At 45.0% G+C, this 129,824-nt stretch overlaps 2 protein-coding genes across 10 annotated transcripts; both read left to right on the top strand.

Annotated features, from left to right (window-relative positions):
• The first annotated feature begins 34,917 nt into the window (after positions 1 to 34,917).
• WDTC1 (WD and tetratricopeptide repeats 1) lies at positions 34,918 to 107,222 on the top strand. Of its 6 annotated transcripts, none has more exons than XM_049712111.1 (16): positions 34,918 to 34,939; positions 53,999 to 54,146; positions 55,523 to 55,606; positions 86,739 to 86,785; positions 87,229 to 87,340; positions 90,106 to 90,296; positions 92,740 to 92,922; positions 94,088 to 94,182; positions 94,515 to 94,630; positions 95,943 to 96,018; positions 96,624 to 96,732; positions 97,528 to 97,701; positions 100,786 to 101,021; positions 102,454 to 102,634; positions 103,575 to 103,767; positions 105,205 to 107,222. In XM_049712111.1, the coding sequence occupies exons 2-16, from the start codon at positions 54,099 to 54,101 to the stop codon at positions 105,400 to 105,402; spliced, it is 2,043 nt and encodes a 680-aa protein (XP_049568068.1). In that variant the 5' UTR covers positions 34,918 to 34,939; positions 53,999 to 54,098; the 3' UTR covers positions 105,403 to 107,222. The 6 variants fall into 6 exon arrangements, with proteins under 6 accessions (XP_049568068.1, XP_033278370.1, XP_033278367.1 ...); XM_033422479.2 differs by lacking the exon at positions 34,918 to 34,939 and adding an exon at positions 34,985 to 35,418 and having other exon boundaries at positions 96,627 to 96,732; XM_033422476.2 differs by lacking the exon at positions 34,918 to 34,939 and adding an exon at positions 34,986 to 35,418.
• A 9,170-nt stretch (positions 107,223 to 116,392) lies between these two features.
• On the top strand, positions 116,393 to 128,455 carry TMEM222 (transmembrane protein 222). Of its 4 annotated transcripts, none has more exons than XM_033422471.2 (7): positions 116,395 to 116,613; positions 122,841 to 122,925; positions 124,222 to 124,253; positions 125,750 to 125,846; positions 125,932 to 126,062; positions 127,009 to 127,121; positions 127,363 to 128,455. In XM_033422471.2, the coding sequence occupies exons 1-7, from the start codon at positions 116,417 to 116,419 to the stop codon at positions 127,377 to 127,379; spliced, it is 672 nt and encodes a 223-aa protein (XP_033278362.1). In that variant the 5' UTR covers positions 116,395 to 116,416; the 3' UTR covers positions 127,380 to 128,455. The 4 variants fall into 4 exon arrangements, with proteins under 4 accessions (XP_004266665.1, XP_033278362.1, XP_033278364.1 ...); XM_049712130.1 differs by lacking the exon at positions 116,395 to 116,613 and adding an exon at positions 116,621 to 116,849; XM_004266617.3 differs by lacking the exon at positions 127,009 to 127,121 and having other exon boundaries at positions 116,393 to 116,613.
• Positions 128,456 to 129,824: the final 1,369 nt, after the last annotated feature.

The following is a 129,824-nucleotide window of genomic DNA, read 5'->3' as shown; positions in this document are numbered from 1 at the left end:
TATTTTTTTTAATTTTTAAAAAATTTTTTTATTTTTCTTGCGGTACGCGGGCCTCTCACTGTTGTGGCCTCTCCCGTTGCGGAGCACAGGCTCCGGACGCACAGGCTCAGCGGCCATGGCCCACAGGCCCAGCCGCTCCGCGGCATGCAGGATCCTCCCGGACTGGGTCATGAACCCGCATCCCCTGCACTGGCAGGCGGACTCCCAACCACTGCGCCACCAGGGAAGCCAGCTTTTTTTTTTTTAATTAAATTTATTTTATTTTTGGCTGCTTTGGGTCTTCGTTGCTGCGCATGGGCTTTCTCTAGTTGCAGTGAGTGGGGGCTACTCTTCGTTGCTTTGCGTGGGCTTCTCATTGCGGTGGCTTCTCTTGTTGTGGAGCATGGGCTCTAGGCGTGCAGGCTTCAGTAGTTGTGGCATGCGGGCTTCAGTAGTTGTGGCACGTGGGCTCAGTAGTTGTGGCTCGCGGGCTTAGTTGCTCCGCGGCATGTGGGATCTTCCCAGACCAGGGATTGAACCCATGTCCCCCGCACTGGCAGGCGGATTCTTAACCACTGCGCCACCAGGGTAGCCCGCATTATTTTGACACCTTAACACACATCTCTTCACCCCACACTCCCTTCCAGCTATTGCCAAAAACTTGAGAGAATTGTCTGTACTGCCTGCGTCGTTTCTCTCCTCCCAGACTCTCAAATCTGATCGTTAGGTTTTCACCCCCATATGCTGTACCTAAAACCACTCTTGTCAATGTCACTAATGACTTCTGTAGGAGACTGAAAATCTCTTCCTCTGCCCATCTTAGCTTCTCCAGCTGAGGCTGCGTAAATTATACTAGCAAAAGACAGATTAACAAGAGAAGAACAAACAGAAGTTCATAAACATGTGCATCATATGCCCAGAGATGAGTGACTCAAAGATTAGTTAGAACTTGGGCTGATATAGCATCTCAGCAAAGGAATGATAAACTTCTAGAGAAGTGACAAGAGAAAGGAAAAGGATCTGACTCTAGGGGCAGCAAACCGTGGGAAGGCAAATCAAGGGAAATGATGGTAGATAAAGGTTAGTTAGTAAAGTTTATATATAGATTCCTCCAGAGCTGTCTCTAGGCTGATAAGGGTCTAAAGTTGTCTCTGGTGATTGACTTCTATCCTTCCTGGTAGAGACAGGAGGAGGGACACCTTTATAGATGTGTGTCCTGCTTTTATGCAAATAAGGGTAGGGTAGAGAAGCCTCTCCTTCTTCTCAATTGCCTCTACCTCCAAATAATCCTTATTTGACGTGAGTTGCAAAAAATAGTAATAATAATAATCCTTATGCCAAAGTGGCGTATTTTGGGATGGCACATTCTGCCACCCTGTACCTCCATGTTGCTTGATCAAATGGTCATTTCTCAGTCCTCATCTTTCTTTACCTATCAGCAGCCTTCAACACTTTTGATCACCTGATCCTTCTTAGCAGCCTTCAACACTTTTGATCACCTGATCCTTCTTGGATCACTTTCTTCAATTAGCTGGCTCTCTCTCCTGGCTTTTCCCTGGTTTTTCTCCTGCCTCACTGGCTGCTCCTTCTCAGTCTCCTGTTGCTGAATTCGGCCCCTTCTCCCTTTCCTCCTCCTCAGCTGCAAACTCTGAATGTTGGGGCCCCAGGATTCAGTTCTCACATTTTCACTACTCTATATCTGTATTCATTTCTGTGGTGATCTCATCCTTTCTTGTGGTTTCAAATAAGATCTATATGCAGACGATGCATAGATTTTCATCTCCTCTGCTCAAAACTCTAGACTTTTACGTCCAACTGAACGCTCAACGTGTCCACCTGGTTGTCCAACAGAAATCTCAAACTCAGCATGTTCAAAAAGAAACCCCAGGCCTTTCCACCCTGTCCCCAAACCTGCTTCTCCCAATGTCTTCCCCATCCAGGAAACAATCACTCTGTCTTCCCACTTACACAGGCCAAAAACCTGAGTCATCCTTGACTCCTTTCCTGAATCCAATCACTTCTTTCCACCTCCACTGCTACCACTCCAGTCCAAGCCACCACCCATTTCTTGCCCAGATTATTACAATCGCCTCTGGGCAATCTCACTTCAACAAAGAAGCCTAAGCCCTGTAAAGCTTAAGTCAGATACTGTCACCCCCTGCTCAGACCCCTCCAAGGTCCACATGACTTATAAGGACCCACCCAATCTAGCTCCCACCTCTCTCTGGCCTCATCTCTTTTCCCCTTATTTGCCCTTATTCCCTCTGCTTTAGCCATCCTGGCTTCCTTGCTATTTATTTTTCAAACACTCCAGGTTTACACCTTCCCAGAGCCTTTGACCTTGTTATTTCCTCTGCCTGGAATGCAGTTACCCTCAGGTATCGGCATGGTTTCCTCCTTCGCTTCCTTGGGGTCTCACTCAGATGTTATCTCTCAGTGGGGCCATCCATGACCACCACACCCCACACCCTATCTCATACTCCCCCTTTCCTTCCCTTCTTTTTTCTGGCCGCGCCGACTACTTGCAGGTCTTAATTCCCTGACCAGATTGAACCCAGGCACTCAGCAGTGAAAGTGCGGAGTCCTAACCGCTGGACCACCAGGGAATTCCCTCCTTCCCTTCTTTATTTTTTTCCACAGCTCTTTCACTGTCTGACTTACTACACATTTTTATGGTCTGTCTTGCCTTCACTAGAATGTAAGCTCCATGACAGCGGGGGATTTGAGGCAGAGAGCATGATGGTTGGTAGGACAGACTTGGAGCCATTATGCCAGGATTTGATTGCTGTCTCTACCACTGTCCAGCTGTGTGACCCTAGCAAGTTACTTAACTTCATTGCCCCTCAGTGTCTTCATAAGTTGGGGGTAATAACAGACCCTGTGTCATAAGGTTACTATGAGAATTAAATGAGTTATTGCATGTAAAGCGCTTAGAATTTTACCTCTATAATAGTAACTATATAACTATAGCATAACTATATAGTAAATGCTGCATCAGTGTTTGCTATTATTATTATTGTTATTATTATTGCTACTATTATTACAGAATGCTTGGCTCTTATTAAGTCCTATACAGTTGTTAGCCCTTATTCACTGCTATATCCTCAGAACTGAGAATAGCACTTGGCACATAATAAGGTATTCAAGAAAGATGTTAGGGAATTCCCTGGCAGTCCAGTGGTTAGGACTCAGCGCTCTCACTTCCAGAGCCCCGGGTTAGATCCCTGGTCAGGGAACTAAGATCCCACAAGCTGCTTGGCACAGCCAAAAAAAAATCTGTTAGATGAATGAATTAGGATACATGTATACATAAACAATATAAAGTATTTTTGTGTGTCTTTTAAATTTATATCAGTGGTATCATATCATATATATCCTTCTTCATCTTTACTTTTTCACTCAATATTTGTAACATCTAGCCATATTGATATATAGAGATCTCATTCTTTCCTTGTAGCTGCTGTATAGTAAATATTCCACCACATTTATATATCTCAATTTTTATATCTGTTCGCCTATTGATAGACATTCAAGTTGCTCCAATTTTATGTTATCGTGGACAATTTGTATCAAATGCCTTTATAAATATCTCTTGGTGTCCATGTGTAAGAATTCTTCTCTCTATATACTTGAAAATGGAATTTCTGGATTGCAGGGTTTGTACATTCACTGCTTTCCTAGACTAAATTGTTTTCCTAAAGTACCTTTGGCCCTTCTGCCTGCAAGAATGAGAGAACCATTTTTCCCATATCCTCCTGGTTTATTTGAGTCAGACTTTTTACTCTTTGTTAATTTCATGGGTAGAAAATAGTATCTCATCATTTTTTTATAGATAAGACTTTTTATTTATTTAATTTATTTCATTTTTTATTTTTGGCCGTGTTGGGTCTTCATTGCTGCGCACGGGCTTTCTCTAGTTGCGGTGAGTGGGGGCTATTCTTCGTTGCGGTGCGTGGGCTTCTCACTGTGGTGGCTTCTCTTGTTGCGGAGCACGGGCTCTAGGCGCGCAGGCTTCAGTAGTTGTGGCGCACAGGCTTCAGTAATTGTGGCATGTGGGCTTAGTAGTTGTGGCTCATGGGCTCTAGAGCACAGTCTCAGTAGTTGTGGCACATGGGCTTAGTTGCTCTGCGACATGTGGAATCTTTCTGGGCCAGGGCTCGAGCCCATGTCCCCTGCACTGGCAGGTGGATTCTTAACCACTGTGCCACCAGGGAAGCTCCCTGAAGTACCTTTCTTATCACAACCTATAGGAGGTCACATGCTACCCACATGACATTACTGGTGATGTTATTACCTTTCATCACTTGGTTTAGTTGGTGTTTCTCCACTGTAAAGTTACTATTTTCCCCCTTTCCCTACTCTATTCTTTGGAAGTGATATCTAATCATTCTCATTTGCATTTCCCTCTGCAGTTGGGAGTTCCTGGGAGAATTACCTCTTCGTCTTTTGCTTATGTTTCAACTTGTTTGCTTGTCTTTACTTCTCACCGGCTTCTAGGTGTTATTTATATATAAATTGCAATTAACTTTTTCCAGAGAGTCATTTAGTATTTTAATTTTGTTCATAATGCCTTCTGCCATTTTTAAGTTTTTAATTTTAATTTAATCATATTTACAAATGGTTTCCTTTAATCTTTGTGCTTTCTGAACTAGCTTTTGAACACCCAGCCATGACTCAGCAATCCCTAAAAAATCGTTGGTTCTCCTGACTTGATTCATGTTGCCCTTTTGCCTCGAATGCACTTTCTCCTTTTCACTGCTAAACAAGCTCCTACTTATCTTCAATGCCATAAACCAAATAAAACCTTCTGTGGGAAGCCCCTCCCAATTCCCCCAGGTAGAATTGGTTGCTCTCTCCACAATGCTCTCACAACTTGTCCACACCTTTATTAAAGTACATATTGCGGACTTCTCTGATAGTGCAGTGGTTAAGAATCCACTTGCCAATGCAGGGGACACGGGTTCAAGCCCTGGTCCAGGAAGATCCCACATGCTGTGGAGCAGCTAAGCCCATGCACCACAACTACTGAGACTGCGCTCTGGAGCCTGCGAGCCACAACTACTGAAGCCTGCGTGCCACAACTACTGAAGCCCGCGCACCTAGAGCCAGTGCTCCACAACAAGAGGAGCCACCGCAATGAGAGAAGCCACTGCAATGAAAAGCCAGTGCACTGCAACAAAGAGTAGCCCCCGCTCGCCACAACTAGCGAAAGCCCACACGCAGCAACGAAGACACAACACAGCCAAAATTAATAATTTAAAAATATAATAAAGTACCTCATATAAATGGAATCATACTTTTTCTGTCCTTTTGTGACTGGCTTATTTCACTTTAGCATAACATCTTCAAGGTTCATTCATGTTGCAGCATGTGTCAGAATTTTTTTTAAGACTGAATAATATTTTATTGTATGAATATACTACATTTTGGTAAACGGTTCAACAGTTGATGGACACTTTGGTTGCTTCCATGTTTTAGCTATTACGAATAATGCTGCTGTGAACGTGGGTGTACACAGTAGTGTGTCTTCAAGACCCTGCTTCCAGTTTTTTTGAGTATATACAAAGAAGTGGAATTGCTGGGTCATAGGTTAATTCTGTTTAATTTTTTTGAGGAAACTCCATACTATTTCCCACAGCTTCTGCATCATTTTGCATTCCTACCAACAGTGCACAAGTGTCCCAATTGTTCCACATCCTTGCCAACACTTGTTTTTTGTGTGTTTTTTTTAACATCTTTATTGGAGTATAATTGCTTTACAATGGTGTGTTAGTTTCTGCTTTATAACAAAGTGAATCAGTTATACATATACATATGTCCCCATATCTCTTCCCTCTTGCATCTCCCTCCCTCCCACCCTCCTTATCCCACCCCTCTAGGTGCTCACAAAGCACCGAGCTGATCTCCCTGTGCTATGCGGCTGCTTCCCACCAGCTATCTATTTTACGTTTGGTCGTGTATATATGTCCATGCCACTCTCACACTTTGTCCCAACTTACCCTTCCCCCTCCCTGTATCCTCAAGTCCATTCTGTAGTAAATCTGCATCTTTAATCCCATCTTGCCCCTAGGTACTTCATGACCTTTTTTTTTTTTAGATTCCATATATATGTGTTAGCATACAGTATTTGTTTTTCTCTTTCTGACTTACTTCACTCTGTATGACAGTCTCTAGGTCCATCCACCTCGCTACAAATAACTCAGTTTCGTTCCTTTTTATGGCTGAGTAATATTCCATTGTATATATGTGCCACATCTTCTTTATCCATTCGTCTGTTGATGGACAGTTCGGTTGCTTCCATGTCCTGGCTATTGTAAAAAGAGCTGCAATGAACATTTTGGTACATGACTCTTTTTGAATTATGGTTTTCTCAGGGTATATGCCCATTAGTGGGATTGCTGGGTTGTACGGGAGTTCTATTTTTAGTTTTTTAAGGAACCTCCATACTGTTCTCCATTCAATTTACATTCCCACCAACAGTGCAAGAATGTTCCCTTTTCTCCACACCCTCTCCAGCATTTATTGTTTTTTGTATTTTTGATAGTGACCATCCTAATGGGTGTGAGGTGGCCAACTAATTCATCTTTGTAACCGAACACTGGGCATGATGCAGTCAATGTTTATTGAATGAATGAATGAGGCTATAACCTGGATCAGTGGTCTTCAGACTTTTTGCTTTTGTGCCCCCTTAAAGAATTTTTTTAATTCCACATTTGTGAGGATTCCAACAGGAAACAATGCACTCAAAGTAAGACAATTCAAGAAGGTCATATATGCAAAGAAGCTAATATAGGAGGTGTGGTCAAGGTGTAGGGAAATGACAAGGGATTATGCAGGAAGCTGGGAAGGGCAGCAGCCAGGCTGTTACCACCTGAGGTCTAAAGGGCAATTTCTCTTCCTTAAGAGGAGCACTAACTTTCTGTCCAGGGACAGGGCCAGACTGACTAGATGTCCAGAGGTGGGAACAAGGGGAATAGAGACCCTAATCTCACTCTCTTCCCTCCCTCCTGTCTCCTGCCAGGACTTCCCATTGACCAAATCCAAGCCAAGGCTAGAAGGCATAGAGCCGTTGATGACCCCTATCCAAGTCAGCCAACCAGGGGAGAGGAAGGAAGGAGTAGGTCGAAGAATGGACCTGCTGGTCCACATGCAGGCTATCTGGCACGTTTTAAAATTGACAACTGAAACGTTCATCTTAGGGACTTACCTGGTGGCACAGTGGTTAAGAATCTGCCTGCCGATGCAGGGGACACAGGTTCGAGCCCTGATCCAGGAAGATCCCACATGCTGCGGAGCAACTAAGCCTGTGCGCCACAACTACTGAGCCACGTGTTGCAAATACTGAAGCCCGCGTACCTAGAGCCCGTGCTCCGCAAGAGAAGCCACCACAATGAGAAGCCCGCGCACCGCAACGAGCACTAAATGCAGCCAAAAAATAAATAAATAAAATAAAAGATACTACACTTTAAAAAAAAGGAAAATAAAATGAAGGAATGGATATAGATCAAACTTTTAAAAAAAACAATAAAATATTCATCTTAAATGTAAGGCATTGCAAAGGATATACTTGCTAGCATATTGAAAATATTTTAAATAAAACTGTTCCATCATCAGTTGAATGTAAGTATCATCATGGTTTGCTACTCACTGTTATTCATGTCAAGAAAATATAAGAACAAGCTGTACATTAGCAGGCAGAAATGCTACATCATTATTTGTTTTCTTCTTCAATGTATAGTTACATTTTGCTTCCTCTCACAGAATGTTCTCCTAGGGTAATATATTTTCTGCTGGAAAGTCTGTTATTGATTACCTAATTCATACTCCCAACAGAAATTTATATATATGATTGCACTTTAAGAAATTTTGAAATTTAAATAATTTAAAATTTCCTTTGACTCTAAAGCTCTACGTTTTAAAATTTCTTCTGGATTGAAATATCACTTTTTATTGTATTAGTACACAATTGATCAAAGCAACATAACATATATCTTTTGAAAAATGATTATTAAACAAAGAGTAAAACGATATTGGAAATGTATCTCTTACTGAAATAGATTTTTTTCAATTAGTTTATGTATTTATGAATAAATGTTACTTATTGCTGGAATGAAGCTGGGTTCAGCATCAACTTTATATCTATTTTTAACTTTTATAAATAGAAACTCTGAGAAACCTTGTTCAAATAAATAAGTAGCTGAAAGCGGAGGGAGTTCTGTTACAATAATATCACTTAATTATTTGAATTCTTGGTGTTACAAGCCAAAAAATTACATAGTGACCTATCATCAAAAGTTATTTTTAATGACAAGAAAGTCAGAATCTCCTTCAACTCTATTGAAAGCAAAGTACCAGCAACTGTCCTACTTACAAAATTCCTTATTATCCAGTCATCACAGTTCTTCACCTTTGGTTGGTGCCCTGAAGGTGTTTAACCCCCCACCCCAACCCCCTGGGGTAAGGTTGTGGGTGAAAATCAGGGCTGAGAGCCTTTTGTAAAGTATGAGCAGGGTGGGTGGGAAAGAAAAAGGTGGACTTGGACTTCAGAGTATCTTCTCCAGAAAATGTGTCTTAGGAAAGAGCATGAATAGAGTTTGAGGATCTGCAGGTCAGTTCTTCAAAGTATCTGTGCCACACACCCTTGCCTTCAACGTACTTCCAATCTAGTAGGGGAGAGAAGTTAGCAAATTGCCAAAGTGCAAAATGCACTGAGGGGTTGGTGAGTAGTGATGGAGGTATTCAGGGAGTTTACTTCCCGCTGTGGGAAAGGCTTCATGGGTGAGGTGGCATGTCAGCTGCTTTTCAGGTCGGGTAGGATTTTGACAGAAGAGATAGTGGAGAGGACATTCCAAATGGACCGCACTGGATAAACAAAGGCTCAGAGAGAAGCCATAGGGAAAAAAAAAAAAAAAGGAAGCCATAGGGCATGTTTGGGGAATAAGCAGAGTGTAGACAGAGGCAAAGAGTGGGAGAAAAGGCAGAGACATAGAATCAAAAACTCTCAAGCCTAAAATCTTAAGAATCACCTAATCCAACCTCCACAATTACCACCAGCACTGCAACAAAATCCACTCAGTGCTCCAAAACATCTAGTCACCAGGAGCTCTCTCTTTATAGAATACCCCGTCCAGTGGAAATATAAGGCGAGCCACATATATAATTTAAATTCTTCTGGTAACTACCAAAGGGGAAAAAAAAAGAAACAGGTGAAATTAAATTTTTTTGTCTTCTCAGACTTTTTAAATCCCCATTATTGATTTACATGCAATAAAATTAACCAATTTTAAATGTATAAGTTTTGTCACATGTACAGGGGCAATTAATTTTAATAATGTTTTATTTAACTCAACACATCCAAAATATTATCCTTTCAACAAGCAATCAATATAAAAAACTGTTAATGAGATATTTTACATTCTTTTTTTCTGTTCTAAATCATCCCAATTCAGACCAGCCACATTTCATGTGCTCAGTTGCCCCATGTGGCTAGGGAATGAAGCACAGATCTAGAGGGAAACCATTATATCCTTGGACCACTCTTGGTGGTTAGAAATTTTCCCTTGGATGGTAGAATAATGCTGGCTTGGTTTCTTCTTTAAACATCTGCATCTTCAACTTGTTTACCATAGACATGTATTAATATAGAATCAGCATAGGAATAAGTACTAGGTGTTATGGTTGCTCATATGAGGGGCACCCCATCCTGGCCTTGTAGGTCAGGGGAAGGTTTCAAGAGGAAGATACACAGGAATGGACATAATTAATGCTAAAAAACAGATTTGATTATATTCAGCTTATAATTATTCTTTAAACCATACTTATATGTTTGATGTACTCTTCTGTATATTGTACATTTCACAATTTAAAAACATAGGTCTACTCCCCAGTAGCAATGAGCTATGATCCAGCGTCCAGAGTTTGTCTTCTAAAAACCATTCTCCGATAGAAAGAACCAGGGATCTTTGGAGAAGCAGATGATTTTAGGGCTGGGGTAGAGAAAAGACAAGATGAGCTTAGAGCATCTTGCAGTGCCAGAAAGTAAGGAAGTGTTCAAACACCAAAGGTTGGGGGGACATGGCAAACGCTCGGGAGTCAACCTGACGACCTGAAAGAGCGCCCAATGGGCAAAGCTGGACAATTTGAAAAACAAAAGAAGTGACATAGTATTGGATTATAACCCAAAGTGTAAAATCAATATCACAGAGTCCCTACTGATAAAACTAAATGATTGAATAAATAAATAAATAGGGGAGAAGAGACAAATCTTCTTTAAAGAAGTATTCCAAAGAATTTATGTAGGTGCTTCTCCTTCTAGGAGGTGGAACTTAATCCCACTCTCCACCCGTTGAGTATCAGCTGGATTTAGTGACTTGCTAAAGAATAGAAAGGTAGGGGTGGGGGTTAGGGAGTGGATGCAGTAACTTTACAGTGGAGAGGCCTGGCCAATATCACCAAGTGATGGTGGTTAACATCACCAGTAATAAGTCATGTGGGTAGCATGCAATCCATGAAGGGTGTGATGAGAAGGGCACTTCATCTCTGGGCTATTTTTTCCCCCAAACCCAAAACTTCAGTCTAGTCATGAGGAAAACATCAAGTAAGTCCAAATTAAGGGACATTCTGCAAAATACCTAACCAGTGTTCCTCAAGACTGACAAGGTCATAGGAACAAGGAAAAACTGGTAAGTTGTCACAGACAGGAGCAGACTAAGGAGACAGGAGGACGAAATGCAGTGTGGTATCCTGGATGGGATCCTGGAACAGAAAAAGTACATTGGTGAAATCTGATTAAAGTCTGGTGTTTAGCTATTGATAATACGTATATCAATGTTGACTCCTTAGTTTTGACAAATACACCTTGGTAACATAAGATGTTAATGTTAGGGAACTGTTGACTGAAACCATCTGCCTTGGCCAGGCCTGGTTGCTTGAGTTGTCTCACAACAGGGGTCCCGATAAGGAACATGGTGCTGCCGCTGAAAACTAACCGGGAGAATTCGAGAAGGGCCGAAAGGAGGGAGGAGACGATATGTCCTGCCCTAACCCCCCAGAAACCCTCACTCTGGAATCCATCTTGGCTGAGAGATGCATGAGCCACCAGGAAGGACCCTGAGTCACCAGATATGGGCCAAGCAAGATGATTGGCCAGAGACAACCCGGAAGCTAACCTCATTACCATAAAACCCGAGACTGTGAGCCGCGTGGCAGAGCAGTTCTCCTGGGTTCCCTTACCCTCCTGTTCTCTGCCCAGGCGCCCCTTTCCAATAAAGTCTCTTGCTTTGTCAGCACATGTGTCTCCTCAGACAATTCATTTCCGAGTGTTAGACAAGAGCCCACTCTTGAGCCCTGGAATGGGTCCCCCTTCCTGTAACATTACTATTAGGGGAAACTGGTTGAGGGGTATACGGGAAGCCTTTTGACTATCTTTGCAACTTTTCTGTAAATCTAAAATTATTCTAAAGAAAAGGTTTAATTTTTAAAATATATCACATATATATGATATGTATATATGTATATCATATATGAAAGCAGGGGGAGAAAGGAGAAAGAAAGAAAGAGAGAGAGAGAAAGAAAGAAAGGAAGGAAAGAAGGAAGGAAGGAAGGGAAGCAAGGAAGGAAGGAAGAAAGAAGAAAGGAAGGAAGGTGGAGTAGCAGGTCCAGTGGTTACTATAAATTGGGTCAGGGTTAAGCCTTTGGGACTTTATCCCGTGGCAGTGGGAACCATTGAAGGTTACTGAGCAAGGATGTGGCTGATTATAGAATGACTCAGCCAAAGTCACACAGTTTCAGCTTCCCCAGGCCCCTTCCTTCCACGTGCTCTTTATTCTTTGCCTGCAGAAGCCAAGCTCTGGCAGGAATCTAAGTCACTAGCACAGAGATGATCACCTCCACTGCCCATCCTCCCGCCCCCACCCTATCCTAGTTCAGTGGTCTTTAGAGGCTCAACATTGCCACACCTGGTAAGGACCAGAGCCACCTTTCAACCTTCCCAGCAGAGACCCCTGGGCAGGGAGGTGCAGGGCAGGGCCTCCTGTAAAAATCCCACAAGCTCTAGGTGGAGTCATTTCTACCATACCCTCCTTGCTCTCTCTCCTCTCTCCTCCCATAGTGAAAGGAAACTAGTCCAGCAGTGGGGGAAGGGAGCTCAAGGGCAGAAGAAGAGGCAGCTTCAAGACTGAACCTTCAAGACCGACACCAGGCAAATTGTCTGTTATCAGTCTTTCTTCCATGGCCTGCTTGGAAACACAAATATGTCCAGGTCAGAAGCTGGGGGGGAAGAAAAGAGGAGAGGAAAATTGTCAGTGTACAGTCTGCCCTCCATATCCACGGATTCAACCAACTGCAGATTGAAAATATTCAGAAAAAGAAAACTCCAGAAAGTTCCAAAAAGCAAAACTTGAATTCGTTGAGCACTGGCAATGATTTACATTGTATTTACAACTATTTACATAGCATTTACATTGTATTAGGTATCATAAGTAACCTAGAGATGATTTAAATCTTTTTTATGGTAGATTTATGTTTTTATGCAGATTCACTCTTTTTTTAAAATTTATTTATTTTTTATTTTTGGCTGTGTTGGATCTTCGTTGCTGCACGCGGGCTTTCTCTAGTTGCGGTGAGCGGGGTCTACTCTTTTGTTGCAGTGCGTGGGCTTCTCATTGTGGTGGCCTCTCTTGTTGCAGAGCACGGGCTCTAGGCGTGCGGGCTTCAGTAGTTGTGGCACATGGGCTTCAGTAGTTGTGGCGCACGGGCTCAGTAGTTGTGGTGCACAGGCTTAGTTGCTCCACGGCATGTGGGATCTTCCCGGACCAGGGCTCGAACCTGTGTCCCCTGCAATGGCAGGCGGATTCTTAACCACTGCATCACCAGGGAAGCCCCTAGAGATGATTTAAAGCAGGGGTCCCCAACCCCTGCCCCCCCTGCCCCCCACCATCTGTAGAACAATTGTCTTCCACGAAGCCAGTCCCTGGTGCCAAAAAGGTTGGGGACCACTGATTTAAAGTATACAGGCAGAGGGTGGGCTGAGGGTACGGGTAGGTTATATGCAAATACTATGCCATTTTATAAGGGACTTGAGGATCCGCAGATTTGGGTATCAGCAGGAGGTCCTAGAACCAATTCCTCACAGATACTGAGGGACGACTTGTACACTTTTCCTGCCAGTAGTTGTAGCAGTGAGAGTTCAATGCTAGAATTTATCAGATTTCCACACATCAATTAAGCCAGTTTGGACTTCCCTGGTGGTGTAGTGGTTAAGAATCTGCCTGCCAATGCAGGAGGCGGGGGTTAGAGCCCTGGTCCGGGAAGATCCCACATGCCGCAGAGCACCTAAACCCATGCACCACAACTACTGAGCCTGCGCTCTACAGCCTGCAAGCCACAACTACTGAAGCTTGCATGCCTAGAGCCCATGCTTTGCAACAAGAGAAACCATTGCAATGAGAAGCCCATGCACGGCAATGAAGAGTAGCCCCCACTCATCGCAACTAAAGAAAGCCCACGTGCAACAATGAAGACCCAATGCAGCCAAAATAAATAAATTAATTAATTTAAAAAAATTAAGCCAGTTTTCTCATCCTTTATCTTTTATCCCTCCATGGAAAAAAAGAAAACAAAAGGCTAACACTCTTCAGCAACCTGTTCTGTGCTAGGCACTACGCATAACTTCATTCGGTCCTCACAGCAACTCTATTAGTATACCCATTTTATTTATTTATTTATTTTTAAATGTTATTTTATTTTTATTTATTTATTTTTAGCTGCATTGGGTCTTCGTTGCTGCTCGTGGGCTTTCTCTAGTTGCGGCAAGTGAGGGCTACTCTTCGTTTTGGTGCGTGGGCTTCTCATTGCGGTGACTTCTCTTGTTGCTGAGCATGGGCTCTAGGCACACGAGCTTCAGTAGTTGTAGCACATGGGCTCAGTAGTTGTGGCTCACGAGCTCTAGAGCGCAGGCTCAATAGTTGTGGCGCACATGCTTAGTTGCTCTGTGGCACGTGGGATCTTCCCGAACCAGGGCTTGAACCTGTGTCACCTGCATTGGCAGGCAGATTCTTAACCACTGTGCCACCAGGGAAGTCCCAGTATACCCATTTTATAGGTGAGAAAGCTGAGGCTCAGAGAAGGTAAGTGACATGCCCAAGGTTATGCAGCTAATCAGTGGCAGAGCTGGAAGAGAGCAAAACCAGTTCAAGTCTTCAGAAGCACGGGCCTGAAAATGATCTTGGGGAATTTTACCTTTCAGGGTAGAGGAAATGGTTTTATGGAAAAATCCAAATTTCTTGCAGGATACCTAGCCCCCATTTCTTTCTCTTTTTTTTTTTTTTTTTAATACATTTATTTATTTTATTTTTGGCTGCATTGGGTCTTTGTTGCTGCACACGGGCTTTCTCTAGTTGCAGGGAGTAGGGGCTACTTTTCGTTGCAGTGCGCGGGCTTCTCACTGAGGTGGCTTCTCTTGTTGAGGAGCACGGGCTCTAGGCATGTGGGTTTCAGTAGTTGTGGTGCACCGGCTTAGTTGCTCCGCGGCATGTGGGATCTTCCCGGACCAGGGCTTGAACCCGCATCCCCTGCATTGGCAGGCGGATTCTTAACCACTGCACCACCAGGGAAGCCCATCATTTTTCACTTATTAATACCATGCCTCCAATTATGTACTCTTGCTCCTGTGTGGTAGCCTGCTGTTTACGTGCAGAGGCCAACTGGGATCATGTCTCTTACAGCTCTTCTGCATCCCCTAGAGTTCAGAGATCAGTGCCTAGCTAACAAAAGGTGTATTTTATTACTTATGACTGTGATTGTAACCAGCTACCATTTATTGATCGCCTATTATGCACTAAATACTCTATATTTTATTTCTCAGAACTACCTTAGAGATAGGTATTTTTATCTCCACTATGCAAACTGAGGCTCAGAAAAATTAAATAACTTGTCCAAGGTCACAGAGCTGTTAGGACCACGGGGGCAGGAGCGTTGAGAGTCTGGCACTGTCGCCAGACTGATGTTAAGGGGCTTGTGGCTTTTCATCTACTCGCTCTTCCCTTGACCATCAGCTGAGCTGTGTCTGGAGAAAGAGAAAAAAATATCAAACTAGAGGCTTGTCAGAGGAGGTGGCTGCCATGTCATGGACCAGACACAGGGACAGAAGACTTCTGACAAGTAAGTTAGGTACGACTCCACCAAAAGCAGTCACAAAGTCTTGTTCCTGTGGATGCAGGGGGTGAGAAGTGGTCAGGAAAAACCCTGGGACATCTAGGAGTGTCAGCACTGGACAGCTGTCCACATCTACGTGCGGAGAGTAGAGAGTGGGATCTGATGGCCAAATCACTCACATCGAGGGGGTGATCAACTCACGAGGGTTTCCATCTTCCCTGTCCAAGAATTTGATCCAAGAGGAGGAAATGCAGGGTTCATAGTGCACCACTAGGTGGCACTGTGTGAGGAGGGCACAAAAATTATCCAATTACAACTTTTCAACATGAATAATTAGAAGGGATTTTACAGCAAGCAAACCATAAACTAAACATCTTCTTTCACAGAAGGCATGTGAGATCCAGAGAAGTTATCTATGTTTCCCAGCTTTGTGGCTGAGCCAGTACCAGAGACCCAAGTCTGCCTCTTTCTAAGTTCAATGCATTTCATCTTTAACGCTCATCAAAACACATCTAGATGTCCATCTACTCATGTTGTGATCTTACTCAAGTCACTGATGTTTTTCTGAGTCTCAGTCGTCTGTGCATAGAATAGAGTATTAGTCTAGATCCACGATGTCAATAGCCACACGTGGCTATTTGAATTTAAATTAATTAAAACTTAAAATTCAGTTCTTAGTCACACTAGCCATATTTCAAGTGCTCAATAGACAATGTGGATAGTGGCTATCATATTGGACAGCGTAGATATAGAATATTTCCATTATTGCAGATAGTTCTAATAGACAGCATTGGCTGGTATTTAAGGTCCTTCCAGATTTAGTAACCTATGGATCCTCTGTGAGAGCATTGGAGGGTATAGGAGTAAATGCATAAGGTTTCCCAGCTCTCAGCCTGAGTTTTTATTTATTTATTAAATTTACTTATTTATTTATTTATTATTTACTTTTGGCTGTGTTGGGTCTTCGCTGCTGCGCGCGGGCTTTCTCTAGTTGCGGTGAGCGGGGGCTACTCTTCTTTGCGGTGAGTGGAATTCTCATTGTGGTGGCTCAAACCCATGTCCCCTGCATTGGCAGGCGGATTCTTAACCACTGCACCACCAGGGAAGTCCAGCCTGAGATTTTTTTTTTTTTTTTCCCGGTACGCGGGCCTCTCACTGTTGCGGCCTCTCCCATTGCGGAGCATAGGCTCCGGATGCGCAGGCTCAGCTGCCGTGGCTCACAGGTCTAGCCGCTCCGCGGCATGTGGGATCTTCCCGGACCGGGGCACGAACCCGTGTCCCCTGCATCGGCAGGCGGACTCTCAACCACTGCGCCACCAGGGAAGCCCCAGTTGAGTATTTTTTTAATGACTCCATTTTATCTCCATTATTGGTTTATTAGTTATACCTCTTTAAAAAATTTAGTGGTTACTCCAGGATTTATAATATATATATTCAATTCATCACCGTTTACCTCCAAATAATATTCTACCATTTCTCTTATACAGTAAGAACCTTACAACAGTAAACTTCCAGTTCCTTCTGAGTGCCTTTTATGCTGTTATCGTCATGTATTTTACTTTTAAATATGCTATGAATGCCATTATTGACTATTTTTGCTTTAGTCAGCCAATTTTTAAGAAAATTTTATTTATTTATTTGGCTGCGTCGGGTCTTAGTTGCAGCACATGGGATCTTCATGGCAGTATGTGGGATCTTTCATTGTGGTGCACGGGCTTCTCTAGTTGCAGCACACGGGATTCTCTCTAGTTGTGGCACGTGGGCTCAGTAGTTGCGGCGGTGGGCTTAGTTGCCCAGCGGCATGTGGGATCTTAGTTCCCCGACCAGGATGGAACCCACGTCCCCTGCATTGGAAGGCGGATTCTTAACAACTGGACCACCAGGGAAGTCCTGCAATTATTTTTTAAAGGGATTGAAAATAAGGAAAATGTCTTTTCTGTTTATTTTTACCATTTTCTTTCTTTTTTTTTTTTTTTTTTTTTTTTACCATTTTCAATACTCCTCATTTCTTTGTGAAGATCCAGTTTCTCTCTGGTATCATACTCTTCCTGCCTGAAGAATTTCCATTATCTTTTCTCATTGTTAGGTCTGCTGACTATGGATTTCCCCAGCTTCTGTTTGTTGCCCCCTCAGCTTTCAGCCACCCCTGCACCCCTGCAACACAGCGAGGGTTCTTCTCCATGCTCTCACCCCTCTCCTTGCGGCAGCCTGCTGGTGCTTGTTACTTGATACTATGCTGATCATGGTGGCAAGACGTGGTGTGGGTTTCTCTGTTGTCCTGATCCATCCTCAGTCTTAGGCAAGCTCTATGCATCTGGGCCTCAGGCTGGAGACTTCTCACCATCCCTGTCCCTCCTCCTTGTGGCACTCAAATTCTGCCTTGTGTTTTTGGTTGGTCTGCCATGTCAGCAGACCTCAGATTGGTATTGCTGGTAGGATCCTGAGCCTGAGCTGGTTTCTAGCCCCTCCTGGAAAGCAGAGGGTTTCTGCTTCTACTCTTCCCCCAGCTGCAGTGGGGCCTTGCTTGTGTCATGGAGTGAGAGTGTTTCCTACATCCCCACCACTCCAGGCAGATGGGCTTTGCTGCTACTCCTCCTGCAGAAGCAATAGATCTTTGTTGGGAGAAACACGGGCATGAGAGGTCTGCTTCCCCTACCCCAGAGGCTTAAGGATTTGCTTTATTGAAAAGAAGGAAGCGTCTGGAAAACTGGGAGGGATTTTATGTCCATCCTTCAGCAGCAGCCGATTACCTCCTACATACCTATGCAATGAGGGGACTCTCTGGTCTCCTGCTGTGCCTCCAATCTTTCTTGTGAGCACCCACTGGAGGCCCGTGGAAAAGAACCTAGAGTGAGTGCAAACTCCTCTTGTGTCTGGGCCCCAATCCATACCACACTGATATACTAGCCCACATATGGTCTTTAAAACTTTGTCAAAATTTTAGCTAATTTCTTCTTACCAGCTTCTCTGGCAGCCACCTCTTTCTCTTGTGCTTTGACAAAGGTGACACACTCTCTGTGTCCTAGCTCACCTTTGAGAGGCTTCTCGCTCTTTGGAATTCAGTTGACTTGGTTACTTTACAGCCTGAGCTCTCTGATGGGCTGGAGAAAAATCATGACATTGTAGATTACCTGCCTTTTTCTCCTTATTAAGGTGAGAGTGATGTTCTTTGCCACGTTCTTCATCCAACGTAGAAGTAAAAGCCTGTGGAATTGGGCTTCCCTGGTGGCGCAGTTGTTGAGAGTCTGCCTGCCCATGCAGGGGACACGAGTTCGTGCCCCGGTCTGGGAAGATCCCGCATGCGGTGGAGAGACTGGGCCCGTGGGTCATGGCCGCTGAGCCTGCGCGTCTGGAGCCTGTGCATCTGGCGCCTGTGCTCCGCAACGGGAGAGGCCCGCGTACCGCAAAACAAAAACAAAACAAAAAAATGCCTGTGGAATTTCTTGAAACTTACCTTTTGTTACTGAACAACACTGGCAACAGTAAAGGATTTACGTAGTAAATCAAGACTACTCTGGTGACAATGCAGTACCCCACACAGGAATGTTGCCAAAATTAATTCCCAAACCCTTAAGGGTGGGTCCATCTTTGCTGCATGCCCAGTGTTTGTGCCAGGCACTGTGGAGCAAAATATCTGTTGATTCATTCAATAAGTATTTACTGAGAGCATCCTGTGGACAGGTATCCACTAGGCTACTTAACGGAGATTCTGCAGAATCCTGGTCCTGGCCTTCATAGGACTCACAGTATAGTGAAAGTCGATACTGAAAAAAAAATCATGGCAGGTGTGGTAAGTGCCACAAAAGAGGAAGTAGAGGATGCTATGGGAGATCATGACCAGTGATCTAACGTAGTCCTGTCCAGGGAAGCATTTCAGATGAGGGCTGGAGGGGCAGTAGAAGTTAGCCAGGCAAAGAGAGGAGGTATTCTAGTTACTGTGGGTGCGTATCAGTTCCCCCAAATCTTACTGGCATTTATTATGATCATAAGTTCCCTGTGTCAGGAGTTCAGACAAGGCACCGTAGGATGGCCTGTCTCTACACCGGTGTCTGGGGCTTCAGTTGGAAGACTTAAAGGCTGAGGCCTGTAATCACCTAAAAGTTTGATTACTCACTTGTCTGGTGGTGGATGCAGGCTATAGGCCAGAGGCCTCAGCTCCCCTCCACATGGGCCTCATCAAGTGGTCTCTCCACATGGGCCAGTTTGGGCTTCCTCAGGTTCCAAGGGCAAACATCCCAAGAAAGAGAGCCAGGCAAAAGCAACACCATCTTTTATGATCCAACTTCAGAAGTCACTCAGCATCACTTCTACTATGTTTTATTTGTTGAAGCGGTCAAAAAAATCCCACTCCACTTCAAGGGAAGGGGAAATAGACTCCCATTTCTTGATGGGGGATGGCAAAGTTCTAGAAGAGCATGTGGGACAAGAAATATTGCTATGGACATTTTTGAAAAACACAGTCTGCCCCGGTGGGAAGAGTGCTTCACTTGAGAGAATCCTTGAACAAAAATCTTCCGGTGGGAGGGGCTTCCCTGGTGGTGCAGTGGTTGGGAGTCCGCCTGCCAATGCTAGGGAACACGGGTTTGTGCCCCGGTCTGGGAGGATCCCGCGTGCTGCGGCCTATGGGTCTGCGTGTCCGGAGCCTGTGCTCTGCAACGGGAGAGGCCGCAGCGGTGAGAGGCCCGTGTACAGCAAAAAAAAAAAAAAAAAAAATCTTCCGGTGGGAGAAGGCAGGGCCCATCTGAGGACAAAAAAAGCCTGGCATGTAGCCAAGAGAAGGAGGCTAGTATGAGGTCTAAGCAGTCAAAAACCAAACTCCTCATCCTTGCCCTTGAGGAGTTTGTCATCTTAACAGCCATAGTGCCTCCCTTCTGTTTAGTGCTCTACAATCAACAAAGCAGCACCTCAGTTATTTCCTCATTTGTTTCAATCAACCATCCTGTGAGGGATATATTATTAGCCCTATTGTACAGATGGAGAAACTAAGCATCAGTTGAGGTGAAGTGGAAGGCAACACAGGAGGGTCAGGGATACTCAGTGATTTTAGTTGACACATGGATAAACATTTTAGATGTTAGTAGCTAACATCCATTTTCATAGAAAAATATGTCTAAGACATCAAACTCATCATTTCACTGATATAGCTTGGGACAAATTAAAGAAGGGAATTGATTTAAAGTGGATTTAAGGGAAACTTTTAAATGAATAACAGTATAGAAGGTTTGTGAATATGGTAATAACGATAAAGATGGAAGGTAAATGAGGAGAGTTTGAGAAATACCAGCAAAGGAGTAGGTGTGTTGGGTCTGTCTGGAGTCAGATCAAATCCTGGCCAACTCCAAGAGCAAAAAAAAAAAAGTCCCAAGAGAGAGCCGGGTAAATTATGTAGCGTCCCTGTGCCTCAGTTTTCTCATTTTAAAAAAAAAAAAAATCATATGACTTCTCTTCATAAGAATGTCATGAAGAGTAAATTAGTTAATATTTGTAAAGTGCTTAGAAGAATTCCTGGCATTTAGTAAGTGCTATATGAGTAATTATTAAATAACTAAATTAAATCAACTTATTTAAGCATAAAAGGGAATGTATTGGCTCTTGTAACCAAAGAGTTCTTTGGTGTCTGTTTGTCTTCAGTCTGGATCCAGAGGCTCAAAGTGTATCATTAGTTCTCTCTCTCGCTCGCTCCCTCTCTCTCTTTCTCCCTCTCCCTCCCTTACTCCTCCCTCTTGCTCCACATCTCAGCTCTACTGTGCTCTGTCTTGACTCATCTCCGGATGACCTCCCACCCAGTTTTGGCAAGGTAACCACCGGCAGCTCCAGGGTTAGAGGAGCCTGACATAGCTAACAGCTACCAGTCCAGAGGAAAGAGCCACCTCCTTTCCGCTGCTGTAGGAAAAGCCCCTTTATTAGTTCTGATTGGTCCTCCTTGGGTCACATGACCACACCTCAACTGATCACTGTGGCCCATAGGGAGGACTACTTGGGCCAGTTTAATTACAAATGCAGCCCTGACCCCAAGAGATGGAGCGAGTTTCCCCAAAACCTTGGACTAAATGTGTGGGAGGGGTGGTTCTCTAAGGAAAATCCAGTGTTCTTCAGAGAAGAGAAGGGATTAGATACTGGAAGGGCAAACAAGCAAACAAAAAGTCTTCCATACTAAGTTAGCTTGTAAATTAAAGTTGCCAGGCTTCAGTTTCCATGTATGTCAAATGAGTACAATATAAGACACTGCCCACTGGGAATTCCCTGGCAGTCCAGTGGTTAGGACTCAGCACTTTCACTGCCGAGCTTGGGTTCAATCCCTGGTCGGGGAACTAAGATCCCACAAGCCTCGCAGCACAGCAATTAAAAAAAAAAAAAAAAAAAAAATTCCTTCAGAATAAAGTCATGGTAAGGATTAAACGACATAAACGTTTAATAAAGCTTAGCACCATACTAGTCATACAGTAAGCACTGAATAAATATTAGTTATTATTAATAATACCCATGTCACAGAGTTAGTAATGATAGAGCTGGGAATTACACCTATATTTTCTGATTTTAAAGGCTACTGATCTTTATACATTTCAATCAGTTTTTTATAACAGCAAACCCTCTTATCTCTGTAGTATTTTACAGTATACAAAGAGACTTCACCTACATTTTTCTTACTTGATCGTCACAATAACCTGTTTGCCCTGTACAGATGTTTCATAGTTGGAGAACTGGAAGCTTGAAGAACAACACATCACTCCATTCACTTCCTCAGCAAATATTAAGTGTACACCACGTTCTGTTGAGAGGGACCTCTCCTAATGCTCCAGCTTTCTTCTGTATTTACAATGAAGAGAAGTGTTTTTCAAGTTGTAGCTCATTATCCATTAGTGGGTCATGAAATCAATTTAGTGAACTGTTACCAGCATTTTAATTTTTAAAGTGAAATAGAAAACACTGAGCGCATCCCAAAGAGTGAGCCAGAGTTTGTGAAACTCTCATTCAATTACACATCTGCATATATATGTGGATAATGGACTATGATGAAAAGTGGAGTTTCCTCTGTGAGACCTTGTTTAAAAAGTTTGAAAGCCATTGACCAACAGAGGATCTCAAATTTTTTGATCCTAGGACTCCTTTACAACCTTAAAAATTATTGAGAACCTCAGAAAAATTTTGTTTTTGTAGGTTATATCTATTGATATTTACCATATTAGAAAATAAAACTGAGAAAAATATAAATCACAGAAATACACAGTGGAAAAGGCAGGTAAATTTTTTGCACTGTTATGGATATTGTTTTGAATTTGCAGACCCCCTGAAAGGGTCATGAGGACTGGTCTACAAGATATATGTTTAAATGTTTCTGCCCAATTCTAACTCACCCTTTCCAAAACACAGTCATTGTTTAATCAATAGATCTTCCCAGGGTGACTGTTTAGTCATTGGCACTACTCTCTTTCAGTGATCCAGGATTCAAACTAAAGATTCTGGTTTTTTGGGGTTTGTTGTTGTTTTTTGTTTGTTTGTTCTTGCCATGCCTCGTGGCTTGTGGGATTTTAGTTCCCGGACCAGCCATCAAACCCCGGCTCTCGACAGTGAAAGTGTGGAGTCCTAACCATTGGACCACCAGGGAGTTCCTTAAGGATTCTGTTTGAGCTCTGTTTTCTTCATCCATCAGACATCTACCTCTCTTCTCTCTTCCAGGTGAACCTGGAATTATTATTTGGGAGGTAGTGTAATGATTAAGATCACAGGTTGCAGTTACACAGACCTTGCTGTAGAACTTCGGGCAAGTTACTCATGCATGTGCAAAATTCAGAATTACTAAAAGATAGAGAATAAAAAGTAAACCTCCTTCCCTCCCCTGTCCCAGAGCCATCTTCTCCCTCACCTTGGAGGTAGCCACTGCTTGAATATCAGCTCTCAGAGTTTCTAATTTCATGTCATCCCTTAATTTTTCTGTCTGTCAAATTCCAGGCTCACCTTGAACCCCTCCTTGACACTCCCCCAACAAAACAAAATTGGAAGGAGCTTTCCTGTTGGCAAACTCTGCATAAACCTCTACAAACTTACCAAATGTATTGCTTTGAACATAGACACATTTATCTTTCTCACTGTATTTTGAGTGAATAGAACAATCCCTTTTGCCTTTGTAAGCCTGATGTCTACCCAGTTCAATGCTTAATGCAGTATGAGTGTTCAGTGAATCTCTGATGACTTAGTGTATTTCCCCTGATCAAGAATTTTCAAAGACTCTGCAGTGCCTGTGGGGATGTAGGCTAACCTCCTCATATGGACTTTCCAATTTTCTCCATTAGATCTCGATTTCCCAATCCAAACTTGTCCCCTAGGAAATGTGGCTGTAGCCAAGATAGTCTCCTAATTAGAGCCAGTCTGTCCTACTGCCAGGGCTGTTTGTGCTGTTGACCATCAGCTGAAATTCTGAAATCAAATATATATTTTCTAGGAACAAGAAATATATCTAGGGCTTCCCTGGTGGCACAGTGGTTGGGAATCCTCCTGCCAATGCACGGGACATGGGTTCGGGCCCTGGCCCAGGAAGATCCCACATGCCGTGGAGCAACTAAGCCCATGTGCCACAACTACTGAGCCTGCACTCTGGAGCCCACAAGCCATAACTACTGAAGCCCGCGCACCTAGAGCCCATGCTCCGCAACAAGAGAAGCCACCAAAATGAGAGGCCTGTGCACTGCAATGAAGAGTAGCCCCCGCTGGCTGCAACTATAGAGGGCCCGTGTGCAGCAACGAAGACCCAATACACCCAAAACTAAATAAATAAAATAAATTAATTAATTAAAAAAAAAGAAATATATCTATTTACTTACTCAATATGTAAATGTTTAATATTTCTCACAAGAAATTGTCTCGTTTGGAAAGTTGCATGGTATCAGTCTTATTGCAGCATTGTTTAAAAACAGCAAAAGTATTCCCCTCCTGGGAGAAAACCATGATCTGAAAGGACGCCAATGTTTATTGCATCGCTGTTTACAATAGACAAGGCATGGAAGCACCCTAAATGTCCATCAACAGATGAATGGATAAAGAAAATGTACATATATACAGTGGAATATTACTCAGCCATTAAAAAGAATGAAATAATGCCATTTTCAGCAACATGGATGGACCTGGAGATTATCACACTAAGTGAAGTAAGTCAGACAAAGACAAATATCATGTGATATCACTTATAAGTGGAATCTAAAAAAAATGATATAAATGAACTTATTTACAAAACAGACTCACAGACATAGAAAACAAACTTATGGTTACCAAAGGGGAAAGGTGGGAGGGAGGGATAAATTGGGAGTTTGGGACTGACATATACACACTACTATATTTAAAATTGATAACCAACAAGGACCTACTATTAGCACATGGAACTCAGCTCAATATTTTGTAATAACCTAAATGGGAAAAGAATTTGAAAAAGAATAGGTACATGCATATGTATAACTGAATCACTTTGCTGTACACCTGAAAGTAACACAACATTGTAAATCAACTATAGTCCAATATAACATAAAAAATTTTTTAAAGAATTTTTAAAAATTTAAAAAAACAGCAAAAGACTTTGTAAATACCCTAAATGTTTATCAATATAGGAATGGTTACTCAGTGACATACTATACAGCTGTTAAATGAGCTAGATCTAGATATGTTAATCTGAATAAATTTTAGATAGAATCTTACTGCATGCCAGGTTTCTTTCTACAGCGTTATGTTCCTGACGTTCATCTAGGTTGTTGCTTATGGCAGTAGTTTGCTCCTTCTCCTTGCTATATAGTATTCCACTGTATGAATACATACATTTTACTATTGATGACTGGGTTGTTTCCATTTTTCCATTGCTATGATTTTGTTGGCTGTTATGAATATTCTTGAGCATAACTTATGCACATATGTTCACAATCCACCCAGAGTGGAGGATATGCATGTATGTTCAGCTTTACTCAATACTGTCAAATCGATTTCCAGAGTGGTTGTACCATTTTACATTCCTACCAATAATGAATAAACTTTCCAGCTGATTCACACCCTCACCAAAACTTGGTAATGTTGGGAATTCCCTGGCTGTCCAGTGGTTAGGACTCCGCCCTTCCACTGCAGGGGGCATGGGTTTGATCCCTGGTTCGGAACTAAGATCCCACAAGCAGTGTGGTGCAGCAAAAAATAAATAAATAAAATAAAATAAAATTTGTTAAGAAATAAAAAACCTTGGTAATGTCAGTATTTTAAGTTTTAACCATTTTTGTGGGTAAGTAGTGAGATCTCATGAAGTTTTTATTTTCATTTCCCTGATGACTGAGGTTCAGCAACTTTTCATGTTTAATGGTCATGTGCGTTTTCTCTTTCAGTATGCGTCTCTTCAACCATCTTGTTTTTTGTTTTTTTTTTAACTATGCCACATGGCTTGTGGTCCCTGCTGTGGAAGCGCAGAGTCCTAACCACTGGACCTCCAGGGTAGTCCCACATCTTGTCTATTTTTACCTTACCCATTATTTTAAAGGTCATCTGTCCTTTCTTATTAGTTTATAATAATTTTTTATATATCTGAACCAAGCCCTTTTCATTTATATATGTTGCATATATCTTCTCCCTCTTTGTAGTTTGCCATTTAATTTTAGTAGTATGTGACTTTGCCCATGCTTCCCCACCTTTGTCAGCATCAAAATGCAATTTGAAAAAAACACAAACTTTTGTCCAAACGTATCTCATTGTTATTTTTAATAAATGGACTTTATTTTTTAGAGCAGTTTTAGGTTTATAGAAAATTGAGCAGATAGTACAGAGAGGCCCATAAACCCCATTAACATCCCCCCCATTCGCCTATTATTAACATCTTGCATTAGTGTAGTACATTTGTTACAAATGAACCAATATTGATACATTAACTAAAACCCATAGTTTACATAAGATGCATTCTTTGTGTTGTATAGCAATAGGGGTTTTGATAAATACATAATGTCAGACTTCCCTGGTGACGCAGTGGCTAAGAATCTGCCTGCCAATGCAGGGGACAAGGGTTCGAGTCCTGGTCCTGGAAGATCCCACATGCCACGGAGCAACTAAGCCCGCTGGCCACAACTACCGAGCCTGCGCTCTAGAGCCTGCGAGCCACAACTACTGAAGCCTGTGCGCCTAGAGACTGTGCTCCACAACGAGAGAAGCCACCACAATGAGAAGACCGTGCACCGCAACAAAGAGTAGCCCCCACAACTAGAGAAACCCCACGTGCAGCAACAAAGACCCAATGCAGCCAAAAATAAATAAATTACATTTAAAAAAATACATAATGTCATATATCCACCTTTACAGTATCATATAGAATGGTTTCACTGCTCTACAAACCCTATTTCATCCCTCCCTTCCTCCTTCCTCCTCAAATTCCTGCTAACAACTGATCTTTTTATTGTTGCTGTAGTTTTGCTTCTTCTAGCATATCATATAGTTGGAATCATATAATGTGTAGCCTGGCTTCTTTCACTAAGTAATATGCATTTAAGTTTCCTTCATGTATTTTTGTGGCTTGATAGTTCCTTTCTTTTATCACTGAGTAATATTCCATTGTACGGATTTACCACAGCTTGTTTATCCACTCACCTGTTGTATTTATTTACTTATTTTTTAAATAAATTTATTTATTTTTGGCTGTGTTGAGTCTTCGTTGTGGTGCACAGGCTTCTCATTGTGGTGGCTTCTCTTGTTGTGGAGCACAGTCTCTAGGTGCACAGGCTTCAGTAGTTGTAGCTCGCGGGCTCTAGAGCGCAGGCTCGGTAGTTGTGGCACATGGGTTTAGGTGCTCCGCGGCATGTGGGATCTTCCCAGACCAAGGCTTGAACCCCTGTCCCCTGCATTGGCAGGTGGATTCTTAACCACTGTACCACCAGGGAAGTTCCTTTACTCACCTTTTGAAGGACATCTTAGTTACTTCTAGTTCTTGGCAATTATGAATTAAATTGCTGTAAATATCTGTGTGCAGGTTTTTGTGTGGACATACGTTTTCAACTCATTTAGGTGAATACCTAGGAGTACAGTCACAGGATCATATGGTAAGACCGTTTAGCTTTGTAAGAAACCACCAGACTGTCTTCCAAAGTGGCTGTGCCATTTTACATTCCCATCAACAATGAATGAGAGTTACTGTTGCTCCATCCATATCCTTACCAGCATTTGGTACTGTTAGTTTTTTGGATTTTAGCCATTCTAATAGGTACGTAGCGGTATCTTGTTGTTTTAAGTTGCATTTATCTAATAACATCTAATTATTACTTGAGCATCTTTTCATATACTTCTTTGATACCTATATATCTTCCTTGGCAAGATGTCCATGTCTTTGTCCTTTTTTTGGGGGGGGGGGGTATGCGGGCCTCTCACTGTTGTGGCCTCTCCCGTTGCGGAGCACAGGCTCCGGACGCGCAGGCTCAGCGGCCATGGCTCACGGGCCCAGCCGCCCCGCGGCATGTGGGATCTTCCCGGACCGGGGCACGAAGCCGCATCCCCTGCATCGGCAGGCGGACTTTCAACCACTGCGCCACCAGGGAAGCCCTCTTTGTCCATTTTTAAATTGGGTTGTCTGTTTTCTTATTGTTGAGTTTTAAGAGATCATTGTATATTTTGAATACAAGTCCATTACCTGATATGTTTTGCAAATATTTTTCCCCAGTCTGTGGCTTATCTTTTTATCCTCTTAAGTGTCTTTGTAGAGCAGATTTTGTTGTTGTTTTTTAATTTTTTGTCCGCACCATGCAGCATGTGGGATCTTGGTTCCCCTATCAGGGTTCGAACCAGTGCCCCCTGCAGTGGGAGCATGGAGTCTTAACCACTGGACTGCCAGGGAAGTCCCCAGACGGTTTTTGTTTTTTTTTTAAGTTTTTATTTATTTTTTTATTTATTTATTTTTTTTTTTATTATTTTTTTTTTTGCGGTACGCGGGCCTCTCACTGTTGTGGCCTCTCCCGTTCTGGAGCACAGGCTCCGGATGCGCAGGCTCAGCAGCCATGGTTCACAGGCCCAGCTGCTCCGCGGCATGTGGGATCTTCCCGGACTGGGGCATGAACCCGTGTCCCCTGCATCGGCAGGCGGACTCCCAACCACTGCGCCACCAGGGAAGCCCCTAAGTTTTTATTTTTTTGATGTGGACCATTTTTAAAGTCTTTACTGAATTTGTTACAATATTGCTTCTGTTTTATGTTTTGGGTTTTTTGGCCCCAAGGCACGTGGGATCTTAGCTCCCCGACCAGGGATCTAACCTGCACCCCCTGCATTGGAAGGTGAAATCTTAACCACTGGACTGCCAGGGAAGTCCCACCAGATGTTTTTTGGTTTTTTGGGGTTTTTTTTTTTGCGGTATGCGGGCCTCTCACTGCTGTGGCCTCTCCTGCTGCGGAGCACAGGCTCCGGACGCACAGGCTCAGCGGCCATAGCTCACGGGCCTAGCCCCTCCGCGGCATGTGGGATCCTCCCAGACCGGGACACGACCCCGTATCCCCTGCGTCGGCAGGCGGACTCTCAACCACTGCGCCACCAGGGAAGCCCACACCAGATGGTTTTAATGAAGTCCAGGTTACCAATTTTTTCTTTCATGGATCTGAAAACTCATCACCCAATTCAGGGTCACCTAAATTTTCTCCTTTGTTATCTTCTAGAAGTTTTATAGTTTCATGTTTTATATTTAGGCCTATGATCCATTATAAGTTAATATTTATGAAAGATGTAAGGGCAGTGTCTAGATTTTTTTTTTATGTGGATGTCCAGCTATTCCAGCAAGATATATTGAAAATATTACCTTTTCTCCATTGAATAGTCTTTACTCCTTTGTCAACGATCAGTCGACTATATTTGTGCAGGTCTATTTCTGAGTTCTCTATTCTGTTCCATTGATCTATTTGTCTCTTCTTTCATTAATACCACACTCTTTTGATTATTGTAGCTTTATAATAAATCTTGAAGTTTGGTAGCATCAATCCTCTGATTCATTGGAGTTAAAAATTTTTTTTTACTTTTTACATTTACATTTTATTTCTTTTAGTTGAAGTATAATTGACTTATAATATTATATTAGTTTTAGGTGTACAATTTAGTAATTAAATATTTTCATACATTACAAAATGATCACCACTTTTGGTGTTTAAAATTTGAATTTCATAATTTCAATGTATTCCACATGTATACAGTTAAGTTCAACTTGAAACTCTTGTCAAGTAGATGGTGGCATTTCATATACTCTATTTACAGAGGCATAAAGAGCCTAAGTAACCTGTTCATCCAACAGGTCACACAGCCTTGGCTTTTCAGTGCCTGGGTGCACTAACCTGCTCCCTGGGGGGAAAAACCTTCTCTACTCTCTACAAGGTTAACAACTACTCCTCGTTATACATTAAAACACTGGAATTCTATTTGATCTGTCTTTTGTGAGTTTGATTAGCAAAAGTCATCGCCCTAATTTTGACTGATACCAGGCACCCTGGCACCACTGAGAGTCTAACTGTATAGAACTGGGCTTGGCCCCTGGACTCTGAATTCTGCCCAAAACTATCACCTTGAAAGTTTCTACAGCAGATTCTCCTGGCTGACTAGCCCAAAATCCATTCATTAATCTCTTTTTCTTTGCCTCTTCTTGCAATACAGAGGCTGGACATGCTAAATAATTGTCTTCTGGAATTTTCCAAACCTACCTTGTAGGTAGTCATAAGACATAGTTCTGGCAAGTGAGATATAAGCAGAAATCTTTTGGGAGCTTCTAAAAAGCTTTTGCTTTTTTAATAAAAGACAGTCAGTGCTGTTTCCTTTTCCCCTATTCCTCTTGCCTTGAACATAGATATGATGCTTGGTGCTGCAGCAGCCATTTTGTTACTACATTGAAAAACTAAAACCGAGGATGCTGGAGCGGAAAAAATAGAAATAAATTATGTTGAACAGCTGAACTAATTACAACAGTCACCTACCTCAGGACTTCTTGTTATGTGAGAAAACTCGACTTCATGTGTTAAAGCCACTGCTGGTCAAGTTATTTATTACTGGCTGCTAAAACAGTCTCAATCAATCTGCTAACTATTCTTGTGGGGCCATCATTGCCTGTACATTTCTTTTGGATGCTTCTTTTGGAAATGTCATAGGATTCTTTGACATAGTCTCTTGAATGTCCCCTTTAGTGGCAATCTCTGTCCCTTTTTTGGCTGGATTAGAAAAAAATGGAGATATCTCATTTAGGAAAGTGGGGACATGAGAGCTGTATTCATTATCTAAAGCTTTTTTAAGAACAAAAGAGATCATTTTGATGGTCACTCCTGCTCTTACCAAATTGACCCAAGCCTTTACAATTTACACAAGTATCACCTCATTTAATACACAAAATCTATGTTGCCACAGAGAACAGAATTGAGACAAGTAAGTGGAAGTAAGAACTTTATTACAAAGAAGAACTTTCTAATGATCAGAATAATGCAAACAAGGAAATGTGTTGCCCTGTGAGAGGGAGAATTGCTCTCCTGGGAAGGGCTGAGCAGAAAGTTGAGGATGCTGAGCAGGGAAGCAGATTAGGGCTCTCTTGACTCTAAGATTCAGACACAAACTTGGGGCATAAGATTGGCTAATTCTTTCTTAGTCTAGCTAAGCAGGGTTTTAAAGAAGGAACAGAAGATCAATAAGATAAATGGGAGAAGAATGATTCCAAGTGGAAGGAATAGTTTGAACACAGGTGCAGTGTGCTCAAGACGAGTTGGGATAGTCTTTTTTTTTTTTTTTTTTTTGACTACATTGGGTCTTCATTGCTGCGTGCGGGCTTTCTCGAGTTGCGGCAAACAGGTTACTCTTCGTTGCGATCCGTGGGCTTCTCATTGCGGTGGCTTCTTTTGTTGCAGAGCATGGGCTCTAGGCATGCTGGCTTCAGTAGTTGTGGCACACGGGCTCAGTAGTTGTGGCTCACGGGCTTAGTTGCTCCTTGGCATGTGGGATCTTCCCGGACCAGGGCTCAAACCCGTGTCCCCTGTATTGGAAGGCGGATTCCCTAAGAGTCGGGATACTCTTGATGAACCAGTTGGACAGGAGTGGACAATTTGGGCCCTTGAGGATTTGTGACTTTAGGCAAGTCACCAGACTGTTCTAAACCTGTTTTCTCTTTGGTAAAATGAAGGGACTAACTAAAATCAGTTGGTCTCAACTTTTCTCACAGTGAACTAGAGTGTACTCCCAAAGGCTTTGCGACCACAAGTCCTAAAGAAAATACAGTGAGGGAATACATTTTAAAAAAATATTTAATTACAAACTACTTCAAACCTTCCAAAAAGTATGATAATAATATAACCACGAAGATAAAAGTGATGTTTAATATTTTGCTATGTTTACTATTGATCTCTTTTTAAAGAACTATGTTACCACTATAACAAAAACCCCATCACTCATCTCTTTTTTCTTCTTTTTTCTCAGAGGTAACCACTTTCCCAAATTGCTATGTGCTTTTCCCATTTAAGTTTTTGTACTTTTATTTCATATAAAAGCATTTATAATATGTGGTATTTTTCTGTTGTTTTACATCAATATCATACTGAATAGATCATTTTTCAACTTCCTTTTTTCCACTTCTTACTATGTTTTTAAGATTTATCTATCTTGATAGCATGTAAATCACTGAATTGGTTGTGTAGTACTTCATGGTACAAACAAACCACAATTCACCCATCCATTCCCCTACAGAGGACAGTTGGGTTGTTCTGACTCTTTTTGCTATTGTGACAAGAGTTGGAAGACATACCCTTGCCCATGTTTTCTTGTGCACATGGGCAACAATTCCTCTAAAATATCAGGAGTTAAGTTTCTGGGTTGTAAAACATGAGCATCTTCGATTTCAGCTCAAATATACCCCCTTCTGTCCAGGAGTCCAATCAGGAGGTGAAAATAGTGGGGTCAGTGAGTACCTCTGTAGAGCTCATCAGCTGGAGCATCAACTGATGCTTTTAGGAGAGGGGGGGAAAAAAAGCTGCATTCACTGCCACAAGACTTATTTGAATAATCTTTGTCTACTTCCGAAACCCAAATCAGAGAATATTAGAATTGGTCATTTAATAAAATATCTATATAATACAATAATTTCTTCTAGAGTGTCCTGGACAGATGATTATACATCCTATACATGAACACTACCGAAGACAGAGAGCTCAAAACTTCCCAAGTAGCTCAGCTTTAATGGTTAGAAAGTTCTGTCTTGAACTGATCTGAAAACACCTATGGCTGGGAGGGAGTCTCATTCTGAATTAAACCCCTTGTGATTCTCTGTTTCTTCTATGTAAAACGAGAGTAAGAATAATACTTATCTCATAAGGTAGCGGTGAGAATCAAATAAGTTAGTGTGTGTTTGAATGTATATATGTGTGTGTACACAGAAATGCATATATATACACATATATGTATGCATATACATACGTGTACATAGATATATGTATATATGTATATGCATGTATACATATGCAATATATAAACATGTCATATATACATATATATTCATAGATGTAGAAAAGAAAAAGAGTACATGAGAGAACAAGTGAGCTCCTTGTAGAAAATAATAACTAATAGATGTAGCTATTATTAATATTCTTCTTCTTGCTGTCATCCACTCTCTACCAACAAAATTTCTTTCTGACAACAAATACTTACCGAGTGTCTGCTATGTGCCAAAGACTGTGCTAAGAGTCACAGAAACATCAACCACACTTCCCTGTTGGTATTTCTAAGATCATCTGTGATATTGCCAGCATAGAACAAAGGTTTAAAATGGGGATTCTGGATTCAAATAATCTGGGTTTTAATCCCAACTGTACTAGCTATGTGATTTGTGAGAGTATTGCTTAATTCACTGATAAGCACTTATCTCCCATGGTAAATGTTCAATAAATGTTAGCAATTATTCGGTTGAATTGACCCAATGTTTCAGCCTGAACCTGGGGAGCCATGGATAGATGATCTCAAAGCTTTCTTCCAGTCCCAAAGTTTATAGTTTTTTAAATTTGGTGGAACATATATCTGTAGGAGAGAGATCAGGAGAAATAAACCATAACATTTTTAGGAGAAACGCATTTCACAAAGCTGAATTTACAAGTGTAGGCCCTAACTCCTCCAAATGGGGAGAAATCACACGTAGGGAGCTTACACACAATTCAACTCTTTTTTTTTTTTTAAATAAGATTGTGTTTTGTTTTCTTTATAAATTTACTTATTTATTTTTGGCTGCATTGGGTCTTCGTTGCTGCCTGTGGGGGTCACTCTTTGTTGCGGTGCATGGGCTTCTCATTGCGGTGGCTTCTCTTGTCGTGGAGCACAGGCTCTAGGCGTATGAGCTTCAGTAGTTGTGGCACACGGGCTTAGTTGCTCCGTGGCATGTGGGATCTTCCCTGACCAGGGATTGAACCCGTGTCCCCTGCACTGGCAGACAGATTCTTAACCACTGTGCCACCAGGAAAGTCCCACTAATTCAACTCTTGATGTAAGCAGAAGCAGGAAAAAACAAGCAACTCATGGAGTGATAAACATGGGACAAACACTATAAATGCTAAGTATGTGTATACAGTTTTTCCTGAGGGTAGGTGCTGCCTGGTTCTCACTGGAGGGACAGGTAATGTTCAAAAGCTCAGACTCTAGGGCTACCCTGGTGGCGCAGTGGTTGGGAGTCCGCCTACCGATGCAGGGGACACGGGTTCGTGCCCCGGTCCAGTCCGGGAAGATCCCACATGTCGCGGAGCGGCTAGGCCCGTGAGCCATGGCCGCTGAGCCTGCGCGTCCGAAGCCTGCGTGTCCGGCCCCCGTACCGCAAAAAAAAAAAAAAAAAGCTCAGACCCTAGAGTCAGACAGATGTGGGTTTGAATCTCAAATTGGTTCCTTATCAGCTATGTGACCCTGGGCAAGTTGCTTTTTAATTCTTTTATGCCTCAGCTTCCTCTACAGCAAAAATAGACATAGTAATATTAGAGTACCTATCTAAGGAACTGTACTCAGTACAGTGCTGACATAGTAAGTACACGCTCAACAAAAGCAAATTATGATTATCTGACGGATGACACCCTGTGGGTGAGCGACAAGTTTCCATTCTCAAAAGATGACCATGTCTTCCTTTTGTGACTCAAGGCTCCTCATGGGTGGGGCCTGGTCTCTACCTACAGAAGTTAGGCATGATAACTCCCTTGTGACCTTGGGAACTTCCTTAGAGAGGAATTGTTTCCTGCATCAGACTTGGGACTGCACAAGGCTGGAACGGCCTCTCTTTTTCAGAGGTGGGACCAGCAGTCTCAGATGGAACTTTCTCCCAACAAACTGAGTGTTCCCAGAGTGTGTGTGTGGCTGGCTCCCCTCCAGGCCACCGGTGTAGACTGATTATCTTTTATGCTCTTCCTTCAGGCCGGGAAGCCAAGAGTGAGGAATGTACCACTTCAGCAGCCCCCCAGAGCAGGAAAAAGTAAGGTGAGACTTGGCTCTGGGGTGACCCTGGGGCCCCAGCCTGAAGAGTCCCCCAATTAAGGGGCTCTGAGGGAGTCTTGAGGAGGCTCTTAGGAGACTGTGTCGGGCTCTGGGGGCAATGGGTGAGGGGAGTGTCCCAGAAGCGACAGGAGGGAGCATTTTACGCTCATATAGGGTGGAAGGTGCGTCCGGGTAACTAATGGCAACTGGGCGGGGTGAGCCCGCGTTGCGGGAGCTCTTCGACGGAGAAAAACTACGACTCCCAGGTTGCTCCAGGCTTAGCCCGGCTTTTCCGCCCGCCCACTGGCTGCCGGTCTGGCGAGCAGCGAAGCGGATTGGCCGCGGCCATGCGGGGCTCCCCAACTAGCAGGTTAGTAGGCGCCACCGGCAGCAGACGTTGACCAGGAGCGGCGGGTGGAGGGGCCCCTGATCGCCATTCTGGAAACGGCCGGGCGCTGTCTCTGTAGCGTAGCCGCTGGCTGTGAGGCGCGGGGCGGGGGCGGAGACTGCGTGGCGCAGGCGCGGTGCTGGGCTTCTCCTGGGTCCCCAGACAGCTGGAGGAGATAAACAGAGGAGGAGGAGGGAGGGGAGTGCGTGTGTGAGAGCGCGCGAGGGAGTGTGAGTGTGTGTGAGCGCGGGTGTGAGGCGGTGCGCAGGGGCGGGCGGAGGCGCTGTCCGGCCCCGGCCAGGCGCCAGGCGGGGAGCATGGGAAGGGGCTAGAGCTGCCCGGGCCCTCCAGCCCCCTCCCCGGGATCCGCGCCCCCCCTCCGGGGAGAGGGGCCGGGCCCCCCGGATGGACATGGGCTCCTGAAGTTGCGCCGCCACCGGTCCTGGGAAGAGGCCTGACAGGTACGGGTAGCCGCCGCCCCCTGCTCTCCGCGGGCGCCGAGGCGAGGACCGGCTCCGGCAGCCTCGGCACACGGGCCGCCAGCTCTGGGCCGGCCCCAGCCCTGCCGGCCCGGGGGCCTGGACCCGTCCGCCTGAGGGCTCCGGGGTGTCCCGAGAAGGGGCAGGCCTCGCCGGGTCGGAGGGCAGAGTGGGCCGGGGGCGGGGTGGGGACGGAGGGCTGGCAGGGACGTGGAGGGAAGGCTCTGGGAGTTTGGGGAGGCTCTTCCGAGGGAGAGGTGGAAGTCGTCCCATCACGGGACTTTTTTGCGGAGTTTTTGTTTGACATCTGATCTGGCGCGGGTCTCAGGAAGAAGGGGGCAGGTGGAAGTGTCGGGAGGGCAACGTTGACCTGACCTGCTCTCTCTTAGTTTCCATCTGTGTGTGTGTGTGTGTCCGTCCCCGTGTCCAGCCCAGGCTTCTGGCAGCCGCAGATGCCTTCAGTGGCCCATCCTGGCACCAAACTGAACTCTGCCGAGGTGTTTCCACCAGGCGACTGTAGCGCCCGTACAAAGGGCCTTTACTTGGGAACTGGCTATTCAGTACCCACTTCAAAGGGCAAATGGGAAGTGTGGAGTAGGAGAGAGACTGCGACCCAGCAGGATCCAATTCTCGTTGCTGAAAGCTGCAGTGAGACGCCCCCTTGCCAGCCAGGTTGAATTCGCATAGTGCCCTCTGGCTCTCTCTTCTGCAGGTGTACTACTAGGGTCTCTAGAAAAGAGGCATCGGGATTTATGACTAATGTCTAACAACCTAATTTGACTATTTCCTCCAAAGGCCTTTCCTTCTATGACTTTCTTTAACTTCCTGATGTAGTGGTAAAGCAACTTTAAAAAGTTTTCCTCTCAAGTTAGTGAGTTTAAAAGCATGGTAGGGTGGATGTAGCTTCCCCATTCTTCCCAAAGATGGGGTAGATGATCAGGGCAAAGTGGCAGTTAAGTCTTCCCTTTTAATAAAGCCTGAAACAGTTTTGAGAAGAAGATTATTATTCTGAGGTCACCTCCTGACTCAAAGGCATTATGAAATCCCCACCTAGGGCACAGGTATGCCCCGTGGCCTCACTAAGCTTTTCTGTACATTGCAGTCCTCCTTGAGTGGCCAGTCTGTGTTCACTAAGTTGAAGGAACTACTAAAGGATATTTTTGGTTTGAATTCTGGCTGCTGCTTCTTTGTAATTATATTTTTAAAGGGATTGAATTGAATCTTGGCTATTGAGCATAGTGATAGCCAGATCCTCTATCACAGGCCAAGGAGTAATTAGTAGGGCTCCTTTGGGCCGAGTCTAAGACTAACAATGGATTTTTTCATTGCAGTTTGTTGTATTTCATCGGCAGGTGGGAAACAACCTTTTCTGCCATAGTTTGTGATCATGCTGCTTAATTCTGGAGTCCAGCTGTCCTTCCCTCTTAACCTCTTTGGGGACACTTACGTTCAGGTCACATCCCAGTTTGTAGAAGCAGTGCTTTGGGTCAACTCTGAAGAGTAACTGAACAACAATTCATATTTCTGCCTGGGACTCCTTCCCTTGGGGTCACTGAAGGAAAGAGAATATGTGTAGTGATTGTGGTGATGGTGTTAACATTGATGATTTGCCAGTTTTGTGTTTTAAAGTTGTGAAACAGCTGACAGTTTTTCTAGCTGGTAAGAACTCATGGGACATCCTATGGAGGGTATTTTCACGCATGTGGGCTTCAGAATCTGGAAGGATACAACTGAAGAAGCCCTCTGCTAAAATCTGTGGCTCCTGAGGGGCCAACTGCTGGGAAGACCCAAAAGTGTGACTTTAATTATTCTTCAATTATTTTTATTTTTCTTCTCTCCTTTTTGAATTAAGGCGTATAGCCCACGTGTGCAGTCCTGGGTCTCAGAGAGGGAGTCATAGACAACGTGTAATGTGGTGATACTTAACATTTTCATTTGGGCCACTGGTTTAATGATCCATTCTGTTTCCTTTCTTCTTTTATCCTCACCTTTCCAGATTCTCCACTGCATCTTTGGGCTGCCAAACCCATATAATTCTTAGGCTGTGCTTTCTTCTCAGCTGTCTAATAAGCTCTTCAAAAACCCAAGCCCTGACAATTGCCATCAGAAACCAGTCCCTTGGTGTTACGTTTAATTCTGGCTAATTTACTTTGAGGGATATTTACTAACTGGAATACATCCTAAAAAGTGACTGACATTTATTGAGGGTCTGGTATATGTCACGCTCTGTGCTAGGTAGTGTTCTTACTTTATCTAATTTAACCTTCATGACTACCGTGTGAAGTGAAAGTTTTTCCTATTATACATATGAAGACACAGGTTCAGAGAGGTAAAATAACTTGCTTAAGGTCACACAGCTAGTAAGTGAAAGGATCAGAATTCAGACCCAGGTCTGTCTCCTCAGGGACTGTGACACTTGAGCAAGGGCTGAAAGGACCAAAACTAAGAGCCTGGGGGAACACATACTTGAAGAACTGTCTTTGGAAAAGGAACTGGACTTTCTCTGTGTGATTCTGCAAGGCAGCACTAGGATCAAAGGATGGAAATTCCAAGAGGGTAGATGTTGGCTTGACAGGAGAGAATTTGGCTTTCTAAAAACACAATGGGCTGCCTTGTGGGGGAGTGAGTTACCCATCATTGGAGGTATTCAAGCAGAGGCTTTGCCACTTCTTATCAAGGATATGGTAGAGTAGTTCATACTTATGTAGTTAAATTGGACTGAGTTTTTTTTTCAGTATTTTAAACTCTGTTATTATATCAAATTCCTGTCATTTTGATCTGTAAAAATCTAATATGTATTGAATACTTACTTTGTGCCTGGCACTTGCTGAACACTTTTCCTACAATATTTCATTTAATCTTCAGAAGTCCCCTGAGGTAAGTATTATCACTATTTCCACTTTACAAATGAGGAAACTGAGGGTCCAGAAAGTTGAAAAATATGCTGGTGGTTACACAGCTAGTAGTAGTAGGGCTGATATTTGAACCTATGTCTGCACCTTCTTAGCTGTGTAACCTAGAGTAAAGCACATGTTCTCTCTGAGCTATACTTTCGTCATATGTGAAATGAGCACCTACATTACAGTGGGTATATAAGGACTAAATGATGTAATACATGCTTTTCACTAGATCTCATCTTTTGCCCCCAAGAGCCTGGGTTTGGGGGTAAAGGGCTGCCACTTTGGTTTCTTCAGGTTGAATTCAGGCCTGACTGAAACCCTGAGAGTCCTGGGGTTCATTCTTGGTGCTATTAGTAACAGCTGCTGACCCCACAAAGGGCTTTGTGGCATTAGTAACTAATACCTTAAAAACTTGAGGCCTGAATAAGAGGAGTATTCAGCCAACAGGTTGGAGTATTGGAGGCAGTGTCAGAAGCTGTGTGGAAAGAAAATTCTCACCCTATTGTAGAATCAGATTCAGGGATCACTGTTTGCATTTTTATATTTAATGTCTTATTTTAGGGTGAACAAGGTCACAACTGCTAGAGCTGTGACAGAGCGGGATGCCAAGAATAATAACCCTTAATCCTCCCTGTAGCCATCTGGGGAGGTATTAACCCCATTTTCTTGGGGAAGGGAGCAGAGCAGGATCAGTCCTTGCCCAGGTAGCTATCTACAAGCTCTCTAGAGACAGTGTTAGGGTCAGGACCTTGGTAAAATTTTGTCCTTGTTCATAACCCCCAGATTCTGTTTTCAGAAAGCATAAAACTGTGCTTATTCCTGAACCTTTTAGAGAGCCTTTATCAGAATGGGAGGCAGGCGTTTCTGGTCAGGGAGCTTCATCAGTTGAGGCCTGAGTGTTCGGGTGCCAGTGGCTTACCTGGTTCCCTCTTGAGTCAGACATCTGGATGTAACACAGCTGCAAATGAATCAGAAAGGAAGCATTTCCAAATTGATTGGCTTAGTTTTCCTTGACCTTTCTGCTAGGAGTAAAGTTAGGGGGCAAAACTTAAAAGGCTCCCCTGTGAAAAGGTACTTTGAGTTGTGGCAGGATTTGGAAAGATGCAAGTTAAAGGCAAAATGCAAGACTGTGGATGCTCTTGAATACAATGAGAAAGGCTAGCATTATCAGAATATGCTTCCATTTCTCTTTCTGTTCCCTTCCATTACCTTAAGGTAGTTGTGGCCCTAGGAGAAGGCAGATAAATTATCTATGATCACTGAAAAGCAAAGCTCTGAAAACATCAGGAAAATTTTTCACAAAACCCAAATCGCGATACAGAACCATACAGGCAGAGAAGACATCCAGGTGAGTTTTCATCCAGAGCCTCCCACAAGTGAAGCATTTCTTAGGATGGCCTTCCACAGAGAAAGCTTCAGTCAGCCCCATATGGAATCATTTAAGCCAGGAGCCTCAAAGATGGCAGAGAACTTTTCCAAAGATGCTTTGCCAATGGGCTTGTCCTACCATCCACACCTTTCTCAGATGATGTCCTTGTGCCAACTTAGTCCATGACCCTGAAATGCAATCTTTAAATTTGTGTTTAAGACTAGCAGAGTCAAGGTGATTTTGATTCCTTAGCCTAACCCTAAGAAACGGTAAGAGACAAAGTTTCTATTGGGGAAGACTGCTTGGATGTGGTCTGATTAAAGATAATAGTAGTAACTCTTTTTTAGTGGCCAACAGCCTGGGTCCTGGAGTTAAGCTATCTAGTTTGACTCTTCATTTAATTACTGTAACTTTGGGCAAGTTAACTTCTCCATGCCTCAGATCCTTCATCTATAAAATGAGGATAATAGTAGTACCTGTCTCACAGGGCTGTTATGAGGAGTCTGTCAGATAACACTTGTAAAATGTTTAGAATGTTCAATAAATATTATTTACTGTGCTCAGTGTCAGGCATTTTACATATGTGGCTCTTCCATTCCTCATCAGTCTGTGAAGGTAGGCTTTATCATCCCTGTTTTTTTTTTTTTTTTTTCGGTACAAGGGCCTCTCACTGTCGTGGCCTCTCCCGTTGCGGAGCACAGGCTCCGGATGCGCAGGCTCAGCGGCCATGGCTCAGGGGCCCAGCCGCTCTGCGGCATGTGGGATTTTCCCGGACCGGGGCACAAACCCGTGTCCCCTGCATCGGCAGGTGGACTCTCAACCACTGCGCCACCAGGGAAGCCCAATCCCTGTTTTTCTTTTAATTAATTAATGAATTTATTTATTTTTGGCTGCTCCAGGTCTTAGTTGTGGCGTGCGAGATCTTCGTTGCAGCATGTTTAGTTGAGGCATGCGGGATCTTTAGTTCTGGCATGCAGACTCTTTTTTTTTTTTTTTTTTTTTTTTTTTTCGGTACGCGGGCCTCTCACTGTTGTGGCCTCTCCCGTTGCGGAGCACAGGCTCCGGACGCGCAGGCCCAGCGGCCATGGCTCACGGACCCAGCCGCTCCGCGGCATGTGGGATCTTCCCGGACCGGGGCACGAACCCGTGTCCCCTGCATCGGCAGGCGGACTCTCAACCACTGCGCCACCAGGGAAGCCCTGGCATGCAGACTGTTAGTTGAGGCATACATGTGGGATCTAGTTCCCCGACCAGGGATCAAACCTGGGCCCCCTGCATTGGCAGCATGGAGTCTTACCCACTGGACCACCAGGGAAGTCCCATCATCTCTGTTTTATAGATTGGAAAACTGAGGTTTAGAAATGCTGTCACACAGAAAGTAGGTGGCAGAACTGGATTGAACTTTAGGTCTGTCGGACTCCACAGCCCAACTCTTTTTATTTTATTATACTAGTTCCAATTACCTTTATGCATTGGAAGTGCTTTTTTTTTTTCCTATAGGATTGCTTCAGTAGGAAAACCATCGCAAATAGAGTGAAAGGAAACTTGCATACATCTTTTGCATAATTCAGAATGTTGAAAGGGGGTCAGCTGTCACTCAATGGGAGCACCTCCCTGCAGTGGTAGGCAGCAAGTCCAGAGGAAAGAGAATACAGATGACTTGGGTTCCATCTCCACTCTACTGCTACCTAGCAGTGTGTCCTTAGAATTATGGGATAAGGGCATTGGAACGGGTTTTGCAGCTCATCTCAGAGTCTACCTCTCATTTTACAGATGGGTAAATAGGCTGAGGGAATGAAATGTCATACTCAGAGTCACACAGCCAGTTAGAGGCAGATCTTGGCCTGGAGCACAAGACCCTAATCCCGGTTTAGTGCTTCTTCCTCAGTACCACATAGCATTGTGCTTCAGTTCTCCTTTGTTAAATGGGGATGATAATAACTTTCTAGCTTCCTCACAAGATTGTTGTGAGGTTCAAATGAAAAGCATGAACAAAAGCATTCTGATAGGTATAAAATACTGTTTGTATGCAAGGTAGTCATGCTGTTATTCATTCAGCAAGTATTTATTGGTACGTGCTAAGCCCACATCACTCCTTGGGGACCCAGGAGGATCAATAGGTGAATCAGATAAAGAGCTGGCCCTCAGGATGCTTTTAGTCTTTTAAGGAAGAGAAGCCACATAAATAACTACTGTTCAAGTTAGGAGACAGATGAAGGAAAGGGTGAGAACTAAATTTTCTTTTCATAAGTTGTCATTTTGAGGTAGAGAAAAGAAGAAAGTGTTTTGGGACTTTTCCTCCTTTACAATTGAGATATAATTTACTTACCGTAAAACCTACCCTCTTAATGTGTGCAAATCTGCGCTTTTTAATATATTCACAAAGTTGTGCAGCCATCACCAATATCTAATTCTGGAACATTTTCATCACCCCCCAAAAGAAACCCATACCCTTTAGCTATCCCTGCCTACCCCCAATCATCCCATCTTCTCCCTCAACACTAGACAACCACTAATCTACTTTCTGTCTCTATAGCTTTTTCTATTCTTGACATTTCATATAAATGGATTCATACAATATGTGGCCTTTTGGGACTGGCTTCTTTCCCTTAACACAGTGTTTTCAAGTTTCATCACACTTAGTATTTACAGTGTGCCAGTTATCCCATGTAATCCTCACAACAGCCCTGAGGTAGGTACAATCATTATCTCTGTGTAACAGTTGAAAAAACAGCCAGTGTTTCTTGAATTATCACATGCCAGGTATTGTGCTAAGTGTTTTACAATGCATTACCTCATTAATGCTCCCAATAACCCTGTGAGATAGATATTATTACATATACCTATATAGCAGGTAAAAACAAAAATAAAACAAAAAACCCAGGAGCTTAAAAGTAAACAGTTTTGGGGGCTTCCCTGGTGGCGCAGTGGTTGAGAGTCCGCCTGCCGAGGCAGGGGACATGGGTTCGTGCCCCGGTCTGGGAAGGTCCCACATGCCGCGGAGCGGCTAGGCCCGTGAGCCATGGCCGTTGAGCCTGCGCATCCGGAGCCTGTGCTCTGCCACGGGAGAGGCCACAACAGTGAGAGGCCCGCATACCGCAAAAAAAAAAAAAGTAAACAGTTTTGACCAAGAACGCAACCTAGTGTGTGGTAGAGCCAGATTCAAACTCAAGTTTCTTTCCATCCAAAGCTAGTTTCTAATGCTATTTTCACATTAACACAAAACAATAAAAGTTAACAGTAGAATACTTGGAAAATACACAGGAACAGAAAGAAAAATATATCACCTGTTGTCCTACCAGAGACATGACCACTGGCTAACAACTTTGGTGCATCTCCTTCTTGTTATAGCATTACATATGTACATTTTTTGGTTTGTATTTTTTCCCCCAAGGCTGGGATGGCTATATATATGTCTTAAACCTAATTTTTAAACTAAAATGATTAATGGTTTTTCCATTTCATTAAGCAGTCTTCCATGTTTTGAATGACTCTATAATAGGAAAAAAAGTGGGTTTTTTGGGGTTTTTTTGCCACATCATGAGGCTCGTGGAAACTTCGTTCCCCAACCAGGAATCGAACCCGGTGCCCCGGCAGTAGAAGCACGGAGTCCTAACCACTGGATGGCCAGGGAATTCCCAGAAAGAAAGAGTTTTAAAAGGGCTTTATTAGAGAGAATTCCAAATGTATACAAAGTAGAAGAGTGTAATAAACCGCCATGTACTCATCATCCTACCTCAATAACTGTCAACATCCTGCCATTCTTTTTTTTTTTTTTTTTTTTGCAGTACGCGGGCCTCTCACTGTTGTGGCCTCTCCCGTTGCGGAGCACAGGCTCCGGACGCGCAGGCTCAGCGGCCATGGCTTACGGGCCCAGCCGCTCCGCGGCATGTGGGATCTTCCCGGACTGGGGCACGAACCCGTGTCCCCTGAATCGGCAGGCGGACTCTCAACCACTGCGCCACCAGGGAAGCCCCCCATCCTGCCATTCTTGTTTCACCTATACCTCCCCTGCTTTCCACCCACTCATTCTATTTTTTAGGTGAAATTTAGAAACATGAAAACACACTAATCTTGATTGTATAATTTTAACAAATGGATATACCCATGTGAACATACCTCCAATATCCGTGAAATCATACTCCCATCAATATATAGAGAGCCTTCTATCACTCTAGAAAGTTCTCTGGTGTCCTTTTCTTGCCAATCTCCACACACCCAGGCAACATTTCTGATTTTTTTTTAACTATACTTTGCCTGTTTTAGAACTTCATATAGATGGAATCATACAGTATGTACTTTACGTCTGGCTTCTGTTGCTCAGAATCTAAGAGATTCTTCCATGTTGTTGCCTGTATTAGTAGTTCCTTTTTTTTTTTTTTTTCTGTACGCGGGCGTCTCACTGTTGTGGCCTCTCCCGTTGCAGAGCACAGGCTCCGGAAGCGCAGGCTCAGTGGCCATGGCTCACGGACCTAGCCGCTCCACGGCATGTGGAATCTTCCCGGACCGGGGCATGAACCCGTGTCCCCTGCATCGGCAGGCGGGCTGTCAACCGCTGCGCCACCAGGGAATCCCTCCTTTTTTCTTTTATATAATAACTTTGTTGGGATATAATCCATATGCCATATAATTCATGCATTTAAAGTATACAATTCATTGGTTTTTAGTAGACTCACAGATGTGCAACGATCACCACAGTCAATTTTAGAACATACTTATCACTTCAAGAAGAAACTCCAAACCACAGTGAAATACCACTTCACATCCACGAAGATGGCTATAATTAAAAAAAAAAAAAGTGTTGGTGAGGGTGTGGAGAAAGTGGGACCCTTATACATTGGCTGGTGAGACTGTAAAATGCTGCAGCTACTATGGAAAACAGTTTGGCGATTCCTCAGATAGTTAAACATAGAATTACCATATGACCCAGCAATTCCACTCCTAGGTATATACCCCAAAGAATTGCAAACAAGTACTCAAACAGAGACTTGTACATGAATGTTTATAGCAGCACTATTCACAATGGATGAATGGATAAACACAATGTGGCAAAGCAGTGCAATGGAATAGTACTCAGCCATAAAAAGGAACGAAGTACTGATACGTGCTGCAACATGGATGAACCTCAAAACATTATAATACGTGAAAGAGGCCAGACACAAAAAGGCCACAAATTGTAGGATTCCATTTATATGAAAAACCTAGAATAGATAAATCCATAGATACAGAAAGTAAATTAGTAGTTGCCAGGTGCTGGGGGGAGGAGGGAATAGGGAATGACTGCTTAATGGGTATGAGGTTTTCTTTTGGGTTGATGGAAATGTTTTGGAATTAGCTAGAGGGGGTGGTTCCACAACATTGTGAATGTACTAAATACCACTGAATTGTACACTTTAAATGATTAATTTTATGTTACGTGAGTTTCAATTCAATTAAAAAAAAGGAAACATATCCTTTAGTTACCACCCCTCTACCTCCTGTCCCCTCCAGCCCCAAGAAATCACAAATGTACTTTCTATTTCTATAGATTTGCCTATTCTGGACTTTTTATATAAATGGACTTATATGATATGTGGACTTCTTTCATTTAGCATAATGTCTTCAAGTTTCATCCATGTTGTAGACATGTCTCAGTACTTCATTCCTTTCTCTGGCCAAATAACATTCGATCGTATGGATAAACCACCTTTTGTTTATCCATTGATCAGTTGATGGACATTTCGGTGGTTTCTACCTGTTACCTATTGTGAATAATGTTACTATGTGCATTCTTGTACACGTTTTCTTATGGAGTTTCTTTGTTTTGTTTTGTTTTTTTTACTGGTACGCGGGCCTCTCTGTTGTGGCCTCTCCCGTTGCGGAGCACAGGCTCCGGACGCGCAGGCTCAGCAGCCACAGCTCACGGGCCCATCCGCTCCGTGGCATGTGGGATCTTCCCAGACGGGGGTACAAACCCGTGTGCCCCGCATCGGCAGGTGGACTCTCAACCACTGCGCCACCAGGGACGCCCGAGTTTCTTTGTTTTTAATAAAGTCACTTTTTTTTCCTCCCGACCTTGCATTTCAAAGCTAGCAGAGGTGATAAAGACATCCTATTCTCTGTGCCCCACCATCTGCAGTGGAATCCTCAGTGTCAGCTTTGTTTCTCTGGTAGGGAATGAAATATGGAAGAAATTTTGTAACCATGCCAGTGAGTATAGATAACAGGAGTTATCAGGTCTTAGTAGAATTCAGGTTTGGTGGAAGTCTATTAAGCACCTACCACGATCCAGGTATATATTTTGTACTTTCATATATATTTCATCATTTATTCCTCACAAAGATCCATTGAAGTAGGTTAGTATCCCTATTTTACAAATGAGGAAATTGAAACTCAGAAACATTAAGTAACTTGCACAACTACAGGGCTGAAATTCAGGCCCAGGTGCCTAAGTATTTCAAGTCTGCTTCTCTTTCTGCTGCGCTAACCAGAGCCTAAACAAGGACTATGGCACACCTGAAATGGGTGGTTCCTCATGTTTGTTTGGATATTACCAATTCAATCCTTGGTTCCAGATGAGTAATCTTCTCCAGATGTACTTTCTTCTAGGGTTTGTTAACCTTAGGCTCTTATATTACTGGTACCCTTTTCATTTTGAAGTGCGAGATTAATTCCTCCACATTTAACTGTTAGTTGAATTTTATTAGCTTCCTTTGTAACTATACAAAGATGTGCCCATTGAAGAAAGTTTCCCAGTAGCCTAAGTTTGTGGTTAATCATTAGAGAAATGCAAATTAAAACTACAATGAGATATCATCTCACACCGGTCAGAATGGCCATCATAAAAAAATCTAGAGGGGGCTTCCCTGGTGGCGCAGTGGTTGAGAGTCCGCCGGCCGATGCAGGGGACGCGGGTTCGTGCCCCGGTCCGGGAGGATCCCACGTGCCGCGGAGCGGCTGGGCCCGTGAGCCATGGCCGCTGGGCCTGCGCGTCCGGAGCCTGTGCTCCGCAACGGGAGAGGCCACAGCGGTGAGAGGCCCGCGTACCGCAAAAAAAAAAAAAAAAAAAATCTAGAAACAATAAATGCTGAAGAGGGTGTGGAGAAAAGGGAACATTCTTGCACTGTTGGTGGGAATGTAAATTGAATGGAGAACAGTATGGAGGTTCCTTAAAAAACTAAAAATAGAACTACCATACGACCCAGCAATCCCACTACTGGGCATATGCCCTGAGAAAACCATAATTCAAAGAGTCATGTACCAAAATGTTCATTGCAGCTCTGTTTACAGTAGCCAGGACATGGAAGCAACCAAAGTGTCCATCAACAGATGAATGGATAAAGAAGATGTGGCACATATATACAATGGAATATTACTCAGCCATAAAAAGAAATGAAATTGAGTTATTTGTAGTGAGATGGATGGACCTAGAGTCTGTCATACAGAGTGAAGTAAGTCAGAAAGAGAAAAACTACCGTATGCTAACACATATATATGGAATCTAAGAAAGAAAGAAAAAAAAAGGTCATGAAGAACCTAGCGGCAAGATGGGAATAAAGACACAGACCTACTAGAGAATGGACTTGAGGATATGGGGAGGGGGAAGGGTGGGCTGTGACAAAGTGAGAGAGTGGCATGGACATATATACACAACTAAAATAGATAGCTCGTGGGAGGTAGCCGCATAGCACAGGGAGATCAGCTCGGTGCTTTGTGACCACCTGGAGGGGTGGGAGAGGGAGGGTGGGAGGGAGGGAGACGCAAGAGGGAAGAGATATGGGAACATATGTATAACTGATTCACTTTGTTATAAAGCAGAAACTAACACACCATTGTAAATCAATTATACTCCAATAAAGATGTTAAAAAAAAAAAGTTTGTGGAAGGGATGGTGTTAAGTTCTAGGCATTTTAGAGCTCTGGGAATAGAATACCTTTTAGAAGGTGTAACATCTGCATAGCAGCTCATATTTTCTTTATAACATTAAATCAGGGCTTCCCTGGTGGCGCAGTGGTTGAGAGTGCGCCTGCCGATGCAGGGGGCACGGGTTCATGCCCCGGTCTGGGAAGATCCCACATGCCGCGGAGCAGCCGGGCCCGTGAGCCATGGCCGCTGAGCCTGCGCGTCTGGAGCCTGTGCTCTGCGAAACATTAAATCGTATCTTTTCCTTTGTGCCTAAGGTATTTTTATATTTCTCATATTCCTGACTCCTAGAAGCTGGCTTCCTTCTTCCTCTTTTCCATTTAATATCAGCTAGAGTTTGCCTGCAATATCCTGAATTACAAGTAAATGCCATTCCTAAACCTTTGTATTCTAGCTAGAGGAAGTTTTTATTGAGCTTTCACGTTCTGCCAACAAATTAGCCCTCAGTGTTATTAGAGCTTTAAGTGTGAAAATCAGGGTTTATTCATTAACTGTGCCATCCTTAGGATGAAGAAGATACATTAAAAGTTGCTTGTTGTCTGGGAATTCCCTGGTGCTCCAGTGGTTAGGACTCGGCACTTTCACTGTGGTGGCCAGGGTTCAATTCCTGGTTGGGAAACTAAGATCCCACAAGCCATGTGACTCAGCCAAAAAGAAAGTTGCTTGTGGTCTGTTAAAGTCCTTATTCTTCATTATTGATTTCCCAGTTGTCTGTCTAGCTCTACTGTTATATGTTTAGTTTGTTTCCCCTACTGTCATTTTTGTGCTCTCTTCTAAGATGTGTGAATAAATGAGTATAAATAAAATTTAATTTATTATTCCATGTTGTTCCTTCTGAATTTACTGTCCTAGCTATTCATTTTGGTCATTTGGTTAAATTAGCCTTTTTCAGTCCCTCTTTGGAGCTCTGATTACAGTAGCCTTGGTGCCATTGATATACAATTAATGACAACTATATTGTGTGCTCTTGAAGAGACGGGTCTGTGTTCGGCTTGTTCTTTGCTGTATTTTCAAAGTTTAGCGTAGTGCCTGGCAAAATAGGCATTGAAATTTTTACCTTATGGATTCCTTTTTTTTTTTTAATTTGGCTGCATCAGGTCTTAGTTGAGGCATGCGAACTCTTCCTTGTGGCATGCGGACTTTCAGTTGCGGCATGTGGGATCCAGTTCCCTGACCAGGGATTGAACCCGGGCCCCTCACATTGGGAGCACAGAGTCTTGGCCGCTGGACCACCAGGGAAGTCCCCACCTTATGGATTCTTGAAGTCACTTATTTCCGTCTTTTTGCCCCTCAGCAGAACTGAGCATTATGTAATTTGCATACTGCACCAGAGATAGAAATCCCCTTGATGTAGTCTTTTCTAGTGTTTAATCATATATAATATATATAACTTCCTTTTGCCAATTCCAGTCTTTCATTCGTATCATTTCATATTTATGAGTTCTTTATAGAATTGACTATTTCCTAACCTTCCTTAAAATAATGCTTTTAAAATTTGACCATGGGGCTTCCCTGGTGGCGCAGTGGTTGAGAGTCCACCTGCCGATGCAGGGGACATGGGTTCGTGCCCCGGTCCGGGAGGATCCCACATGCCACGGAGCGGTTGGGCCCGTGAGCCATGGCCACTGAGCCTGCGCGTCCACAGCCTCTGCTCCGCAGAGGGAGAGGCCACAATGGTAAGAGGCCCAAGTACCACCAAAAAAAAAAAATTTTTTTTTGACCATGATTAAATCTCCTAATATTCAAATAACTTTAATTTATTGCTCTGATCATTTGTATTTGAGAGACTTTGGACTGAAGTATGAAAGTAGTTATGCCCCCTGTATATTTGAGCGTATTTCTCTCCTGATGTGAGCCTTTTATATAATCTCTGCTTAGAAGTGTTTCCAGTTATGCTTGTCTGCCTCTAAAAGTTTGTGGAAAGGCACTGTTGCCCTTAAGAGAGGAGAGGGTGGGCTGTGCTCCAGAATGAGCTATCTGCCAGTGTGCTATCATTTCTTCTCAGGATGGTAATGAAAATGTTTACCAAAATACCAACTGAGCAGTAGTTGTGTTAAATTTGACATTTTGGGTTTTAAACCTCTGCCTACCAGTCTGATATTGTTTTAAATCCCAGTTTCCATTTTATCATTTACTTGAATTGTAGTGGTTTTTGCTTGCCTGGTTTCTCTGCTTTTACCTCCCTTGTTCCTTTTAGTATTTCCAAGCCACACACCAATATTAGCTAAAGTCCCTTGCCTTTGTTTTTTTATTTTTTTCTTTTTTGTTTGGCCTCGCCATGCGGCTTGTGGGATCTTAGTCCCCCCACCAGGGATTGAACCCGTGCCCTCGGCAGTGAAAACGCCGAGTCCTAACCGCTGGACTGCCAAGGAATTCCCTAAAGTCCCTTGCCTTTGATTCTTTGCTTTCTTAGTATAGGTACTATATCTTTCATCTCATTATTCCCTTGTGTCAAGCATAGTGCTTGGTGCTTGCTAAAAACTCAGTTTATGTTTTAAGAAAAATAATGAATGAGTAGTGACAAATTAGTTGGCTCTTTTGGGGATTCTCGTAGTGATCATTACTCTAGGAAATTACATACTGTAGTAATTTATTCATATATACTTAGTAATTAAGAGTATCCATACAGTTCTAGGTTTGAGTCCCAGCTCCACCTCCAGTTTACTAGCTGTGTGACATTGTGAAAATTGTCTCACATCTATGACTGTTTCTTCATCTATAAAATGATAGTAGCATCTACCATACAAGCTTTTTGAACTAATCTTAGCACTAGTTGTCTCTCTCCTCAGAAGTGTATCCCCCTAGTTCTTTGCGATTTCTTGTCATTCACGGTTCAGCTTAAATGTCATCTTCTCAGAGGGCCCCTCTGTATCAGGCAGGATTTGTAGTTGTAAGCAACAGAAACCAATTCTAGCTGATTCTTGAAAGGATATTAGGGAAACTCACAAAATATCAGGGAAGGCCGCAGAGCAGGCTTGAAGAATGGGCTGGAACAAGGGAAACTGGTTAGCATCCAGGACCCACAGCCAGAATCATTCACGGAACCAGTCCATGAGGTCACTGCTGCCACTTATATAGCTTACACCTCCACCAGCTGACTGGACCTTAATGGCAATTATAGCACCTCTTCCTGCCAGCATGGACTTTCCATGATCCTCTGATTCGTTGACAGCAGATCCCAATTAAGGTCTGGGGCTCATGTGTCTGTTGGCATAGCCTGGGCCACATGCACACACTGTAGGTGTAAGGGAACCTCAGAAAGAGAATCTTGACTCCACCATTCTCACTTCATAGTGAGAGGGCGCTCTGCCTCCCGCCAGACTCGTTAGATGGGGAGTTCCCAAAATACAGGAAGGGAGTTCACATGCTGAGCAGCCAGAAAACTCCAAAATACACTATATCTTCTTTGACCTCAAGTCTAAAAGTAGCCCATCAATCACTCTCTGATCAACTTGTTTTATTTTCATCATAGCTCTTTTCACTACTGGATATCTTCTTATTTTATTTGTATTATTATTTGTTATCTATCCCCTCCTGCTAGAATATAGGTACCATGAGAATAAGGAACTTGCCTATTTTGTTCACTGCTGTATCTCCTGGGCCCGGAATAGTACCTGGCATATAGTAGAAGCTTCTTGTGTTCACCTGTTAAATGAATAAATTAATGAATGAATAAATATAAAGCACTTAGCACAATTCCTGGTACATAGTAAGTACATAATATTTGGCAACTTACTATTTCTTAGCAGATAAAAGTATTTATATTCTTTTCAAAATAAAATCAAAGAAAAAACTTTATACTTACATTATTTTATTTGACCTTCCCAGTAATCTTCCAAGGAAAAGGTGTTGGGAGTAAAAAATGAGCCTTTTTCTGGTGAAGCATGCATGGCCCATTCAGTGTTTGTACCAATGCTTCCTGTGCCTGTGAGTCACAGGAATGAGGGCCTACTTAGAGAGATTAAGAGACTTGACCAAGGCCACATCACTGGCCTTACTTTTTTTTTTTTTTTTTGCGGTACGCGGGCCTCTCACTGTTGTGGCCTCTCCCGTTGCGCAGCACAGGCTCCGGACGCGCAGGCTCAGCGGCCATGGCTCATGGGCCCAGCCACTCCGTGGCATGTGGGATCTTCCCGGACCGGGGCACAAACCCATGTTCCCTGCATCAGCAGGCGAACCCTCAACCACTGCACCACCAGGGAAGCCCACTGGTCTTACTTTTATATCAGATATACTCACTGACTTCGGTGTTTTCCATTGTAATAAGCCTCACCCCATATTATTGGTGATTGTGGGGCAATTACTGTTATTGTTTTGGCTTTAACCATTATATCACAAATCAGAGCCATAAACACAATTGCAGGCCAATGCTTAATTTATGTCAGTTTGTTCAAATTCATAATTTTAATTTGATGGCCAAGGGCCCCTGGAAAAGCTATTGTGGAATTGTAGTTTTCAGATGGCATCCCTGGATGTTCTTGGTGCTTGTAGGTTTTGTGAGCCTAAGTAGTGCCAGTGACTTCCATATATCCCTGTTAATGCTCCCTAACATGCAATGTTGGGTGACTTCCACACTGTAAGGGAAGGTTCTTGCCCTTTTAAGAGCTTTTAATCCCAAAATAGACCATGGAGGCATAAGCCCCAAAGAACTCAAGCTGAATGGGAACATCTAATCAGGCAGCAAGTTTTTTATAGTCCCACTGTGTGCCTAGCACTAAAGGAAAAAAAAATCTGCAATAACATAGTGTTTATAAATAGAGTCTCCTTTTGTGGTTAAATGCCAAAAGGAAAGGAAGGAGTCTGCTCACAGCTCAGGTGGAGAAGGTTTGGTTTTCGGAGGGTGTGCTAGGAATCTGCAGGAGGCCAGCTGGAGGAAAGCCAGGGCCAGGAGATCCAGAAGTGGCCTCGGGAGGTCCTGTTGACTCGGGAGGGTTAGCAGAGAGGCCTGATGAGCCTTACGAGCCATCATTAGAGGGCCATCGTGGAGAAGGAAGACTAGACCTCCTGTGTGACTTCAGAGATAGAAACAGGACCAAAAGGTGGACATAACAGGAGGCAGAACTTTCTTTTAAAACATAGTGGTTTAAAATGTAAAATAGATAGCTAGTGGGAAGCAGCCGCATAGTACAGGGAGATCAGCGGTGCTTTGTGACCACCTAGAGGGATAGGGAGGGTGGGAGGGAGGGAGACGGAAGAGGGAAGAGATATGGGGATATATGTATATGTATAACTGATTCACTTTGTTATAAAGCAGAAACTAACACACCATTGTAAAGCAATTATACTCCAATAAAGATGTTCAAAAAACAACCCCAAAAACAGTGGTTTATTTTTTTCTCTAGTGGTTTTTTTTCTGATTGTAAAATAAAATTAATGTGCTTTTATAGAAAAAATTTGAAAACATCGAAAAGTAGAAGGAAAAAATCAGTCATACTATTTATTATCCAAAGATGGCAATTGTTATTTTTTATATTTCCTTTTTTAAACATAGCTGTGACAATAGTGTTTACTGCAAAAGCAAAATATAAACATTTGACATGATGTAAGCATTTTTCCTTCATAAGTAGCATTTCTAATGCTACATAATATCATATGGCTATACATTATTTAGCCATTCCTCTATCATTGGAAACTTGGCTGGTTTTATTTTTTTTGCTTTTACAAACTCGGTGATGAATATGTTTCAGTATGGAACTTTTTTATTTCTCATATTTTGTGCTTTCTTATGGCAAATTATCAGAAATGAGATGACTAGGTCTTTCTAACAGAGTTGTATAATAAAGGAATAGTTTGCTTAAGAAGTTCGGAGTCTGAAAGCCTACATATCAGGGTATTGAAGAAGGATTTCTTTATGTTGGACATGGTCACCATTACATTTCCTGTCTGCTCTTTGATTCTGTGAATCTGTTAGAGGGTTGAATGTTCTGTTTGTGATACTGATTTGGCTTTGGGGAGAGCCAGGCTGAAGGTCAAGGATTTTGAAGCATAATTAAAAGTTTCAGACTGGTTGCCACAGATGCATACTGAGCAAGTGAAACTTGACATCTTTCTTGCTGTATGCCTTGTTCTTACTTTGGGATGTGCTTCCATCTTCCTTCATACTCATATCCACACACACACACCCATTTTCTAGAGAAGCACACATGACTGACTCCTTCAGTGTTTGTTCCAGTACTTCCTGTGGCTGTGAATCCTTGTCTCTCCACCCCCCAACCCCCTTCACCCTCCAGAGGTTCTTCAACGCTATGGAGCAGGGCCAGCACACCATGTCATAAATCACAGGCAATAGCCAGTTTACTGGGTGGGCTGGTGGGCTATTTTAGGGGTGGAATCAGGGCCCTGAAGCCACCTTACTCCATCCTCCAAGGTTTGATTATTTTTTTTCCCCCAGGTAATTAAATGTGTGTCTTGTGGACCTGGGCTTGGCTGGAATGCTCAAGGGTCCTGAAGATCCTTCTATAGCTTCCTTCTGTTGAATCCATTAAGAGAAGATGGCAAAAGTCAACATAACTAGAGACCTCATCTGTAGGCAGATAAAGGTAAGCAACCCAGACCTATGAACCCGAGCATGAGGTCCTTTTTCCCCACCGATTCATGTTATAGCTGAATAAACTGAGGACTAGAGTCTGTGACTTGCCATTAACTAATTAATGGCAGACACAGGACTAGAACCAAGGTCTCTTGACTCTGGTCTTCTTTTATCCAAGAACATGGAATCATGGAGACTCCTGTATCCAAGCACTTGTACCTGGGCTGCTGAGATTGATGGAGTCTGGTGGAGGAGGGGAGCATGTATGTGCACACCTGTGGAGGAGGCGGGGTGTGCAGCAGAAGTAAATAGAGCTTCTTCACGTTGCTCTGGCTGCTCAGCTGTACATATAACAGAACCTGGGGGAGTCTTAATCCCAGTTTAGCTTAGACTCTTTCTTCTCTTCTTCGAGGGTCTCCTATACCAAAGCCTGCACCTTTTCTCTGCAGTTTGTACCTGGAAGACACTCCAATACTGTGAGATGAATAGATGACTGGGCAGTCAAGCTCATTTAGCGAGGTAGCCCAGGCTTTGTCAGGGAAGCCCTCAGTAAAGGAGCACGGGGGTTTAATGGAGGAGATTCAACCAAGACAAGATGTGCTTTTGAAGCAAGAAGCCCAGGCTGGGGTCAGGGGCTTAATCTCACCACTGCCCTAATTAACTACCTATAAGACTTTAGTCACTTTGCCTTTCTGTGCCTCAGTTTTCTGTTGTTAAATGATAATAATGTCTGTCTGCCTGCAGGCTTATCTTGAGAATGAAATCCGAAAGAACCTGAGAAAGTTCTTTGTAAAGGTTAAGCGCCAAAAATCTTTTAAAAATTAAGTGGCATGCAGCATAAGCTGTGGTCACCATCCAGAAGGATTGGTGACACTTATGCCTATGCACGTTAGTCTGTGTTTTGTATATTTTCCCCTGCATCCCTGAATCCTTTTGCAGCTTTGTCCATTTGTGGGGGGGTTTGTGTGTGATTTCATTAGACTGGGTGGCCCCAAGGGCAAGGACCAATTCCTAGAGGCACAGAATCATAGAATTGGAGGGACCACGCAAGTTATTTTTCTCCTTTATATATACCCCACAATATGTGTCCTAAAGATGATGCCCACCTTCTCTAACCTAAGTATGGAAACATTCCCTATTTGTTGTTTCAATTTTTTTTTTTTTTGGTAACCCAACAATTACAACTTAGTGCTTAATTATATCCTCTCTTCTATCGATATTATTCTCTAATCCCTGCCCAAGTATATTGTAAGCTCCTGCAGGCCAATTTCTTGTTCTCTTTTCTAGCTCTTGTGGGGCCCAGCACAATGCTGCATATGTAATAGGAACATAGTAAATCATGTTAAATCGAATCAATGAATCTATGAGTTTGTTTCTCTTCCCCAGGAGCGGGGTGCCCTGAGCTTTGAGCGGCGCTACCATGTCACTGACCCCTTTATCAGACGGCTGGGCCTGGAAGCAGAGCTGCAGGTAAGAGATCCAATTTGCACCCTAGATGCAAATGACTGGCTCTCCATTCTCTGCCTGCAGAGAATCCTCTTTGCACTATTCAAGGCATAAACAGTTTTTCTCTGCAGGTCATACCTGAAGGTTACTTCTCCTTTACAGCGGTTTTATTTGGCACATAAATCTGAATCAAGATTAGTGATTGACATGGTCACACAGAAATTGTTTTATCGTCATATTATTTCCTTTGTGCTTGGAAAAAGACTATTGAATTTCATACCACTGTTTTTACTATTGGCTTGGACAGTAAAGATTCTTACCTTTGTATAGGAATTTAGAGTTTACAGAGTGTTTTCACACACACACACGCACACACACACAGACACACACACACACACACACACACACACACTTGCATTTTAGCTTCAAAGAAATGCTGTGGGTGGTATATAGGAAACAGGTATTTAAAAAAAGGTTTAGAAAAACCAAGCACCTTGTCCAATGTTGTCCTGTCCAATCCAGGGGGAGTCAGGCCTACAGTCCAGATGTTCAGCTTTTTAGTTCTGTCTGACACAGAAACACTCCCCAATGTTAGCTCCATTCCCTTTCCTTCCTCAGAACTGTGTTTTGAATCCAACTTTTAGCTATCCTCTCCAACTAAGTGTCATCTGCAGCTTGAATAAGAATTCTCTTTGGTTCCTTCACGTTAATGTTTGTAAGTAATTGTGTTGATCTTAGAAAAAGACTAGAAAGAAATTCATTGCCTACTAACAGTGTTATCTCAAGTTAATGAAATTATAGATGATTGTTATTGCTTTCTTTTCATTATAAACTTTTATCCGTTATAAAATATAATTACATTAATAGTAATATGGAAAAGATAAGTAAAAATTACTTGTTATTCCCCCCTCCCTAGTATAATTACTATGTATATACTTCCTTTTATCTTTTGCATATTTTTACATAATTGTAATCATACTTTACATTGAATTTTGTATCTTTTTTATAATAATCCTCTTCTCCATGTTACCAAGTGGTATTCACAACTTTCACTTAAGATTTTTTTTCTGATTATATAAGTAGTAAATATCATAGTAGAAAATATGGAATCAACAGAAAAATATAGAGAAGCAAACAAAATCACTTTTAATTCTACCATCCAGAGATAAACATTGTTAATGTTTGGTATATTACTTTCATGTATTATGAAGCAGAATGCTAGTTAAGAGATGGGCATTAGAGCTGAATAAATTTAGTTTCAAGACCTATCTTCTCTACAGCTATATAGCCTTGTTCAAGTTACCCTTAGTTTCCTGATCTGTAAAATGGATCAATAACTGAGAATTGTTGTGATGATTAAATGAGATGATTTTTGAAGTGCTTAATACAATGCCTGGATCATATAAGCTAGTTCAGTAAATAACAATTATTATTATGTCTTCCAGTTTTTTTCATGCTTATGTAATTTTTTTCTGCAAAGTGGAGCTCATACCATTTCCACAGTTTGCTAAACCCTTTTATACTTTTATGTCATTGTTGTTTCCCCATACCTCTAAAAAGTCTTTGAAAACATGATTTTGTAAATATATTGTATTATTTATCCTTTACTCTATTTTTTTGAATTTCTTTCCATATTTCCTTGAAACATAAAGTACATCCCTTTAGTGCAGTTGGAGGTGGGGCATGGAAGGTTTTACCTCCAAGGGGACATTTGGCAATGTCCAAACAGTCTTGGCTATGAAAACTGAAAGGGTACTACTGGCATATAATGAATAGAGTATAGGGATGCTGCTAAACATTCTACAGTCATAGTACAACAAAGAATGTGCAACAAAGAATTATGCAGCGCCCAATGCCAATAACGCCGAGGTTGAGAAACCCTGCTCTGGTGGATGCTGAGTGGACAGGTGAAGGCTGGTCTTCTCCTTTTAGCTGTGCCTCCACCCAACCCATATTGTCTCTACTATCTCTTCCTGGTTTTATAACTTTGTCCACAATAGACTTGGAAACCTCTGTGAACACAAAACAGGATTCTAGCTATTATTTCCAAAGATTTGGCACTCAAATACAAAAATATGTTAAGGTGGATGCACTGTCTGAATTTGCACTTGGCTGAAGGCCACCTTAGCCGGGACCTATAGTAACAGTGCACAATATGAAGGAATGCCCACAGGTTTAGGTGTTAAAACAAAGACCTAGTTTGGACTTCCCTGGTGACGCAGTGGTTAAGAATCCGCCTACCAATGCACAGGACCCAGGTTCGAGCCCTGGTCTAGGAAGATCCCACATGCGTGGAGCGTCTAAGCCCATGTGCCACAACTACTGAGCCTGTGTTTTAGAGCCCACGAGCCACAACTACTGAGCCCATGCACGTAGAGCCCACGCTCCGCAATAAGAGAAGCCACTGCATTGAGAAGTCCGCGCACCAGTATGAAGAGTAACCCCCACTCGCCACAACTAGAGAAAGCCCACGTGCAGCAACAAAGACCCAACAGAGACCTAGTTTAAATCCCAGCTTTGCCGCCTGTGAGGCTTAGAGAAGTGAGAGCAGATGGAAAGAAGACTGGGAGAAAAATAGGTTTGTGAGAGAATCGGGGTTGGACCTGTAAAATTTGAAAGCCTGTTGGATAGCTTTGTGGAGATGTCAGGTGGGCAGTTGATGGTCCTAATCAGGGGAGAGCTCTGGACTATAGGGAGAAATCCGGAGACTTCAGCGATCCATGGAGCCTTAGAGAACAGGGTCCAAGACCTAGCTCTGGAGATACTCCAGCTTTCAGAAATTGATTACAAGCTAAGGCGATAAAAAAAAGTTAACCACGAAAGAGAGTCAGTGAAGTAGAACGGAAACAAAACCAGGAGAGTGTAAGGAGAGTATTTCAAGAAAGGAGTGGTCAGTTCTACTCAATGCTTCTGAAAGGTTGAATAAGTGAGGACAAAACAGTGACTGTGGTCTTGACTAGAGCAGTTTTATTGGAGTGGTGAGAATAGATACTAAATTGGAGGGGTTGAGAAGTGAATTGGAGGTGAAGGAGTACAACAGCAAGTAGACAACTCTCTACTTAAAAAATTTTTTTGGAGAATTCCCTGGCAGTCCAGTGTTTAAGACTCGGCTCTTTCACTGCATGGGCCTGGGTTTGATCCCTGGTCGGGAAACTAAGATCCCACAAGCCACACGGTGCAGGAAAAAAATAAAAAATTTTTTAAAGAGGGTGATGAAAATTTATTTATCTATTTAGTCAGTTATTACAAACTTTTCCCCTAGATGAAAGGAAAGATAGGATGTAAGCAGTAAAAAGGGTAAACTGTTGCAGGAAGGGGGACCCCTTTCCAGGGCCCGAGATTGGGGTCTTATCTAACACTCAGGAATGAATTGTCCAAGGAGACACACATGTTGACAAAGCAAGAGACTTTGTATTGGGAAGGGGTGCCTGGGTGGAGAGCAGGAGGGTAAGGGAACCCAGGAGAACTGCTCTGCCACGTGGCTCACAGTCTCAGGTTTTATGGCGTTGGGTTAGTTTCCAGGTTGTCTCTGGCCAATCATTCTGACTCAGGGTCCTTCCTGGTGGTGTGAGCATCACTCAGCCAAGATGGGTTCCAGTGTGAAGGATTCTGGGAGGTTGGTAGGACATATGGCGTCTCCTCTCTCCTTTTGACTTCTCCTGAATTCTTCCGGTTGGTGGTAGCTTGTTCCATGTTCTTTACCAGGATCTCCTGCTGTAAGATAACTCATGCAGCTGGTTACTATTGCCCCTGGCCAGGGTGGGTGGTTTTGGTCAGTGATTCCCCTAACAAAACTGTAAAAGATACCTTCTCTTGCTTTTCTACATCTTCTTCTCACCTTTCTTTCTTCAGCTAACTACCTGGGCAGCTGACTTGCACAGATGTATCAATAGTCACTCTTGTCATCTATCTTCTTGTTGGCTTTAACCAATGAGGAATCATTTCAGGAGATTGGAGGAAGAAGGACAGCTTTTTTTATTCCCCTCGCTGCCATCCTTCAGAATCACTTTATTTTGTTTTTGTTTTCCAGCTTTATTGAGTTGTGTAGACAGTTCTTGAAAGACCTCGTTTACAAAAGGAAGCAGAGAAATGGGGAAGTAGCTGGAGGGGCCTTCGGGATCAAAGGAGGGATTTGTAAGAATGGGAAGAGGGCTTCCCTGGTGGTGCAGTGGTTGAGAGTTCGCCTGCCGATGCAGGGGACACGGGTTCGTGCCCGGTCCGGGAAGATCCCATATGCCGCAGCGGCTGGGCCCGTGATATGCCGCAGCGGCTGGGCCCGTGAGAGGCCCGCGTACCGCAAAAAAAAAAAAAAAAAAAACAGGAAGAAATACTAGAGGTTGTTTGTATGTTGATGAGAGAGAAGGTGGTTGCTGATAAAGGATTAGGACAGAATAACTGAAGGAGCCACGTCCTAGGGAAGGTTGGAGGGGATAGGATTTAGAGTTGAAGCAGAGGGCTTGACCTTTGATAAGTGCGAAAACATTTCTATCATTGTTACAGGGTCCAGTGGGTTTGGCAAAAAAAGAAGCATAGACTGGGATAAAAACTGGAAAGTCATTGTAATAGTCTATAGTAGCAGTTCTCAAAGTGTGGTCTGCAGACCCCTGGGGATCCCCATGACCTCTTCAAGGGAATTCATGAGGTCAAAACTACTTTCATAGTAATACTAAGACATTATTTGCAAAACAAAACTAAAAAATAAAAACAACTAATTCATTTAAAAATTTGCAAAAAAAAAAGTGGTAAAACTACTGTCATTTTAGCGTGAATCAAGGCAAGTAGCATCAAAGTCATTGAATTATTTACCCCATGCATTTGCAGGGACCCCCCCCCCAAAAAAAGCCAGTCTTACTTAAAATGTCCTTGATTTTTACATCAATAAAATAATACAATAAAACTTATTAATTTAAAATTTCAACCGTTAAATACAGATCTCTTCAGTATTCTTTATTATGAGGTGGGAAGAATCCATAAAGTACTGCTGCTGCGTACTGAACTCTGGCGGTTGTCTTGAGGAAAAGCAGTTGTTCAATTGTTTTGAGTTGCAAGCTCAACTGGACATTTTTTTCATGGAACACCATCTGAAAGAATGGCTAGCAGATGAAAACTGGTTATTCAATTATGGGTATTTGGCAGACATTTCCTTTGAAATGAATGAAGTAAACTATCACTTCAAGAAGAACAACTGACAGTATTTGTTGCCAAGGATAAAATTTGAGCTTTAAAGCAAAGGAAAAAAAAAAAAAGAATATAGGAAAACTTGTATCTGCCACCATGAGCTTGATAGCCTCTCAGTACTTCTTAAAAGTCTTTTTTTTTTTTTTTTTAATTTTATTTATTTATTTATTTATTTTTGGCTGTGTTGGGTCCTCGTTTCTGTGCAAGGGCTTTCTCCAGTTGCGGTGAGCGAGGGCCACTCTTCATCGCGGTGTGCGGGCCTCTCACTGTCGCGGCCTCTCTTGTTGCGGAGCACAGGCTCCAGACGCGCAGGCTCAGTAGTTGTGGCACACGGGCTTAGTTGCTCCGCAGCATGTGGGATCTTCCCGGACCAGGGCTCGAACCCATGTCCCCTGCATTGGCAGCTGGCTTCTTAACCACTGTGCAACCAGGGAAGCCCCGTAAGTCACTGTTTTGAAAACAAAGTCATACATCTGTAAAAGACCCAGGCCTAATGTAAAATCAACTAATGTTTGTTTTTTCTTTTTTCTTTTTTTTTTAATTTTTGGCTGCGTTGGGTCCTCGTTGCTGCACATTGCGGTGCTCAGGCTTCTCATTGCGGTGGCTTCTCTTGTTGCAGAGCACGGGCTCAAGGCGCGCGGGCTTCAGTAGTTGTGGCACATTTGCTCGGTAGTTGTGGCTCACGGGCTCTAGAGCGCAGGCTCAGTAGTTGTGGCGCACAGGCTTAGTCGCTCCATGGCATGTGGGATCTTCCCGGACCAGGGCTCAAACCCATGTCCCCTGCATTAGCAGGCAGATTCTTAACCACTGCACCACCAGGGAAGTCCGCAACCAATGTGTTTTAATGTAGCAGGATACCAACAGCTCATTCATGTGGTTTCTGATTCCACATTGTAACATTAAGAAACCGTTATTTGTCCAGTTTTGGTGTAGTATCAAAGAAGGATACCTACAGTGATCTAAAAAGGCCGTTAAAATACTGCTCCCTAGTCCAACTATAATACTTATCTTTATGAGGGTGGATTTTCTTCATGTACTTCAACCAAAATAACATCTTGCAACAAACTGAATACAAAAGTAGATATGAGAACCCAGTCATCTTCCATTAAGCTAGACAAAAGAGTTTTGCAAAAATGTAAAGCAATGCCATTCTTCTCATTAAATTCTTTTGTCTTGGAAAATATAGTTAGTTTTTTTTTAAATGTGTTAGCTTATCTTTTTATTATTTTTTAAATGAAATTAATTTTATTTTCATTAAATTAAAGTTATAATTAATAATGTTAATTTTAAATGAAGTTAATATTTCAGTTTTTATTTCTAATACGGCAGATACTGATAACCTATATTAAAAATTCTTTGGGATCCTCAGTAATTTTTTTTTTTTTTTTTTTGTGGTACGTGGGCCTCTCACTGTTGTGGCCTCTTCCGTTGCGGAGCACAGGCTCCGGACGCACAGGCTCAGCGGCCATGGCTCACGGGCCCAGCTGCTCCGCGGCATGCAGGATCTTCCCGGACCGGGGCACGAACCCGTGTCCCCTGCATAGGCAGGCGGACTCTCAACCACTGCGCCACCAGGGAAGCCCCCTCAGTAATTTTTAAAAGTGTAAAGGGGTCTTGAGGTTAAAGTTTGTGAACCAGTGGTCTATAGAGCCATGAAACTGGATGACTGGATAATATCACTGGGGAAAAAAGTAGGAGGAGAGAGAAGAAGGCCCAAGACCAAGAACCAAGGTGTTTCAGCATTTAGAGATTATCTGTTTCCTCTCTTCCTCTACCCAGAGGAGACAGAAAGAATAGCATAGAGGTGGAAAAACATGGTATTATGGAAGCCAAGGAAGAGGAAAATTCAACGATACTGATTTCTTACAATCCTGATCTCAAAAGGCTATCTTATTTCCCTCTTTCCTAGTTGGAGGTTGGAGGGGACACCTTTTTTTGACACCCTCACCCCCCCCACTATAGTAATAAAAATGCCATTATAAGCCATATCACCATGTATAAGCCCTTTAACTTCTAGGATCCATTTTCTCATCTGTAAAATAATGTACACATCCTGTTTGTCTCTTAGTTTTAAGAGGAGGAATAAATAAGTTATTTTATGTATGTAAGGTACTTAGCACGGAGCTCAGTATATTGTAAAATTCATGGTACTCAAATATTAGCTACGGTTATTGTTGTTGTTATTTATAGAAAGCTTTTAAAGTTTCCTGAGATGCTGATTTGATGGCGTCCAGCTTTTTAAAATGCTTTACGGTCATTTTCTTCCCTTGTTTTATTTCCCACGCATTGTCACATATGGACCCCATTTCAGTTAACAAGAGTTGACTTTTGGAATTAAGATGAGGTTATATAATAAGGGTTGGGGGGTGGGATAAAAGAGGTAAAATCAACAGTAAAAACTCCTGCCTTTTTGTGGTTATTGATTATAATGTTTTCCTCTATATTATCTGGGGGAATTTTTTCCCTGGATTTCCTAATTTACTACTTTGTATAGTTTTGAAAAATGCAAAATGAAACTTAAAGAGAACTCCTAGAATACAGTACTGAACATTTAGTAGAGGCTCACTAAAAGCCTGTTGGTGTGATTGGCTTTTAAAATTTTCTATATTAAAGTTAGCTTAAAAGTTTAAAAAGATTGTCTACTTTCCACTCTTTTTCCCAGCCACCAAATTCACTTTCCTGGAATCAACTAACATATTCAATTTCAGTATCCTTCCAGAGAAATTTTATGCATTTCTATGCAAAATTTTATGTAAAAATTCTCACCTTTTCTCACAAATGTTAGCCTAACATATTTACTGCTTTGTACCTTACTTTTGAATTTAAAAATATACTTTCATGATTTTACCACATCAGTACATAAAGATGTTTCTTTCGTCCTTCCTTCCTCTCTTTCTTTCTTTTCTTTCCTTTCTTTCTTTCCTTCTTTCTTTCCTGCGTCAGATCTTCCTTGCTGCATGCTGGCTTTCTCTAGTTGCAGCGAGTGGGGGCTACTCCCGTTGCGGTGCGCGGGCTTCTCATTGCAGTGGCTTCTCTTGTTGCGGAGCAGGGGTTCTAGGTGTGTGGGCTTCAGTAGTTGTGGCACACGGGCTCAGTAGTTGTGGCTCATGGGCTCTAGAGCGCAGGCTTAGTAGTTGTGGTGCACGGGCTTAGTTGCTCCGTGGCATGTGGGATCTTCCCGGACCAGGGCTCAAACCCGTGTCCCCTGCATTGGCAGGCGGATCCTTAACCACTGCACCTTCAGGGAAGCCCAAGATGTTTCTAATATCTAATTCTTTCATGGCTTCAGAGTATTGTGTTGTATGAGTGTACCATAATTTATTTAAATTTTCCCTGTTGATGGATATGTAGATTACTTACAGTCTTTTGTATGTACAGTGTTATTCCTTGCAACATCATTTGGCATATGTGGGTGTATATTTTTAGAATAAATACCTACAAATGGAATTAGTAGTCAGAGAGTATATCCATCTGTGATTTTAATAAATATTAACAAAATTGTCTTTCATGGAGTTTGTACCAATTTATACTCTCATCACACTTCTTCAATCTTAAACATAGTGTTCAATAAACATTTGTTCTCTCCCCAGCCCCAACCTGTTCTCCCTCACATGTCCATCATTATTCTGAGAAATTTCACAAATGAGTGAAACATAATGTGCCAGAGAGATCTCAACTTGGCTTCCTAAGAGAAATGTAGTCTAGGCTGATACCTGAAAGATGGATGGGAGGAGCTAGGTAGATTTGGGGGAGATAGGGAGAGAAAAAAATCCTAAGCTGGGGGGAATAGCATATGAGTGATGCAAGAGAGAGTAGAGGGTACTTGGTTCAAGAGAACAGATGGTCCCAGGATACAAGTGGAAGAAGGATGATAAGTGAGGTTGATGAGGTTGGGATGTTCATAATGAAGGATGTTATAAGCTGTGTTGAAGACTGTTGATTTTATCCTAAGGGCAGTGGAGAGCTATCAAGTGGTCTTTACCATGTGAGCAATATGATCACAGTTAAGGTTTTTGTTTTTGTTTTTTTAATTAAAATTGGCTTCAAAATGAAGATTGCAGAAGTTTAAAATGTGGACAGCTAGACCACTTAAGAGATGGTGTCAGTGATTCCGGAAGAGGTGATTGGTTACTTGAACCTAGATAATGGTAATTTGGATGGAGAGAAGTCAGTGAATTTGAAAGACATTTAAGAGGTAGAATTAACAGAATTCTTAGTGACTGAATGTGGAAAGTTAGGAAAAGAGAGGAGTCAAGGATGAAAGTTAAGTTTCTATTTGGCGGGGCAAATGGTACTATCATTCACAGAGTTAGGGAGCGCTGGAGAAGGAATACGTTTGAAGGAAAAGATGATACGCTTGGTTATGGATGTCCTGGAGCCATAGGCCCATGCGTGGTCTAGTGCTTTCTAGGCAGGTAGTTGGAATACTTGGGTCTGAGCTTAGGAATGAGGTACACACTGGAGATGTTGATTTGGGAGCAGTGAGCAGCATATACGTTGGAACAATGGAAGTGAGTTGTGATTGCCTTCGAGGAGTGTGTATAGTAGGAAGAAAGCCTAGGATAGAGCCATAAGGAACAACAGTATAAGGGCCAGGTGGACAGAGAGTTTGCAAAGGGTATCAAGAAAGAGCAACTAGAGGAGTAGGAAGGAAAACAGAGAGGGTGATGCCACAGAACCCAGAAGAAGAAAGTTTCATTGAAGACGATGTGGTCAGCACTATCAAATACCGCTGGGGACCAAGTAAGATAAGGACTGAGAAGTGTCCCTTTGATTTAGAGCAAGGAAGCCATCATGGTCACCTTGGCAAGGGCCATTTTTGTGGTATAGATAGAAGTGGGTTGAGGAATTATTGGGAAGTGAGGAAGTAAAAATACCCAATATCGACTACTCTTTCAGTATGGCTATGAAGGGGAAGAGAACTGGAAGGCCACAGCTAGATGTGGATTTGGCGTCAAGGGAGGACTTTTTAGATTAGAGAAACTTGAGCATGTTTAATCCCAAGGGGAAAGAATCAGTAGAGAAAGGGAAAGTTGAAGATACAGAAAAGCTAAAAGATCATGTGGGGTTCGGATTTTGTCAGATGAAGGTTGCAGGAGAATGACTGTAGTAATGAATCATGGATTTTTAGGTGGATGAGAAGGAAGTAAAGACATGAGGTAGCATGTAAGGAGAGAACAGAGTGCCTGACTGGACTTGGAGGACTTGTTGAGGATAAGAATCATTGAGGAATGATATATATTCTCTTTTTTCACTTAACTAATATATCTTGAAAATCACTCATCAGTTCATAGAGTTCTTTTTTTTTTTCTTTTTTTTTTTGGCCTCACTGCACAGCTTGTGGGATCTTAGTTCCCTGACCAGGGATAGAACCCAGGCCCACAGCAGTGAAAGCGCTGAGTCCTAACCACTGGACCGTCAGGGAGTTCTCCACAGAGTTATTTTTCACAGCTGCATAGTAGTCTCGTGTGTTAATAAAACAAGATTAATCAGTGAATTTCCCATGTATGGGCTCTTAGAGTTATTTCTAATAGTTTGTAATTACAATGTCATAATGAATAACCTTGTACATATGTATTTTAGTATTGCTAGAGATATATCTTCAGCGTAAAAACCTAGAAGTGGGAGTGCTGGCCAAAGAGTGAATGTATATATGTGGTTTTGTTAGATATTGCCAAATTTCCCTCCGTGGGAGTTGCACCATTTTGCCTTCCTGGTAGCAATGCCTGAGAGTGCCTGTTTCTCCACAGCTCACCGACAGACTAGGGGGTTAAGCTTTTGAATTTTTTTACCATTCTAAAAGATGAAAAATGGTATCTCAGTAGAGTTTTAAGTTACATTTCTCTTATGAGTGAAATAGAATATCTTTTTCATGTATTTAAGGGCTGTTTTAATATAATTTTGCCAAGTTTGGTGTAACAAAGGAGGGAGAGTAAGCATTTTTATATGTACCTGCATATTTTTACAAACACAAGCATAGTATGGATAAGCAGAAACTAATGAAGTTGGTCACCTCTAGGGGACAGAAGGCATAAAGTGGAGAGGTAAAGAAAAGGGAATAACCCGTCTGGACCTTTTTGTAGAGTTTTTAATTTTATAACCACTTTGAGGTTTTACACATTCAAAAAGTAAAATTAAGTCAGCAGAGATGGGGAAAGGGCTGCCAACTAACTCAAGTAATTTTCGACACAGTACTTTGACTATAAATATTCTTTGTATGTATTTTAAAGACAAGCTAAAGAAATCTTGATTGAACTCTAGTTAGTAAATTTGTCATTTGTAGAGGTATTCCTATAGCAATTCTGTAACTATCAGTATTTTGTGTGTATTGTAGGATTGAGCAAATGAGTAAATATATCAGTGTTGTTGGGATAAATTTATCAGTTAATATATAATAAATATATTTATAATATTGATATAATATACCAATGATGTTCCCTTCTCACTATGGGAGAAGGGAAATTCAAATATGGAATAGGCAACAGAAGAACTCTGAGGTATTGGATTGGAATTAGCAGTATCTCTGTGAATTCATGGTTGTTTGTTTGTTTTGGCTGTGCCACGTGGCTTGTGGGATCTTAGTTCCCCGACCAGGGATTGAACATGGGCCCCAGCAGTGAAAGCGCCGAGTCCTAACCAATAGACCGCCAGGGGATTCCTGAATTCATGGTTTAAAAATACATATATTTTAATATAAATTTATATATTATTTCCAGCTCTGTCTTCTGAAAGGGTCCAGAAGCAACGATACCTCAATAGCCATGAGTTACTGGTTTCTAAATACCATTCCCCACTAGAAAGAACCAGGGGTCCTTGGAGGAATAACTGATTCAGGTCTGGGACAGCGAGTGTACGAGATGAGCCTACAACATCTTGTGGCAGAAGATCAACAGAAAGTAAAGAAAGAAAAATGACAGGAACATATCGTAAGGACACAGAAGCCAGCTTGAAAGGCATGCTACTGGCCAAACCCATGACAATTTGAGCATCAGGATGAATAATGACAATAATGAATTAAAACCCACTGAATTAAAAAATACCTGATTTTGCACTGGTAAGAAAGAGAGGGAGAGAAAGAAGGGGTGGGGAGAGAGAAAAGCACTTCATTCTAGTAGATTGCTGACCACTAAATGAAGAAATGATAAAGTTGGAAAAAATCACCATTTTATAACTGTCACACCACATCATACCAGTAATTGGTTCAGGCAAGAGTAATCAATGAATGATTGAACCATTGGGTGAAAACTTGATGGTGGACAGGATGTTTGCACAATGTAGAAGTATTTCCTCACAGATAGCAAAGGGGAAAATAGTAACATTAGAGCGGAGAAACCTGGTAGATACCACCTTAACATCAGGTGACACCTGATAGTGTGCACTGAGGAGGACACAAAATCACCTAGGTGGTATTTCTGTCAAAACGCATTATCTAAAACTAATCACGAGGAAATAATCAGACAAATCCAAACTGAGAGACATTTCTCCAGAACAGCTGACATATTCTTGAGAAATGTCAATGTCGTAAAAAACAAAGGACTGAGGAACTGTTCCAGATTAAAGGAGACTAAAAAGAAAATGGCAGCTAAATGCAGTGTGTGATCCTGGATTGGATCCTAGATCAGCAAAATCAAAGGGATAATATTGGGACAGTTGGTGAAATGTGAATATAGACTGTATATTGAATAATAATTGTGTCAGTGTCAAATTTCCTGACACTGAAATTTAAGTGTGTAAAGGGTCTTGAGGTCTGTAACTTATTCTCAAATGGTTCAAGAAAAAAGTGTGTGTGTGTGTGTATGTGTGTGTATGTGTGTAGAGAGAGAGAGAGAGAGAGAGAGAAAGAAAGAGGAGAGGGGGGAGAGAAAGAAATGTTAGCAGTTAATGAAATGGGGAAAGGTATATATGGGTGTTTTTGTACTATTCTTGTACCTTTTTATATGTTTGAAATTGTTTCAAAATAGAGAGTTAAAAATGTTCATTAAGAAAATATAAAGAAGTGTTGTAGTGGCAGCAACTGAGTAAGAGGGCCTGAAGGGAGGTTGAGATTAGAGGATTTAAGTTTAATGTTGATTAGGGTAATTCTAAGGTGTTCTGGTATATAGACCAAACCACTTCTCTGTATTCCTTGGACATCTTTGCTGAGCATTTCACATCCCCTTTAGTTATATGCGCTAGCTCATCTTGTCTCAGTGAGTTTTATTGTCATAACCAGACAGGAGCCAAATATCCTGGGATTTCAGTTTGTGGCCTGCAGTCCTCACTTCGGAGGCAGGTGGTACTTGCTTTCAACATCCCTAGGGTTTTCAAAGTCCACCTTAAAGTTCTAATCTCACTTTGATCCATTCTATTTCTTCCACTTGTGGATTTCTTGGCATAGTGTTAGGCATTAACACTGAGAGGTGGAGAGAGGGAGAGGAAAGTAACCTCACTTTACAAATAAGGAGAGTAAAACAGCACTTGCAAGGTCACATAAGTGGTAGAAATAAGATTAATAAGATTTATTTCAGGGGGGACTTCCCTGGTGGCGCAGTGGTTGAGAGTCCGCCTGCCGATGCAGGGGACACGGGTTCGTGCCCCGGTCCGGGAAGATCCCACATGCCGCGGAGCCGCTGGGCCCGTGAGCCATGGCCGCTGAGCCTACGCGTCCGGAGCCTGTGCTCCGCAGCGGGAGAGGCCACAACAGTGAGAAGCCCGCGTACTGCAAAAAAAAAAAAAAAAAAGAAAAGAAAAAAGGTTTATTTCAGGCCTGTCTGGCTTTAGAGTTCACATTCTTTCCACCTCAACCATGTGTCTACTTTTTTAAAGGGCTTAGCAAATGGTTCTCGGCTTGGTGGGTTTATTCTCTTGCCTTATTAGTTTTCTTAATATTGTCCTTAAACAAGTTGAAAACATTATATGTCCCACCTTCGCAACTGGCTTGATGGCTTTTTTGTTTCTTGTATAATTTGAGCATAAATTCACTAGAAACAAGTCATATCAAACTAGATTGGTTTTCTTTTTTAATATAATTAGTATGGTAGACCAGGGCAGTTTCATAGTGTAACCTGATTCTAACAAAGACTTGTCAGAGTTTTATTACAATATCAGTTGAGAGAAGTAAATTAGATAACAAGTTCATCAAATAGCCTGTAAGAAACAGATGGAGCAGAGATCTGACTTTGTGAGAGATTTCAAGAACTATCCTTTAGATCAGGGGTCAGCAAATTATGACTTGCAGGCCAAATCCAGCTTGCCACCTGTTTGTTGACTTAGTTTTTTAAGATCATTTTTATTTTATGTAAGTGTACAATTCAGCATTTTTTTGTTTTTTGTTTTGTTTTAGTATATTCACGAAGTTGTACAACTATCACCATTACCTAACTCCTGACATTTTCATCACCCCAAAATTGAAACTCTTTTAGCAGTTACTCCCCATCCCCTACCCCTGGCTCCACCCCTGGCAACCACTAATCTATTTTCTGTCTCTATGGATTTTCCTATTCTGGACACTTCATATAAATGGAATCATACAATATGTAGCTTTTTGTATCTGACTTCCTTCACTTAGTATGATAATTTCAAGATTTATCTGTGTTGTAGCATGAATCATACTTCATTCCTTTTTATGGCCAAATAACATTCCATTCTATAGCTACACCACATTTTGTTTATCCACTCATCAGTTAGTGGACATTTTGCTTGTTTCCACTTTTTGGCTATTATGAATACTGCTGCTATGAAGAATTTGTGTAAAAAATTTTGTATGGACATATGTTGTCAGTTCTCTTAGTTATATACCTAAGAGTGGAATTGCTGTGTCATATGGCAACTCTAGGTTTAATTTTTTGAGGAACTGCCAAACTGTTTTTCAAAGTGGCACCACCATTTTACATTCCCACCAGAAATGTACAAGGGTTCCAGTTTCTCCATACCCTTACCAATACTTATTATCTGTCTTTTTTTATTATAGTCATCCTAGTGGGTGTGATGTGGTATTTCATTGTGGTCTTGATTTGCATTTCCCTAATGACTAATGATGTTGAGCTTCTTTTCATGTGCTTATTGGCCATTTATATATCTTCTTCTCTGGAGGAATGTATTCAGATCCTTTGCCCATTTTTAAATTGTTATTTATCATTTTATCATTGAGTCATAAGAGTTCTTTGTATGTTCTAGATAATAAACACTTATCAGATATGTGATTTGAAATTTTCTCTCTCATTCTCTGGTTTTTTTTCAGTTTCTTGAGAGTGCTTTAGACACACAAATTTTTAATTTTCATGAAGTTCAAATTATTTTTTTTCTTTTGTCACTTATGCTTTTGGTGTCATATTTAAGAAACCATTGCCTAATACAAGGTCACAAAAATTTACACCTGTGTTTTCTTCTAAAAGTTTTATAGTTTTAGATCTTATGTGTACATCTTTGATCCATTTTGGGTTAATTTTTATATATGGTGTCATGTAGAGGCCCAGCTTCATTCTTTTGCATGTGCATATTGTTATTACAGCACCATTTGTTGAAAAGACTATTCTTTCTTTCATTGAATTGTCTTGGCACTCTTGTCGGAAATCAGTTAACCTTACATAAATGTAAGGGTTTATTTGTGAACTCGTTACTCTATCCCATTGATCTAAATTTCTGTCCTTTATGTCAGTACCACATTGTTTTGATTACTGTAGCTTTGTAGTAATTTTTGAAATTGGGAAGTGAGTTTTCTAACTCTGTTTTCTTTTTCAAGATTGTTTTGGCTATTTTGGGTCCCTTGTATTTACATATGAGGTTTATGTTCAGCTTGTGAATTTCTTCAGAGAAGGCAGATGGGATTTTCATAGGGATTGGGTTGAATGTATAGCCACTTATTTTTATAAAAAAAATTTTATTGGAACACAGCCACACTCATTCATTTATGTATTGTCTATGGCTGCCTTAGTAATTCAACAGCAGAATTGAGTAGTTATAACAGAGACCATATGGCCTGCAAAACCCAAAATATTTACTGTCTGGCACTTTACAGAAAAAGTGCCAACCTCTGCTTGAGATGATGGAGTAAACTTATGCTCTGAAGCACCAGAGGGCAGAACCTGGGAGTCATTCATTATTTCAGTCATATGTTCAAGCGTATATTGAGTGCCTACAATATGCCAGAAATGTTCTAGACTCTGGGAGATGAATATAGCAGAAAATAAGATAACACAGTTCCTGGCCTCATGAAGCTTCTTGCTATGGCCTTTATGACACCCTTAGAATATTGCCTCTAGTCACCTCCCTGAGCTTATCTTGCCTTACTCTGTCACTTTTATCACTATGTTCTAGCCACACTGACCTTCATTCTGTATCTACAGCATACCAAGCCCGTTCCTACCTTTGTACTTTTTCTTTCCTGTGCCTGGCATGCTTTTCCTTCTCAGCATTAAAATTTCTCCTCAAACATAGCTATATCAGAGAGGCTTTCCCTGACCACTGTATCTAAAGTATAACCTGTCACCATGTTTTATTTTCTACATAGCGTTTATCACTATCTGAACTCATTTTATTGATTCCTGTGCTTATTTTTTTTCTCTCCCCCACCACTAGAGTTCTCTATCTTATTTAGCACTGTAGCCTTTGCATGTATAAGAGTGCCTAGCACATAAAAAATAAAAATAAGATCAATCAATCAAATAAAAAGATTGAATGAAGAGAATTTGCAGGGATAGACTGCAGATATAGGTCAGCATAAGGAAAAACTTTCTGACATGAGTTATGGTTGTTGACTTGCCCCACTATATTTATACTTAGATTTTTAGCTAGAACATATAGAAGTTGAAATATATTTTAAATCATTCCTTTTCATGACTTCTAGGAGGATTTTTCCTTCCCCAGTAATCATAGTTCACATCAGGCTATACTATAAGTTTTGAATTATCATGGTGCAAGGGAAAGAACATACTTGGATTTGATTTCCAGTTTTGCTACTCAGCTATCACAGTGCTTTACGACTATTGAATTGGTTCCCACAACAACCCTATGAGGTTATGTATATTATCTCCTTTTTTAGAGATATAAAACCTGAAGCACAGAGAGGTTAAAGAACTTGCTCAAGGAAACACAGCTTGTGAACATGAAAACACATTAACTGTCCTTTATGGACAGTTTAATGGATTTTGAAGGGTAATTATGTGAAGCAATTAGGACAGGGCCTGACACATAGTAAGCTAAGTTTTAATTATTCTTGTTACTCTTATTGCTCCATTTAGTAATTCTAAGGCACACTAAAATTTGAGAAACCATTGAACTAAGTTAAAGAAGCAACAAAAGGATGTTATGGAGATGTCTGGGTAGTCTGATCATTCTGCCTTTAAGATAACTATCAAATCATTAAGTGAATGGAGAGCAAGTGAAGAATTGTCGAGTTTTATTTGCCTTCAGGACTCACTCCATTCTGTCATATTACAACTATGTAATCTCAATACATGCTAATAAACACGCGTATTGTGAAGTTTAAATGAATTGATATACGCAACAGCTTAGCACTTACCCTGGCATTTAGTAGATGCTTAATTAATGTTTGCTGGATTTTCATCTAAATCTTCCTTGCTCAGACTCATATTCACACTGTCAAGGAGTTATAGAGAAGCACATGGCCATCTGTTTCCTCTCTTTCCGAGTTGGCATTTCCTGTGGAGGGTCCACTGAACATCTCTAACTCTCATGCTCTTTGGCATTGATCTTTTCAGTGGAACTTCATTATACAAACGTTTAGGTCTGAAGTCAGTGGGTATGTTAAACATGTATGTGGTTTGGGTTGCAGTTAAGAGAGGGCCCTTACCTGTATCCATGCAAACTGGGCCACAGTTATCTCCAAGCTAGACTATGTCCTCAAAGATCGTTTAATCTTGCTCTTAAAGCCTGATGCTCCTGTCTTCTGGGTTTTTTTGGTACCTCTCTCCTTCTTCTTTTATGGTAGACCTTAGTCTCATGTCACCATAGACATGGACCTGTCTTTGTTTATTCTACTGTCTATTCCCTTTTCTCCCAGTGCCTTATACCTAATGGGTGTGGAATAAATGAGTTGTCCGTTTGGTCAGAGCTTAGGGTAACAATTTAATAGCTGCAGAAATAACCCTTTAGAAAAAGTTAGTAAATAGGAAGGAGTCCAGTTGTTCAAGATGTATACCCTTTGTGAGTATTCTGGCCATGTGGAGGGGTCTTTGAGAGTCGGATCTGGAAGAACACACAGAGGTTGGCAAGAGAAGATACCTGAAGATGAGTTCCACGAATGGGAGCCAGCATTTACCAAAGTGTGCTATAGGCACCTTGCATATATTACATCATTTGATCTCCACAGTGATCTTGTCGGGATGACATTATCATCATCTCCATTTCCCAGTGAAATATCTGAGGCTCTGGGCATCTTAAGTGACTGCCCATATACCTAGAAAGAGGCCAAGCTAGAGCTGAACCCAGACCGTTCTTTCACTTTACAATTCTGCCTCATATGTGTGACCCAGCTTCCTCTTGTAAAAGAATTGCTGTTACAATTCTGCCTCATATGCCTCATATGTGTCACCCAGCTTCCTCTTGTAAAAGAATAAATCTGGACAAAAGGATCTCCAGTCCTTTGGGTTATGCCAGGATACACATTGGTTGGCAGACTTCCTAGCTCTTTGCTTCTCTTTTCTTATTCCCTTAATGCAGTGTGTCCCAACTTTTTCCCCTATCAAGAATGACCTTTATTATTTTTTTCCCGTAGGTCCTACATTTTGATAGATTGTTGTCTCCTAAATTGTATTAATTAATAATGTTTCTTATTTTAATATACTTCTCCACACCGTGACTGCACAGCAGAGCTCCTGAGTAGCATTGGCTGTACCTAACGTTACAACACAGATTGTATATATTTCCAGTCAAATGCAAAAAATCATGACTTTGTGCCTAGTCTGGGTTGCCCAGTCACCTGTAAATGGTCTTTTCCCACTGGACTTTTTTTTTTTTTTTTTTTTTGTGGTACACGGGCCTCTCACTGTTGTGGCCTCTCCCGTTGCGGAGCACAGGCTCCGGACGCGCAGGCTCAGTGGCCACGGCTCATGGGCCCAGCCGCTCCGCGGCATGTGGGATCTTCCCGGACCGGGGCACGAACCCGTGTCCCCTGCATCGGCAGGCGGACTCTCAACCACTGCGCCACCAGGGAAGCCCCCACTGGACTTTTAACTCAGGACTTCCCTGGCAGTCCAGTGGTTAAGAATCTGCACTTCCAATGCAAGGGGCACGGGTTTGATCTCTGGTCAAGAAACTAAGATCCCACATACTGCATGGCACAGCCAATAAATAAATAAATAAATAAATAAATTAAAATACATCAACTCACCAAAACTGGAACTGATCTAAGTGTACAATACTAAGGTAGAGATGAATATAGTTTAAACTTTGGAGGAATATTCTATAACCATTTGAAGTGATGCTTATGAGATCATAATAACATGGGGAAAGGCTAATGTTATAAGTTTGGAGAAGAGGAGGAGAAAACAAAACCTCATCAGCTCCTCCAGAGGACAGGAGATGTGTCTGTCTGACTCAGTTATATCTCTCTGATCCAGTACAGTACTGGCAGACACATAGCAGGCGTTTAAGTTTTGAGGGAAATACCCCGAAATTTAAAAAGCCAAAATGGAGCTTCCGTGGTGGCACAGTGGTTAAGGATCTGCCTGCCAATGCAGGGAACACGGGTTCGAGCCCTGGTCCAGGAAGATCCCACATGTGCCACAACTACTTAGCCTGTGCTCTAGAGCCCATGTGCCACAACTACTGAAGCCTGCACGCCTAGAGCCCATGCTCTGCAAAATAGAAGCCACCACAATGAGAAGCCCACGCACTGCAAAGAAGAATAGCCCCTGCTCGCCACAACCAGAGAAAGCCCGCGCAGCAATGAAGACCCAACAATGCAGCCAAAAATAAAAATAAATAAATAAAATTTTTTTTAAAGTAGATTGTAAAATAATATTTTAAAAATAATTAATTAAAAAGGCAATATGACACCATGGTTAAGAGCCAAGTTCTGGAATCTGTCAGACATGAATTCACGTTCTTACTATACTGTTTATACAGTATGGGGTATTAACCTTTTCCTCAATCTGAAAAATGAGAATAGTAGTGGTGTTTCCATCACAAGGTAGTTGTAAAGTTTAACTCAGAGCGTAAATGAAGGGCACAGTATTGTTGCTGGTAGATGGTGAGATAGCGCTTATTATATATCAGCTACCACTATCACTATTATTATTACTACCTTGTTTCTTCCCTCTCTTTATTGAGGTATGATTTACATAAAAATAAAGTGCGTAGGTCTCAAGTGTTGAGTTAGATGAGTTTTGGCACTTGAGTAACTACCACCCACGACAAGATAGAGAATACTTCCATCACCCTGGAAGTTCCCATGGTGCCCTTTCCAGTCAACACTCCTACCTCAGAGCAACCACATTTTGGCTTCTGTCTCCATAGATTAGTTTTGCCTGTTCATATACTTTCTGTAAATGGAATTATATAGTATACATATTTTTGTGTTTGGCTTCTTTTGCTTATCATGACGTTTTTTGAGTTTCATCCACGTGGTTGCATGTATCTATGGGTAGTTCCTTTTTATTTCTGAGTAGGATTACACTGTAGGAATACACTACTTTCGTGTATTCATTCTCCTGTTGATGATCATTTGGGTTATTTCCAGTGTGGGGCTTTAAAAATTAAAGCATCTATGGATATTCTTATACCAGTCTTTAGATGGACAAATGTTTTCATTTCCCTTAAGTGAATACCTAAGGAATGGAATTGCTGGGTCATAGAGTGGATATAAGCTTAACTTTATATCAGACTGACAAACAGTTCTCTAAAGTGATGGCAGCAGTGAGATCTCTTTTTAATACAGGTGGGAATAAGGGTGACATTTGAGGTAATCCAGCACAGCCAGAGAAATACTTTGGAGTCATATGGACCTGCATTCCTATCCGGGCTCTGGTGTTTACAATTTGTGTGACCCTGGCTAAGTTATTTAATATCTCTGAGACTTGGTCTCACCTGTAAAAAGGGAGTGATAATGAGATCAGGTATATTAATAGCTAGTATTCTACCTAGCAGTGGCATGCCAAATTGGGGGCAGTAGTGCAGGCTTGTAAGGGGGTGCATGGTCTGTAAGGAATTTAAAAGCAGTAAGAAAACCACCTAAAAGTCCATTTGCTTTTTATCATTATGCACCTACAATTCTAAGCAGTGTCAGTGGTAAAACGCTTCTCCCTGCCTCCTTTTCCTCCTGTATACCATGCTACCTAGAAATGTATAGGAACTTATAATAAATAGTAATTATAATCAATATTTAATAAAGTTAAGTAGGAAGTAAGGGGTTGTAATTTTTAACTTAAGTGAGATTTGTAGCTTTTATTCCAGGTACTTTCTCTGTGCACTTTCTGTTTTCTCCAGATCCCTGGTGTGGAAGGCTCACCCTAAGTAGAAACATTTCCTGGGTTCCAGGGAGGCACACAGAGGTCTATTCCTCTTTAGGAGCCATCTGTAAACAGTCCCTCCTCTCTGTTCCTTTAAAGTTTGAGGTTTTCTCCCCTTTTTACCCAGTGTTTAATTCTGATATGTCATAGGCATATTTTCTTCCATTGTATTTGTCAACGTAATTATAGATCGTGTACCTAATCTAAGCCAGCCTTATTTATCAAGTCCAAAACAAATCCTCTTAAACAGGCTGTGCCTTGTAAATTAGCTTCCCAAACATACATTCTAACTTATGGAGCCCTTTATTAATGTTTTTTGTCAATAGTTACTTTGTATTTATGTAGAATCTGGTTTGGGCTTTCTCTCTACACTTTCTCCAACTTACCTGCCTCTGAGCTATTTTTTTACTATGTAAAAATGAATCATAAATATCATATTTGTCTACTGTGGCCTGTCTTCTATACTTTGGATGGGCTACTGATTTGAGGACAAATACAGTAATTCTGGAAGCATTAATACATCTCAGACAGTGCTTAAGAGCCTGAGCTCTTGAGTTAAAATGCTTCCTGATACCACTACTAGCTGTGCCACATTAGCCATGTCTAACATGTGGGGGGGGGGGGTGTTTGTTTGTTTGTTTACACCACCAAGCAACTCGCTGCTACCAGCTGGGTTCCCTACGATGTAACTCAATTCTGACAGGATCTACCTGGAGATAGCATCAGATCCCACAGGTTAAGGGTTCAGTCCTACAAGACTGCCCTGCTGTTCCCTACCCCCAACACCTACTTCAGACGGCAGTGGCAAATCCAGGTTGTCACCTGGGCTTTGGACCAACTGGCTATAGATTAGAGGTTCCAAACACCTTCTCCTTTGGTTCAATTAATTTGCTAAAGTGACTCACAGAACTCAGAAACATTTTACTTACTAGATTACCGATTTATTATAAAAGGATATAATTGAGGAACAGCCAGATAAAAGAGCTGCATAGGGCAAGGTATATGCCGCTCTCCCCAAATCTTCACATGTGTACCAACACAGAAACTCTCTAAACACTGTCCTTTTTGCTTTTTCTTCACATTGCCATGGTTGATTAAATCATTGACCATTGGTGATCAGTTCAACCTCCAGTCCCTCTCCCCTCCCTGGAAGTCAGGGAGGTGGGACTGAAAGTTCCCGCCCTCCAATCATATGTTTGGTTCTCCATCCTTAGGTGCTTTCCAAAAATCACTTCATTAACATAAACCTCAGGTGTTAGTTGAAAGAGGTTTGTTATGAATATCACGAAACCTTTATCACTCTTATTACTTAGGAAATTCCAAGGGTTTTAGGAACTCTGTGCCAGAAGTAAGAATGAAGACTAAATATATCTTTCTTAAGTATAAATATATATATAAATCACAGTATCGCAGCAGATTACCTAACCTCTCTGAGCGTTGTTTTTCTTATCCATGAAATGAGTAATGATACCTGTTTCTTTTTTTTTGACATTCACATTGTATTTCTAGAATATAGATGATCATTCAAGTTAGAAGTTAGTTAATTTTTTAATTTAATTTTATTTTTTTATACAGCAGGTCCTTATTAGTCATCCATTTTATACACATTAGTGTATACATGTCAACCAATCGCCCAATTCAGCACACCACCACCACCACCCCCTGCCGCTTTCCCCCCTTGGTGTCCATATGTTTGTTCTCCCAATTCATCACTCCACCTCCCCGCCATTTTCTCCTGTTGGTGGCCGTACATTTGTTCTCTACATCTGTGTGTCTATTTCTGCCCTGCAAACCAGTTCATCTGTACCATTTTTCTAGGTTCCACATATATGTGTTAATATATGATATTTGTTTTTCTCCTCTGACTTACTTCACTCTGTATGACAGTCTCTAGATCCATCCATGTCTCTACAAATGACCCAATTTCGTTCCTTTTTATGGCCGGGTAATATTCCATTGTATATATGTACCACATCTTCTTTATCCATTTGTCTGTCGATGGGCATTTAGGTTGCTTCCATGACCTGGCTATTGTAAATAGTGCTGCAATGAACATTGGGGTGCATGTGTCTTTTTGAATTATGGTTTTCTCTGGGTATATGCCCAGTAGTGGGATTTCTGGGTCATATGTAATTCTATTTTTAGTTTTTTAAGGAACCTCCAAACTGTTCTCCATAGTGGCTGTATTAATTTACATTCCCACCAACAGTGCGAGAGGGTTCCCTTTTCTCCACACCCTCCCCAGCATTTGTTGTTTGTACATTTTCTGATGATGCCCATCCTAACTGGTGTGAGGTGATACCTCATTGTAGTTCCGATTTGCATTTCTCTAATAATTAGTGATGTTGAGCAGCTTTTCATGTGCTTCTTGTCCACCTGTATGTCTTCTTTGGAGAAATATCTATTTAGGTTTTAATATTGAGCTGCATGAGCTGTTTACATATTTTGGAGATTAATCCTTTGTCTGTTGATTTGTTTGCAAATATTTTCTCCCATTTTGAGGGTTCTCTTTTCGTCTCGTTTATGTTTTCCTTTGCTGTGCAAAAGCTTTTAAGTTTCATTAGGTCCCATTGTTTATTTTTGTTTTTATCCATTATTCTAGGAGGTGGATCAAAAAAGATCTTGCTGTGATTTATGTCAAAGAGTGTTCTTCCTAAGTTTTCCTCTAAGAGTTTTATAGTGTCCAGTCTTACATTTAGGTCTCTAATCCATTTTAAGTTTACTTTTGAGTATGGTGTTAGGGAGTGTTCTAATTTCATTCTTTTACATGTAACTGTCCAGTTTTCCCAGCGCCATTTATTGAAGAGACTGTCTTTTCTCCATTGTATGTCCTTGCCTCCTTTGTCATAGATTAGTTGACCATAGGTGCGTGGGTTTATCTCTGGGCTTTCTATCTTGTTCCATTGATCTATATTTCTGGTTTTGTGTCAGTACCATATTGTCTTGATTATTGTAGCTTTGTAGTATAGTCTGAAGTCAGGGAGTCTGATTCCTCCAGCTCTGTTTTTTTCCCTCTAGACTGCTTTGGCTATTTGGAGTCTTTTGTGTCTCCATACAAATTTTAAGATTTTTTGTTCTAGTTCTGTGAAAAATGCCATTAATAATTTGATAGGGATTGCATTGAATCTGTAGATTGCTTTGGTTAGTATAGTCATTTTCACAATATTGATTCTTCCCATCCAAGAACATGGTATATCTCTCCATCTGTTGGTATCATCTTTAATTTCTTTCATCAGTGTTATAGTTTTCTGCATACAGGTCTTTCGTCTCCTTAGGTAGGTTTATTCCTAGGTATTTTATTCTTTTTGTTGCAGTGGTAAATGGGAGTGTTTCCTTAATTTCTCTTTCAGATTTTTCATCATTAGTGTATAGGAATGCAAGAGATTTCTGTGCATTAATTTTGTATCCTGCAACTTTACAAAATTCATTGATTAGCTCTAGTAGTTTTCTGGTGACATCTTGAGGATTCTCTATGTATAGTATCATGTCATCTGCAAACAGTGACAGTTTTACTTCTTCTTTTCCAATTTGTATTCCTTTTATTTCTTTTTCTTCTCTGATTGCCATGGCTAGGACTTCCAAAACTACGTTGAATAATAGTGGTGAGAGTGGACACCCTTGTCTTGTTCCTGATCTTAGAGGAAATGCTTTCAGTTTTTCACCATTGAGAATAATGTTTGCTGTGGGTTTGTCGTATATGGCCTTTATTATGTTGAGATAGGTTCCCTCTATGCCCACTTTCTGGAGAGTTTTTATTATAAATGGGTGTTGAATTTTGTCAAAAGTTTTTTCTGCATCTATTGAGATGATCATGTGGTTTTTATTCTTCAGTTTGTTAATATGGTGTATCACATTGATTGATTTGCATATATTGAAGAATCCTTGCGTCCCTGGGATAAATCCCACCTGATCATGGTGTATGATCCTTTCAATGTGTTGTTGGATTCTGTTTGCTAGTATTTTGTTGAGGATTTTTGCATCTCTATTCATGAGTGATATTGGTCTGTAATTTTCTTTTTTTGTAGTATCTTTGTCTGATTTTGGTATCGGGGTGATGGTGGCCTCATAGAATGAGTTTGGGAGTGTTCCTTCCTCTGCAATTTTTTGGAAGAGCTTGAGAGGGATGGGTGTTAGCTCTTCTCTAAATGTTTGATAGAATTCACCTGTGAAGCCATCTGGTCCTGGACTTTTGTTTGTTGGAAGATTTTTAATGACAGTTGCAATTTCATTACTTGTGATTGGTCTGTTCATATTTTCTGTTTCTTCCTGGTTCAGTCTTGGAAGGTTATACCTTTCTAAGAATTTGTCCATTTCTTCCAGGTTGTCCATTTTATTGGCATAGAGTTGCCTGTAGTAGTCTCTTAGGATGCTTTGTATTTCTGTGGTGTCTGTTGTAACTTCTCCTTTTTCATTTCTGATTTTATTGATTTGAGTCCTCTCCCTCTTTTTCTTGATGAGTCTGGCTAATGGTTTATCAATTTTGCTTATCTTCTCAACGAACCAGCTCTTAGTTTTATTGATCTTTGCTATTGTTTCTAGTTCATTTATTTCTGCTCTGATCTTGATAATTTCTTTCCTTCTGCTAACTTTGGGTTTTGTTTGTTCTTCTTTCTCTAGTTCCTTTAGGTGTAAGGTTAGATTGTTTATTTGAGATTTTTCTTGTTTCTTGAGGTAGGCTTGTATAGCTATAAACTTCCCTCTTAGAACTGCTTTTGCCATATCCCATAGGTTTTGGATTGTCCTGTTTTCATTGTCATTTGTCTCCAGGTATTTTCTGATTTCCTCTTTGATTTCTTCAGTGATCTCTTGGTTATTTAGTAATATATTGTTTAGCCTCCATGTGTTTGTGTTTTTTACATTTTTTTTCCCTGAAATTGATTTCTAATCTCATAGCATTGTGGTCAGAAAAGATGCTCGATATGATTTCAATTTTCTTAAATTTACTGAGGCTTGATTTGTGACTCAAGATGTGATCTCTCCTGGAGAATGTTCCGTGCGCACTTGAGAAGAAAGTGTAATCTGTTTTTGGATGGAATGTTCTATAGATATCAATTAAATCTATCTGGTCTGTTGTGTCATTTAAAGCTTGCGTTTCCTTATTAATTTTCTGTCTGGATGATCTGTCCATTGGTGTAAGTGAGGTGTTAAAGTCCCCCACTATTATTGTGTTACTGTCGATTTCCTCTTTTTTTTTTTTTGCGGTATGCGGGACTCTCACTGCTGTGGCCTCTCCCGTTGCGGAGCACAGGCTCCAGACGCGCAGGCCCAGCGACCATTGCTCACGGGCACAGCCGCTCCGCGGCATGTGGGATCCAGACTGGGGCACTGGGGCACGAACCCGCATCTCCCACATCGGCAGGCGGACTCTCAACCACTGAGCCACCAGGGAAGCCCCAATTTCCTCTTTTATAGCTATTAGCAGTTACCTTATGTATTGAGGTGCTCCTATGTTGGGTGCATATATATTTATAATTATTATATCTTCTTCTTGGATTGATCCCTTGATCATTGTGTACTGTCCTTCCTTGTCTCCTGTAACATTCTTTATTTTAAAGTCTATTTTATCTGATATGAGTATTGCTACTCCAGCTTTCTTTTGATTTCCATTTGCATGGACTATCTTTTTCCATCCCCTCACTTTCAGTCTGTATGTGTGCCTAGGTCTGAAGTGGGTCTCTTGTAGACAGCACATATATGGGTCTTGTTTTTGTATCCATTCAGCAAGCCTGTATCTTTTGGTTGGAGCATTTAATCCATTCATGTTTAAGGTAATTATCAATATGTATGTTCCTATTATCATTTTCTTAATTGTTTTGGGTTTGTTTTTGTAGGTCCTTTTCTTCTCTCATGTTTCCCACTTAGAGAAGTTCCTTTAGCATTTGTTGTAGAGTTGGTTTGGTGGTGCTGAATTCTCTTAACTTTTGCTTGTCTGTAAAGCATTTGATTTCTCCATCGAATCTGAATGAGATCCTTGCTGGGTAGAGTAATCTTGGTTGTAGGTTCTTCCCTTTCATCACTTTAAGTATATCATGCCACTCCCTTCTGGCTTGTAGAGTTTCTGCTGAGAAATCAGCTGTTAACCTTATGGGAGTTCCCTTGGGAACTCCTAGGGGAGTCGTTTTTTCCCTTGCTGCTTTCAATAATTTTTCTTTGTCTTTAATTTTTGCCAATTTGATTACTATGTGTCTCCTTGGGTTTATCCTGCCTGGGACTCTGCGCTTCCTGGACTTGCGTGGCTATTTCCTTTCCTATGTTAGGGAAGTTTTCGATTATAATCTCTTCCAATATTTTCTATGGTCCTTTCTCTCTCTCTTCTCCCTCTGAGACCCCTATAATGCGAATGTTGTTGCATTTAATGTTGTCCCAGAGGTTTCTTAGGCTGTCTTCATTTCTTTTCATTCTTTTTTCTTTATTCTGTTCCACAGCAGTGAATTCCACCATTCTGTCTTCCAGGTCACTTATCTGTTCTTCTGCCTCAGTTATTCTGGTATTGATTCCTTCTAGTGTGTTTTTCATTTCAATTATTGTATTGTTCATCTCTGTTTGTTTGTTCTTTAATTCTTCTAGGTCTTTGTTAAACATTTCTTGCATCTTCTCGATCTTTGCCTCCATTCTTTTTCCGAGGTCCTGGATCATCTTCACTATCATTATTCTGAATTCTTTTTCTGGAAGGTTGCCTATCTCCACTTCATTTAGTTGTTTTTCTGGGGTTTTATCTTGTTCCTTCATCTGGTACATAGCCCTCTGCCTTTTGATCTTGTCTATCTTTCTGTGAATCGATACCTGTTTCTTAAGATAATGGATGTAGAATGCTGTATTAGTTTTCTATTGCTACCACAACAAATTACCACAAACTTAGTGGCTTAAAACAACACAAATTTATTATCTTACAGTTCTGTAGGTTGGAAGTCTGCCGTGGGTCTCACCAGGCTAAACCCTTGACAGGGCTATTCTCCTTCTGGAGGCTATAGAGTAGAATCCGTTTTCTTGCAATTCCCGCTTTCTAGAGATTGCTGTATTTCTTCGCTCGTGACCCCCTTATTCCATCTTCAGAACCGGCAATAGCAGGTCAAGTCCCTTTCACACCTACATCTCTCTACTCTCTGCAGCCAGGAGAGGTTCACTGATTTTTTTTTTTTTTTTTTTGATGTGGACCATTTTTAAAGTCTTTATTGAATTTGTTACAATATTGCTTCTGTTTTATGTTTTGGTTTTTTGGCCCCGAGGTATGTGGGATCTTAGCTCCCTGACCGAGGATCGAACCTGCACCCCCTGCATTGGAAGGCGAAGTCTTAACCACTGGGATGCCAGGGAAGTCCCAACGTTCACTGATTTTAAGGACTCGTGTGATTATATTGGGCTCACCTGGATAATCTAGGCTAATTTCCCACCTCGAGGATTTTAACCTTAATCATATCTGCAAAGTCCCTTTTGCCACCTACCATAACATATTCATGGGTTCCAGAGGATCAGGACATGGACGTTTGTAGGGGGGCCGTTGTTCTCCCTACCCCAAGTGCAAGGTACTGTGCCTCGCTCTTTGTAAACCCTCAGTAAGTGGCACTCGTTCAAGGCCCTCGGTACTCTGGGAAGTTGCAAACTGAAGACTGAGCCCTGGGCACAAGTAATTTAAAGCCTGGTAGGAAAATGAGAGGGGTGAGGACAGAAATGATTCTGATCCAGAAAGAGTGACCAGAGTCATGTGTGGGGTGTCCACCAAGTGCTGTGGGAAAGTGAGAAGCCTCAGGTCAGTAAGTGGTCTGGCGAGTTTGAACAGAATGAATGTGTCAATAATGTATTTAAGTGCAGAACCCAGAAAGAAATGAGGATCAACTCAAATGAGAATCTTTTTGGGACAATGGGTAAGAAGGAAGGAGAAGGCAGAGGAAAAGCCTCTTCTGCCTCGAGAGTCAGGGAATTAGATTTGTTCGTGTCTCTTGATTCTTCCCACTAGGCCCCCTGGACTCACTTGTTCATTATGCAGCAGATATGTGCCAGGCACTGTACCTGGCCTAGAGGATATAGTGAACACAGTACACAGAGGCCACTTCCCTGCAGCTCAGTGTGGTGAAGCAAAATAACCATGTCGACACAGAGCCATAATACAGTGTGGCAGTAGGAGCCCACAGGAAGGATGTGCCTCCTTCCCAGATTTACAGGGTGGGAAAGGCATCTTGAGGGAAGTGCTGATAAACTGCGACCTGAAGAATGAGTTAATCAGGATGCTCTGGGCCACAGGTAACAGCCCAACTCAAGTGACCTTAAACAATAATGACTGGAAGCCCAGGAGTAGGGTAGGCATCAGGGTTGGTTACTCTGGTCACTTTGGCTCCATTTTTCTGTGATTCCCTTGGCTGGGCTTTCCTCTCTCTGTTTATTTCACTCTCAGGCTGGCTACCCTCGTGGTCCCAAGTCCCGGAGTCACATTAGGACACCCAGCATCCAGAGGAAGAAAGGCATCCCTTTCATAGACTCTCTCCTGAAAATGAGAAAACTCCTTTTCCACACACTCCCAGCAACTGGTCCCCTTGCATCCGATTGGGGTCACAGGCTCATTTCTGAGCCAGTACCTGTGTCCAAGTGAATGCCGTGTCCAATTTGGCTTAGATCTAAGTTCCTGAACCTATCACTGTGGAAAGGACAGTGAACTTACACATGGTCTGATTTGGGCTGGGCAGATAATGAAATGAAAATCAAGGTGCCATTAGGAATGAGGGAGGGTGAGGGAAAGAAAGAACAGAGTGCAGGAATGGAAGTGACTTGTTCTCTCCTTCTCCCATGTAAGACTAGTTTCTGCCACTTCATACCTTCTGCTTTCCATGGATTCTGTTTCCTCTTATTTCTAGCTTTGCCATGACTTCTCTCCGCACATGCTTTCAACTTCAGCATCTGTCATTAACTGCCTCACTTCTCCATGTCTCTCAATTCAAATCCCCAAGCTTAATTTACCTCACTATACCAGGCTCCACCTACTTGGAAGTAAGCTGCAGAAGATCTAAATACAAGATTTATTTTGTATACTGCTCTGCCCCCAGCATCTGAACAGTACCTGGCATGCAGTAAGTGCTCGATGAATTAAATATGTGCCAAATGAATGGAAGATCAGCCTTCTAGCTAATCGGCTGCCTTTCAGTCAGTTGCCCTCTGCCAGATTTTCTGTAGCTGAGGGGGTGTCCCTTGAAGGGACTGTTGACATGTCCCCTCTAGTGGTAGGAGCAGAAATTTGTTTGGATATAACTTCTACTACTATTATCTGAACTTCAGTTTACTTTTCTGCAAAATAGGATCAATGAAATCTGCCCTTTATGGCTCAGAGGGGTTCAGTATCAAGTGAGATCATGAATATGAAGGTACTTTATATATTGTAAAATGCCAGGCAGTTTAATTCAATCCTGGTCACTCACATACGCCTGGAAAACACTGATGACAGAAAGGCTGTTTTACCTGTTCACTTCCACTTCTTGATGTTGTGTGATCCAGGAGAACCTCTAATTGACTCTCTTCTTGTCCCTCTCCATTTGCTCCCCCAGGGTCACTCAGGATGTGTCAACTGTCTGGAGTGGAATGAGAAAGGAGAGTAAGTATGAGCTCTGACACCTAGGGGGTGCTGGAGAATGGTATGGGGAGGTTGGGAGAAGGGGTCTTTCCTTCCTCTTTGCAGATCTAAGGAAAAGAGTGGACCCAAGAGTGGAGACTGCTGCTCTGTGCTATGTACTTAAGTTTAGTTCATCATTATCAATACACAGTTAAACAATGAATTCCAGATAGATGGAAAGTTGAATGACCTTCCAAACCCTGTTTTTTTGATAAGCTATTGTATTTAAGGAATGATGAGAAATTCTCAGGACAAAATAGAAGAGAATCAATCACTGTTTACAAGATAACCTTATATTCTGTGACATCTACTGTTCTTCAAGTTCTGTGTAGCCTAAGTCCTTATCAACTGGGAAACATGGGATAGAGGAAGTGGGGGCAGGAACTTGAGGAGAGGTCAGAACTGTTCTTTCTCTCTACTTGCAGCTTGCTGGCCTCTGGTTCTGATGACCAGCACACGATTGTGTGGGACCCGCTGCACCACAAGAAGCTGCTTTCCATGCACACAGGACACACTGCAAATATCTTTTCTGTCAAGGTGAGCAGGATAAGCCACAAAGCAAGTGGACAGTGTGACTGGGCTGTGCACGTGGTTGTGTTTGCATGTGTGTGTCCCATGTATACCCTGGGGTCACAGACATCTTTGTGATCTGAGCATCTGCTGGTGATTCCTGAAATTCCGTCTCTTTTCCATGCTCTGCTTCTTCTCTTAGAGCCAAGAGGCCAGCTCCAAATAAATTTATACTTATGTGAGTGGTGATGATGGGAGATATGGTTCTGAGCATGAACTTCAGTAGCAGGCACACCTGTGTTTGACTCCCTCATCTGCTCCTTGGAAGCTGTGTGAACTGGGAAAATCACCTGACCCCTCTGGGCCTGTTTACCCATCTGTAAAATGGAAGTAGCTAAGGAAAATCCCCCACGTTAATGAATAAATGAGTAAATAAATAATTTAACTAAAAAAGGAAGTAGCAATCCACAGCGCTGATGTTACAGTTCAATGAGATGATTGATTTAAAAAGCACCTGTCACAGGTGATTTTAGCTGTTCTACTTTTCATAGGAAATGAGTCTCTGATTGTTGGTCTAGGGGAGTTGAGCTGAGAAGAGGGGAGGCAGGGGACTTAAAGGACTTCAGACCTCTGAAGACCTGTTACGTGGAAGTGACATGAAACTTGTGCCTCTCGGTCCCAGAAAACAGACCTAGGAATAGTGACTTAAGTTTTCAGAAGCCAGTGTAGGCCTGATGAAGGAAAGGATTGTCTAATGCTTAGAGATATTTGAAAAAGGTAAAATGGGCCTTCTGAGGATGTAGTAAATGTCCTAGCACTGAGGTATTCCTCACTGGGCACTTCCATCTGCTAGGTTGAAGGCTGAAGGAAATGACCTTTAAGTCTTTCCAGCTCTGAAATTCTGTAATGGATGTATGTGAGAGTGAGGCTGTCCTTTGGAAAGCCTCACTAATCTAAGAAATGTTTTCCTAATTAATATCAAGATGAATTACAAGATACCTGAAGAAGAAGATTCAAGAGCTCAAAACCAACTTATTTCACTCATCAGAGCTTCTTTCCTAAGCTCTGATTCTCATCTCCTGTTCCAGGGACCAATCCTAGATGAATTTCTGTGATTTGAGAGACAGAACAATGCTGATTCACCTCTTGCATGATGAACAGAGACTGCTTTCCTCCCCTGAAAAGTGTTAGGTCCAGTTTAAATCTGTGGGGTCAGATCTGGGGAAGGGACCTAAGCTATCAGTTTGGCATCATAGAAAACAAAATGTTGAGTTCAGAGACCAGAATTGGACAATGACCTTGATACTCCCTAATAGTAAGACCTTGGGCAAGGCACTTATATTCACAGACTCTCAGCCTTCTCTTCTGTTATAAAAAGGTATAGAAAAGGGTTCCTCTCTCTTCTGGTAATAAAACACCACAGATCTATTTATTTAACCGACGAGCTCCCCCTGGTGGCATCTATAGTGTGGAACGAGTATGGCAGTGGCCACAAGCTCTTCCCAAGGGTTCTCCTGTTTATTTCTATTGCGCGTGAGGTATATGTTGTCTCCAGCCAGGATTAAAGACTACTAGTTGTCCCTAAAAATGATCAAATTCCATCTGTGTCATCTAGCCCTTATGCTGGTGAGCTATTAGAGAAGTGCATGTGGAAAGAGTGAATTGTTAAAAGTCAAGTGGGGCTTTAGCTACTTAAATGCAGGAAAATGTCAACACCCTCTCCCCCACCCCCCCAGACCCCAGCACCCATTCAGCCTTGTTGTGGGCTGGGAGAAACTTTTCAACTAAGAAAAAAAGATAATTCAATCTTTCAAACTTAAGAAAGAAGAGAATAACTCAACTAACACCACACCCGAATATTTTTCTTCCTCAACACTAGGTGATAGAACTGTATACGTTTTAAAAATTATTAATCAAAGTTATGTTTGTGGCTATTTTGACCTTGCCATATGTGATCTGGAATATTTTGTTCTCAACTTCACCAGAATGATGGGGTTGTCCTTTTGAATAATGGCCACATAAAGATGTATTCTTCTGATGCTCAGCCCTTCCCCAAGTTCTGACTTTTGAGCCATTTCCAGCACTTGCCATTATAAGGAGCGCTACTTGGAGCATTTCTGCATAGGCCCCTTTTTTCTTTTAGAATTATTTCTCAGAAGTGGAAGTTTTAGGTCAAAAGATAGAAATAGTTTTTATGTTTCTTACCTATTGCCAGATTGTTCTCCAGAAATATTTGAACCAATTTAAAACACCCACTCCCTTATAACACTGAAAGTCCTTTTCATTTCAAGACTAATTTATTTCTTAACCCCCAGTTTATTAAGTAGCCATCATGAGGCATATAGGAGTCAGACAGACTTGAGTTTGAATTGACAGTCCTCCTGAATGCTAGTACCGAACCTTAATTTTTAATGGGGTTATTGTAAGTATTAACAAGATAAATTACCTGCTCGATGTCTAGCACATGGTAAATGCTTAGTAAGCGGTAACAGCTATGATTATCATCCATTCAGCTCTTACCTGGGGAAGAATCAGAGGAAGAGGGTTCCTTAGGTAGTCCAGCTTGGCATAGGTCAGGACCGCTCTGGCGAAATAAAGGTGTACATCCTGATTTTGACCTTTGGGCCTACAGGCTGATGCTCGAGATCCAAAGTTTTCTTGGCGGATTGTCTTGGATGGGCTCGTTTTCTTATCTGATGTGGAGAGGGAAAAAAAGGTGCTAACATCCAGGCTGGTCTCCTTCCGTGGCCTAGCCACACCACCTGCCAACCTCTTCTTCAATCTCTCCCAAGCAGTTCCTGCCTCACGCTGGGGACCGCATCTTGATCACAGGGGCAGCTGACTCCAAGGTGCATGTCCACGACCTGACAGTAAAGGAGACGATCCACATGTTTGGAGACCACACAAACCGGGTGAAACGCATCGCCACGGCGCCCATGTGGCCCAACACATTCTGGAGCGCTGCTGAGGATGGGCTTATCCGGTGAGGGCCTGAGGCAGGGAGTGGGGCCTGTGCCTCCCCGGCTCCCACTCCATGTTGGTTCCCCCATCCTATCTGCCCTACTGCTTCCTTCCACAGGCCTGGCTCCTTCCCTCCAACAGAGTTCCAGACTCATTTGTCTGCCCAGCACAGTTAGCAGTGAACAAACTCCACTGATTTACTTACCCTATTCTTCACCTTCCCCACTTCTTACCCTCTCCTGAGCAACATTCAAGCCCACTGGCTTTCTCACCATCTCAGATGCACCGTCTGCCTCCTCTGGGCCTTCATACTTGCTGTTCCCTCTAACTGGTTTTCTCAGTCCCAGCTCTTTCTCAACTCTTTCTTACCCTAAGGAGACAGCTTAAGGGTCACCTCCCGAGAAGCACCTTCTCTGACCATCCTATCTAAAATAGATCCCCCACCATTGTTCTTTGTCTCCGTGCCCTAATTGTATCCTCTATAACTCTAATCACCCTCTATAGTTCTTTTATTTTATTTACTTGATGGTTTACTTTTTTGTCTGTGTCCCTCACTGAGTAGTAAACTCCCTCAGCATTTTGTCTGTCTTGTCCATCTTGTCCATGTCTTTCTTGTCCTTGGTTGTGTTCCTAGAGCCCAGCACAATACCTGGCACATAGAGGCACTTGATACATTTCCCTTGAACAGTCGCTCAATGGGCATATTCCTGGGAGGGGCATAGTCAGCCAGAAATGGTTAAGTGGACTCTCCCCCTTTTCACTGGCCTATATCGTCACACCTTTGCCTCTACTTCCCTTCTTCTTAAAATGGTCTCATTGCCTTTCTTTAGCTCCTTTCTTCACATATAACCTTAGAACTTTTTCCTTATCTCCACAATCTGCTTTAATATCCTTCCTTGAGATGCTATGGGACTTTGTGCCCTCTTCCCTGTTACAGAGGAAGAGGGGTGTCTAAGTCATACATGAACTAGAACTCAGACAGATCAAGTCAAGTCCTCCCTCTGTCATTCAGTGTCTGGGGCAAATCACTTCACCCCCTGGACCTCAGTTTCCTCATCTATAAAATGGGAATTATCATAATATCTCTTTTGTTGGCCTGAGCATTAAAATTGAGATAGTGCCCGTAAAACTTTAGCCACAGTACTTAGCAGACACAATGCATTTGGTCGGTGGCGGGTCCAACTCTCTGTTGCGCTGGTTGACCCTGACTGACTAGACTGTGCCAGGGCAGCAGGTAGAGGCTAAGAACCTAGGGCATGGGGCAGGAGCCTAAGCACTTAGGGGCAGGCACAGTCAGGCGAGGAGTCCTAGCAGAAGGTGAACACAAGCTGGCCTTCCAGAATAGACAGGATTTGGATGGGCAAGGAAAAGCAGAGTGGACTCCCCAGCTTGAGCAGAGTTTGTGAAGGCATGGGTAAACGTGCCACATACAGGACACAGTTCTGAGGCTGTAACTGACCCACACTTAGAAAACTGAGGAGCAAGGTTGGAGAGGTATGTGAAATCATGTCTTGAAAACCAGACTGAGTAGTTTGATAGAAGTAAACAAAGAGTAAACTCATGCTAAAAGTATTGAGGAATCTCTGCAATTTTTTGAGCAAGAAAGTGATGCAACAAAAACAATATTTTAGGAAGAGCAGTCTGGTGAGGATGGCTTAGAAAGATAAGTGAACAATGAAGAAATTATTGGAGATGTTTAGGCGGAGGTGGGTGAGCACATGAATGATGCCCTCGCCATTCTCTGGATGTGCCTGTGTCCCAGCATCAAAGCAGTTCCCCAGTAGGAGTGTGCTGACGCTGGGTGGATGTTTTGGCCTGACTTTACCACCCGGATGGGACTTGGGCTTGTCCTGGCAGTTGGTGTTTCTAGGTAGCTCTTAGATGATCTCCAGATTTTCTTTTCTGTCACCTCTATACTTCTTTCATCTCCTGCAAGAAACTAGGTTAAGAATAGAATTATTCTTAATCAAGGATCAGAGCAGAGGGGTTAAAATGCAGTCTTTCCAGCTCTGCACTATCTCAGTCCTGCACTTACTGCAGTGTCGTCCAGGCAAGTTATTTAGCTTCTTTGAACTTCTAGTGGTACCTAGGGATGGTGTGAGAATTTAATTAGATAATACATGTATAACACTTGGGAACAATACTGGACACAAAGCAATTTCTCACTAAGTGTTAGTAGTCAGTAGTAATAGTACTTAGTAACAATAATATTGATATCTGTTAAAAAAAAAAAGGGGGTTAGTAGTATCTACCTTAAAGAGTTATGTTAGAATAAAACAGAATGTGTGTGAAGCCTACTACAGGTGCCTAGCACACAGTGGGCACTCAAGAAATGGGAGTAGTTTTTGACATTATTTACAAACAGGTTCAAAGCCACTCCCAATTCCTTTGCATTTGGGCCTTGGCTTCTCCCCTGCCTTCCACCCATGGACACAACCCCCAACCCCCTGTGTCCTCTCTCACAGCCAGTATGACCTTCGGGAGAACAGCAAACACTCGGAGGTGCTGATTGACCTGACAGAGTACTGTGGCCAGCTGGTAGAGGCCAAGTGCCTCACCGTCAACCCCCAGGACAACAACTGCCTGGCAGTGGGGGCCAGTGGGCCCTTTGTGAGGCTCTATGACATTCGCATGATCCATAACCACAGGTATGAATAGCGCGGCCTCCCGTGGGCAAGGGGACCCGGAACCTGCTGCCCCTTTCCCTCATTGCCATGCCCTCTTCTTTTTGAGGTGGGTTGTTTTTGCTTTTTGTTTTACATTTTTTATTTCTTTAATGTTGTATCTATTTTATTTATTTACTTGTGGCTGCATTGGGTCTTCGTCGCTGCGTGCGGGCTTTCTCTAGTTGCGACGAGCGGGGGCTACTCTTCGTTGCGGCACGCGGGCTTATTGCGGTGGCTTCTCTTGTTGCGGAGCACAGGCTCTAGGCGCGTGGGCTTCAGTAGTTGTGGCACGTGGGCTCAGTAGTTGCGGCTCGCGGGCTCTAGAGCACAGGCTCAGTAGTTGTGGCGCACGGGCTTAGTTGCTTCGCGGCATGTGGGATCTTCCCGGACCAGGGCTCCAACCCATGTCCCCTGCATTGGCAGGCAGATTCTTAACCACTGTGCCACCAGGGAAGCCCTGAGGTGGGTTTTTGTAATTTTGTGATTCTTTTTTAAAAAATTTAATCCATGCTTATTTTGGAAAATATGAAAAGTATATTAAAGAAATTACCCATACTCCATTACCTGAAAGAAATCACTGTATATAGTATTTTCTGCTTGTTCTTTCACTATGAGTGTATGTACAGAGTTATAATCTTATACATGTAATTCCTTTATTTGTACATATAATTCTACTTTATTCTTTTTTTTTTTTAAACAAAAGTAGAATATACTCAGAATCTCCACAGAAGTCCCAGACCTGAGCGGCTCCGCCAGCCTGGGTTTTCAGTGGACTCCTGGGACAAGTGCAGAAACTTCTGGCCTGCATTACTTTCATTTGTGGATTTGGGTGACCACTATTGCTCTGCACACACTGCATGACTTAGGGCGGGCCTTGAGCTTTTAGCTTCCTCATCTGTAAAATGGGAGTAATAGGGTGGCCATGAACCAAGACAAGTAGGTGGGACCTACTTATAAAGCACTGTAATATATGTGTCCACAGCTGTCTAGTTGGTGGACCTTTGGGGGTGCTGAGATAAGGAAGAAAGGTACCTCCTCCTGTATCTCTCCAGGGATATACACTTGGGTTTTTCTCCAGGAAGTGTGGTATGGTCTAGCCAGGAGTACTGTTAGGCCTTATAACCTATATGGTTTGCCTTCCCACCAGAAAGAGCATGAAGCAGAGCCCTTCAGCAGGTGTGCACACCTTCTGTGACCGGCAGAAGCCCCTTCCGGATGGTGCAGCCCAGTATTACGTAGCAGGTAGGGCTCAGCCCAACTCTGGCCCTAAACTCTTGGCAGGGTGCTGATTGTCTGTGGGGCAGTGCAAGGAGGCGGCATGGCATGGTGACCAAGAGCAAGGGGTTTAGAATCAGACAGACCTGGGCTTTGATGACTGTCAGTGACCAGCTATCCTACAACCTTTGGTAAATTACTTACCCTTGAGGAGTCTTAATTTCTTTTCTGTAAAATGGGGTTGTAATGACTCAATGAGATAAAGCATATAACACAGTTGGCCCAGTTCATATAGTAAGGGCTCAACATTGGGAGGGATTGGAAGCCTCACACTAGGGTAACAGGGCTGTTCCCTGCAGGTCACCTGCCAGTGAAGCTGCCCGACTACAACAACCGTCTGAGAGTGCTGGTCGCCACCTATGTGACCTTCAGCCCCAATGGCACAGAGCTGCTGGTCAACATGGGAGGAGAGCAGGTATGGATGGCTGCCCAACGTGGCCCTGCCCTTCCCCCTCCCACCCTCGTACCCAGCAGCCAGGGCTGTGTACCCCACACCCCCTACCATGAGGCAGACAAGAAGCCTCATTGTAAATGACGTTACTGTGAAATGTGGAAGTGCCATGGCATCTTTGCAATATTCCCAGAGAGGCGTCAGGCTTAGAACTGACAGACTTGTCTCCAGATGCTGGCCTTTTGTTTACTAGCTGTGTACTGTGACTTTGAACAACTCTCTTCATTTTCCTGAACCTTGGTTTCCTCATCTTCTATCTTCCTAGGAGGAAATCCTGGGGCTCAGAGCATGCAGCCAGGCTGCAGTTTGGGGCCAGCTTTGGGAAGTGTTCTTTGATAACGGCAGGTTGCTAACCCTTCTGTTTACAATCTCTCAGTCAGGATATTTAGTAAGCCTTGCAAAAATTCATTTACTCTACAAAGTCACTGAGTACTTACTCTGGGGGTAGCATTATCATGAACACGAGGGAAACAAACGTGAAATATGATCCATCCTAGGCTGATGGGAGCGACATGGCAAGTGAAACCGTTGATGACATTTAAAGTCAAGGTGTGACACAAGAGAAATGGGATGGAGACTAGGTGAGCCCTTGAGTTCAGAAGAGGGCTCTGGCTTCAGGTTGCTTAGCTGTCACCTGGCTTAAAGGTAGCATAAAGATGAGTTGGCGAGGCAGTCTAGCAGAGTGGTTCGGAGCCAGACAGACTCGGTTTTGGGTCCTGACTGTGCCACCTTCTGCTTTTATGGCCCTGGATAAATTAATTAAACACTGAGCCTACATTTCTTCATCTGTTCAGGGGGTGATGATAATAGTACCTTTTCGTGGGGCGGGGGGGCAGTTCTAGGATGAAATGAAAAAAAGCCATATAAAACACTTAGCAGAGGTCCTGGAGCAAAGTAAGAATTCAATAAATAGTAAGTAATAATAGCTAATATTTACTGAGGGAAGTAACTAGCAGTGTTACTTTGGGCAAATTGCTTCTCTGCTCTGAGGCTTCAGTTTTCCCATCTATAACATGAGACCTCTGAGGACCTTGTCGACCTAATAAACATGTGATTCGAAGTAATGACAGTATTTCAGGCCATCCACCCTAAGGGCCAGGAACTGGCGAGATTTTCCTGCCTGAGGTTTGCTCCGTAGAAACACCCCTTCTCCCTCACTTGATGGTTCCCTGCTCAACACTCAGCTGTGTTCCTGGGAGCCACCCAGGCCTCACTCACAGTCCAGCCACATTCTTGCCTCACAGTGTCCATTCTTTTCTTGACCCCTGCACTCTAGGTCTATTTGTTTGACCTGACTTACAAGCAGCGGCCGTACACCTTCCTCTTGCCTAGAAAATGCCACTCCTCAGGGGGTAAGTTCTCCCTTCGGGTATCCTTTAGGGCATCTCTGCTGGGGAGCATGAGTGTACAGTGCCTCTGCTGAGAAGCCTGCCACTTACCTTGTGCTGGCTGTGATCCTGCAAAAGGAGTAGATTCTCTGAAATAACCCTGTACAGTAAGAAGGAAGGTAATATTAGGTCAGAGAGGTCTGTCAAAGGGGTTTGCGTCACAGCCCTTTTCACTTCCCTCCGAAAAAGCAGGTTCTTTCCGTGGCTTGGCTCTTGAGGGCCTGAAGTAATTGTCTTTCCCTTCTCGTCCTGGACCAGTCTCCTCATTGATTTCTTCCTGGGGCCTACAGTTGTTTTAGGCACCTCCTCACCCCCCACTCCATCCTCACCCCCCACTCCATCCCCACCCCCAGCTAATGCCAAGTTGAAGTTGTGTCCCGCTTCAGCCAGCAGAGGGCGCACAGGCTTTTCTTTATGTCCTTGCCTGCTTTCTGGGAATAGACCTACCCTGGGGGGATAGCCCCACAATGGAACCATCAGACCCTGTGGTGGAAGCTGGAGGGCTGCTGAGGAGAAATGAGAACCTTCTCCTAAGTTGTTGCTGTTCCTTTCTGCCCACCCCCTCCCAGAAGTTCAGAATGGCAAGATGTCCACCAATGGTGTGTCCAACGGTGTGTCCAATGGCCTGCACCTTCACAGCAACGGCTTCCGGCTGCCAGAGAGTAGAGGACATGTCAGGTGAGGCCAGCCTGACTTTCCCAACCTTCCCAGCCCCAGTTACACCCCACTGGACTGGAGGGAGGGCATGTCCTGTAAACCTTCCTCCTGACCCCCACCCAGGCATACACCCCAGAGTCAGGGGACTGGGGCAAAGAGGCTTCTGGACTGTGGCTAGTGGTCCCAGTGCCACTTCTTCCTGGTAGGACTCCAGTCATGCTCAATCTGAAGCTCTGGTCCCTTGATACCAGTAGCTGGCGCCAGGACCCAGGGGCTAGCTCCTCTTAGCACTGGGCTCCCTCCTATAAAGGGGTCCCACACAGACGGGCCTCCCCCATTATATTTTCTCCATTCATAGCATCTTCTAGCCTCTGTTCACTTCCAGGCCCTGTGCTGGGCTTTGGATACAGAGGTGTCCAGATCCTCTAGCCCTTGAGAGAAACGTAATTATCTATAGAGAGATCCATGAGAGGCACTTGGATGGTAACGAGGTTCGGCTCAGCATGGAGGCTGTAGGTGTCAGCTACTTTCATGCCCAGGAGTTTGATTAAGAATTCCATTAAACCTGTCCAGGACAGCTTCATTTCTCCCTGTTTCCGCCCCGCCCCCCCGCCACTGGCTCAGAGCATCTGGAATTGTGACCATTACCTATCACAATAACCCAGGCCGAGGATAGGAGTGGTACCCTCTTTTAGATGACAGTGCAGATCCCAGGGACCGGGAAAACCTGAGTGGCCTTCAGGCAGGGCTACAGACTTACTGAGAGGCTCCTCTGGCCTTCCTTGGTTGGCCTGACTTGGCTCTGTTCCCTCACAGCCCCCAGGTAGAGCTGCCCCCATACCTGGAGCGTGTGAAACAGCAAGCCAATGAGGCTTTTGCCTGCCAGCAGTGGACCCAGGCCATCCAGCTTTACAGCAAGGCCGTGCAGAGGGCCCCTCACAATGCCATGCTCTACGGGAACCGAGCTGCTGCCTACATGAAGCGCAAGTGGTGAGTGGGCCTGATGGGAACAAGCTGCTGAGGCATCCATGGAAGGTAGCAGTGACATCCTGCTGCCTCTTAGGGCTTCTTAGGCCCAGGCTTCTCCTCCCCACCTCCAGGTTAGTGGTGGGCAAGTGCCTGACTCATTAATCAGGAAGCCTCAAACACCAAGAAAGCTCACAGTTAAGTGGAACATGTTCACAAGTAGCTTCAACATGGTGCTTTGTTAGGAAGTGCTGTGACCACTGGAAGTAGGAATTGGGAGAATGGTTAATCCCCACTCTTGGAGAATTGCGCCTTGAATTGGACTTTGAAGGAGCAGTAGAATCTTGCTAGATGGAAATAAGGCATTTGGTGAATTCAGTTGGTATCTGTTTGAAATGATTCTGCAGCTCCTTGACCTTGGGGCTTGCTTTCCTATGCTCTTGGACCGTTTGGACCAAACACGAACAAGATCCTAGACATCCAAAGCTGTCTGTGGGTCTTGCTGAGTTGTAGTGGCTGGTGGTAAGGGAGTAGTAGGTCCATATCCTGAAGAACCCTTTATCTTTGGAGACCACCAGGGCCCCTGGCCCTTCTGCCTGCAGCACCAGCAGGCAAGCAGGCAGGCAGACCCCATCCCCCAGCCAGGGCCAGGATGGGAGATGGATAAAGCTGGGCCCACAGCCATTTCTGCTCCGTCTGGCATCCCTTGGCTCTGCCCAGACAGACAGGCCAGCTGGTGTGCCATCGTCTGGCTGCAACTAGTCAGGCCAGAGAGGGAAGCTTAAGAAACCCACCCAAGTCAGCAGGATGGTGGATGGGGGTTCGGAACGATGCTGCCCCCACGGGCCTTAGCTCAGGCATCAGGAGCTTGCCAAGGGCTCAGATGGCAGCCAACCCCAGGAGACAACAGCTTTGGGGCCATCCTGAGGTGTGTTGCCCCTCTTTCCCAGCAGGTGGGTAGAATGCAGTGGTGTTCAATCAGGCTCTAGGCTAAGAGCTGCCTCATTCCTGCATTCTTGCTAAGAGAGACTGATGATTTCCCAATCCATGGGTATCCTCACCATGTTCTCTGAATTCCTACTATGCACTAGGAACTAGGGACACAAAGTTCTGTCACTCTGAGTTCTTGTGCTCCGGAGTGCCCAGTCTCTGGACAGGGGATAAAGATGTGGACATGCTTCATCACCAAAGAGGCAGGAAGCAGTAAGTCTTTGAATGATCAGGTGAAGTGCTGTGGGCATCAAGAAAAGTTAGGTCACTTTAACTGGGGATCAGGGAAGCACCAGGAAGATGTGATGTCTGAATGGGCTTTCCGTGTCAGCAGGCTTAGACGGAGAAGCAAGGAGGAGGGGACTGTGGGGGAAGGACATTCCCAGGGAGATGAAATGGTGTGAACAAAGGCGTGGGGGTGGGGGGCTGACTGAAGAGCTTGTTTGCAGAACAACAAATCCATTTGGCTGGAGCACAGGGTTTGGGCTGGGACTGGCAGGAGATGAGTCTGTGAGGTAGCCTGGGGCCAGCCTGGGAAGGACTTGGAATGCAGAGCAGTGGCGTTTTGGCCTTGATTCCGTGGACGATGGGCAGCTTCTGAAGAGTTTTGAGCAGGAGAGGCTGTGCTGAGGGCTGTCTTTTCAGGGAGATTGATCTGGCAGTGAGTCTGGATGGGTGAGCCCTGGGCCCAGCCTGCTCTCTCCCCAGCCCCACATGCCTGCCAGTGACCCCCAGAATGTCACATTCTGTCCCGGGCCAGTCTTCCCAGGGCTGCCATCTGCTCCTGGATGCAGTGGGAGCGGTCACCCTCTGGCACCTGGCTGCTCTCTGGTCTGGCTCTCTCCAGGAGCTCTGAGGGCCACCTTGCAGGCAGTAATTGGCTTTCCAAACAGCGCCTGCTCCTTCGTCACAGCCACCCGTTCTGACGCAGGCCGTGCCGTTGAAGCACTCTGTCTCCTGCCTGCCCCCACCCTGGCTGCGCTGCTTGCTCCTGGTCTGAGCATGGCCGCTCCAAGGACCGCTGCTTCCTCTGAGCGCTGTAGGAGAAGGAGGGTCAGGAGGATAGCTCCCATGTTGGGCCTGCTCTGGCCTCGTGCAGGGGAGCTGTGAGCTGTGCCTTGGTGGAGGGAACGTCAGCTCTAGGGAGTGCTGCGTAGCACAGTTGGGTCCTAGGCCCACCTCAACCCAGCAGGAAAACAAAAAAAAACCCCACAGCTCCCAAAGGAGAAGTGGCTCCTGTGACCCGCCTGGCTCTCCAGATAAGAGGTGGGAACTGGTCTGTGGAGCTGGGGGAAGGTGTATTTTATATTCCGGCACAGGGTGGGAGAAGGGGGGGCTTTTTCTTTGGCCCATCCCCACCCCCCCAAAACCATTCCCACTTCCCCGTATCCATGCTTCGGGAGTTCGGAGAAGTCAGTGTGGGTGATTTGGAGCTCCTGGTGTTTGCCCGCCCCCCACCCCACCCCCGCCATCAGCTTCCAGAGGACTGACTCTGCCAGACTGTCAGGCCCCATCCTCCAGCCCTGGGAGGTAGAGGCCACAGCTGCTGTGGATCAGTCAGCCAGGACAGAGGGGGGTCTGGCTGAGGGCTTGCTGCCTGCTGGTCAGACCCTGAGTCCCCAGCCTGGCCCTTCTGGCTTCCCCGGAGCACAGAACTGTCCTTGAGGGCCCCCCGCCTTGGACATGGCTTTGAAGGCCAGCCGGGGGCATTTGAGGAGGTGGATAGAGGAAGGGAGAAGGAGAGCTTGGGGAGCCTGAGGCGGGCAAGATGCCAGGCCTTCTGCTGCAGAGCTGCGGGTGCCTGGGGTGAGTGGGTGCGCAGTTGCACGCTGTGTCCAGCAGAGGGCAGCCGGACACTGGTTTTTGCCTCACACCCACCTCCCACCCTCTACCTACCCTGCCAAGACCTCGGGGCTCCTGGCTTGCCTTCTTAACGTAGTCTGTCTCCTGGGGAGCAAGGCCTGGGCTGAGCCAGGATTCTCTTCATCCCCAAGTACCCTTTCCCTGAGATCTCTCAAAGGTGGGCTGGGGTGGACGCAGGAAGCGCAGGAGACGGAATGGGGACTCCCTGCTTGCCGCGTGGCCCCACCTCCAAGCCACGTTCCCCTGCCTTCCCAGGGATGGTGACCACTACGATGCCCTGAGGGACTGCCTCAAGGCCATCTCCCTAAACCCATGCCACCTGAAGGCGCACTTCCGCCTGGCCCGATGCCTCTTTGAGCTCAAGTACGTGGCTGAGGCCCTGGAGTGCCTGGATGATTTCAAAGGGAAGTTCCCGGAGCAGGCCCATAGCAGCGCTTGTGATGCACTGGGACGCGACATCACGGCCGCCCTCTTCTCCAAAAATGATGGTGGTGAGTCGGCACTGAGGCGGGGTTGCTGTCACTCTATCTATTTGCGGTACTACAGTGACATTCTGGAGAGGACATAGTTCTGAGATAGGAGAGGCCTTGGCTTACGTACTGATTGAGAAGCCACATGACTTTGAGACAGTCACTTGGTCTCTTTGAGACAAGGATTAGCAATAACATGTTTAAGGCACCTGGTGTATTCCCCCTGGGACTCAGGATAGGAGTCAGCTGAGCCCAGTGTGCCTCGCAGGTCATTCTCTTCTGCTCACAGACAGGGCCTTGGCCATTCCATTGGGATCTGAGTTCAGGGTAACTGGCTGGGGTGCACTTGCTCCAGTTTGCCTGGGTGCAAAAGAAACAGCAGCACAGGGCAGCAGAAATGCCTTGGGCGCAGGTGTGGAGCCTCAGTTCCAATCTCAGCTCTGCCATGTGAAACCATGTGACCTTGGGCAAAGCACAGCCTCTCCGAACCTGCTGCCTATTTGCAGAGAGCATTCGAGGCCCTGCCCAGGTCACCTGGGTAGCACTGGAGAGTAAACTAGGTAGTTGTGTGGTCTACAAACACGAGAGGGGAGCTCACTGAGGGCAGACATGGATCCTCCCTGTCTCCTTTGCAGTTTACTAACCATGGGCTGATTCATTAGTCTGAACAGTGCCAGGCACTGTGCTGGGTCCTGGGAATATATCTGGCAACAAGTCAGATGGAATTTCTGTGTTCATGAGTCTGTAGCCTAGTGAAGGAACCAAGCGATGGAGGAATAAAGAATGCCCTGCGGCCCTGCTAGGGTGCAGGTGTGGCGGGGAGGGCTTGATGGCATCCTGGGGTTCTTGGGGAAGAGACATTCAGGCTGAGACCTTGAGGATGCAGAGGAAGAGTTAACTAGATGCAGAGTGTAGCTGTGGGAGGTGAAGAGTTCCTGGCAGAGGGACCAGCACGTGCCAAGTCCCTGAAGCAGGCAGGAACAGGGCACTAAGAATACAGGTATGATTTTAACCGGTTAGTACCTCATTTGGATCCATGATAACTTGTCTGCGAGAGAGGGAGGGCTTGGACCTTATGCCTTCAGAGCTATGGATCTATTTAGAAAAATCACCCCCTCGAGGCTCTCTTGGCAGTGCTTTACCCTCCCCTCCCTGCCTCTCACATCCACAGAAACAGACCTTGGGTCTGTGCATCCTTGGGGCTTCCAGACGTTATTCAGGGACCTAAGCCAAGGCCCTCTTGGCATCAGAGGTCTCCTCTTGAACACCCTCAAGGCCAGGATCCAAAGATGCTTCTTTCTCATAGTTGTTCCCAGTTTTCCAGGGAAGAGGTAGAGACGGGTAGCCCTACATTGCTTACTGCTTGGACCGAAAACCGGGTCAAGGGTGGGGAAAAAGTGGGGGAGGCGAGAGAGGGACAGGACTCTCACCTTTCCTTGTTCTCTGCCCTCAGACGAGAAGAAGGGAGCTGGTGGTGGTGGCAGCGGCCCCGTCCGCCTCCGCAGCACGAGCCGCAAGGACTCCATCTCAGAGGACGAGATGGTGCTGCGGGAGCGAAGCTACGACTATCAGTTCCGCTACTGTGGCCACTGCAATACCACCACAGACATCAAGGAAGCCAATTTCTTTGGCAGGTCTGAGGCCCTGAAGAGGAGGAGGGCACAGCCCAGTTGGCAGCAGGAGGTTGGGGTGGGGGTGGGGGGCATGGGGACACAATGCTTTCAGAAAAGGCTCACATCCCAGCTCTGCCTTTGTACCCTTGGGCAAATGGCTTCATCTCAGTGGGTCTCAGTTTCTTCACCTATGAAATGAAACCAGCCCTCCCCACTCAAGGGGCCATAACAAGGACTAATGAGGTGACCCAGGAAGCATCCAGTGCAGCACCTGGACTCTTCCTTACCCGCACCTCCTGCTCCCCGTGCGCCCACGTGCCAGAGCTTGGGTTCTTTATCTGGTTGCTTGGAGCCTTGGGCAGGCACCCTCATAGGCTGTCAGTCTTGGCAATCTTTTGTGCCTAGAACTGTGCCCCCAGTACTGAGGGACCTAGCCCATGTCTCAGACACCATCACCCCCAACCCTCCTTTGTAGATGCTGTACTTTCTTTGGGTAGGCGAGATACACGAATGTGAATTAAGAGTCTCCGTCAAGATCCCTTCTAAACGTCAATGGTGTATCAGGGGCAGATGTGCTGTAGGATTTCAGGGTCTGGATCCAGGAAGGCTAGGACTACTGAGGGAAGGCTTAGGCAGGAGTGTTCCCAGAGACCTAAGAAATGCACCATCTGGTCCTGGCACCCAGGGTGCTTATAATGTACTTCGGGGGAGAGTAAGTAGGAGAGACCTAGGCAGTCCCTGACCCTGAGTTTAAGAGAACAGTTGAGCTGTGACACCGCTCTGCAGTGTGGAGAGAATTACCGTGTGCATGGGAGTTCCGAGTCAGGTAAAGACCCCAGAGTTCGGGGGGCCGAGTGGCTCCAGACTTCCCTGCTCTCCCTTTCCCTAAGCCATGCAGCCTCTGCTTGAGGCCACAGGGCAGTACCCCACCTGACCTCCCTGCCCTTTGCCCCCCCGCCAGCAATGCTCAATACATCGTCAGTGGCTCTGATGACGGCTCCTTCTTCATCTGGGAAAAGGAGACCACCAACCTGGTCCGCGTGCTCCAGGGAGACGAGTCCATCGTCAACTGCCTGCAGCCGCACCCCAGCTACTGCTTCTTGGCCACCAGCGGCATCGACCCCGTTGTGCGGCTGTGGAACCCCCGGCCAGAGGTGAGGGTGCGGCAAGGTGGCAGATGCCAGACAGGGAGGAAGGTAGGGATGGACCCTACGTGAGGCCTCCAGCTGAGCCCATGAGGGTTGGGAAGGGCAGTGAGTCACACAGAGGCTAGGAGCTGCTAGGATGAGTGAGCTCTCACCCCAGGGCCCCAGGCTGCATCAGGGTGGGAGCCAGCAAGCTCTGAAAGCTCCACATGAAGTGGGCAATTCCAGGGGCAAGACTTGTCTCCTGCCTTCCAGGGGCATATCCTCGAGCCAGCTGGCACAGGTGAGACTCACATATGGGAAACAGCAACCGAGGACTGGGTGCGGGAGGGCAGGGAGGGAACCAGATCAGCTCCAACACCACTTGATGAGAACGGCACCTCAGAGGCTCCCTAGGTACCCTGCCCCTCGTATACCACTGCCTTGTGTCCCCCAGAAGCTGTGCGGAGGCCTGTCCCTCAGTCACACGAGAAGTACGTAGGTTTTAGAGTCTGATGGGCCTCAGTTTGAATCCTGGTCCCTCCACTTACTGCCTGAGGGACTCAACCATCTCTGATCCAGGTTTTCACCATCTGTACATTGGAATGGGAATGACATTACCACCTCAGAAGGTTGCTCTGAGGATTAAAGAAGTGATGCCTGTGGTGTGTCCGGCCCACAGGGACACTTAGGACGGTGTGGTAGTCAGTGTGGGTAGTCAGGTGGCCTGGCCCCCTGCCCTCTGCCCCACCTCCTCCCTCTTCCCAGCTGGCAAAACAGAAGTCAAGAGCTGTGTCTAATTTTCTATGAATTTTAAAGAGAGAAACCCTATAGGACCCTTCCTTGGGGGGAGAGGAAAAGGAGGATAAAGGAATCCTCTTTGGGAGTGGGGTGGGGGGAGTTATATCTGTGCTCCCACCTCAGGTATAGAGTTTGTGTGCCCAGCATATCCTGGTGTGAATCCTCCCTCATTTATGTCCATGTATGCCACCCCCGTATATATAACCCTACGTGGTGTGCTCCCCGTATATGTCTTGATGTGGTATGTCCTCATCATTTTCCAGCGTGGGGTCTCCAGTGTATACCCTGCTATGTGTATTCCCCCCAGTTTATATCCCAGTGTGTTGTGTCTCCTCCAAGTGTATATTACCACGTGCCCCCCAACCCCAATATGTACAACCCCGTGTGGTGTGTCATCTCCCTCACATACAGCCTGGGGTGTGTGTGTGTGTGTGTGTGTGTGTGTGTGTGTGTGTGTGTGTGTGTGTGTGTGTGTGTGTGTGTGTGTGTGTGTGTGTTTGTCCCATACATATCCCAGGATGCATTCCCCTCTATGCATGGACACACGTGGATATACCCATATACATCTCCTGGTATGTACATACCCTCTCCATACGTATAGCTCAGTCTGTGTGTGTGTCTCCCCTGCACATATATCCCAGTAGTATGTGTGCCTCCCCCCCACAGAGTGAAGACCTCACAGGCCGAGTTGTGGAGGACATGGAGGGTGCTTCCCAGGCCAACCAGCGGCGCATGAATGCGGACCCGTTGGAGGTGATGCTGCTCAACATGGGCTATCGGATCACAGGCCTGAGCAGTGCGGGTGCTGGGGCCTCTGACGATGAGGACAGCTCCGAGGGCCAGGTGCAGTGCCGGCCCAGCTAGGCCCTCCTAGCCCTGGTCCCCAGCCCCTGCTACCGGCTGGGTCCTCCGCCCCTGGGCAGGAGGTCAGGGGGTTCTGTTTTGGTTTGTCTTCCCCTTCCCCCCATTTTTTCCTTTTCCCTGTTTTGTTTGTTAGTTTGGCATTGGGGGTGGGGATTGCTACAACTTGCTGGCTTTTGGACTTTTGGGCAATTGCCCCTCGACTGGCCCCAGCCCTGAGCAGAAGAGCAGGAGGAGAAGCCCCTCCACATGCCCACCACCACCTTGCACTTCCGTGTCCCTGGAGGGCTCCGGCCTGCCTCGGGTGGGGAGGCAAGGGCTGAAGCTGTCTTCAAGGACTGCCCTACCCTTCAGTTGGCAGCAGAAAGGGGAGTGGAATTCCCAGTCCATAAGGGCTAGCCTTGACCTGTTACCATTCTCGCTTCTGGTAGGCAAGGCTAGCTCCCTCCTGGTCTTCAGGGAAGGTTCTGAAAAAGCATAGGGTGCCCCCTTCCTTGCAGAGCCACTCTGTCAGGGTGGAAACAGAAGTAAGGATGGGAGCCCTGGAGGGGCAAGGTCAAGCCACCGCTTCCTTGCAGTACAGCGTCCCTGCCCTCCTCCCAGGCACTGGCTCTGGGTCCTGCGCCTGCCCTCGCTGGCCACCCCGGGGGCTTAGCCTTTCCCAAGGGCCCTGGCAGTGTGGGGCGCCCCACCATTCCCCACCCATCCGTGCCAGCCCTTCTGCACCCTGGAGGCCACTCTTCCTTCGGGCGCTCTTCAGCCTCACTGTGACCTTCCTGCCAGAGCTCCCAGCCAGCCTCCTCTTGCTGAGATGGCACTCCCTGCTAGGAGCCTTCCAGGCCCTCTGTGCCCTCCCTCCCATCCCACATGCTGAGCCGCCACAAAGACCAAAGAAGTGATGGCTTTTCTCTGTCCCCTGCTGTTCTGGGGGGAGGGGGTGGGTCTCCTGAGCCACTCGGGTGGGGAAGCCCCTAACTCAGCCCCTCCCTCCTCAGCAGCCTGAGCTTTACACTGGATGCAGCGGTCACCCCACCACTCACCAGACCTCCCTCTTTGCCCCCTTGGCTCTCAGCTCAGGAGCTGCTCCCGTAGTTGGTTCATCCTTCCTCCCCTCTCCCTCTTCACTCCCCTCAGGGCTCACTTGGCTCCAGCCCTCCAGCTGCAGCCTCTGGGGAGAAGCAGCCTCCCTCGCTCCCTCCCTCCCTCCCTCCCTCCGCCCTGACTCTGCCAGGTGCCTCCTCTCGGCCAGGCTTCAGAAAAGCCCTGTAGACAGCAGGGCCATGTTAAAAGCTTTTTCACAGTTTTGAGAAGATGAGGGGTGGGAGTGGGGGGTGGTGAGGATAGTGGTGGGGGTCTGGCACCATCTCGTCATTGCTTTAATCCCAGCAACACAGGTGGCAGCCTCTCCCCCTTCCTCTCCCCCCCCCCCCCCCCCCCCCCCGTCCCTCTTCCCACCCCTCTCTTCTAGCTTGGTAATGAAGTATATTTATTGGTGAAGGAAACAGCTGCTGCTGCTGCTTCTCCTGCTGCTGGGACTTGCTCCCCTGTCTCTTCTCCACGACCTTTCTCCAGCCGGGAGGGGAGAGCGGGAGTACTGGGGCTGGGCCCTGGGGCCCAAGGACTAGCAGGGGCCCCTTTGCTTTCCTGTGTTCGAGCCACCCGCCATTTCCTCTGTCCCTGCCTTCTGCCTGCCCAGCCTGGGCCCTGCCGTGTGGAGAGACACATAAGCCTTACTGTCCTCTGGGGGCAGGAGCCGAGCCTTTTTGTTGCTCCGCTCCCAGGAGAGTGAGGGTGACGCAATTGATTAAAACCATTTTGTTCTAGGTGTGGCTGGTGGCATTTGTGGGGTGCAAATGCGTCTTGGGATCAAAGTGAGAGTATCTCACCTCTGTAGCTCTGTGACTTTGAGTAACCACACCTCTACTGGGTAGAATAGGGCCTGCCTTGGAGGGTCACCAGCCTAGCAGGGCCAAGTGCAGAGCCCGGCACTGGTGGCTGTGATTTGCAATAATAATCAGCTTTCACTCTCTGGGCTGTTTTCTCATCTGTAAAATAAGGAGGTTGAAGTCTTAGCGGTTTTTCAAACTTTTAAAATCACAACCCAAACAAGAAATACACATTTTACATTATGACCCAAGACACCCACGCTAATTTGTATGTATATACTGAACATAAGTTTTACACAATAATACGCTTACTACATGCAATGTGTTCTGTTAAGGAGAAAAAAATGCTGACTATAACCCACTAAGTTGATTTCACAACCTGCAGTCTCTTGATGGGCCCTAGATTAGAGGATTTCTTAGACCAGAGGTTCCCAAACTTTCTCAGCTCACTGAACCATTAGTGTCTCAGTAGTTTTTTCATGGACCCCCTAAGCCAAAAGAAATACCTAACATTTCAGTGTGTTAGTTAAGCCCGGATCACTTAAGAAGAATTTATGTCCTACCAAGTTAGTCATTTAAAAAATTAATACATATAAGTTAGAGGAAACTTTTTATTTCATCCTTGAAGAAGTACAATAACTAATGGAATCTGTGTGCTTGTGGGGTGCTGTAAAACTTTGTCAGACTTTCTAATCAGATTGGACCGCACCACCCTCATTTCCTGTCCCACATTGACTTTCATTTGCTTTATATCACAGCAACCGCTAAAAACCCAGCTTCTCAAAGATGACGTAATCAAAGGAATGTAGTGCAATCTAATGATAAAACTCTGAACCACCTTGAGCCAGTAGTTCTCTCGGTAGCCAACAGATGCTGAGTAACTCTAAATTTATAATATCCTACTGTGCTCCTGTGACTTTGCTGTGGCACCCTAAGGTGCCCTGATGCACAGTTTGGGAACTGTGGTTCAATACTGTGGGAACAATAGTTTCACTAGTGAGATTTTGTGATTATTCTGTTTGTGCATTTGGAGAGAACCAGGCTGAGGCCAGCAGGGTATACTCAGTTTAGTACAGGAGACAGAAAGGGAAGAGGTCCTGTCAGAAGCACAATAGGTGATGTTATGAAGCAGGTGCTTATTCCTCTGTGTTCCCAAATTGAAATCTGCCGAAGCTTCTTCAGGACATTTACGGACCAGGCAAGGAAGGGACGATGTACAAGGCCAAGGGAGTAGGGCATAGTCCCAGGTGCCCTCATGGACCCTGAGTGATTCAGTTCAGCTGCACTGTAGAGGGTGGAGTGGCCCATGGACTCCAGGGGCAGCCAAACTGTGGAGGACTCCTGTGCTTGATGAGGGAGCGTAGGCTTGATCCTGTAAGCAAGGAGGAGCCATTGGAAGACTTTACGAGGGGCTCCATTCCATTTGGAATTGGTACTTTTTTTTTTCGGTACGCGGGCCTCTCACTGACGTGGCCTCTCCCGTTGCGGAGCACAGGCTCCGGACGCGCAGGCTCAGCGGCCATGGCTCACGGGCCCAGCCGCTCCGCAGCATGTGGGATCTTCCCAGACCGGGGCACGAACCCGTGTCCCCTGCATCGGCAGGCGGACTCTCAACCACTGCGCCACCAGGGAAGCCCTGGAATTGGTACTTTTTTATTAAAAGACTATTTTTTTTTTAGAGCAGTTTTAGGCTTACAGAATATTGAAAAGATAGTACAGAGAGTCCCATATACCCCTCTCTCCCTGGCTTAGTTTCTCCTATTATTAACATCTTGCATTAGTGTGGTACATTTGTTACAATTAATGAACTGATATTGATACATTATTATTAACTAAAGTCCATAGTTTACATCAGGGTTCATTCTTTGTATTGTACAGTTGTATGGGTTTTGACACACGCATAATGTCCTGTACCCACATTGTCAAAAAATAGTTGCACTGCCCTAAAAATCCCCTGTGCTCCACCTGTTCAGCCTCACCAGCACACACACACACACACACACACACACACGCACACACAAAAGGGAAGAAGAAAAAAGGTACTAAGTACTTAGGAATAAACCTAGCAAAGTACGTACAAGATATTTATGAGGAAAACTATAAAATTATGATGAGAAAAATCAAGGGAAATCAGAATAAGTGAAGAGGCATTCCACGCTCACAAATAGGAAGACTCGATGCTATTAGATGTCATTTCTTCCCAACTTGGTCCATAGCTTCAATGAAATCTCAATCAAAATCCCAGCAAATTATTTTGTGACTATCAACAGGCTGATTCTAACGTTTATATGGAGAGACAAAGACCCAGAATAACCAACACAAATAACAAAGAGAAAGAACAATGTCAGAGGATTGACCCTACCCAACCTCAAGACTTATCATAAAGTTACAATAACCAAGACAGGGTGTCATTAGCAAAGGAATAGACAAATGAGTGGAATGAATTAGAGAACCCAGAAGTAGATCCACACAAATATGGTCAACTGACCTCTGACAGAAGAGCAGAATCAATTCAGTGGAGAAAGGAAAGTCTTTTAAAAACATAGTGCTGGAAGAACTGGACATCTACATGCAAAATATATATATATATATATATACATATATATATATATATATATAAACACTGACTTTACACCATTCACAAAAATTAACTCAAAATGGATTACAGGGCTTCCCGGGTGGCGCGGTGGTTGAGAGTCCGCCTGCCGATGCAGGGGACGCGGGTTCATGCCCCGGTCCGGGAAGATCCCACATGCCGCGGAGCGGCTGGGCCCGTGAGCCATGGCCGCTGGGCTTGCGCGTCCGGAGCCTGTGCTCCACAACGGGAGAGGCCACAAGAGTGAGAGGCCCGCGTGCCGCAAAAAAAAAAAAAAAAAAAAAGGATTACAGAACTAAATGTAAAACACAAATCGATAAAACTTCTAGAAGATAACATCGGAGAAAATCTAGGTGACCTTGGGTTCAGCAGTGAGTATTCAGATACAACATAAAAAGCATAACCCATGAAAAAAAAATTGATAAATTGGACTTCATCAAAAACTTCTGCTCTACGAAATCACTGTGAAGAGAATGAAAAAGACAAGCCAAGGACTGAGAGAAAATATAAGAATTCTTACAAGTCAACAATATGAAACAAGCAACCCAATTAAAAAATGGGCAAAAGATCTGAGTAGTCACCTCACCAAAGAGGACATACAGGCGACTAACAAGCACATGAATAACCAGCATTATGTCGCTAGGGAACTACAAATTAAACCAACAGTGAGATACCACTCCACACCTATTAGGATGGCGATACCAAATGCTGACAAGGATGTGAAGCAACAGGAACTCATGCAGTGCTGGGGAGGATGCAAAATGGTAACAGTCTGGCAGTTTCTTACAAAGTTAGATAGTCTTATCATAGGATCCAGCAATTGCTGTACTTAGAATTTACCCGAATGAGTTGAAAATGTATGTCCATGCACAGACCTGTACATGAATGTTTACAGCAGCTTTATGAATAATTGCCAAAAACGAAGCAACCAAGAAGTCCTTCAAAAAGTGAATGGATAGGGCTTCCCTGGTGGCGCAGTGGTTGAGAATCTGCCTGCCAATGCAGGGGACACGGGTTCGAGCCCTGGTCTGGGAAGATCCCACATGCCACGGAGCAACTAAGCCCGTGCGCCACAGCTACTGAGCCTGCGCGACTGGAGCCTGTGCTCTGCAACAAGAGAAGGCCACGACAGTGAGAGGCCTGCGCACCGCGATGAAGAGTGGCCCCCGCTCGCCGCAACTAGAGAAAGCCCTCGCACAGAAACGAAGACCCAACACAGCCAAAAATAAATAAATAAATAAATTTATAAAAAAAAAAAAAAAAAAGTGAATGGATAAACAAATGGGTACAGCCATACAGTGGAATATTACTCAGTGAAATGAGCGGTCAAGCCACAAAGCCATGGAGGAAACTTAAGTGCATATTGCTTAGTGAAAGAAGCCAATCTGAAAGCCATACCGCATGATTCCAACTATATGACATTCTAGGAAAAGCAAAACTATAGACAGTAAAAAGATCTGTGGTGCTCCATTTTAGTGTGTTTCCACATGTGACTCAGCCCTGCTGACAGGGAGCCTGGGGCTCGGTGAGATAAGCCTGCGTAGTGAATGTGTAGCAAAACAGACATTAGAATTGCAACCCCTGTGTTTGTGGTGGGCAGGTGTGGCCCTGTGGCCCCCAGGGCCTGCTGCGGGTCTCTGTGCTAAGGAGCATGCTGAAATGCATTTGCAGAACTTAAAAGGTGATGAGAGATCAGCTCAGAGGATCCCAACCCTGGCTATACATCAGAACCACCCAGAATACTCTGAGAACTACAAATAGGGACAATGAGTTCCAAAGAGGGGCAGGAAGAGGGAATGGACTGCCTAAAACCCAAGTTATTAGAAGCAAAACCAGGACTGGATCTCTAATCTCGGATTCCTGGTCCAGTTCTTTAAGAATCACTTTCTTATTTAATGTCATGATATTTTTTGGGTTCCTATTGGCCTAGCACTGGCTTAATGGCAATGCATGCAACAGATGAGTCCCTGCCCTCCTGGTGCCTCCACATTCTCTGGAAGATGTGGGTAGCAAATATGGGGGTTGCACACAGTCCCTGAACGTTAGATTTCACTAGAAATCTTGAGCCTTGCCCCATACATTCTGCCGTGGAGTGCCCCACTGCGTGCCAGGCTCTGTGTCTTGTGGACATGATGGCAGGCGTGAGGCACTCTGTTGTTCAGCCATGTTCTGCCTCCTGCACCCGAGCCACTTCTTGATATAAAATAGGTCCTGGTCCTAGTGATGCCACAGTTTGCACCTTTTTTATGATGATTTACAGAATCTCAGGTCTCGTCCTCATCACTCTTTAATGGCCCTAAAGGGGGTCACCAGCAGAGATAGCCCAGGGTTAAGGTGCAGAACCCCAACTCTATCTAATTTATGCTTAGCTCTTGGGAAAGTTCCTGAACCTTTCTGGGCTCATTTTTCTCATTGGGAAAATGGGTGCCATGATACCTGCTCTGGTTACTTCACTGCATCGTAAGAAGGCCCCAAATCACAGTGAAAGGATGCGCATCTAAGTGCTTAAGTGGTTAAGGGTCCTATGATGGTGATGAGTGGTTTGAATTGCTGTAACAGCCAACACTGAGTGTTCATGTTGGGCCAGAAGCTGTTCAGCTATAGCCTATCAAATAAACTTTACAAGAACTTTGCAATCTTCGTTTCCCATTTTAAGGATGAGGAAATTGATGCCCTGACAGGTTCAGTTACTTTCCTAAGGTCTGACAACCACTGACAAAGCTAAGGGTCAATACTGGGCTTGCCGGCTGGAGTTCATATGCTTAACCACCATGCTTTACTGCCCACCTGGGTGCAGAACACTTAGATTCTGGTCCTAGCTGTGCTTTCTAATTTGTTGGGTAAGTTTGCCCATCTATAAAATGGAATGGAGAAGAAAGTCGTTTTGTAAAACTCTGATGTCTAAAGGGTCAGAGGGTCTGTTCTCAAATGGTTTCTTGCATTGTATCAGCCCCAGTGGTCCCCTCCCCACCACAGAAAGGTTTGGAGCCATCCAGGAAGACAGTTTAGAGCTTAATGGGGGGAATCCAATGGAGCAGAAGCAGAAAGCCTGCAGAAGAGAGGACACACACACATGCACACTGCATCACACCCAGCAGCTCCTCCAACCTGCGCTGTGATCGCCCCAGGCTCAGCCCTGCTTCCCTGGATTACTGATTGAGGTGATTCTTCACCAGAGCCATTAAGGCGACCAATCTATGGTCATCAAATAGCTCTGGTCCCATTCCCTGAGGACTTCCTATCTACCGGGTGCCATTCTGACTACAAGGTCCAATGGATCCAGTCAGTCCCCTTCTCAAGGAGTTTGCTGTCTCCTGGGGAAGACAGACATGTAAACAGCTAATGCTAATGCAAGTACACATGAATATGCAATAGGCAGAAACAGGCTCCGTGCTCTGGGAGCAAAGAGGGAGGATTTGCTGGAAACCCTGAAAGTGGTGTAGAGAGAAGGGGAAGGGTGAGAGTAGGGGAAGGAACTCTACTGAAGGAACAGTGTGAGCAAAGACATGAGGTATGAAGGGCAGGGCTCTTTCTCTGAAGGGCAAACAGGGCAGTGAGGTTAAATCCAAGCAAGTCCCAAGGGAGACAGAGAGAGAGATGAGGATGGAAAAGAAGGTTGGGGGTTGGGGCCAGACCATGGGGGCCTTGAATGCCAGGATGAGGAGTGAGATGGCCTGTGGAAGGAAGTGTGTGAGCCCTGGGGACTTTTACATGGGGCCAATTGAGGGGGTGTCCTGACTCATACCAAGAGAGGACGTGCCCTGAGTTCACCCTTCAAACAAGCAGCATCTTACCCTTGAAGCTTTCCCAGCTTGACTGCTTCCAGCTCTGCCATCCTTCCCTCCCCCAGCCAGTCCTATAAGTGGATCCAGATGGTCATTCCTATTTTAGGTCGGGGTGTGTGTTGGGGGAGGGGTGGCTATGAGCTCTATCAATCGTTTCCTGAGCTCTGTTAGAGGAGCTTCTTCCAGGACCCTGCTGTGATCCTCTGAGCCTGGAAGGGACTGTTAGTCTTTGATGGAGATTTCCCATCTGTCTGTGGGTGATAGGGGTGGCAGCAGCACAGGAGGCAAGGGCACAGGCCAGGGAAGCTTTAACATTGGGTAAGAGAACCTAGGTGACGTGTACATGTGGGAGGGGGTCCTGTGAACGGGCTGCGAAGGGGAACAAGCCTGGGAGAGAGGCTCCAGAGGAGTCAGAGAAAGAGCTGGTTTCTCCCTCCAGGTACCTGGCCCTCCTCATGCCCCTGCTTCTGCAGCTGCCTAGGCCAAGGAGCTAGGGCTCTCTGGTCAGACCCTACTGAGCACTGTGCCTACCAACATCCATAGGTCCCTTAAAAATCTTGGGGCACTGCAAGGTAGCAGCTGACAAGCTAGGTTCCTGCTCTCAGACTGTCTATAGCTAGCATATGATACATACCAAGCTTATAACTATTTGCCATTCATTCAGTTTAGCAAATATTAAGCAAATGCTCTGTGCTAGACACTACTAGGCATTGGGTTTACAAAAGTGAACAAGACAAATACAGTGTCTGCCCTCAAGGAGTTTCCAGCCTAGTAGGGGAGTCCAACAATACACAGCCACAAATGTGCTACAAAGGAAAAGAAGGTATTCCAGGGGAGATTCACAGGAGCTTTCCAATTTAGATAGGGAAGCCAAGGAAGAGCTCTCTGAGAAAGTGACATTTAATCTGCTACTTGAAGGATGAATGAACGTTACCCAGTTTTGGAGGGAGAAAGGGCATTTCAGGCAGAAGGGAACAGTGTGTGCCACGTCCATGGGGTATACAAGAACACGGCACATGAGAGGAACTGAAAAGAGGCTGTAGGACAGTGAACAAGTTAATAAAAAAAAAGGGCATGATGCAGGGCCTTGTAAGCATGGTATATTTGTGTTTTATCCAAAGTACAATGGGAAAACACTGAAGGTTGTCAGATTAAATGTGGTACTTGTGTTAGTACAACCAAATTTGTGGCAGGCCCTAGGAAAGACTGACTTTGGTTGTGTATTCATCCCTACAAACAATAAATGTTTAAAGGGCACCCACCAGCCCTTTGCTAGAATTATGGGTTGACAGTGATGGCAGAGGAATGTCTAAGGTATAGACCTTCCTCGGAGACCCTCCAGAAGAGATGGGACAGCTATAGTGATTGAATCAAGATGTGATTTATTCATTCAACAAACAGGCACTGCACACTTAATCTATTCCATACATGTGCCAGATGCTGGTTGTTGCCCATCAAGGATCACACACATGGGTCACAGGAGAGGCATAAACATACTCAAAGAATTTTGAGTGGGTTAGAATCATTTTCAGCTGTGATATCTGTGAGGCCTTTATAAAACACCCAGTCGTTCTGTAAATCAGTAAACATCTAGTGGGCATCTGCTCTGCACTAGGAACAGTGCTAGCTACTGAAATTAAGGAACTTAGAGTTCCATAACAGAGATAGACATACCCCTCCAAAATGCATTAAAATATTAGGTTCTAAAAACAGGAGAGCAGGCTTTCTATAGATCAGTGTTGAGGGAGGGTAATTCAATGGAAGAAAAACCTTCCCCAAAAGGCATATCTCCCACCTTCCTCAGCGGATTTATCCATACCTCCCACTAGCATGATTTTTAGCTGCTGCCTTCCTTCTTTGTCCCCCCATTTTCCCTTCCCACACCAGTAGATTCCATTTTCTTTGGCTATCTTGGCATCCGTAAAAAAGCCCAAAGAATCCAAGATTTGAGCCTGGCTTCTTTATAGTGTGTGATCTCAGACAATTACTTTAACTTCCCTGAGCCTCAGTTTTCCCATTTGTACAATGAAGGGATCGGATCACATCTAAGGTTTGTGATTTACTCCAGCCAAGGTGATATTCACACTCCTGCACACTGCTCTGCAAGGCCTTTCTTTCTTTGCACGGCTGCACGCATCCCTCCAGCCCCATCCCCGAGCCACCTGGCAAACATCAAGGCTCAGCTCAAATATCTTCAGGCAAGTTTCCCCTATTTCTGCACACACGCCACACATTGTTTTAGTCTATCCTTCCTTTATGCTACCACTACCTCGCAAGAGACCACAGAATGAAAAAGGGATAGAGACTTGGGTTTGAGTCGTGGCCACTTACCTCACCTCTTAAGCCTCAGTTTCTCACTTGTAACTTGAGGGAAATACCTAAATTCGCACGTCTAAGCAGTTTATGGGGATTAAAACAATGTACGTCAAGTGCGTGGCACCTAAGTCGCGCTCAATATATGGAGACTGTACCACACCTCTTAGGAGCCCTCAGCGTACTGAATTACAGAGTTCTAGGTCAGTCTCCCGCGCTAGACTGCGCGCTGCCTGAGGGCATCCCTTTCGCTGCGGTTCAGTGCTAGCGCGAACCCCCGTGGCTGGCGGGCGCAGAAGGAGGTGGGCCGGGCCAAGAAGGACGCGGCTCCTATTCCCGGCGGGAAGGCCAAGCCTGGCGGACCCCACCTTCCGGAAGTGACGCCACCGAGCGACCGGCGCTGCATCAGGGGCAGGCCGGAGCGGGGCGCGCGCAGCATGGCGGAAGCGGAAGGGAGTTCGCCACTCCTGTTGCCGCCGCCGCTGCCACCCCCGCCCGGGATGGCGGAAGTGGAGGCGCCGACGGCGGCCGAGACGGACAAGAAGCAGTTTAGCTGTGCTGGCAGCGGCGTCATGGACGTGGAGCGGAGCCGCTTCCCTTACTGCGTGGTGTGGACTCCCATACCGGTGCTCACGTGAGTCTTCTCCGGCGTCCGCCCGGGGACTGGGAGAGCCGGGCCCGCGTGGCGTCCTCCGGCGGCCCGGGGCCAGCCTCCGGCCCCGACACACAGCAAACCCTTCCCACGGGTCCGCGGTTCACCAGTACCCCGCCACCCGCGCGGTGCGAGCTCTGCTGGTGAATGGGCCAAGCTCCCCTCCCTCATTACACCTGGTCTGATCTGAGAGAAAGACCGTTGTTGACCGCGGAAAGGTACTGAGGCTGGGAAGCTAAGGACCTGTGGGCGTACAGAAAAGGGGCCCCTAACTGGGTGTGAGAGAGACATCTTCATTCACTCACTGGCTTATTCATTCGTTAAACAAATGATTGCTGGTCACTTCCTATACGCAAGACATCCAGCTGGGTCTGGAGGCAAGAGTGGGAGTTTGATTGGGACCACACCAACTCCTGGGATGTCGTCATTGGAAGGGCCCCCAGATCTGGGAGTCCAGTCCTTTGTCTCACAGATGAGGCTGAAGATCACACACCATCTCAGTTGCAAAGCGCATTTAGGTCCCAGGCTGTCTGCCTTCCAGACCAGGGTTCTTTCTATGGCATCAGCCTTTGTCAGAAGAGAAAGCAGGTGCTCCAAAACTGCTGGCGCCTTTTAGCAAGGAGCTTGGGGACGAGGAGGGGGGAGTAGGGAGCTGGTTTGCCCTCGTGCTTCAGCCTTGACAGCTGATAATAACCACTCCTCACAGTGCTGGACAGTTGGCCAAGCTCTTTCACACCCATTTCCTCTGAATTCCACAACCACTTTCTAAGGCAGGAATTATATTCTCGGATGATGAATTTGTACCATTAAATGTCTTGATCATGTTCACATGACAGTAAACGAAAGCATCCCAAACTCCGTTTTCTGACTCCATAACTTGCTCTCGTTCGATTACATCCTGTCCCCTCTCACCTGACGAATAGATTTGTTCCCTGTATCAAAAACAGCCAAGTGGTGTGGAGAAGGGATCATTTTTGTTCTTATATGTTGCTGATCCTAAAATGAGCTTAATTCTTGTATTATGTTAAAATACTTCAGTTGTTCTGTTTTCAAATGCTTATGCATTTGTTTAAGAACACCCAAGTCTTGGACTTCCCTGGTGGCGCAGTGGTTAAGAATCTGCCTGCCGATGCAGGGGACACGGGTTCGATCCCTGGTCCGGGAAGATCCCACATGCCGCGGAGCAACTAAGCCCGTGTGCCACAACTACTGAACCTGTGCTCTAAAGCCGGGAACCTAGCTACTAAGCTCACATGCCTTGAGCCCAGACTCTGCAACAAAGAGACGTCACTGCAAACAAAGAGTAGCCCCCACTCACCGCAACTAAAGAAAGCCCGTGCACAGCAACGAAGACCCGACGCGGCCAAAAATAAATAAATAAGTAAGTAAATAAATGTATAATTTAAAAAAAGAACACCCAAGTCTGAGTCCTTTCAAAATAAAAATTTTAAGAAAGCGTTTTCATTGATTAATTCAGTATTCTTTTTTTAAAAAAATAAATTTATTTATTTATTTTTAGCTGTGTTGGGTCTTCGTTGTGGCGTGCGGGCTTCTCACTGCAGTGGCTTCTCTTGTTGCGGAGCACGGGCTCTAGGTGCACAGGCTTCAGTAGTTGTGGCTCGCGGGCTCTAGAGCGCAGGCACCGTAGTTGTGGCACACGGGCTTAGTTGCTCCACAGCATGTGGGATCTTCCCAGACCAGGGCTCAAACCCGTGTCCCCTGCATTGGCAGGCGGATTCTTAACCACTGCGCCACCAGGGAAGTCCCTCAGTATTCTTTTTAACACACCTGCTAAGTGACTCCTATGTGCCTAGAGTAGTTCTAGGTGATAAGAATATACAGTGGTGAGTAAAGCAGGTATGATCCTTGTTCTCACAGAGTTTAAATCATGGTGGAAGGAGATAGACAGTAAACAAGTAAACTAATAAAAGAACTGATAGTGAATCGTGCTATGAAGAAAGTAAAATGTTAACGTGAGAATAACTGGGAGGGAATGTATTGGTTTTGATAAAACCTGTCTTGTTATCCCAAGATCTCTTTGGTTTTTCCCTGTTCTCAAAAACACGTTTGTGGAGTCCTCTGCTCTTTGGAGAGCTGGTAGCAACATTGAGTGGAGGCACCACGATCCCTAGTCATCTGGGCCAGAAGCAGCACACACCCCATTTCTATTCAGATCTATTTACAGGTGTTCATAAGATGAATAAGGCCTACTGCCCCATCAGAAGGCTCATGTTCCCATCAAAGGACTCGCCTTCCAGCAGGAGAGAGACAGGTGAACTCACCATTGTAGTACATTGTGGTGATTGCTGACCTAGAATGCAGAGCTAGGAATAGATGTGGCACAAGGAACTGTCATTGATTTTGGAGGTGGTGGGGGTGGATCAGAGAGGGGGAAACTGAATCCAGAGATCTGTCTGTCCCCTCAGAAGTGTTGATAATTCTGCATGAAAAGCCAGATAACAGCTATTGCTACTACTAAAAACAGCAAAGATTGGATACTTACTCTGTTCTGGGCTGTGTTCTAAACATTTTATATTCACTGTCTCATTCAGTCCTTTTATCAATGTAATGAAAATAGGTACTGTCATCCTCATTTTATAGATGAGGAAATAAAGGCTTAGAAGCCAGCATAGGGCTTTTTCCACTGAAATAGTCTACCTATACCAGGTAGAGCTCCAGAGTCAATAACTCATTCATTCAATAAATAGTTCTTGAAGACCTATTATGTACTAGGTCTGAGTAGACAGTAGTCCACAAAGCAGCTTTGGAGCTTGCCTTCATGGAGCTTCCAGACTGACAAATACTTTGAGAGTTTCTTCTCTGGGGCTTCCCCAGGCGCAGACTTCTGTTGTCTCCAGCCTTTATTCTACTTACGGGGAAGCCGTGGTATGTGGAGTATTGGTCAAACCCAGACCGTCTCCCCAACCAGATGAAAGGAATTGAGGGTGGGAGGTGGAGATGGGTCTTGAGATTAGGGCCTGAGAAGCCAGAGGAGCTACTTTCCCATAGTTCTGAGTGTCCATCCTGTGGCCACTATGAGTCTAAAGCAACTTATTGTACGCCAGCCAGTCCAGCCAATCAGATAGCAGGTATTTATTGTACACCTCATGATAACAACCTTGGGCAACTACCAAGTGCAGGGAAGTGTCATAAGCATTTTGCAGGCATATCCTGTTTGATCCTCACAATCGCCCCCCATTGAGGTCATCATCATCATTGTTCACCTCTCACTGACAGATGGGAGTGAGTGCCTGCCCAAAACAGTCAAGACTCAACCCAGGTCTGACCTCAGAGCCTGACTCCACTCTTAAATGCATGATATTCATTCATGCATCATTTAGTCAGTGACTGCTTAGCTGCAGCTATGTGCCAGGCACTGCCCTGCGGGCTACTCTAATCAATAAGAGAAAATCCCTGCTCTCTCAGAGTTTACATACTAGAGGGGAAAGACAGTAACCATATAAGTAAACAAGATGATTGCAGATAACAGTAGATACTATGACGAAATTAAAGCAGAGTCATGGGATCTGGGGTGCCTGGGGTCGTGTGTGGCTACTGTAGAAGGCACTGTCAAGGGAAACCTCCAGAGTTGACCGTTGAGCTGAGGCCTAAGTGCTGAGAAGCAGCCAGCTATGTGAAGCTCTAGAAGGGTGTCTGGGACGAAGGCAAATGTAAAAAAAACCATTGAGGTGGGAGGATTTGGTGTGTCTGACGAACCAGAATTGGGCAGTGTAGCTGGAGAGAAGAGTGAGGTGACTTCAAGGAATAAGCAGGGCCAGACTGTTGGAAGGAGTTTGGCGTATAAGTGTAATAGGAAGCCCGTAATGGATGTTAAAGCAAGAGAATGACAGAATCTGGATCATGTTCTTAAAAGACCACTCTGGGGAATTCCCTGGCCATCCAGTAAGGTTGGGACTCGGACTCCAGGAACAGATCCCGCAAGCCATGCGGCACAGCCAAAAACAAAGACCACTCTGGCCCCACCATCCTTCCGGGTGCTCAAGCTGCAGACCTGGAAGAGCTCTATCCTATCGTCATAAAACTGCCCAGTCTTCCTTTTAAAGATCTTCTCAAGCCATCTGCTTCTCACCTGACCAGTACTCTGGTCAGGATCACCATCTTCTCTTGCCAGTATTCCAGAACAGCCTCTGAACTCCTGTCTCCCTCCCATTCTCCAGGCACACGCAGCACTTTGCTGCCTTGGAGTTATGCTTTCTGCCTGTCAACATCCTGTGCTTTCACAGGTCAAGGTTAAAAGTTACCTCCTGTGTGAAGTCTTTGCTGACTCTGCCCCAGCCCCATGTAATTGTTTCTTTGGGCTATATCTCTGTGGCTTTTGCCTCCACCTCCCAGCAGGCAGCCTTCAAATCAGCACGTGGCTGCTGGCCCTGGGAGTCCTTTTTTCTTTTTTTCCTTGTGAGTCCTTCTTAAACTGGATCAGTCTCTCCAGCATCTAGTTCCTGTAGAGCCATGGTTCTCAGACTACAGACAGATCTGGAGTTCCTATGCGTTTTGCATATCAGGGTCCAACTGAGATTGGGTTTTTCTAAATAAATGCCCACGGCTTTTAAAAATTCAAACTTTCGACTTCCCTGTTGGCGCAGTGGTTAAGAATCCACCTGCCAGTGCAGGGGACACGGGTTCTATCCCTGGTCCAGGAAGATCCCACATGCCGCGGAGCAACTGAAGCCTGTGCGCCACAACTACTGAGCCTGCACTCCAAGGCCCGCGAGCCACAACTACTGAGCCTGCGTGCCGCAACTACTGAAGCCCGTGTGCCTAGAGCCAATGCTCCTCAACAAGAGAAGCCACCACGATGAGAAGCCCGCGCACCACAACGAAAAGGTAGTCCCCGCTCGCCACAACTAGAGAAAGCCCGCGTGCAGCAACAATGACTGAACACAGCCAATAAAAATAAAAATTAGAATTAAAAACAAATCAAACATTCAGTTCCTGGAATGCATCATGCTTTTGTCCTGATCTCTACCCTTGCACACATTGTTTCTTCATTGTTTCACACACACGCTGGTTTAAGTGCCCCCCAACACTTTTTTAAAAACTTTTTAAGCCTTTTTTTTTTGCGGTACGCGGGCCTCTTACTGTTGTGGCCTCTCCCGTTGCGGAGCACGGGCTCCTGACGCGCAGGCTCAGTGGCCATGGCTCACGGGCCCAGCCACTCCGCGGCATGTGGGATCTTCCCGGACCGGGGCACGAACCCGTGTTCCCTGCATCGGCAGGCGGACTCTCAACCACCGCACCACCGGGGAAGCCCTAAAAAACTTTTTAATTGAGGTATAACATGTACCATAAAGTGTAAAAATCTTAAGTATACGGCTCAATGAATTTTGCATGTGTGTGCACTCATTCACCCAGGTCAAGAGAGAGGATGTTTCCAGTATCCATTGGGCTCCCTTGCGCCAGTCAGTTCTGCCACAGAAATAACCCCTCTTCTGCCCTCCAGCACAATAGATTAGTTTTGCCTTTTCTTGAACTTCACATAAACAGAATAATATGCATGCACTTTTGTGTAAGTTTTCTTTTACTTTGCCTTGTATATGTGAGAATCCATGTGCGTAGCAGTTTATTATTTTTCATTGTTACCTACTATTTCACTGTATGACTATACCCCAATTTACTTACCCGTTTTACTATTGTTGGACATTTGGATTATTTCTAGGTTTTTTTAATCAACTTTATTGAGATATAATTCACATACAATAAAGTACATACATTTTAAGTGTGCGGTTCAGTGAATTTTGACAACTGTTGTTTCCAGCTATTTTTTAATAAAGGTGCTGTGAACATTCTTGTCCACGGCTTTGGTGGACACAAGCATTTGTTTCTGTTGGGTGTATACTCTGAAGTGGAATTGCTGAGGTAGAGGGTGTGGTACCAGTTTTCGAAAGCTGTGGAAACTCTCCCAGCAGCAGTGAGAAGAGAGTTCCAGTTGCTCCGCCTCCTCACCACACTCAGTGTTGCCGTCCTTTGAGTTTAGCTGTTCTGTGGGCTGCACCGATTCCCGGCTCTGCTGTTCACTTTCACTTGCCCCACTTCTGTACTTCCCCTCCTGCTGCCGCCACCCTAATGGACACTTACCACACAACGTTATATTCATACGCTGTCACTCTGGATGGAGTGTTCCCAGCGTCTGTCTGACCAGCTGAAAGACACCCACAAGCTCTGCCCTTTCCCTGTCCTTTTTTTCACAGGTGGTTTTTCCCCATCATTGGCCACATGGGCATCTGCACATCCACAGGAGTCATTCGGGACTTTGCGGGCCCCTACTTTGTGTCGGTGAGTCCCCATTCTGCCCCCCTCTGGAGGGTTCCAGGGCTCAAGTGGAAAGCTAGCCTGTCTTGCCCACAGGCAGCCTTCCTGTCTCCCCAGTATGCAGGAGAATGCAGATGCCATGCAGTCCTGGTCCGGCCCTCTGCTTCTCACCAGTGTTTGACCCCTTTCCCCTTTCTCTTGCCTCCAGGACAGGCCAGGAGGGCAGTGTGGCCAGGATTCTTAAGTAACTGACCCAGCCCTTTGCCCACCCCGGGGGTACCAAGACATGGGTAGGGTTAGAGGCAAGAGTGGAGAGTCAGACCATCCTGGTTCCTTGGTGCAGGAACCAAGTGTCTGGACCTTCAGAAGGTGGGAGTCACAAGGGGGGGGCACAGGGGAGGCTGACATGGTTCCCTGGGTGTGGCCATGGAGAAGAGGGGGCGGACCTTCTAGAATGAACCAGCTGTGTTCTCAGGTCTGTTCCCTGGGGATGTGCCCGAGATAGGGCAGTAGGCTTGCTCCAGGTGAGCAGGCAGCGTCCTGCCTGTTTCGAGTTGCAGCTTCCTCTCCGTCAGGCTGGGGTGAATGGGTGTGGTGGCACCAGCCTGCTTATGTTCATATTTGTCATGATCATCTTAACACCACAAAGGTCTTTCATACCCATTACTTTCACTGCCATATACATGTATGATAATTCATCTTTGACCAGCTCTGTCAGCAGATTCTGAACCCAGAATCTGTCCCTTTGTAACTCCTGTACCCCACATCTTGTGTGGCAGGTCTAGGACTTGGCTAAAACATCCCCCTCGTAGCAGGCCTCTTGAGGCCCAACCGCTGTGTCTACCCCACTCACCCCAACCCCCCCCACATCCTGCTTTGACTGCAGTCACACTGCCAGATTCTGTGTGGGCCACCACTGTCGGGTCAGGAGGTCAGAGGTTGTCCTCATTCACACCACGAAGGAGACCACTCCCCTGTGGACAAAGACCAGAGATTGACCAGAGAACCTGGAGAAAACAAGGCCCAGAGAGGGTGAGAGAATTACTTGGCAGCCACAGAGAGAGGCAGTCATGGCTGTACCCCAAGTCTTTGGTCTCCGGGTGCAGTGCTCTGTGCACTCCTGCCACACTGCCTTCTTCACACAGAAGAGCTGCTGCTGGCCCTTCAGATATCCCGCCAACCCCAGAGCAGGGCCCGGGCTCCACTTCTGCCCACCCACCTTACCTCCTTCTAAGTCACGACACTTCCACCACCAACCCAGGTCTGTCTGCTGGGCTGGATGCGGGCTCCCCACTGACCTCTGCTCTTGTCCCTCAACAGGAAGACAACATGGCCTTCGGGAAGCCTGCCAAGTAAGTGATGAACATCCGTGTGATTGGCCCTAGAGCCAGGTTCCTCCTACCTGGAGCAGCAGGCCAGGCCTTCTGGGGCACAGCAGGAGCCAGCAGCCTGAGGATGGGGTGAAGGGGGGCAGCCAGGGTCTACCAGAGCATCTGACCTTGTACCACACATCTCCTGCTCCAGTCCCTAGCTGGGTCCTTTATCCACAGGCCATCTAGGCCTGGCCTCAGCCCTGCAAGGTCGTGTTGTCAGCTCCTTCGGAAAGGTGAAGATAAGGAAGGGACTTGGTCAAGATCACACAGGAAGTGGCAGAGCTGGGACTCACATGCAGGTCTGTCTCACTGCAAAACCTGGACTCTTTCTCCTGCCCCTCGAGGAACAAACACACCATTTAAGGTGTGAGGGAGGCATGGTTTGGAACTCTGCTGGAAAGTTCTGGTTGGAGAGAATAAAGGCAGTTTAGTCTCTCCTGGAGCTATTGCTGGTTTGCATGGGGTTTAGGGACTTCGTTTTTTCTGTCTTGGGGGCCCACCTCAGTTGTGGTGACAGTGCCTCAGTCTTCAGTCTGCTCAGAACAGCATCAGATGCTCTGTTGCCCAAGGCAGCATCCAGGAGGGTGGAGCCCAAGGAGGTGTTGGTGTCCCACACAGCATAGGCAGCCTGGAGCTGGGCTCTCCAAACCCTGCTGACTCCCTCAGGCAGGTGGAGATGTGAGCCAGGGGCCTCTGGTCTGGGCATCTGCTGCCAGACTGCTCCTCGGCGAGAGTTATAAGGACACCCGTTTCCAGGCAGGAATCCCTGAGCAGCTGAAGTCCCGGCCACGGTGGTTTCTCACTGGTCCAGTCTGTAGGCTCCTCTGTCGAGCCATTCCCCACATAGCAGCCAGAGGGCGCTCTGACCTCCCAGTGCCCCCTGGCCCAGACCCTTTGGGGTGTCACCCGGCTTGAGGTTCACAGACTTTAGCTCCACCAGCTATTCTCCCATTCACCCTAGTCTCCCATGTGGGGAGATGGAGAGAATGCTTTCTGATGGATGAACTCCTCAGGATGACCTTCAAGTCCTCCAGAACATGGCCCCCCTGCATCTCCAGCCTCACCTTCCAACATCCCTCACCCCGTTCTTCCCTCTGAATCCCCCAGCAGTGCCCAGTTTCTTAATTTCTGGTACACACTGCACAGTTCTGTGCCTTTCTCTGTTCAAACTGTTCCCTCTCCCTAGAATATTCACTCCCCATTCTGCGCCTGGCTAATCCTTCCTCCTTCACACTGGACTCATGTGTCACCCCCAGGAAGCCCAGCACGTCCCTACTGAGTGAGTTCATATCCTCCCCAGGATCCACATGGCGGTGGGCATGTCACACTGTTCCAGTTGTCTGCTGTGTGGCCCTTTCCCTGGACCTGGCTCACCCCTGTAGCCTCAGCACCCGGCTCAGGGCCCTGCACAGAGCAGGCGTCAGGGGACATTCGTGGAGCTGAGCCAGTGCCCAGAACCCCTTCTCCCCCCTCAGGTACTGGAAGCTGGACCCTGCTCAGGTATATGCCAGCGGGCCCAATGCGTGGGACACGGCTGTGCACGACGCTTCTGAGGAGTACAAGCACCGCATGGTAGGTGGGCTACTCCTGAGGGCGGGAACGAGGGGGGGAGGTTTCCCCGCAGCCCATCCTGACCCAGCCCATCCTGCATCTCCAGCACAGTCTCTGCTGTGACAACTGCCACTCACATGTGGCCTTGGCCCTGAACCTGATGCGCTACAACAACAGCACCAACTGGAACATGGTGACTCTCTGCTTCTTCTGCCTGCTGTATGGGAAGTACGTCAGGTGCGCTGCCTGTCCCCCTGGCCGCCGGCACCCTCCCCGGGGCCACTCTCCCACGGATCCCAAGGGGGCCATTTCTGGGGTCCTTCAGCCAACAGGGACAAAGCAGGAAAACAACGAGCTGAGCTCCTGGTGGAGAGGGCGGTGCTGTCTGAAGCCCAGCTCTGCCCCTTGTAGCTGAGCTCCTGGTGGAGAGGGCGGTGCTGTCTGAAGCCCAGCTCTGCCCCTTGTAGCTGAGCTCCTGGTGGAGAGGGCGGTGCTGTCTGAAGCCCAGCTCTGCCCCTTGTAGCTGAGCTCCTGGTGGAGAGGGCGGTGCTGTCTGAAGCCCAGCTCTGCCCCTTGCTCACTGTGAGATCTTGGGTAGCTGCCTTGGCCTCTCTGAGCTGCAACTGTCCCTGGGAAAATGGAGATAATGATTCTGGCTCCTCAGGGATGCTGCGTGTGTACAGAGCCCTGTGCTCAGGTCCAGTGAACAGGTGGACCCTCAGAAGAGGATTGGTGACCCCATAGGGTCCCCTCCCAGCATCCCTCGTCAGAGGCAGGGTTCTGGGCGGGTGGGCCCCAGTGGTGGCCTGGGAGGACCTTTAAAGTCCCCGCCTCATGACTTATGAGGTCAAAGGCCTTGGTCCCAATTCACAGATAAAGGGAGCTCAGAGGTGGAGTGACCCTCCCACCGGGGAGCCAGCACACACCTGGGCTAGCCCAGCTGCCTCTCCAGGCTTTCTTCCAGCTGTGCTCAGCATTAAGAGCCTCTGAAAAGGAGATTTTCAGGGTCTTTTTTGGTCCAAAGGCTTTTAGAGGTCTCCTGGGAAGACCTTGTCTGTGGTCACACAGAGACTGAGGCAGAGTCGGGGTTGAAGCGGGCTGAGCCGTAGCCCCGCGCTAACTCTCACCGGCCCCTCCCCGCCCACTGCACTGAGCAGAGGGCGCTCCTGGCTTCCCCACCCAGACTGAAGACTTCTGGTCCTCTCGCTGGCGACCTCTCCCCAGACACAGGGGTGATCGTGGATGGAGTCAGGAAGGCCCAGAGGGTGGACGTGTCTCCTGTACCCACCCAGCGAGGTGTCACATCTCCACCAGGAGCCTGGAACAGCCCCTGCCCAGGACCGTAGCTGGTGCTCCTCCACAGCGGGCACCAGGCCTAACCCAGTCCCTTAGTTGACTGAGTTTGGGGGTGAGGGGGGTAGTTCCAGGAGCTTCCTTGCGGGGAGCGGCCCCGTCTGGGTTTGTGGGAGGACAGTGTGCTGGACCACACGCCCCCTCACGGCCCCTTCCCTCCCATGCTCGCCTCTCTCTCCATCAGCATCGGCGCCTTCGTGAAGACCTGGCTGCCCTTTGTCCTCCTGCTGGGCGTCATCCTGAGCATCAGCCTGGTCTTTAACCTGCGGTGATGGCTGCCCCATGGCCCTGGGCCCACCAGGCTCCTGAGGAGGCCGCCGCCATCACCTTTCGTTCCAGATTCTTCCTCCTCGCCCCGGAAGGCAGGGATGGGCCTGCTGGTTTTGGCCCAGGGGTCTGGGCTCAGTGGGGTAGAATAAGGGCTGAGGACGAGCATGGGGTGGAGGTGTTTGCATTTTGTGTCTCACTGGTCGCTCAGAAGCTCCCTGCCCCCTCCTTCCCAGGCTTGTGACTCCCACCCTTGAGGCACCCTTTGTTCATCTGTTGGAAAAGCCTTAGCTTCCCTCTAGAGCTGTGTCTGCCACTGCCTGCTGGGCTCCCTCTGCCTCAGCCCAGTGCCTGGTGGGGGAGGGAAGGATATTTGGACCCACCAGACAAGGCAGCACAGGGAGCAGAGCTGGATTTGAAGCCCATTCTCCTGCCAGGACTCTGGTCCCAGGGTGGAGGTACACTAAGAAGTCTGCATAAACTCAGCCACCCTGGGGCCTTCTCCACGGGCCTCTAGAATGGTCCAGTAGGGCTGACGGGCCCCCTTCAGATGTCTGCCAGAAGCTGCACTAGGGGTAGTTTGTGCCCCGCTCCTGGCGGCCGCCAGCCCGTGCAGCCCCCTCTTCCCGCTCTCCCAGGGCCTCCAAGTACTTGGGTCCATCTCCCCCCTGCAGTTTGGGGCCTGGGCTCCCCCAACCAGGCTGGAGAGATGAGTGACACTGACGTATCCAGAGTGACCCCTGCAGATCAGAGCAATGTAACAAAGCTTGTCCTTGGCCCCAGGTACGGGCCTCGCACTGGTGACGGCACCCCTTGGGTCCGAGATGTCGGGGGGCCGTCGGAGCACCCAGCGCCATCAGGGAGCTGAAAGGGAGCTGTCTCCTCCCGCCTCCCACGGCTCCCCCTTCACTTCAAGTTGTGGGACAGGCCTGTGCTGCCCCCCTCACCCCTGCTCCACGGATTCCTTTGTGCGGGGCTCCTGGGCAGGACAATAAAGAGTTTTAACTCCAGACCGTGCTTGTCCTTGATTTCTCCCTTCGGTGGTCCCTGGTTTCACTGAGATATGCGCTCCCTTCAGCTCCTATCTTCGTGGTGAACTTGGGTTCCTCTGCCCCCGGCAAGGGGTCTGGTTGCCAGGGACATGGTTGGGTCCTCGTCCAGGGCCTGGAGCTTGCAGGAGCCAGCATCCCTCGGGTGTATACTGCTCTGAGCGGGAGCGCTGCGAGTTCTCCACGCCTCGTCCACCATCCCAAAGCTTTCTCCTTGAGGCAGGCGAACATTGAAACCCCTCCCATATTCCCTGTTGGGAAGAACTTGGCAGTAGGATTGGGAGTCAGTGCTGACAGACCAGGGCCCTGGACCCGGCCCCCACCGTATCCACTGATCACGTTGCCAAGCTCCCCGTGCTCACCCCCAGTGATCCGGTCGCTGCCCTGCTCCGTGGTGCCTCTACTCCATGGCCCTCGGGACCCCGCACTCTCACTCTCCATGCATCCCACTCTCTACCGAGATAGGGCAGCACCTGCTCTCCAACACCCACCCACTTCTGGTCCTTTGCTTCCCACCTGTTGAAGTCATGCCCTTCCTTCTCAAGGCCCAGCTTAAAAGCCACTGCCTTGGTGAAGTCTTTCCTAACCTTGCCCTATGCCAGGTGTCACTTTAGTTGAACTAGCAAAGGATTTGGTCTCTGAATCCTGAGAGCCCTTTGTGTTCACCCTGAGGATGGCCTTGGGGACAGCTCTAGCTGCGGCCCTCAGGGCCCTGGATCAAGTGTCCGTCAGCTCATCCCAGACGCCTGGGGCTTCTCCAGGGCATGACAGAGGTGGCCCCTCCTCTCTTCAGAGCAATTCCATTTTCAAAAATCTGTTCTGCCTATGGGTCCACCTAAGGGTTGGGGTTAAACTCTGGTATGGAGGACACCACAGCCAAATGGCCAGAAAAGCTTTAAGGCTTGTTTTCACCCAGCAGAACTTTAAAGCAGCCGTGTGGTGATGGGACATAACAGCTGCCATAAGAATCACCAAGTTACTGAGTGCTCACCACGTGCTGGTAAAGTACATCATTTATCCTCACCACAGGCCCATGAGGTAGGTGCTCTCATCCCCATTTTAAGATGAAAAAATGCACAGAGAGGTGACGTGGCCTGCTCGAGGTCACAGGGGTAGGAAGAGTGGAGCCATGTCGAAACCCAGCAGCCAGCCTCCAGAGCCCCCATTCGGAACCACCCTGCAAGGTGGCCCCACTGGAGCACACGAGGGAAAGTGGGGTGGGGCTGTGACCGACAAGAAGGGAGAGTGGGCGCTGGAGGCAAGAGAAAGGAATCTCCTTACGACAGTCCCAGGAGGTGGCTGCCGTTGTCCCTGCTTCATAAATGGAGAG

The sequence above is a fragment of the Orcinus orca genome, chromosome 1, assembly GCF_937001465.1.
Source record: "Orcinus orca chromosome 1, mOrcOrc1.1, whole genome shotgun sequence".
Taxonomy (NCBI): domain Eukaryota; kingdom Metazoa; phylum Chordata; class Mammalia; order Artiodactyla; family Delphinidae; genus Orcinus; species Orcinus orca.
The sequence above is the reverse complement of the archived record's forward strand: the minus strand, read 5'-3'. Positions and strand labels throughout refer to the sequence as shown.

Coding starts and splice junctions, on each gene's coding strand:
- WDTC1 (XM_049712111.1), top strand. CDS start 54,099: ATGGCAAAAGTCAACATAACTAGAGACCTCATCTGTAGGCAGATAAAG. Junction 55,607..86,738: donor GCCTGGAAGCAGAGCTGCAG/GTAAGAGATCCA, acceptor TTGCTCCCCCAG/GGTCACTCAGGATGTGTCAA. Junction 92,923..94,087: donor CGCATGATCCATAACCACAG/GTATGAATAGCG, acceptor CCTTCCCACCAG/AAAGAGCATGAAGCAGAGCC.
- TMEM222 (XM_033422471.2), top strand. CDS start 116,417: ATGGCGGAAGCGGAAGGGAGTTCGCCACTCCTGTTGCCGCCGCCGCTG. Junction 116,614..122,840: donor ACTCCCATACCGGTGCTCAC/GTGAGTCTTCTC, acceptor TTTTTTTCACAG/GTGGTTTTTCCCCATCATTG. Junction 122,926..124,221: donor CGGGCCCCTACTTTGTGTCG/GTGAGTCCCCAT, acceptor GTCCCTCAACAG/GAAGACAACATGGCCTTCGG.